Below are 105,030 nucleotides of genomic sequence, written 5' to 3'. Positions count from 1 at the left end.
ATAAGAGGGTACGCCGATCAACTGACTTAAAAACTGATAAAAATATGCTTAAAAGATAGTACTTTATCACATGAGAAATTTAAGGTAAGATATATCAAAGCGGTACTTGAAAAGGTCCAAAGGTCTCAAGACATGTATGAAACTTAATGCGATTAATTTGACGTATTTTGCTATCTAAGAGTTTGATTTGATAAATAAGTTATATAAGTCAATAATCTATGTTACTGTTATTCCTCTGATTATGCTGTAAATGCATTTTTAATTTATTATTCTAACGTGGCTACGAATAATTTAATGTTTTCGAATGTTTACCCAAACTAGTATACCCTTTTCAAATGTTGACATATTGGACGACTTTGTTATTGTTTATATGCATGTAGATAAAAAAAAAATATGTTTGAGAATATTTAAAACCGATATTCGAACACCGAGTGCAATAAATATAATTTACATTTAAGACAAGGAGGCTACGTACCTGAGGAATATATTCACAAAGACGTATAACCGAATCGGTATGATTAAATACATTAACCTTTAGCCTGCTAGCAGCAAGCGATTCTGCCTTGACGACCAGTGCAGACCGAGATCAGCCTGCACGGAAGTGCAGGCTGATCATGGTCTGCACTGTTTGCTATTCAGTCAATAAATTTTCAATGAACACCCCTTCGAATAATAATACGGTATTGCCAATGTTGAGTGATGGACCCGCCTTTAATGTGAGTGGATGAAATAGAGAAGTATTATTATATGTTGCATGCAGTCGAGATTATAAGATTATTTCACTAGTTGTAGATGCAGATGGAAATATCTGGCTTGAGGGTAACTGGTTAGTAACGAGGCTCCTGCAGAGTTACCGCGTAAACAGTTTCCAGGGAGCCAGATATTCCTATATACACCTATAGCCAGTGATCTAATCTTTTTCTTGCATACCATATTCAAGAAATTCTTGTACAAATAAAATCAATCTAATGTGTTTTTTTGTTAGAACTATTTCTTATATAGTAGCGCATTTAAACAAAGCGCGGGAAACCAACGTCCGTTAACAGGAAAGACAAATGGCAAAGCTTAGTTCTGGTTTTGTTTAATCTTGCAGATTTTATTTTTGCAGAGTAACGTTATAATTTTTTGATAAACTAAGGTTGTTTTTTTTTTTGAATCGACAAATATACTATCAGGAACAAAGAGAAACTGTCGAGGTATTTGATTTTTATTCCGTTTTATGAAATAAAATATAAATTACTACATAAATCTTCTACAAATATGTAGTTCGTAATACGTCATTTACAGCACGAGAGTCATATTACACCTCGGGGTGTAAGGTGGATTTTTCCAGCACTGGTAAAATAACGGAAATTCCCGTCTGTATGCAAGAAAACGTCATGGTAACGGTATTTTAATATTTGAGGTGAATAGTTATTGCGTACGCACATGCTTAATTATTAAACGTGCCCTTAAATAAGCGTGCGGAGTAATATAATGTTAATTAACAATACAGTGAAACATAGTTTTGTTTTATCATTACTACTGCCGCGTTTAAATGATAGTGTACAAGAGATTTCCATAGCTAATAGTAATGTTGCATATTTACGACACTGAAATAATAAATTTTAAATATTGAGAGGCAATACCAAATGGTATTGAAGGAAATAATTCTTAAATAACAATCAAATTTTTCATTTCAATTAACATCATCAATTATTCCTGAAACATATGATTTTATGTATATTTCGTTCTGTTTATATGCAAATATGTATCAATTTCATTATCTTTAGCTTGACAATCACCATTGAAGCAAAGCAAAGGATCTTTCAAAGCGACTAACCCGCACATTGTGATTTGTGATTTAATAAATAAATAAATAAATATCACCGATAGGCATAATGCCCTTACAGTTTTATATATTTACATGAAAATAAAAGGTTGATAAGTTTCTTGTCTCTAGAATTACGGGAACATTCGAGTCTTCGAAGTTTTTCTCTGTCACTTTTATAAACCGTTCCAAAGCTTTATAAATGTGAACATTGATAAATATAGAATGATCATCACGTTGGCAGCGAACCAAAACTGCGCTTGGCAAAATGTGGCGTAATGATGCGTAATGCTTTATAATGTATGGGGGAATTGGGCATTATGTATATATATATATTAGATATTGATGTATATAATTGAAGGAAAAAGGTTATATAGCACTAAATATTACATTTGTAGCCTAAAAATCAGGCATAGATAGATTAAAAACTATGACTGCCTTCTTTATATATTAGACCCGTTATTAACCTTTCTAGGTCAATTTCTTTCTTTCATGCATTAACTTTGTATTTTCAAATTATACTGCGGTTCCAACTTTTACCAACAAAATCATTATAACATTTGATCAAATCTAAACGATATCGCAATCTATGATTGTTTAGTAATCAAGACAGGGACAGTAACATGCTACTACCGTGTATATTACAAGTGTCTTCTTTAGTCAACTACCGTGTAATGTATCATGTATCGTCTTTAATTGTTAATTGTGTCCACTTATTTTCTACGAGATTCTTATTATATCTACCAATTCCTCAGCTGTGTCTCATATATCATGCCCACTTATCTCACAGAAGATTCTTTTACTCATCGCTACCTCATATTGGTCGTGTCTACTTATTTCCTATGAGATTATTATTAAGTATAGCATTTCTTATCAGTGTCTTATATATATTGTGTCCACTTATCTCCCAGGAAATTCTTATTATGTATACCAATTCCACAGTTGTGTCTCATATTGTATCCACTTATTTCCAAGGCTATTCTTATTATGCCTACCATTTCGTCGGCTGTATCTTGTATTGTCCCACTTATTTTCTATGTGATTGTTTTTATATCTGCCAATTCCTCAGCTGTGTCTCACTTACTAGAAGATTATTTTTTTATTTCCACCATTTCCTAATCTGTGTCTCATACGTCCACTTATTTCCTAGGAGATTCCTACTATGTCTATCGCTTTGTCAGTGGTGTCTCATATGTATTGTGTCCACTTATTCCCTATATGTGTCTACTATTTACTCAGCTTTATCTGATATATGTTGTGTCCGCTTATTCCCAGGAGTTTTTTGTCATGTCTGCCAATTACTCAGCCGTATCTTTTATATATATCGTGTCCACTTATTTTCCCAGGAGATTCTTATTATATCAACCGATTCCTTAGCTTTGTCTTATGTATTAATTATCTGGCATGTAATGGAACTAAAGCATATTTCCGACAGTAAATTTCAAAGACACACCCTCTGGAGTTGTGATCATGTTTTCGAAGCTTTGAGGTTTCTGTTAGATAACACATTTATTAAATTTGACAATGAAACTTACAGACAAATAATTGGTATCCCGATGGGGACTAACTGCGCCCCACACATTGCTGATTTATTCTTATACTGTTATTGGCGGGGTTTTATGTTCAGTTTGTCCACAAACACAATATGATATTATTGAAGCTTTAAATGAAACCTCGAGGTACCTTGATGATATTTTAAATATGGACAACCTATATTTTTCAGAAATGGTAAAACACATTAATCCAAAAAATTGCAGCTTAACAAGGCTAATACTTCAGACTTAGAAGAGTCATTTTAGACATAAATTTAACAATTGTAAATGGCAATATAGCTACGAATATATACGATAAAAGAGACGATTTTAATTTTAAAATTGCCAAATTCCACCATCTTAATTTCCTTCGAGCGACATCATACGGTGTCTACATTTCGCAACTTATTCGTTTTGCAAGAGCTTGTTCAAAGTTAAAGGTTTTAATGGTAGAAATCTTCATATCACCAAAACTTTATTACAACAGTGTTACCGCTATCATAAACTAATGAAAGCTTTCAATAAATTTTACTACCGGTACAGATCGTCTGACTATTAAAGAGATATAACACACACCTTAAAACACTTAAAATTTGGTCTTACTCTCCTGGTATACTATGGAGATATAGTTTATAAAATTCGAAAAATTAAACATAATGCTTATTTTAATCAAATATTTGTAAAATGTCCCAAAAAATTATCAAAAAAGGATATAATGCGAAAATCGTTAAGCACAGTGCATGTTTGGTGATTGACCCCTCTACAGTTAATCGCTTCGCTTTCCTATACTAATAAAGTGTAAGATTTTTTGATGCTTATCTCCTAAATCCTACTAAAACGGACGGAGGGAGTGGAATTTTGTCTTGCAGCTTGCTTGGTCGTGCCCTTTACAGTTGGTGCTCTGACTCAGACAAGTTGTTGAGTACATTTTATTTGGTGTAATTACACCTTACATTGACCCTTTTTTTATGTTTTACTTTATAATTATGATCTGGTATTTTGTCACTAATTGTAGAGCCTTTCTCAGCGGAGAATGATTTTATTTACACTGTCTTGTCTAACTTGTTGAAAATATGGTTGGCGAGGTTGGCATGCCCTAAACGCGTTTAACCAGCCAGTTTCCTTTTAATAGGGTACTGAATGTTCCATGGCGATGTCCCTATTATTTTCATCTTGTTATCAGTTCGTCTCGTAATTTGTGCTGTGTATGTTGTCTTGTTTATTGTTAGGTTTTATTTCCTCTTTCTCCTCACTACCCCCATTACCCCCTTCGACCTATCCCATCTCTTTCCCTTGCATATATAATCCCTTGCATTTGCTGCCTCTCTCCTTTTACCATGAGTAAATTCTCGTGTCCACCATAATTTTGACCGCCGGTCGTCCTTAAGCGGTGCCCTACTGTTGTTTTTTCCCCTGCTTATGTGTGTGTGTGTGTATGTGTATTTGTGCGTGTTTGTAATGGGCGGTGCCCCACAGTGTTGCTTGTTTCTTATTTTTTTGTTTGTTTATCTGTGTATGTTAGTTGTGGGCTGGCATGCGTGCGTGCGCGCGTGTGTTTGTGTGTTTTGTTTTTGTACATGCGTGTCTGCGACGACGTTTTATAAATACTGCGTGCCTGTTGAATATTCACCCTTGCTCCACCTTCCCCCTACACCACCCCAACCCCATTTTTCTGTATTTTGCATATATTTATGATGTACTTATTGTTGGATATTTTTAAGCAACCTGTCTACAATATTCTTCATTTTTATGATTTATTTATTAATAAGTATTCCCTTTCCCCAGTCAGAAAAAATGTTTGTGGAAATTTCTTTAACTTCAGCAGGTAAGTCTTGTAAAAACATTCACCAGGGGTATTTCTTGTTTATTAACACATTTTTCTTCTGCAAGTTTTGGAAAATCAGTCCCCATTCGTAAGTTAATCACTTACACATGCGAAAGCCAATGGTTCGAATACCACATGGGCTACGTAACGGTATTACAAGTTTGGTGAATTTTTCATTAAAAACAATGTTGTAATTAGATAAATTTCTTATTTGATAATGTTAACCACTTATTTCAAATTTATTGAAAGAAGTTGTTGTTATTAGATTAAGTTCCTGTAATAGGCATTTAATTTGAAAATGTTAACCATTAATTTAAATTTATAGAAAGAAAGTTTGATTAATGATATAGATTGACATCATTATTAAACAAGAGGGTCACGATGCCCTATATTGTTCACCTGAGTTCAATAGTTTATCATGCCAACTTTAATTCTGCAATGACATTTCTTTCAATTATTCTTACAATAGGTCTATTGCTGGTTGTAGGTATAAACTTATTTTGAAATATGATAATATGATCAGTTTTCGGTGTTGTTAATTTTTTTCCCAATCAGTTGTCATGACAACCAGAATTCTGCATGGACATATTCTTTTAGCACTGTTCACAGAAGGTCTCTATCTGATACGGTGTGCCATATGTCTTTGAAATCTGGTAAGTAGTAGATTTTCAATGAACTATTAAAGTATTGTTCAAGTTGGTAACCAGTGCAAGCATAATTCTGCATGGACTTGCATTTTTTCACAATATTTGATAATGGGTCACCTGATAATCATTTGTGTCAAATTATTTTTAAATCTGGTTAGAGGTTGATTTTTTTTTGAATTTTCATTGATTTTGCTTCATCAAGGGCAATAAGTCTACAGAGTGTAAACAAGGTCAAATGTTGACGCATGACGCAACGGACATGTGCACTATGCGATCACAAAAACTAAAATTGCATAAATTAATTTTATGATTATCTCCTTCTCATCAATAATAATAATGATAATAATAATAATAATTGATACCACATTTTATTTTTTGTAACAGAATAATAGATACACGTGTAAAGCTTTGCACACCATAAATGAGTAAGCGAGTGAGTTAGGTTTTACAGCGAACCTACACAACAAGGTCACATATTGCACACGACGACAAACGTTTGTAAGCCTAAAGCAAGGTATATGTATGTTATGTGTACTTCTTCCTGTTTGGTCTGATTTCAAGTATTGAGTCGTGAATGTACCTCAAGCTTATTGTATTGGAAAAACATGACGGGCAAAATATACAATATATCAAAAGAATTTATGTACTAGTATATACAAGTTCTTAAATTCTTTTTATATATTGTATATTTGTGAATGCTCTTTGACACAGATATTGTCTGAAATGGCATTAATTAAACAGTATAGTTTGAAATCATCTAATATGATTTTCACGTGCTCATGTATGACGTGATACCTGTGCACGTGCGCAGGTATGGTATTTAGGTATTCATTTAGGTTACTAACACACATAGAACAAGTTGTGAAATTTTTGTTGAGGGCCTACTTAGCGATATATGGCTCTATAGCTGTGTATGGAGTGCTTTTTGCTTCCGGGAAATCTACCCTTACATTTTTATCTTTTACATAGATAAATTTCACTTATTTCCGAGGAGATTCTCACTATGTTTTTAATTTCGCCAGCTTTGCCTTATATGTATTGTGTTCATTTCCCCCCAGAATATTAGTTTTATTTCCACCATTTCCTCAGCTGTGTCACATATGTCTACTTATTTCCCAGGAGATTCTTACTATGTCTACTACTTTGTCAGCTGTGTCTCATATGTATGGAGTGGACGGATAGCTCAGTGGTTTGCACACTGGCCTTCCAATCCTGAGGTCGGGGGTTCGATCCCCGGCAGCTACTCGGGAATTTTCAGAAACGCTTTTTAGTGTTTCCCACCCAACTAGAGGTGTACTGGTCAGGAACCCAGGCAATCCTTGCGTGTATCAGTGCTATACACTGGGCACGTTAAAGAACCAGGCTGTCTATTCGCAACGAGCTAGGCTAAGTTAGCCGGACAAGCCTGTATCTGATTTCTGATCTCTCTGTCGTGGGGGCTTTGTCTCACTCTGTCCCTCTGGTCAGATCGCTCTGTGTCTGTACTAGTAGAGGATGAATTATGCGCCCTGTGTGGCTGCATTTGGACTATGTAAAGCGCCTTTGAACGTGAAATTGATCATGAAAAGGGCGCTATATAAATCTGGTATAATAATATGTAGTGTCCACCTATTTCCCACATGATTCTTAGTAAATTTACCAATTCCTTAGCTGGGTCTTACATAGAAAGTGTCCACTTATTTTCCAGGTGATTCTAATCACATGTATATCTACCATTATATCTCATATATATCATACCCACTTATTTTCCAGTTGAGTCTAATTATGTCTACCATTTCTTTAGCTGTCTCTCATATATTCTGTTTCTGTGCCCACTTATTACCCATGAGATTCTTACAATGCCTATCAATTTCATATATATCATGTCCACTTATTTGTAAAGTTATTCCCATGAGATACTTATTGTATCTACTATTTACTCAGCTCTATCTGATAGGTGTTGTGTCCGCTTATTCGTATTATAGATTCTTACCATATCTACCTTTTCCTCAGCTGTATATCATATATACTTCCCAGTAGATTCTTATTATGTCCACCATTTTCTTAGCTCTGTCACATTTATATCGCGTCCACTCTTTCCGAATAGATTCTTATTAAGTAAAGCATTTCACAGCATTGTCTCATATATATCGTGTTCACTTATTTCCCAGATGATTCTAATTATGTCTACCAATCTATCAGCTGTGTCTCATATATATCGTGTTCACTTCTTTCTTAGAAGATTTTATTAAGTCTACCATTTCGTCAGTTGTGTCTTATATGTCCACTTAATCCCCAGGAGATTCTTACCAAGTCTACCTTTTCGAAAGCAGTGCATCATATGTATTGTTAACACTTTATTTGCCATACTGGTACGGGTGATAAACCCGAACAGAAAATAAGGTTTTTTACCTGTAACTTTCTGCGAATTGTAACCATGGTCGGTATGAAAATAAAGCTTAACATTTGCTGAGAACTTTACATAATGCGAAGTTATCTTTAGTAAGCAAACTCGCACAAAGTGTAATGTAGAAAATATTACTCCTTTCTACATGTTTTACAAGTTGATCTATGAAATATATATTTCTTTATTCTAAAAGTTATTGTTTTGAGCAAAAGTTTCATAAACAATATCTCAAACAGTGTCCAAACCCGAATTTTTTGTACTATTGTCAATACATTGTTGCCTGAAAATTATCTATGTCAGCTATATAGCAAAAACGGCGTTCCATAAATGCGATAAGCCAATCGCACATTGGAAACAAATCACGTGAAATCAACTCCCATGTGCTAGCCTACTTGTTGCTTTCCAATATACTTGGGCCTCCAGGCCGCAGGTAATAATGACCCTTTTATTATATACCTCCATTTTCTTTGTACGTTATTTCGTTATCGAACGAAATATTTAATGTTTATTGATGTAAAAATAGAACTGAGTGTAGTTGTTTGTTTTCGCTATTTATAGAACCGTGTAATGTCATGCATATTAAATGGAATACAGAAGGTACAATATAGATACTTTTTCTGCCTGTTTGTATCTACTTTCGAAATACAAGTCATAATTTTCACAGAATTTATATAGGTATAAAAAAGAGATCTTCAGATATTTCTTATTGATATACATGGATGGGAACAGAAGAACGGTGATAAAATATGCATCTTGAAAATAAAAAGTTTTCATTTTATCAATTTCTGTTTTAATTTTTTCCACTTCCATTTTTTCTATGATCCGTTATCTTTTATTACTCTGCACAGTTATCAACCAAGTTCCACCAATTTTTATCATATGGCTAAGCCTTTCTTCAAACTTCGGCATTTTTAAATATTTTAGAATTCAACGCTTCAGCATTGATGCGAAGGGCTTTTCTTTATATGGAGGTATATGCGCGTGGACCATTTTAGTTATAGCTATTCTCTATTGCATGTCTAGGTAAAACCATACAAATGCACACAAATAATAGATGTGCACACCTTGTAATAACGAACGAAGGAATTAGAGGCTTTTTGCACTTGACAAAATTTTCGATAAATGTGAGGCAACTTATAGTAGCATGTTAGAACGAAACTGTTCTATCTGTTTCTATTTCTTACAGATAGACTAGTTTCGCTCTAAGTATGTTATAACTTGACCATATGCAATCGATTACAGCTCATTTTGATTACAGATTGTCTCGGGCTTTTCTACATTTATGATGACTTGTTTCACCTGACAATTTCAGTTAGCCGACATTTTTACTTGATAGAGATTTTGATATCAGTGAAACACTGTATACTAAAATGTTAAAATAGCCTTCATCTCGGTTGATGTTTGATTTCTAAGGTTAAAAATGGCTATCACGCAGGTGTGTGTGGCATTTATATATGTTAATGTGTCATGTATAATAGAAAAATTAAAAAACAAAACAAATATCAACATAATTATTGTATTCAGAATTTTAATTTCTGTGCTTCATTAAAATTACATATGATGTACATCATTGACATAGGCATGATTGGGAACTATAAAGAAGGACAAGATCAGATTCCAGTCGTTTCAGGAAAGTCTAATATACATTGTCAACACATCCCAACTTCTTGTTTACATCTATCCAACAATTGCGGGGGACACGGGGCTACCTACGCACGTGTGCTTGTAAGGATCATAGTAGTCCGGGTAGCAGTCATGCAGATACTGTTTGCCCAAGAGGTCACATTGGATATAGTTGTGGTCGTTGTATTTGTACCGGAACAACAGCAACCCAGCCAGGACGTTGGCTTTGGTACACGGTGCTTGGTAATTCTGGTTTGAATACCCGTAACTAGGCATCAGATTAGAGTACGGTGTAATGGTTGCAAAACATCCGGTACTTCCGTTATAACCTCCAAGGTCATACTGGTTGTCCTTCAAGTTTATAAACAACGTTTTCCCTGAAAGAAGCGTATCGTTTAATAAAAAATATATGTAAAGTTTTGTCCTCTTTTTTTTACTAATCAACTGTTGTAATTTAAAAGAGTTCATTGAATTCATAGAAGGCAAAGTATACATGGTTCTTGCAACTTATTATTTTTTTGGTTTCTTCCCGATATAGAGTCATATGCGTTACATTTGATAAAATAGAAAAGTTTAAATATTGTTGTTATTTTTATACAATTAAACCTATATAATATTTATATATATAGAAAAAAGTCCTAGTAGCATACAGATTAAACAACTCAAGTGATATTTATTAACATTTATGTAGTAATAGTGCAGATTTATAAATCAGTAACTCTAATGTTCAGATGTAGGCCGCAACACTTTTACTTATCTCTCATACCTGTCCCATATAATTAGGTGAATTAGTTACATGTCTTTGGAGTGTGCCGACAGGCTATCAATTACAGACACTCGCTTTTACAGAACAGAACAGAAAGCTAAAATTTTGTATTTAAACATAGCTTATCATCCATACACAGAGTACATAAAGCGGTATTCATCTTCCACTCCACCACTTCCACAAATCTGACATAACCTTTCAGATCTTTCCAGTCTTTTGTTACCACACGAAGGCAATGAGAGGATACTCTCATACTTGTTACATAAAATCTTTGTGACCGGCTCAAAATATTTAAATAGTTTTCATATGCAAGATTTTCTTTCACGTGTTTATACAACGTCAGTTTATCGTTACTATCTATATCACTTCTCAATTCTTGCATAAGTTACTTGTTTGTTTATATTTTCCTTTTAATTGTTGAATAGTGAAGTATGTTTACAAATTACATTGTTACTGGTCCGTGGGCCATGGCTAAAAGCTATGAAAGTCGTAACCGAGAAATTTGGCAACGGTTGAGCTATACCATGATATTATACTATCATCCAGGAAACGTTTAAGGGTGGATGTCGGTCTGAGCAACATGTCAGTAAATTTTAATGACGTTTTTAAATATGCTGGTGTCTGATGAATACAATTTAGCATGGCATATGGATAACGCTGATTTGGATGGTGAAAAAGAAATTTATGTGACATTTCTTATAATAAATCTTTTCTTTTAATGGCTGAAATAATCAAACATTTACTTTGGTTGTCAAATAATGCTACGTTATATATTATATACCGAATAAAATGGAAAAAGTAGGGGTCGTTGTACCCCACCCACCACACTAGTACATATACTTACGTGGGAGATCTTAAGAACTTCTAATCCTTTAAAAAGGAAAAGAACCCTCATGTTAACAATAAGGAAAACAAAATGAATGAATATTTAACTAAAATATCAGATACCTTTGCACTGTAATGTCAGTTGGCCAAACCTATGGTTCCTGTTTCATTTCCGGGCGATTTGCCTACTGAAAGGCCTATTCTTTGCTAGTGAAGTAGAAATGATGAAAGTATTGCAAAAGCTGATACGACCGCAAAATGTTCAAGGAAGTTCCCTATGGGGGACATCAAAAGGGAGGCAGATCCAGCAATATAAGTTTTTATTCAAGATGACAGCTATTTCAAATTAATCCGAAATTATTATACAAATGAGCTAATGCATCCAAAGTTCTCATATTGTGATGACTTTAATTCTCTTCTATGCTAGCTTGGATCGTTTTAGTAGTTAATATGTACGTAGTAATTAAATCACCCAAAATTTGAGTTTGTTAAACTACCAGCAAAATAGGTTATTTAGTTTCACAGACTATTCAAATTGAGATGGCCACCATTTTCCAAATTTCCAAATAACTACCTTAAATTCGATCAAACATGGGCATATTAAAGAGGTATAGCTCTTCAAAAGTCAAAGCTATAACAGAAATCATCTGATATTGATTTAAACATGTTACAAAGGATTTTACCGCTAACACAAAATCGGTTACACGTAGTTATATTGATGAGCTACTGTTGTTCAAATATTCAGTATTATAAAACAAATCAAATAAGTTTTCAAGGGATTGATGTTCGGATATTCAGATAAGTCTAATAAAGATACTGTCCAGATTTTCAAACTGGCCGCCAGAAATAAGTTTAAAAAAATATAGATAAGACCTAAGTTATCATTGCTGTAATAGAAGTCATCTGATTTTGTTAAAATAATTTCAACTGAAAACTACGTTACCAATACGAGCTCTTTCTCTTGTTTTAATCACGATGGCGCCATTTTCAAAATGCATACCGTAAAAGACGTAACAATAATATAATTTAAATGCTGCATTTAGTTCCTTTAAAACTAAACGACAAAGCCCTGATTACACAAACGGAAATTAGCATAGACAGTTCTAAACCTATCAAAGCAAAATATGTCATTGTTTGGTATTACTTTTCACTGTTTCAAACAGTGGCTGCATGATTATAACTTTCACTGTTTCAAAAAGTGGCGTGAAAGGCAGCGGTATTTATAACTCACTGATTTTAACAGTGGCCTGAAGGGGAGCGGTATTATAAATTTCACTGTTTCAAACAGTTGAATTCACGGGAGAAGTGGTTATGGTGTCGGCCGCTTTATCTGGAGGTCAAGGGTTTAAGCCCAACTGTGTTCACGGTCACCTCTTTTCATGTGACACAAGTACCAATTTTAAATATTTCAGGGAATGCAAACTAGTTTGTACAAGCAGAAATACACACTCAAACAATTTCAGTTTTGATACGGTTAAAAAGGTAGAACAAATTTTTATTCTATTTAATATTTTTGTTAGTTTAAATGAAGCAACGACTTTAAAATTCAACAAGTTATCTGTGAAAATGAAAAGAAAACCGTTAAAGCACAACATATTTTAATTTAATTCATCATTTTGTAAAGATGAAAGTCTATTTAAATTTCTGCGAAAATGAAAGAACTCTTGACAAAACTGTACAACAACTTTGCATGTATTTCATAAAAATGTTAAAAATGAAAGAATGTCGAAAACTACTCCTAGACCAACAATCAAAGTACAAAAAGTAATGAAAATTATATCCAGTATTGACCTCTGACATTAATTTGTGAAAGTGAAATAACTTTCAATAAATTTCCCCTAGAGTGTTTACAAACAATACATGTAAATACCAACCAGACCAGAAGTTGATGGAAGGCCAACGTTGCAAACAACGGTGGAGGAAGGCTTTTTTTATATTTTTTTGACAGAATGTCGGATATCTGGCGGTTTTGAACATTGTTTAGTTTGCTGTAATTGTTAATGCTGTTCAAGGTCTTGTGTCCTGAGATTTGCATGATGTGATTTGCAGGTATAGCTTTACATCACACCAACACAACTGATGAATGTCTTTGCCCGTACGCAAAATAAGATGTGCAAACTAACCACATTGAATGAAGTAATGCTCTTGGATTTTTTGTTCCAAGGGTATCAGCCTCATGCATTTTTGTAATTAGGTCATATCGGTATATGTCATATGTTACGTTATATACATGTATTGTTCGTAGACAATCTAAGGGAAAGCCACTCGAAATGCATAGAATGGAAGTAACGATAGACACTGTTTGGGGAATTTATCAAAAGTGTCCCAATTGTAGTACAGTGAAAAATATATTTGATATTTTTCACTGTGAAATTATCAAATATATTTTTTACTTATATCTCAGTATTTCCTTCGAAAGCATAAAATAAAAATTGCTAACCTATGCTATTTTTACAGTGATGCTGAAAGAGGCATCATTGTATTACTGTAGTTTGTCAACATCCTATAATTGAGATTAGTAACAGGGTTCAGGACGGTCATGTGTGCATGTTCAGTAAACATGGTTTATTCAAATCAAATGCATACAAATGTTATTGTTGGAGTGTTTGCAATGTTGCTAATTCTTCAAGGTGGAAAATTTTGAGTGGCAACTGTTACGTATGTTACGTTTTAAAGTATCTTTATCAACTAAGTCAAAATTGTACAAGTAAGCTTACTTTGACATCTGAAATAGGAGGAAACTTATGGTACCCCAAACCTTTCTACATGAAACACAAATAAGCTCGATTTATTGAGAAACAGCATGCGATTTATATGTATTACTTTTGTATGCACGTTGTGTTGTCTATAACCTAAATTGATTGCAAAATATTATATTTTCTCATGAAAATATGTAAAATTGTGTATCTTAACACAATTATTTAATTATTGTCTTATCAAAATATATAGTAAGTTTGATAATTGTACGAGTTATCAAAAATGGCGAAAATGTAGCTCGGGTGTGTGGGGTATTTTAACTCTAAATCTAAGGTAGAAACCATTAAAATTTGGAATAGATTGTTACAGTGAGCCTTTAATTGATTTAGAACAGTAACATAAGCAAAACACTAATATCTGAAAGTCAGTTTTGAATCAACTTACGAAAGATTCGTGTGTAGCCAATAATACTTTAGGGAGAATTCCGCATTTTTCAAACACAAGGTTTACTCAAATGAACATATTTTTTGTTCGGTAGAAAGCGACATTCGGTCTTAAACAATCACGGAATGAATGTATTAATGGCTGAAGGTGGTGAACCTTTGCCTAATTTCTGGGTTACGAAATCGAAAAACTATAGGACTTTCAGAAACTGGCCCACAGACCATACGTCAATATACAGACCTCATAAACCTAAAACCTGAGCATCAAACCGAGACAATATAACAAATATTCATGTGTATGAATGTCTTAGGCGTTGGGTGCTAAAATCACGAGTAAATGTTTTGACAGCTTATATAGAAATGCATTCAAATGACAAGATCCTGAAAGAGGTAGCATTTCAATATGTTTGAAAAAATGTGACAAATATATTTTTGTCTGCTCGAAATTAAAAACCGAGGTGATTGGCAACAAAAATGTGGCTACTTAAGACTTGCTATATTGAAATAGCGGGTACACCTATATACTAAAGCTTATTTGTTTGGTTAATCATATTCCAATCATGATATTGTATGAATTCATTCTGGGCGAAAATTAACTGCAGTTGACAGGTAAAGCGTAATATTTTGAAAAATCGAATTCCGACTTTATTGCATCTGTCAATTGATTACAGGAGTATTTTATTTATTTTATTTGTTTTATGATCAGTTTGTTTTCAACCGACACTGAAAATGTGCAGAAAGACCGAGATTAAAACATGGGACATCTGAATACCGTGCCAAATCTGCTAGCGGGTCACCTGCACATTTTCTCCCAACTTTTATAATGAAGATCTGTCATTTTATCCCTAGACAAAGAATATTACTGAGAAGCCCAATGAATCATACCATTGGTGTTGAAAAAGGTCTTTGATGGATAAGAAGCTAGAGATTGCTGTAGGTATTCATACTGTGCCTTTGTTGGGTAGGGGTTGGTTATCGACGAATAAATGTTCATACCGCCGCACGAGATGTTAGTCTGAAGTATAGATAAAATAAAATAATTTAACGTCCCCATTCTCTTACTTTTTAGAATCCGATGTAGTTTTTCAGAAGGTTTCTAATGCTTTTATAGATAGTTATACATTAAAAGACAGCCTTGGGATATTGGCGCCATCAATATTAGATGTTCAGAATCCTAGAAATTCGCAGTAAAACAAATGTACCTAGAAACCTTAAAGCTTACGATTTAAAGCCAATACGCATTTCAAAAACCTCTGCTTATTTGCCTTCATGTACTCGTAAGAAACGTTTTGGTGGTTCTACTTCTCTTTCCAAAGATGTTTGAGTGCTCTCAACTCCGTGGCTTTCTGTTGTTCAAATGTAATCATGTATATGAACATTTTCAGGAAATCGGAGGGCCATCGTTTTAAGTGCCGCTGATTTGTTATCACCTGTTCTTCGCCGCTGTGGGTTTGAACTCCGCTTGGTGTGTAAAAGGTTTATGTCAGGATGTCATGCAGCTAAGTTACGGCAAGTTGATAGTTCTATGCAGGTATCCGCCTGCCAATATCGGGCCAGTTATTGTGCACGGAGAGATGCATGAGGTCTTCCTCCACCTTCAAAAGCTGAGAAGTCACAATATAACATACAATTGTGTCGACTGACGTTAAACCCAATAAAATAAATCATTGGAAAACACATCCATGTATTTTTATAGACAGAATTATGCGTTCTCAATGATTTTACCTTTATGGTTGTGCTATTTGTACCGGTGAGAACAGCTAGTGGCGGACATTTACTTATCTCACAGCTGTTGGTCGTATTGATAAACAGTGGTGCTGAAAGACAACATATATGAAGAATGATAAAGGGCGCCTTGATCCCCATCAACATACCCCACTTCGAAGGAATTTCTCTTTATTTAGGTAAATTCGCAAAACGTTTTGTTTACGTACGATACATTCCTGTCCTTTGTTGATATTAGTATGAGATGTATTGATTGGAAAGCATCCAAAATACTTACACTGATTAAGAAAATTGTATCATTATCAGAACTTGAAGGGTATCTATAAGGCTCGTGTTCCTTTTTAAGGTATTTGTTGTTGAACTACTTGAAGAAGTGGGTCGTTTTAAAAAGATATAAATGCCAGAAATCCAGATATACGCATAATATGGGAATGTTTCCGGACTGTTCGTATTTACTTGTGCAATACAAAGTGTACTTTTTATAGCATTTATATTGGTATATACCATAATTATTTTGTCCTCAGTAATGTTTAAAAGTAATGGTAGCAGTATATTCTTTCGTCTTTTGAAAAATATTGGACCGTAAACTGGGCGATTAGAGCTCTATAAAAGATGAGGGTATACCAAGCACGTTGTTTTATAGGAACCACACTATTAATGATAATATATGTTGTTTTGGCAACAAAATGTCGAACAGTTTCACTGGTATCAATATTTGAACATTACAATGAATGAGACATTTGTAATGCGTCATTCTGACGTAATACAGACTGCACTTGTTGCCATTGGACGGACGTAATTATGACATATGACGGCTTAAACACAATTAATACCGCTGTGTATTGTTAATACTACAGACTAACGAAATTATATGTTGTTCTTGAAAAAAAGCACATGTCTCTCGAAAAGGCTTATTTAAAACGGAATCCAAAAATGATACATAATGAATGACCAAAGCACAATGAGATATGTAGGATTACAGACAAATCAAAAGCAACTCACTATGTCAAAAGATAAATAGCGGACACAAAATAATCCTATTAGATATCATACAGAGCGGACACGATTTGTGACGGAATGACGAAAGGACTGGCACACCAACAACAGTATGACCCCTGCAAACGTTTGGAGAAATATATTTAAAAAGAGGAGGTATAGAATATATTACATGACAGTCTTGTCATATTGAACTGAATAAAATAATAAAATGTGAGGTTTAGTCGGGCATTTTATCTTTTTTTTTTCAATGAGCTTGATACCTTCAATGTGGATAGACACAAATAATATATTCTTTTTATCACGTACTGTCAGTGTACATATATGTGACGTCGTCTTTGAAAACCGGTCCAGATGCGGCATGACGTAATATCGAGAAACGACGTTTAAAGTTGCGCCAAGTTTACGCGCGCAGCTTTCTTACACATGTTTTAATTAGCAAAAGTTTGACCGTTAAAGTACGACTGCTTGTTACATGATTGATAACAGCCTCTAGAGAAAGAATATTTAGACATCAGACCTGTAAACAAAATAGTGGTATTACGCCTGAGGCAAAATATTTCGTTCAAAATCAGTTGTTTCCCCTTCAATATGTTTCCGGTTTCGGATTTTATCAGGGAAGCGTGTGAAGTTTACTTTTGTTTATCTACCTTTTGTTCAACGATGAAGGGATCTGAGACTTGTAATACTGTTTAGTGATTTGGTTAGTACCGTTTATAAACAGATGTTAATGTAGATTCTCTAATATATTTGAAATTTTCACTGAAATAAGTCTGTCTTTTACCCGGAAGTGAATCCAAAACATAAAGACTTAAAAGAGGGAAATTTATGAAATTTATCTTGTGGCCACTAAACACAGATGATTTCACTATGCCTGTGTATTTAATATAAAATGGCCAGTTGAGTTATCACAAAGATTATTGAAGACATGCAGCTTCTTACTCAAGGTGACCAGGATTCATCAAATTATTTCATTGTCCATAGAGTAGTACGCATTATTTATGGAAAAAAAATAATAAAAAGTCAATATACATGTAGCTATGATAATTAATAAATTTGATGCAGACATACTGATGCCTGCCTATGTCACATGATTTCTCGAAAAGTCCCCTCTCACAGTAGTAGCCAAGGTATTTTAAAAGGAAATATGTAGATGTCCGGTAACCGGAGCCTACCCTGCATTCTAGCTGTCCGGTAACAAGACTACTAGCCTCGCCGCTAATGTTTTTCTAGCTGTTCGGCGATCCTTTTAAATATGAATACTGTAATGAATAAATTTATTGTATCATATTTTTTTGGCATAAGTTTGAATATTCACCTGTAAGGCTTATACAATATTTTAAAATTGATAATTACTGGACGCCTAGAAAACCCCTATAGGATAGGATAGGCTAGGCGTCCTGTTACCGGGTGGCTAGAACACTGGCTATGTTTCTGGTTACCGGATGTCTAGACACTCCCGTTTATGAAATGGTAACTGTTTTTGCTGTGGGTCTCATAAGTCATGTTATTTCTGTCTGGTGACTAAGTACTCTCTTTCCATTATATTTGATTCAGAATGTTTTGTAACTGGATGATTGTATATGGATAGTGGGAATTTATGCCATATAATGAAAATCTTTTTATTTTTGAAATTTTTGAGCCTTGCTGTGTTTAAAACAATTTATGATCCTTTAAAAAAAAGATTCATAGTATAATAACTTTTAAAGTATTTTGTGGTAAGTTAATGAAATCTTTCAAAATCACATTATTAATTTAGTAGTCAGTTTTTTATTTTTAGTTATGTTTACGGTAAATGTAATGTATCTTCTTTCAGATAATATTCCTTGTTCCTTTGATGGTTCATTCCACTACAGCTGGTTCATGTACCCTGCAACAGCCAGGAAATTGGTCTGTTTACTTTAAGATCTCAAGAAAATGTAACATATTTTGGATGTGCTTTGAGGAATTGGGTAAGTAACATGCAGCTAAAGGCTCTTATTATAATTTTAATGCAATATATTATTTATTTATACCTCTGTCTAGGTTTTGGGGGAGCCAATAGAAAATAAGTCTACTTCTACACTAATGATTTGTACAATGTATGTACATGTACTATGACTATTGAATGGCTTAAACTGACAAAACTGGCATTACTGAAATTTAATTTCACCAATCTGGTTTTGAGGAGGATCAATTGGTGTAAAGTCTTCATTACATTGGCTATTAGCCTGGGAAAAAATTGTGGCACTCAATAAGTACATGGATAATTTGAATGCTTAACACTACATGTACATGATGTGTATAAGTTGATAACTCATTAAGTTGTAGAATAGTTCTAAATAATAGGAATTTTAATTAATTATTTGAAGTAAATCAATTAATTGTAATTTAGTTTAATTGTAATATGATTATTTTCAGATTTAATTAACCCATTCTTGACATAGACATTGTTATGTGATTGAATTTTTTTACCAGTTTTATTGCACCAAGAATATGGATTAGAATGAAGACTGTAAAGGTTCCTGAGATACATGAAGATAACAGATACTTTTACCAAAGACTTTTAAATCTTTTTTTAGGAAGGCAAGTGTTTCCTCTTGTTTATGAAAGCAACTCAGTTGGTTAAGGGGAAGACAACTTGTGAGCATGGTACATCACTACCTGTATTGGTATTCCATATTGACAATGCTGCTAGCTAGAATAGAAATAACATCTTGCTGTGGTATGGTCTGTGGAGAGTTTTACAAGGTAACAACCATTTTTGATAGCTGTTAAAACAGTGTATACTTTTAACCCTTAGGCTGCATGAGGCATCTATGTCTGCCTTTGCAACCAGTGCAGATCAAGATCAACCTGCACATCTATGCAGTCTGATCATGATCTGCAGTGTCTGATTCTTAGTCAGCAAATTTTCTATTAGAACCCCATATAAGCTATAAATGTTACTGTCTCTATTTAAAGATGGAGTAGTCCATTGTACAAATTTAGCAGGTTAAGGGTTAACACAATAAATGCAAAAAAATGTGTTTTAGAACATCCTATTTGCAGTAACCAAAATCTACAAACAAAGTACATTTTATATACTGACAGCACGCTGTTGTCAGTCTGTTTGTCAATATTTTAGAGCATTGGTTGTAAGAATCATGTATTATCAAATAGTGATAACCCTGCTTTTATTAAATAAAGCAACTCCCAGGTTATTCAAAATAAAATGTTTTACTTATTTGTTACAGGATATCACAGATTGATTGAATATTCAACAATGATCACAGACCATGCAAAGTTTGAATCTGACTTGCACTTTTGAATTTAGTAGAATCTGTGGAGGAGGGTGAATGCTGAGACCTTTAATAATACATGATATTGCTGACACAGTGTGTCAGTCATCAAAGAAATGTCATAACAACACAGTTGGTCAACAATGATTTAATCCTGTCACATTCTACCAGTGGAGAAATATCTTATCACAATATTTTAAACTTTTGAAAAAGATAACCAAGTGTTACCACTTTATCATGTCTGCAGAAACACCTGGATTGTTAGTCTTAAAAGTGACAGTCCAGTTAACTTACTAAAATCTACTCCCCCTTGCCAAACGAATATTATTGACATGGAATGACACAAGCCTGACAATGGTACCTGTATGAACTCATTTATTTATAAGAGAATAATGTTTGTCTGAAAAGTCAAAGGATTCTGTTTGTCCCAAACCACTTGAACTGAAATTGGATTGACGAGGATTTTTCTGAGAACTGAAAAAAGAAAGTGAATATAAAAGATAGAAATTGTTGTTGAAATTCAAACGTTTTAATATACAACACTTTCGACTGTTTTGCTGTTCATATAGATGTGTTTAGCTGTTAAGGTTAAACATCAAGTAAAGGTTGTAGTTTCAGTTACCTACATTAAAGTATTGGCTGGAAATAGATATTTACTTTTCACCAGAGCTTGTAGCAGTGTAACCTTCATCAAAAGTTAAGCTGTTGTGTTAATTATTAAAGTATTTTTAGAAAAAGGAATTTAGTATGTATGTTGCCATGGTAACATAATTCAAATTATATTTCATTGAAATTATGGATTTGTATTTCAATAAGGGATCTACAGTATATAATGTAATGGTAAAAGAATGTACATTTTCTTCAGTATTGTCAGTTATAACTAGCCAGTGAAAAAACAGATTATGAGGAAAGGGATGACTGAAATGTTTATTCTTACCATAACTACTTTTGTTACAGAACATGACTGTTTTAAAGTTTTTATGTGAAATTTTCAGATTTCTTTCCTGAATACTTGTACTTTCAAATATTTAACTTATTAGAAATACTTTTTAAAATAAGCTCTTGTTTTTAAGTATTATTGTAGGAAAAGGGAATTTAAAACATATGTTGCCATGGTAACACAATTTTCTTAGAAAATGTGGAAAGTTTTTAATTAGCTGTACTTTCTAGTATTCTAGATAAGCATAAACAATAAAAAATCAATAGTAATATATGTTTCATTTATTTCAAAATAGTAATTTATTACCAGCAGATAAAAGGCAAGTTATGAAGAAACAATGACAGAAATGTCTTATTCTTATAGTTATTACTCATGTTACAAACACTGCCATAAAACAAAACATTTTAATTTTTTTAACATGGAATTTTGAGATAATATTTTTGAATACATACCACTTTATAATATTCAAGTTATCTGAAACACTTTTCCAAATTTAGCTCATTTTTAAAGTATTATTGTAGAAAACAGAATCAAATGCATATGTTGCCATGGTAACATAATTTAATAATGTTTTTATAGAAAATGTGAAGGACTTTAGCCAGCTAGATGTTTGCACTTTAAGTGAATATCTAAATATTCTTTGTAAAAGAAGATTCATTTATTTAAAAAAAGCCAGTGTTTACCAATAAGTGAAAACACAAACTGAAGAAACAACGACTGAAATAGCTTATTCGTGTGGTTATTTCCCGTGTTACGAAATCTGTCATAAAACCAAACATTTTATATCTTTTCACATAAAATTTTCAAATTTTACTTTTGAATACATAAACCTCTAAATATTCAACTTACAAGAAACATTATTTTAAATTAAGCTTTTATTTTTAAGTACTATTGTAGAAAAAGCAATTTATTGCATATGTTGCCATGGTAACGCAATTTGAATAATGTTTTCATAGAAAATATGAAAGATTTAAATTAGCTTATTTTTCTGTTTTAAGTAAGAATCACAAAAATAAAATTTCATAGTAATAGAAGGTTCTTTTTTTCCAAGGTAGTCGTTTATTACCAGCATGTAAAAGACAAGTTATGAAGAAACAATGACAAATCTATCTTATTCTTGTGGTTATTACCCATGTTACAAAAACTTTCATAAAACCAAACATTCTTAATATTTTCATGGGAAATTTTCAGTTTATTTTTGTAAATACATATGCCTTAAAATATATTGCTTTTTAAAATCCTTATTTCAAGCGAACATGTTTTTTTTAAAGTTTTATCATAGAAAAGGGATTTTAATATATTTGTTGCCATGGTAACACAATTTTAGAAATATTTTTATAGAAATTGTTGTAGATTTTAATTGATTATCATTTTGTGTATTAAGAAGGGATTCTCCTTATATCATGCAATTGTAACAAAAGATATATTTATTTCAGAATTGTTAGCCATTACCAGTATGTGAGAAATAAACTAGAAAGAAAGGATAACTGAAATGTACTGTTTTCATTTTTAATATCTATGTTACAAAATCTGTCATAAAATTGACAATTTTGAAGATTTTCATCTGAAATTTTCAGGATTTATTTCTGAATGAATATACTTTCTAAATATGCAAAAACCTGAAAATGTCAAAATTCCTCATCTGGACCCATTTTCTCAGTCATGGTCACATATTAGAGCAGCTAATTTTAGCGCAAACACCTTAAACTGAGTAGTTTCGACGTATTAGCGCGTACTTGTATTAGCGCAGTATCAGCAGCGCTAAAATAGCCAATTGGCGGTATCTGAAACACCAATTTCTGATGAAATACGGAATGGCCTGAACGTGACCGTTGTATCAAACAGTTCTGCCCGGGACTATATCTATACGTGTTCGCTTTAAAAAATATTACTTAATAAAGTTTGCTTGTGTATTAAGTGTTTAAAAAAATATATATTATGCATGTTGATCTGTTTTCTTTTTCTTTCTTCTCTTACTGTGGAAAAATCTCGTATTAAATAAATGTAATTAATTCGATCAGGCACGCAAATAAATCTACATTAGTTTAGATCTGTGTTAATCTGTATACTGTACATTTGTATACAGTGCAGAATGGTGAGAATTGTTTGTTTTCAAATTCACACATAGTTTTCAAAGCAATAAAATGTTATGGTGACACTCGGAGTTAGCGTGACCAGACAAACTTGCGATCTACTCCGGAGGTGTTATATACGATGTTTACGGACAATGGCGAAGATAAAAAATGCAACATAATTTACAAAATTAGATGACTTTTGCACTATTGTTCAAACAAGTTTAATTATTCTATTCAAAACTTTTGTAGAATATTAGTGAGGAATGCAGTTATTGTCATATTTACACAATAAATATGTATTTCTCTGTGTTCTGTTGCCTTGTAAATACGGTTTCAATGCTATAAATGTTACTTTTTATTAGGAAAGCCTTTCATTCCAGTCTAATATTACCGCTAGACATGAAAAATTAGTACTCCGCTAATATTAATACACTTACAGTATAAGCTTTATTTACGGCTATAAAAACGTCATCACAAGATTTAAACACTACCTATGCATATCGCCTTCTGTATTTTCTCCTTCATGTACTTGATTTCTTGGAATGAACTGACCTATGAATAATAGAAATAGGTCATTTGCTCATATTTAAAATTTGACAACGAATATCAGACTAAAAATTAGATACTTAGTGAAAAAAGTTTTCTAACTATGACATTTTTGTCATTTGTCAGAATATTTTTAACACAGATAAAAAGAATCCGTTGACCATTTATTTCCTATTTGGCACATCTCTATTAGTGGTAACTTGTACGTAATATACTAGTAATGTATGAACGAAATCCAAATGCTATCTATTTGAAAATATTGTTATTTTTGAATTATATGACTACCGTGTACGCATGCGTGCAATCTGGATCTGTGGCTATAGTGTCGAGTTCCTTTTTAACAACATTGTTACCAACTCCTATAGAAAACGTAACAATAGCGTTGGCATGGACCCTGTCGGCGGCATTCTTTGTGTTCAGATAGTCGTCACTTTCTCCGTCGGTTATAACAACCAGTACCTGATTTAAAAGAAAATATCAAGAATAAAATAACAAGAAACTCAGTGTTTTAAAGGAAACACATACATTTGGTGCCCTATCTGTCACGAAAGAAATTAAAAATATCAGAAAAAATCGGATTTGTTTTTCCGCTGCTATCGCAAAAGCAGTCTTTGGGCGTTTGATAGCGACCATTAATTGTCTCACAGACTCCGTTTTGTTAGGTTTTTCGTCCAGTCCTTTGAGATTATGAATTCCATTCAGTGTTGACGGATGATAATTCTAAAATCAATATTAGAGGTAGGTAATAAGCGGGGGGGGGGGGGGGGGGGGGGGGGGGGGGGGGGATGTATTACGCATCTCATAACCTTTCATGAAATATCTCAAAGAAAACAAGCAAACAAACCTAGTACTATTTTTGCTCAGTTGTCTTCTTTACTTTCGAAGGATCTTCATATAGGTTTAAATATATATTAGACTAAGTTACTTACAATTATTATTGTTATTATTAATTCTAGCTTAAAACTGCCGTTCTTGTCACTTTTCGGGAGTGAAAAGAGAGAAAACGTGTAATAACAGAGATTCTCGCGCTCACGTGCTATTGTAATATTGTTTTTTTTATATATACGTGTTCCGTGGCAAAGCGTAAACATATCACGGTCCCAAAACGGACATTTCAAACGGAAATGATGTCAACGTGAAAACAACCCAACAAAAATGACGTCGAGGGAGAATGTATTCATTTATTAGCTTTTTCTTTTCGCGTAATATGCTAGAATATTGTTAGCGCATATTTATTTCGTGTAACATCTTTAGAACCCATCAGGGTTCTACGGGCTCGGGCACCAAACAAACTTCGGGGTTCTGCAGACGTTATAACACGTAAAACATGCGTTATCCCTACATTTCTTTAGAACATATTACCTCTTTGGTGGAAATAGATAAGACGATATAAAACTACGGCTTTGCTTACTAAGGTATCTTAATAAGTAAAGCTATAAGAAATAGAATGCGGTAGATACAATGTATCATAAAGGATAAAATATTTGCTACATGTGAATTAATCAGAGTGTTTCTTTTTAGTGTTCACCTTAACAACATCTGGTCTTGCTCCGTAACTAGGACTGAAGACGTTATACAAAGCCTTGTCAATCCCTTCATCAGTTGCAGTACTGCCAAATCTACGAGTTATATTATCTATAGCATTCTGTACGTCCACCTTCGATCTGTAAAATATATTCGATTTTGATCAAGGTAAATCAAACAGATACTAGTTCTGACAAGAGTAAGTTCTTTTGTCAGAGATACGTAAATTTTACATGTTACTTCTCTGACAGCAGTATCATCTAAAGGTACGTTATGTCTTTAAAATGTTGACATGACTGAAGGATGCCGTTAGTAAAAGAGTGACGAAACAGATGATAGTGAGAGAAAGGGAACGGTAATATGCCGCAGAAAGATGGTAAACATGAGATCTGAAAGAAGATCTTTTGGAAGAATAGAATGCAACTAAGCAAAAAGATAGCAAACTCCGTTTGACATAGTCTGATCATGAGAGGTCATTTAAATTACAACACCTCTCACGCTCCCCCCCCCGCCCCACCCCCCAGCACTGGCTTAAGCAGAATCCTATTACATAAATATTGAATGAACTCCATGATCTCAAAGAACCAGGAAATATAACAACACTTAATCCAAGTACAGGGAGGTTTTTTTATAGTATCTGCACCGCACGTAAAGATTGCTGTTCTCATAGTTAATAAAAGTTGTAGGAAGATTCCCCGTAGGCATAGAATGCAACCAAGCAAAATGATACCATAGCAGACTCCGTTTGATGAAAGTTAATGTAAACTGCAACACCCCTCACGCCTCCCCCCACCCCGAACTTTCATTACATAGATATTGAATGAACTCAAGGATCCGGAAGGACCAGAAAATATAACAGAACTGAATCCAAGAACAAGTAGTGAGTGGAAGATGGTTGAAGTAAGATAAAAGATGATGGTGAGAGAAAGGGTTTGCACAATGCCACATACATTCTACAGTTATCTTAGTCTCTCATACTTAAACCCCTTACACGTGTACGCTAAAACGTGTATATGCAACTTGGAAGTGCAATGTGACGTTTTAAAGATTGAATAAACAAAAAGAAAATGTGTACCACTGTATGATTTCAAATAAACAATCATTTCTAAGGCGGTTTTTAATAATCATTTCGAGTGGTATTGTAAAAATGAAAATATTTCACATACATGTACTGTTGTTTCTTCACCTCACATAAACCTTTACCATGTCGCCTTGTCGAAAGTCAAAAAGAGAAGAGCATCCCAGTAGTAATAAGGTAACTGGGTACTGAAAAGGGCAATAATATAAGTCCTACCTGTGATCATTTAGGTCAAATTCGACATGTGCATGAGAAGAGTATGTCACTACACCAACTTGTGTCATGACAGGCGAAATTATGAACGCATCCACAACCTGTTACAAAATATAATTCCATGAGAGCGACAGCAAATTTACATTTTCAAGCTGATTCTCCGAATATGTGATGCTGTACTGAAGTACGTGCCTTTCTTTAGGGAATTTCATGTGACATGAAAATAATTTAACAAAGTTTGATGTTTAATATATATAAAGAATTAAAATTTTCATGAATACACCAGATTTTTAAATCACTTAGCATATCTTTATGTCCAATATTACATCTATGTCAAACCGTTTTACCTAGAAAAAAAACTAATCTTCAATCAAATAAATTTGAATAGCACGTGGACAACAGTACCAAATACAATATTTCATTTCTTTGACAATAACGGTATATATATCGACTGGATATTAATTTACTTCAGTCAACGATGACATATGTCGTCAGGTGTAAAGGCGGAGCTTAAATAATTAAGATAGCAAATATATATACAGTAGACACAACAGTGATAGAAAAGTGATTACCCGGCTAATGAATCTCTTTGAATGTATGAAATCGTCACCACTAAGGCTGTTAGACGAGTCAAGCACAAAGACAATGTCAATTTCATGATTTGTTGTACATCCTTAAAACATTAAAAAAAGAAAGTTAACGTATTTGTCATGGAAATATGTCTCCTATTGCTCTTCTCCGAAAAATGTGCAGTAACATGTTTTATGGGGCATTTTGGAATTGACAAAAATGAATAGTCGGGCAAAGTAGCCTTCTAAGAATGTTGGATAAAAATATACGGAAGCTGCATTATATGGTTTATGTATCCTTATTAAGAAATACTGTTAAAATCCGGAAATACTGAAGTGATATCACATCATTAATTTGATATTGAGACAGGTGTCTACGCTTATGACAATTTACAATGAAAACGTAAAAGAACAAAATTGCACTGTCCTCTTTGTTGTAAATTCTTCTTCAACGTGGGTAAGATACGTGCTAACTACAAATAACTAATTTACGTTCGTTTTGAAATGTGTGTATTAATACACACAAAACTCCTACTATGATCACACGGCCAAAAACATGTGTAGCTTTGCATATACAACAAGCAAAATGTGAACCTAAATTATATTCATCTCTTAATTAACAAACTTACGGATCCAAAGGACCTAAACTATATACACCTCTGCAGATTGCTAGCAGGGACCTGAAATATGTGTACCTCCGCACATCACATTTACGAAATACCAGAGCCTAAGATACATTCATCTCTGCATGTAAAACCTTCACTTATTGCAAAACCCAAAATACGTGTTTTCATTTAAATAAACCTTGCATAATCGCGGAACATAAAATATGCGAATCTCTGTATATTAAACTCGCATAATCAGGAACCTGAAATATATGCACTAGTGTTCATCACATTTACGCAATCTCAGAACCTAAGATATATGCATCTCTGCATATAAACATTCAATTATTGCAGAACTTAAAATGTGTGTTTCCCTACACATCAAACTTGCATAACCGCTGAACCTATAATATTTGCATCTCTGCACATGAAACTCACATAATGCATGGCGTAGTCTTAAATATTGATCTCTACAAAGAGAAATCGCAAGACTTGGTATACTTGCATCTCTGCATGTCAAATCTACAAAAATCACCGAAAATAAAATATGTACATCTCTGCATATCAAACTAACGGGATCGTATTGACTAAAATATGTGCATCTTTGCATATAAACTTGTATAATCACAGAGCCTTGAATATGTATCTCTATACTATTGCATAATGTAGAAATAAAAAAATGAATGAGTTGGGTTTTACGGCGAACCGACACAAAAAGATCATATATCGCCGAGAAAAAGTTAAATGGATAACGTTAATTGCAAAGATTATATAAAACTATTACAGTAAAAGTGTATATACATGTATAGTGTAAAAATCAATTGCAAACATAAAGATGTATAAAAGTTGTGAATAAAAATCAAATAAGGTTCAGATTTATATATATAGTTAATGTAAATTCCGTATTTGTGTTTTTCAAAATTGTTTAATTATGTATTAATATGTTAAAGACGGTGTTTGACATGGTACACATTCAAGTTGATCTTCATTGTTCAGCAGATACGAATGAGTCAACCGAGTATGACCTATTCGACAACAAAAAGAACAACTTCCTCCCTGCGAACAGATATGTTTCCTTGGTGCCATTCACCTAAAGTAGGTTTAATTTCACGAAGTTTATTGAACGAAGCATTGTTCCATGAAGACTGCCATTTAGTTAAAATGTATTTGTTGATATTTGGCCTAAAATCAGTATATGGTAATTTCAATTAAGATTGTTGTAATGAAAGTGATTTCTTTGCTGCGGTATCAGCATCCTCATTTCCATTAATACCAACATGGCTAGGAATCCAGCAGAATATGATGGACTTCTTAAAAGATAGTTCATGAACCCTGAGAAGAATATTTTGAATGAAAGAATTTTCCGTATTTCGGTTGCGAATTGATTGTAATACTGAAAGTGATTCGGAAAAGATAATAAACTTTTCTTGATTATATTCTGAAATAAAATTAAGGGCCAAATCAATAGCTTTTGCCTCAGCTGAAAAACTTGTAGCGTTATTTGGCAAACGTAATTTGGATTGATGTAGGTGGCTAACGTCGGCACATCCAACCTTTGAATCATTTGAACCATCTATATAAATTGGAAAATGATCTGTAAGTCGACTTGATTTCGTTATACATGTATTTGGATTTGAATATTTCAGGGTTTGTTTCAGACTTTTTCAAGGCGGTTTTCATATCAAAAAGAATTGTTGGAGAATTAAGAGTCCATGGTGGTGTATAAGAACTAAATTTTCTTTTATATTATCGAATTCAAAATCAGTTTCCTTCATAGAACTGTTGATGCGAAATCCAAAAGGTTTAATTTGTTTGTTTGTTTTTTTTTTTGTCATACGAATCTTGGTACTTTGGTTTAAATATGATTTTATTAGCAGGATTGGATTTGTTGGCAGCCACCCTCAGAGCATATTGCAATGACATTTTTTTACGTCTTGCGTAAAGGGAGGGTTCGTTTGCTTCAACATACAAACTTTCAACAGGCGATGTTCTAAATGCGCCAAGAGCAATACGAAGATAGTATCCAACATTTGTAAATACGATTTCCCGGCTGAAACATAAACTAGCTTGGATCTAATCAAAGCTCTATAAAGTCTTAACGAAACCTTGCGATCTGCTCCCCAATCAGTATTTGAAATTACCTTTAAAATATTCAATGATTTCAAACATTTGGTTTTCAGGTGTTTTATATGTGGTATAAAAGAAAGCGTTTTATCAAAAATAACACCAAGAAATTTTTCTTCGTCAACAACAGGTATTTTTTACCATTTAGAAAAAGCTCAGGGTCACAATGTTGATTCTGTAATTGACAAAAGTGGACACACTGAGTTTTTGATTGGGAAAATTTAAAACCATTTTCCATGGCCCAAGTTTGAACTTTATTCAAACACTGCTGTAATTGGCGTTCAATCGTACGCATATTTTTGGAACAATAACATATTAAAAAAATCATCAACATATAACGAACAATCTGTGCCTGGTAACAAACATTTCACTATATTGTCAATTTGATGCTTAAAAGTGCAACAGATAAAATAGAACCTTGTGGAACTCCCTGTTCTTGCTCGAAAGAGTCAGACAGGGTTGAACCAACACGTACTTTAAAATTGCGATCAGATAAAAATTGTGATATAAATGTTGGAAGACGACCTTTTAAACCTAAGTCGTTAAGATCATTCATAATACCATACTTCCATGTAGTGTCAAAAGTTTTTTTCCAAATCGAAAAAGACAGACACTAGACGCTCTTTTTTAACAAATGTATCACGAATAAAATTTTCCAGTCGAACAAGATGATCAGTTGTGCTGCGCTGCTTGCGAAAACCACTTTGAAAGTTAGTAATTAGGCCTTGAGGGTCAAGATACCAAACTAGTCTAGAATTGATCATACGTTCTAAAGTTTTACATAAACAACTAGTAAGGGCAATCGGTCTGTAATTACTGGGGCTCGTGCTATCTTTCCCGGGGTTTGGTATTGGAATAACTGTAGCTTCTCTCCAAGAATCTGGAAAAATGCCAGTTTTTCATGTAATATTATAAATTTCAAGTAGGAGGTCTAATGATTCTTATGGTAAATGTTTTAAAAGTTGATAATGAATTTGGTCTGGACCAGCTGCAGTATCATGACATTTGTCTAAAGAGTCAAGCAATTCTGTGAGCGAAAAAGGTTTATTATAATCTTCATAATTATTTGAATCAAAATTTAAAGGTTTACTTTCTTTACTCGGTTTTATGTTTTGAAACCTTTTATCATAATAGTTTGATGAAGAGTTTTTTGAAAAAGTTTCACAAAGTGTATTGACAATGTCCTCCTTGGTAGATGCAATAGACTGGTCTGATTTTGTTAGATGGGAAACATTTTAAGGTTTTTCCTTTTCCACTTATTTTGCGAATCATTTCCCAGACTTTTTTGACCGATGACCTAGAATTAAGTTTTGAAACGCATGAATGCTATGATCTTTTCTTTTCTTGTTTTATAGTTCTGCGAGCTTTTGCTCTCAGAATCTTAACTGATTGCAGATTTTCTTTTGTCGGCCGTATATTGAAATTTTCAATGCCTGCCCTACGTTTTCGAACAGCGGTCTTACAATCATCATTATATCAAGGCTTATTTTTATGTTTACCATTTCTTGAAGTTTTAGGAATGGACTTGTCAGCAATATCGGACAATTTTTTGTATGGGTGTTTGACTCACCCCACGTTGATTTGAATTTGATGTAACATTTTGCTTTGACGATTGAGAATTTGCGTAGTTTGGAACATTTTGTACAGCTGATGGCAGCCTTGGTTTAGCAGCTGCAGTTTGAACTGCTGGTTTCTGGACAGATTTTGCAGCAACATTTGGCTTTCCGGTTTGAACATCTGGGACACGCACAGAATCAGTTTGCATAGACGCATCAACACATTGAGTTGATTTGTTTCAGTTAGATTTTGTTATGGAAGAATATGTCGATCTCAATGATGAAGATACGAATTTAACATTGGCAATTTGTCTAGCTTCTAAATGCAATGCCCTGTGTGAATTTGACATGGAGAACTTCCTTTTCAATCTTCCATGTCTTGCATTCTCGAGACCTGGCTAAATGCGGCTCGCCGCAATTCACACAACGCACTGGATACTTGCAGGTGTCATGTGCGTGAGAATATCCATTTTGGCAGCACTTTAGACAAATATGTTCAGCTTTACAGGTGTTTTCGTTGTGGCCAATCTTCAAACAGTTGTAACATTGAAGAGGATTTGGTATGTAAGTAGTAACTTTTGTACGTAGATAGCCAATGTTTATAACAGAAGGTAGGAACGGAATGCCAAATGTTAGAATGATAGTGTTGGTGTGAATTTCTTTCCCTATTTTTTTGTCTCGCAGCTGTCACGTGTTGAGCAGTAAGTTCTTTAACAATCTCCGTCTCTGATACCCCAGAAAGATCGGGACATCGAATGGCCCCCCTTGAGGAGTTCAAAGTACGGTGCGGTATACATTTACACGGATGGTTAAAGAAGGATGTAATGCCAAGTAGATTTTTAGCGTGTGCTGCTCTGTCAACTTCAACGAGAAGATCACCAGTACGCAATGTTTTAACTGATTTAGGGACACCAGCTATACTTTCTATAGTTTTCTCAATTGCAAACGGTGAGATACTTGTCATTTTGAGAAGAAATCTTGGAAAAGCAGTATTTGATGTGAGAGGTTGATGAGAGTTTTTACCTTCCATGCCGTCAGAATCCTTTTCGGTATGCGGTCGTTTTTATTTTGATTTTACATACTGAAATATTAAAATTCGTCACTCGCAGCCCCCACCCGCCGCTGAGTCCAACAAGGGAACATGAAAACAGAGCGGATATCCAGCTCATACATGTTAGGGATACTGTAGTGATATACCCGGCCATGCATTTACAATCTTGTTGATATCACCAGCTGTATTGCAGAAAAGCATACATGGGATTCAAGGGATTGTTACCCTACCAAACCGATTGGCCCTAAGCCACCGCCTTCTAGGAAACATAGATTGAAGTACATATGAAAATGTATTGTTAAATAAATTTGTGTGAACGTAATAGTTTGTTGAGCGCAGTAAAATGTGACAGTAGAGCAGAGTAAAGGTTTTGTGTAACGTATTATGTTCCAAAATTATGTTTGTGAAAATATAAAATGATCTCTTGAAGATGCAGTTTGAAATAAATAATAGAAAATGTAAACGTAAATGTGAGATCTAAACCGGAATCGCCTGTCCCGTCGTCCGTCCCGCAAGTCCGTCGCCTCGGGAACCTCGGTCGGATGGCTCCTGGAAGGGAACCGGTACCCCACTGTTCGGACTGTCTCGGGCTGGGAAGACCCGCGATCCTAGGGATTGGCATGACCAGCCGATTGATCGTATCGGGCCAATACGACCGTCAGAACGTCTACACCGAAATAGAGGCCAAAGATGTGTATTGGCACCCACATCCCAGTGAGAAGATGCGCATATGCAAACAAGTACGCATCATCTCCCCGGGATGCTTTGGGACACCTCAACATCCAGGACCCTCCTCTCCGGTTACGGGTCGCCACCAACGGCAAACAGGTGGCTCAATTTTCGGGGGAGTCGCACCCCACTGCATGGAGATACAGCCAGCATTTTCTAACCCCCCGCGGGCAAGGGGCATTTTAGAAATAAGTGCATCTCCGTGCATCACAATTAATCACAGAATCTAAAATTTGTGCATCTCTGTACATCAAACCTTTGGAATAAGAAAGCCTTTAACTCGAACTTGCATTGTCACAGAACCTAAAATATGTGTTTCTTTCATATTTGCAGAACCAAAAATTATACATCGCTTTAATTAAAACCTAAAGTATATACATTTCAAAACCCGAAAACTATGGTGGCTGATTTCTGACATTTCGTGTTTTCGCTCGGTGGGGTGAAAACGCGAAATGGCAGAAATCAGCCACCATAGAAAACACACTATACAAAATCACAGGACCAAAACTAATTACCCAAATCTAGTATCTGTGCCATTTCCCTGAAGTTCGTAGCTGTACTACCACCATGGAAGTTGCGTGCCCAGAAATGGCCCTGCTCCTCTTCTTTCCAGCTGAGACCGGAATAGCCACTTTTAAGAATGGTGAATAGAGCGGCAGCGATCCCGGAATACAAAGGTTTGTGAAGGTCCGACCAAGAGACTTTGTCCCAGTTGATACCAAATACATTTTGTATAATACTGTATTGTGATTGCAGGGCAGAGTTATTCTGGGTTTCTGAGAATGCTGAATGATCAACCTATTTATAGAAGATACAGGTGTGCACCTTTTACATATATTATAATTTTCATACGTTTTCTTAAAAAAAAACGCCAACCATTACTACATAATCATAAACAAACCGAATCGCTGTCCATTTTGGGTATGGATAAACTACTATTTGGATGTCTGCAGTTATGTTAGGAAATACAACTTCTAATTTAAGATATACAATAGGACCATTTTCTTAAAATTATAGGTGATTTTTAAGTTTAACTAAAACTCGAATAAAAAGAAACAGAACGATTTTCCACACAAACGCATTTAAAATTACAAGACACATCTTTCTTTCAGCTCTGACCAATCGTTTATATAAACTGATATTTTCCCTGATCAGAACAAATATTTTTAAAAAGATATTATATCGGTTTGTTAACTTTAGTTTATATTTTTATGTTTAAACGCAAATTATAACAAGACCAATACCTGCCAAATTCCACCATAGTATCCTGGTCTAAATGTGTTTGGAGACGATCCATCTTGCGATTCAACATATGCCAGTCGCCGCAAAAATCTTCTGTCTTCGGCAAATAAACAAGATTCTTGGATAATGTTGACCACCGCTTCAACAACGTCCGCCCCTGTTGCTTTCGGTTGCCAAGTTGAATCTACTGCAGCACCCAGCGAAAAGACGCAAACAAAACAAAGTAAAGCAAGATGGCTGTCCATTTTTGACTATGCTGTTTTAAACGGAATTATCAAACAGCCCCAGCAGGTCCCAGGGTATGCGAACAAAAGATGATGTGTCCTTAAGACAGTGATTTAAGTGCAATCGGCTGATATTGCTTAAAGGTATTTGCTCACATATATGCCTAAAATGTTCTATAAGCATTTTATATCAGCATTAAATCAATGAAATTAAAATAACAGGTTCAGTTGAAACTCATACTAACCCATAGCAAAATACAAAATTTTGAACATAGAAATATTATGCTCGAAACTCATTTGTGCTTTGAAAGCGTAGCTGCTGATATCACAGCAATGTTTTGAAATTTTGACCTGCATTTCCTTTTATTTAATATTACTTAACGGACTTTAAAAGGCTGCGAAACAGGTGCTTTTTAGATTCATTCGGACACCTATTATTATTTGCATGTTATAACAGGGTACGCCGATCAACTCACTTAAAAGCTGATAAAAATATGCTTAAAAGATATTAGTCAGTCATATGCGACATTTAACGTAAGATTATATTACAGTGGTACTTGAAAAGGTCTTAAGGTCTCGGGACATGTATGAAACTGAATGCAATTAATTTTGACGTAGTTTGGTACCGAAGAGTTTGGTTTGATAAATAAGTTGTATACATGTAAATCATTAATCTATGTTACTGCTAATCCCTTGTATATGTTGTTAATGCATTATTAATCTATTATTCTAACGTGGCTGCGAATAATTTAATGTTTTCGAAAGTTTCTTCTAAATATACTGACGAGATAAAGAAACGCCTCATTGAAATTTGGCGTTATTTTTTTCCTAACGCTTTTAATTGTTGTGAAATGTAGTAAATCTACATGTACTCTGACCGACAAACACAGTGAACAAAAACTCGCGCGATTTCATTCAGCCATTTGTTCACTTCATGTACCTGGTCATGATTTCCTCGTGCAGTCCGTGCATGTAAACCATGTGGTTTGATTGAACGATTTTTGCACATGTACATGTGTAATACGACACACAACCATATTTTCAGCTATTCTCTGAAAAAAACATTAGTTTTCGTAATGCCGAGGCTGAATTCTGAAGAGAGGGCTCAGGTTTTGGCTATGCTTGAATGTGGGCGAACGCAGGAACAAGTTGCTAGACGTTTTAACGTCTCTCGTTCGACAATTGTGCGTCTTATTCGACGTGTTAGAGACACGAGTACGTCTATCGATAGACCACGTTCAGGTAGACCGCGTGTAACGTCAATACGACAGGATAATTATATACGTCAACGTCATTTACGTGACAGATTTGTGACGGCGCAATCTACGTCACGTATAGTTGTAGGTAACCGTGGACGTCCAATTAGTCGACATACAGTGAGAAATCGACCTCACGTTGCACACGTCACCAGGGACTTTCTACAGGCTAGAAACATTAATGTTTTACCTTGGCCGGCGTGTTCACCGGACTGCAATCCGATTGAACACGCGTGGGATTATCTCGGACAGCGGTTACGCCAACGTCAACCCCAGCCAGCAAACGTCCGGGAACTGGTAGCAGCGCTGCACCAGGAGTGGGCCAGAATCCCACGGTATCTGTTACGCAACTGGTGCGGCTCTATGAGGCGTCGCCTTGCTGCTGTGGTTGCTAGCAGAGGTGGCCACACGCGCTACCGATTTTTCTAATGCAATTTCTCCGACCGGCTATTAAAATTCAAGATTTAAGCTTAATGCTACAATGAAATGATTTCTTATTGACCATAAATTCTTGTAAAGCATCTAATTTGCGAATGGAATTGTTCTTTTCTAATTTTGAATCACGGTTAACGAAAAATTGTATACCGAGTTTGAATGAGTCGTTTCTTTATCTCGTCAGTGTAGTACACCCTTTTCAAACGCTGAAATATTGGACGATTTTGTAATTGTTTACATGTATTCACAAAAGATCAATAATTATTATGTTTGAGAATATTTAAAACCTATATTCGAACTAAAGTAGAGTACTAAAGTATATTTTTTTACATTAATTTAAGACTAGGAGGTCATACACCTGAGGAATATTTTATAAGTACGTATAACCAAATAGGTATGATTAAATATATTAAACCTGGTCGTGCTTCCATATCAATGTCTTTAATCTGAGTGGGTTTTTTTTTGCAAGGGGCAGGTATGGTAGATATTGAGATAACGTAAACGTAACGGTATTTTAATACTGGTGGTGAATAAATATGGAGTACCTGTGATGCTTAATTATTTAGCGTGCTCTTAAATAAACCCAGAGTATGTGAATTAACAGTATGTGTATTGGTTTAGGTTGGCTTGGCCGTTATAGACAGGGACCCTCATCTGTATTCATGTGTCTTGTAACATCAAGCCGTAATAATGAAATGAATGAACTGGCACGCAGAAAAGTGTCATTCAAATATTCCAAATTTAAATGTAAACACATATGTGTCTAAAAACGTTAACTGAAAATATTTGATTAGATACTCACTTTGATCGCATGTCTGAATACAGTGCCCAGATAATTGGTGAACATTTTTCTCTCGATCCTAAGTTACTTAGGTGTTTGTGTGTTGCTTCGGTATATGCTACGAGATGTCTATGTGTGTTTTAAGTGCATTTCGATGCATCTCTGCTTTGTTCATTCGATAAAAGGCAAAATCACGGACACTCAAATTCAGTGGTGGAGGTTTCGAATGACACACACTGTGTATAACTAGAGATGAACACATGCGGATATGTTGACAATTTTATGGTGTATGGTAGTTTATTGCAGCGCACATTTGGTTTTGGCAGGTCTTCACTGTTTGATTCTAATTTGGTTGTACCGTATGCTTTGGTTCTTAAAATGTTAACTAAAATTTTTGATTGGATACTAACATTTGACGCTTTACTGTGTTTCTGGGGCCCTACTTACTATTTGTGTGGTTCTAACTGGTAGTAACAAAACATTTTGATTGGATAGTATTTTTGCTTTGGTGGTTATGTCTGCTTTATTGTATGTTACGGAGGTATGTCCCAGTTGTTTGTTACGGAGGTATGTCTAGGTGTGTTTAATAGAGTGGTTTGACGCGTTTCTGCTTGGTTCTATTCAGATAGTTGGTTTTCGATGGGCTCAACTACGGCGTATGTTTGATTATGACAGATATAAACTAAAGCATTTGATTAGATAAAATAACTTTGTACGTTTGTCTGATGTGTTAACTTGGGTTTAGGCGGAGATGGTCCTCCTGTTCCGCGGTTTGCTTTTTGTTGGTTGGTAGGTTTTGTGGTGTGTCTCTGAGTGCTTTCGGGTGTGTTTCGGCGCGTGTCTGCTTGTTTTTCGTAGGGTGGCGGGAGAGGTTGAGGACGTTTGCAACCGGCTATGGCATTTTTGATTCATACACACTGTGTGCAACAGGACATGGACAAATACGGTAGTGTTGACAATTTCATTTCGTGGTGTATAGTGTACTTTCCTGACACCAGATCGTGTGCTGTGCTGTGTTGGGGGTGGTTGCTGGTGGTTATGTTTTTCTGTTGCTTGGGTTTCGTAGTTCATACCGGTGCCCTTTTTGTTTCTTACTGAGTCGTTTTGTAGGGATGTTTCTTTTTAATATTTTATCGGTTGGTGGCATTCACTGACGGGGAATGGGTGCGGTCGGCTAGCGGTTACTATACGGTGTGACCGGAGGTCCGGGAGGATGAGTGGGCTAGTGGCTCTAGTTCGGTGGAATTGCTTGGGTGTCGGGTGTTTTGCTCGTAATTTAGTCGAGTTCTTAGTACGTGCCCGAAGTTCGGAGGTTTGTTTTCATAATTTTAAGGCGGTGCCCGGGTGGTTTCAATCTTTGTGTTTGGGTAAGTATATCGCATTGTGTTTGGGTAAGTATATCGCATTGTGTTTGGGTAAGTATATCGCATTGTCACAATTTTGAGAGGATTTTTGTTGTTATCCTAGGGTAGGATATATATTGGTGTGGCTTCGGATTTCGGGAGTAGCCCCGCCACCTGAAATGTTTTATGAGACTCATAGGGCAGACATATTTTAGCGGAGTTTTAAACAGAATTATGGTAGAAGTTTCTTCAGCCATAAATAAAATATCAATTTTCAAAGATAATACGTCATATGCAGAACGCGCATCAATCCCAGTTGATTACCACAGACTAGTAATACCTATTCAAATTCAATACTTGAATTATTTTCATCATAAGAACATGGATTGGGTCAAGGATATAACAAGACTCTTTCTTAGTGATAAGTTGTGCAATTCGTATGATCACATGGGTATAAAATAGATAGAATGCTTGTTGACTCAGATGTTATTTTGGGTGGCAAACAGCCTCCGCTTTGATCTCAAACAAATGCAAGTAACCAATGAAGCATATAAATTTTTTTTTAGGAACAGAAGGCCGATTGGATGGTCACCACAATTACTACAAACACTTCTGTCTTATCATCTACGATGTTCAAAGTGATTGCACGGTTAAACTGGTAGCCTCTTTCAATAAGGATCTGGCTAGGTTCTTGCACACAATCAATAATAATTTAAAATAAATGGTACACAAAAATCTCCATGAACACTTTTTCATGGAAGATATTGACTTTGATGAAGACATGTAAAAAGTTTGGCTTAGGGGTTTTCTTCGGATGTTGGGCCAGATAGGCAAGGAGCGTTGCGCGCGCGTTGAGGCCTTAAAGTGCCATTAATTCCTCGCCAGGGAATTTATCTGGTGATGTTTCTGGGGAATTCTTCGGGCTACAGTTGTGCATGTCGCTATGGGATGATACATGAGGTTTGGTAATGATTATAATTTTACGTTTGATTGATCAAATTAACCAAACTGCATTTGTACGGTTGGACACCACAGAGTGTGTTTGCATTTAATGTGGAATAATTTAATGGCACTTTTCTGCGTGCCAGTTTATACATTTTATTAATACAACTTGATGTTGCATGACTCATGGATTACAGTGGTGAAGAGCATATGATTTACGTGCCAAGCCAACCAATACATATACATAGATGCTTAATTATTAAGCGTGCTCTTAAAACGACACAGAGTATGTGAATTAACAGAGTACAGAGTTTTGTTTTATCAACTATTGCCCCGTTTAAATGACAGTGTACACGAAATTTTCATAGCTGATATCTATGTTGCATATTAACGACACTGAAATAATAACGTTGAGCGACAAACCAACATGGTATTGAAGGAAATTATTCTTAAATGACATTCATTTTTTATTATTACATTTACATCATCAATTATTCCTGAAACATTATTTCATGAATATTTCATTCTGTTTTAAAGTACGTATAAACAAATTTAGTAATTTGTGTTATGTTTAAGGCATTCTCCTTTATATGCAGATGTGTTGATTTTACTTATCTTTAGCTTGAAACCAGCATTGAAGGCAAAGCAAATGACTACCCTTTAAATAGACTTAATATATACATTTTATGTAATTAATCTGTATTTGATACCAAATTTTAGTTATTAAAAATGTTTAGGAAATTAATATTTGATTTACTTTGTCATGGTCATATGATCTTTCATTACCACGTGATATTTATGAAAAGGCAGTGTGCCAGGGGAGTTAATCATTGCGGACAGTTTGCACAGAGACCATGCGTATAACAATTTGTGATAACCATACATGTGTTCGTCAATGTTTTAAGGTGAGCATAAATAACAAACATAATATTGACATTCATACAACATAAGTATCATTGTCACAAACTCAGTCGATCCTCGTTTTGTTTGAATTATTGTAGTTGTCATTCATCGAAATTGAGAGAATGGCTCTTAAATTGGTTTTCTAATCTTTCTAATTATCATACCCTTTGACAAATACTCTTTTAATTTTTTATGTCTTCCTTTCTCTACAAAGTTTTCATCATATTACAAATGTATTTATGAAATGATTTTGCATGTGAGCTTGTGCGACGTAGACTCTAATGCTGCCACATGATCCTTCTCTTAGAATAACAACTGTTCACAAACAACATGTTTATTGTGCTTAGTTCATAGCTGTATTTTGTTTAGAGGGATAGTATTTTTGCGATGTTAATATACTAATAGTTCCACTGCATTTTTAAAGTTCCTCAGGGTTTTAAATTTTATTATAAAAACAGATCAAAAAGCTTTTCAAATAGAAGATATGCATAATTATGTGGTTAGAATAGTGCTGGTTTTAATATAGCACATGAACCTTTACAGTTTTTGTCATAAAGGGAGGTAATAAAAAGAAAAAATGAATAAAACTTTCTACTTTACTCATCAATATTAAAACTTTTGACAAATATTAAAGAAAACTTTTATAGTGTTAAAAAAGATTTAACACGAAACGAATATATCTTATGTTCTAACGCAAAAGTGGCAGCCACATTTTAAACATTATGAGCCTTTAATTTCTGTATCTGAGCGTGTGAGAAATGAGTCCACTTACGTAGACTCTGATGCTATTACCTGATCCGTCTGCTAGAATAAAGACTGTTTACAAACTATATTTAATTGTTCTAAGATCACAACTGTATTTTGTCTAGGGAAATATGAGGTTTGCGATGTTAATATACTAGTAGCTTCCATTGTATTTTAAATGAATTTTCATTTAACCAGAATCTTTTGATTTTGTTTTTCATGTAGTATTTTATTCTTGATATACACATACGCTTTTTTATTTATATCTTACTCTATATTTACCTTAAACTGTTGTCAGGTTAGCATACCAGCTTAGATATTCCCACCAACTCATTAATAATGCCTAGCATTTTTGCTACCATTTTTGCTTTAAGGAAAATGTATTGCTTTTTCATGTAGAACTTACATCAAGCTGTCATTATCTTTTGCAATATTTGTTTATGTTTTAAGTATGCAATAATGTCATTAAGAAATGTTCCCATCAGAATGTACGTATAGCCATCATTATCACCAACAGTCTAAACAGAAATCAAGTGCCATGCCTTAATTGTTGCCATTATGTTAAAATATTGATATTTTGCTTCCGTTTCTAGATCATGGTTAAAAGGCTAATCGAAAAAAAAACCCCATCACATACAAAGAATGCATACACCAAGATGTTTCCTACACTGCACCAAGGGAAAACGTGCATACAAAACACAGATAAACAGACGGACTTTAAACACAGAAGTAACAAACGTCCATAAACAAACATGAAAGAACGCAGGACTCTGCCTATAATTGAGAGTTGAAACTGGATATTTGGAACTAAACCTCACCATGTTCCGTTATTACTGGACAGTCAGAGTCAGGTGTACCACAGGAACACATTATAAAAACACAAATACAATGTATGCATACGTAAAGCTATATACAGAGAAGCCGATGGACCTGAACTAAATGCTTTACTGCAGCTAGAGCAGCAAGTTCAGCAACAGGAACTGTTATAGTAGGACGAAGCAAGACAAGGGAACACATTAAACCATCCGTCCTGTTGGGGATTTAAGAGCCAACTGACATGGAGCCACCAACTTGATCTTTCATATTGCGATCAAATAGGAAAGCGTATTGACGATCTGTTATGTGTCTCCAAGTAATACGACCATTGCCACTTCTGATGACACATTTGAAAGAATCATAAATACCATGTCTGAGAAGCTTAAGAAAATTGTTAATAACATCTCCCTATAAAGAAGGTTGTAAAAGCATATTTGATATAGAATTACTTATTCGCGAGTTTGGACAATTGAACCTATAGTTAAAGACCGATAGAGATACGTAAAATATTAAAACAAGTAATTAATATTGGCTGTTTCGGAATGTTGGTTTATATAATTAGATTTGTGGTAGAACTTACGAAAAAAGTGGTGTGATTTGAATTGTGTAAAGATGCGGTCTATGTATTGGCAAAAGGAAACTCACAAACACCGGAGTCATATACGGTTCTTGGAAGCAAAACCAGAAGAATCTCTTAAAAAATCTAACACAACTTTTCAATTAAATAACTGCAGCCCGTGATAACTGTTTATGGGCTGCTTGAATAGGTAAATTGTTCCTTACCTTTTAATAAAAATATAACAGTCAAATATTGTCAAGTATATTCTTTGTTTGGCGGGCACCACTATGGTGACCAGCACTCAATATATCGTAGTTCGTATTCCAATATCTGTCAGCCATTTTGTCTTTATCAAGCATATCTACATAAAAACCATTTGTACATCTGTAAATCCAATACATTAGCCTCACTTGGAAGAAACGTTTGTATGCACGCATATGAACAGAAATGTTACATAAAACTTAATTCCGTTTTCAACTAAATCGTGGTGAAATTGTCTAAAGAAAGTTTTTTTCCTGACTTTGGCAAAATAATTTTTCTAGGAGTAAATTATGGTACGGTCTTTGTTAATAACAATACTTTGTGCTGTTATGGCAGAACGAGCATGCAGTGTAAATATAACTATAGGGGTCCTGGTTGAGCGGTCGGCTGTTTTGGATTTTCCGTTCTCTATTAACAGGACGAAGGGTTTAATTGACATCGCAATTAACAAAACACGTTATATGTTGAAAGATGCTGCTCATTTGGAGTACGTGATAATGCCGTGCGATGTTCCGACATGTGTAGCGACAAAATGGGGTGCGCTTTTTTCAGAGATGTACCACAAGTATAGGCCACATGCAGTGATAGGACCAGGTAAGTAAAAAACGTTCAGATTCATAAAGCTAGAAGGGAAATAGGTAAATATTCTATGCTGGCAAACATATTATATAAAAATTTTGGATTCATTTTTTATAAACTAATCTATGGACTCTTATGACCTATATTGATGACAAGTAAAATTTATCGCTAACAACAAGAGCTGTCACTAATGGTGACACATGCCCCCGCAGCACCTTGACCTTTGACCTGGTGAACCCAAAGTCAGTAGGGGTGGTGTACCCAATAACTACTATCAGCAAGTGAAGTCTGAAGGTCCTGGGTGAAGTGGTTCGCATGTAAAGTGCCTTCATGCAAAAAGTTAACGTTGGCCCCTGTGACCTTGACCTTTGACCTGGTGACCCCAAAGTCAGTTGGGTTGGTGGACTCATAAAGTACTATCAGCATGTAAAGTTTGAAGGTCCTTGGTGAAGTGGTGCGCGAGTAAAATGCCTTCATGCAAAAAGTGAATGTTGGCCCCTGTGACCTTGACCTTTGACCTGGTGAACCCAAAGTCAATAGGAGTGGTGTACTCAATAAGTACTATCACCACGTGAAGTTTGAAGATCCTGGGTGCAGTGGTTCGCGAGTAAAGTGCCTTCATGCAAAAAGTTAACGTTGGCCCCTGTGACCTTGACCTTTGACCTGGTGAATCCAAAGTCAGTAGGGGTGATATACTCAATAAGTACTATCAGCATGTAAAGTTTGAAGGTCCTGGGTGCAGTGGTTCGCAAGTAAAATGCCTTCATGCAAAAAGTTAACGTTGTGACTAACGAACGAACGAACTAACTAACTAACGAACGAACGGACGGACAGTTGAAAACTAATATGCCTCCCTTTGCGGGCATAAAAAGCAAAAGCGAAATCTGAGTATTTAGCATGTTCTATTTCTTCGTTTGAAATTTCATCTTTTGAAATTTAAGATCGTCTTGGATAACACATTAAAAGAACAAGAAAAAAAATATAAAAAATTAGCCAATCCAATCTAAAATAAAGTATTGGACCAAAAATAGACAAAAAACTATTTATAAAAAAAGAAAGTGTTGATCATTACAACGGAAAAAGATATGGTTTTGGTTGCGAACTAGACATAATTATGTTTTGCAAAGATAAATTCAAAACTAGAATTGAGTTTTTACATGATAATGATAATGTGTTTTCTGTTTGCATATTTCAAAGGTACTTTTCCGTTTATTTTACGGCATTTTAATACACCCAAACGTACGGAAAACACATATACGGAAAACACATTTCTATGTAAAAATGCAGATGTATATAACATATAAAACACACACATATAAGTTCAACGAAGATATGCACCACATTTGATCATTGTTTTTCGATATTTCATCAGAGGTATTACTACAAAGTAGGAATTACAGTTTTCCATTTATCCATCAAACGGACTGTCCCCAAAATTACATGAATTAGTTATAATGTATGCTTGAAAACACCAGGTTTGACCTGAAATTATCTTTAGATACATCTCTGTCTCAATTTGCAAAGCTCGTTGTATTAAACAGATATTCATTCTCATAACAGAAAATCTCATCTCCTATAAACCAAAGCGGTTGTTATAGAAGTACAGTTGCACTAGAGGTAGCAGGTGCGAACGTGTTATTACTAAACTTTAGTTTATTTCAGTATTTCAGAAAAAGAATAGAAAGGTTTACTCTTTCCTTTTCAAATCTGAGTTTGCATATTTACAAATACATGAGACAAATACATACTATTAATAATAAAACTAATACATAAAATTTAATCACGCACTCAAATGAGAGCAACAATATGAGTATAGCTGTGAACAAACTATTTTATGCAATTAATGTCAAAAATATGTATAATAAAAGAAATTTTCCTTTTTGATGTGGTCTCTTTTGGCCTCAACGGATAGCCCCATATTTTGAGAAAAAAGTTCAAACAACGCCAAATCATAGAAAGAAAGGGTTGTCTTACAAGAAAATTGAACAGCATATAAAACATTTATACAGCGTAACTTCCGAAAATTGAACGACCTCCGGACCAGCCTAAAAGTTCGGTTTTTGGAAGTTTCCGGAATTCAAAAGTTTGAAAGTTTGTAGGCAACCTGAATGTGGTACACAAGAGTTATGTTTTCTTACACGTAGGATGAAGGAGATTTTTATCCTTTTTAATTTTACAATTTCATATAAACTGATTAATTAATTAATTAATTACATACATTAAGGACAATAAATACATAAATAACAAATATAAAAAGAAACAACAGAACTTTAATAATAGCATTTACACAAACATTTTCCAGTTACATTTTACCACCTTTGGAGTCCCGAGGTCGTCAACATTAAATTTTAATTAATGTTGATAATGCATAGTTTAATAGATGTAACTAAATCATTTAAAACATCTGTCTTTCTTTTGTTCAAATATATTGATTAAGAAAGTTTTTAACACAAGATATTTATTTCATCACGTTTTCATAAATTGAATACAAATGAAAATAATCGCTAATTACTTCCTTATTTTGCATCAAATAATCATTATGATTATATAGCGTGTCAAAATAAACGCGCACCTCTAATAAATAAACAAAAGAACATTTATATTTTAATATTACTCTACAAAATAATATTTTGTTTACTGATATATACATCGAATTCCGAAAAAGGAGTGCCTGAAGGGACCACATCTTCGAACAGTTCAACGCCTTTAAAAACTGACCATTTTCAAAGAACTGTCGCATATCTTCGTTTTGACAATTTTGACACTAGGTGCATGATTTGAACAAGCTTGGTTTAGGTACGACTAGACAAAATACCTGCCAAATATCTAAGATTTGGGCCTTGCGGTTTTTGGAGGAGAGGGTTTTTAAAGTTTTGCCTTTTGGTTTCCATTCCGCATATAATGAAATTCTGCGAACAACTTTCGTAGAGGACCGTGCAATGAACGTCCCAAGTCAAGTCAATTTAAAAAAAATGGGTCAAGAGGAGAAGATGTTTAAGTACAAATGACCACGCAGAAAGACTGAATTCTGACTATCCACAAAACAAAGTTCGACGTGTGCTTAGATGTAATGGGAACATAAGTATTTTGATGGTTTACCGCCCTTTTCATACATTTCTACTTGAACAACATGGTCTTCTTATGAAAATATATCAAGTCGTATCATACACTCAAACGCATTGAAAACGCACAGTTTTTGAGGTTATATCAAAAGTAATTGGGAATATTCTAAAACATACGATAACAAAATGATTTTAGACCATTACTGTTTCATTTTAAAATCATTCATGCGCAAAAATTAACAAAAAAATCAAAACATAACGACTTCGTGGGAAATTCCTGTTTTGATCTGCGAAAACATTTCGAAGTACTTCATTCAAAAGGGTTGATTATGTTTACATTTTGTACACATTTTATATGTTTAAACAAATGAGATTGTGCGTTTCTGATTAATAACATTTTACGCAAAAAAGAGTGACTTCTAGTGCTTAGTCGTCAAACAAAACTTGATTAAAACATATACTTCGATCTTGATTTATTCAGAGGTATGATAATTGTGCATTTTCAAAGCTTCATTGGCGTGTCTTATTTCCTGTAGAACACCAATTTATATGGGTTCCTTTTGAATGTGTCATAACACGTTTTCTATGGCTTTATAATTTATTATGCCATGAGAAACAAGTCTAACGAAGAAATTCAAACTGAATACATACACATGTACATTTGCAATCGTTTGAAGTACTTTTATTTTAATGATCTAAAACTTCGGAATAAGTGAGTTTCTTTTTTTCAATCTATTTTAATAATGAATGTTATTTAACTTGCTTATTGCAATATGAAGGTTGAGCTTGTATGAACGTATGTCTCCCACTATTAAAATGCCACAAATAAGGGACCATAACTCCCGGGAAAATCACAGAACCATAACATTTAGGGCCATTATTCTGCTGAAAATCACTGAATTGGAACATGCCGATGAAATGTATAACTAGACTTGGCACTGTTAACTCCTGTAAGGTTTGATGGAAATCTGCCCAAATGTGAAAGAGAAGTTGCCAAAATATCATGAAATTTGACAAATAAAGGGCAATAACATGTTTGCGATATACCCTTAATTAAAAATCTTTGTAATAACATAGTTAAATTATTCAATCTAGAAACTTGGCAGTGAAGGAGCGAAATGAAACAATTACACAATGATATCATAAACACAAAATTAAAGTCACACAGTCATTCGGATATGCTTTCAGTCTTGTGTTTGAAATCAAACTCGGAGCCTCGGATATGCTATCAGTCTTGTGTTTGAAATCAACTCGGAGCCTCGGATATGCTTTCACACCTTGTGTTTGAAATCAAACCCGGAGCTTCGGATATGCTTTTAGTCTTGTGTTTGATGTTTGAAATCAAACTCGAAGCCTCAGAAATGCTGGAGCTTTGGGTTTGCTTTCAGTCTTGTGTTTGAAATCAAACTTGAAGGCTCGGATATGCTTTCCATCTTGTTTGTTTGTTTGTTTTGGGTTTAACGCCGTTTTTCAACAGTATTTCAGTAATGTAACGGTGGGCAGTTAACTTAACCAGTGTTCCTGGATTCTGTACCAGTACAGACCTGTTCTCCGCAAGTAACTGCCAACTTCCCCACATGAATCAGAGGTGGAGGACTAATGATTTCAGACACAATGTCGTTTGTCAAATAGTCACGGAGAACATACGCCCCGTCCGAGGATCGAACTCACGACCCCGCGATCCGTAGACCAACGCTCTTACCTACTGAGCTAAGCGGGCGGGCGCTTTCCATCTTGTGTGTGAAATCAAACTTGAAACCTCAGATATGCTTTCAGTCTTGTGTTTGAAGTCAAACTCAAAGCCTCGGATATGCTTTCAGTCTTGTGTTTGAAATCAAACTAAGAGTGTCGGATATGCTTTCAGTTCATTGTTTGAAATCAAACTCGAAGTGTCGGAAATGCCTTCGGTCTTTTGTTTGAAATCAAACTCGGAGTGTCGGATATGCTTCAGTCTTATGTTTTAAATTAAACTCGGAGTCTCGGATATGCTTTCAGTCTTATGTTTTAAATCAAACTCGGAGTCTCGGATATGCTTTCAGACCTGTGTTTGAAATCAAACTTGGAACCTCGGATATGCTTTCAGTCTTGTGTTTGAAATCAAACTCGGAGTTTCGGGGATACTTTCAGTTTTGTGTTTGAAATCAAACTCGGAGCTTCGGGGATACTTTCAGTCTTGTGTCTGAAATCAAACTCGGAGCTTTGGGGATACTTTCAGTCATATGTTTGAAATCAAACTCGGAGTGTCGGATATGCCTTCAGTCTTATATTTTCAATCAAACTCGAAGCCTCGGATATACTTTCAGTCTTATGTTTTAAATCAGACTCGGAGTCTCGGATATGCATTGAAATCAAATTTGGAGCTTTGGATATGCTTTCAGTCTTGTGTTTGAAATCAAACTCGAAGCCTCGGGTATGTTATCAATCCATACCTGGATCTTCGGGTTGGCTTTCAGTCTTGTGTTTTAAATAAAACTCGGAGCCTCGGATATGCTTTCAGTCTTGTGTTTGAAATCAAACTCGAAGCCTCGGATATGTTATCAATCCATACCTGGATCTTCGGGTTTGCTTTCAGTCTTGTGTTTGAAATCAAACTCGAAGCCTCGGATATGTTATCAATCCATACCCGGATCTTCGGGTTTGCTTTCAGTCTTTTGTTTGAAATCAAACTAGGAACCTCTGATATGTTTTAGTCCATACCTGGGGCTTCGGATATATTTTATCAGTAGGAAATGAATATAAGAAGCGACAGACTCGCCCGCACTCTGAGAGACATGTTGTTTTAACCATGACGAGAACTGACCTAGTTTTTAACCATATATCAGTAAGAGCAGCCTGTCGCTTCTGACTATTGACAATAAATAACAAATGCTGATAGAATGGGATAAGGCCGTGACTTTTATTATTATAATATCATTACAGAAAATTAATGAAATATCATGGCATGTTGTATGAGATAGAAGTATCATGAAATGAAGCATGAAATGATAGATTTCTAGCCAAATTGCATAGAAACAAAAAAGGCAACGCTATGATGCTGAAGCTCTAAATTTATGATAAGCACACAATGGAAGACAATGGAAGGAAAATGCAAAATTGCAAATTGTGCTAGCAAATCCAGCTGCCGAAAATCCGAGGCCAAGATGGTCAACGAATTCTCAACATCATGATACTGGATTTAACGGAAACAAAAATATGAATCCATTGCAAATGCAAGAGAATATATAATTAGAATAAAACTACCAAATAGATACCATATTTTTGCCATGTTTATGCAACAATATATCAGCCACGATGGGAACAAATGTCACGACTAACAATTAAAACTTAAGTCTTAAAAATGATATTTTTTTGCTCTTAAGGAGATGATATTTTGCACCAAAATAAACAAGTCCGCTGCTGCCCGCGTGTTTACTTGATACAACATAATTATCATATTCTACAAAATAAAATATTTTCTTTACTGAATAAAAACAAACAGTTTCTTCTGTTACACAACCTAAAACTTTTCGCTGAATCTATTTCATTTTGTTAACAGGACTATTTCAAAGGGAAGTCGGGAAACTGCGAGCCGGTTGCCTAACCCCTAACTCCTATTTATATATCTTTTTTACCCTCATCTTTTAGTTATTTATTTTGATTTGAGGATCTGGCAGATTGTGCCGCGCAATAGTTAACCCTCCAAGCAATCAACTGCACTAAGCGGCACTCAATAACATAAACAAGGGGGGGGGGGGGGGGGGGGGTGATGTCTGTTTCAACATACCCAAGTGTTAGAGGTTTGTAACAAAGTGATCCACAAATATATAAAATATATAATATGTACTGACTTACAAGTACACATTTATAAACAACTTGATCAATTGGCCGAAGAGTTGTAATCCCTGTTTAATATGTTTAATATAAGATACAGTCAATTCGAGGAATTTGGTCTCCTCTGAGAGACATAATAACAACGTCAGTAATAAAATTGATAATCGTTGTGATCGTCATCAAAATCGTCCATTCCAATATCATCATAATCGTCTTGACCACTAGTCGTGTTCACCATCATCGACCTTTTCTGTACATAAATCTGCTAAATCCGTTCTAGTATACTTTGTATTATCACCATCTGCAACGGTAGCATATCATAATGGACAGCATGATAAATTATTACGCTTTATAAGTATTCAATTGCTAATAGCAACAACCATAACATCATTCTCAAATTTTCAATCGTTTTTTAATTTTTTTCTATTGATTACAAAACCCCTGAAATGTCTAAAGATAGTTACGCGATGAATGTTGTAAGTGCAGTTGTACCTGTTACAAACTGGGTTTGCGCGTGAATGATAATTTAACAACGAACACATTAGAAAACCTGTGGAATATTTAATCTACCAATCAAAATGTACAGTTTTAATCAGCTGTTAAATGACTTTCACCCCAGATATTTACAGGAAGAACATAGGCATTACTATGAGAGCCTCGAAGTTTGGTATTACTGCAGTTTATTTACATTAAATAAAAGTATGCATTACATTTCATCAGTACCTTTGACATTTTGCAGTAAAATGTATATGAAAAAAATATTAACAATGCACAAAACAGGATTCCGTTACAATAAGCTTGATTTGCGATTGAAATAAAACCACACCTAGATCTGAAATTTGGTTTAGAAAATTGACTCACACATGTGTTAATGTCTTAGTAATTTCCGCCTTAAATCTGTAAGGTTGAAGCGGTCTTGACATAAGAACACTTTAATTTCCGTAAATCAAAACTTTCGCAATGAAAACAATTAAAATAGCTTTTTACGAACAAAAACTAAGCTATTTCATTATTCGAGAAAGCGCGTATGAAGATGTAAAGCTTACAATAAACGGCTTCATATTACAGAAAATAATTGCAAAAAGTAAATCTTAACCACATCTGTGAAATTGTAAATGAGTCAGCATAGCGCTATAAGCGGCATATTAATCCACTTAGGGCCAAATGATGTTACAAGGTAGTCGCAGAGAAATAAAAAAACAAAAAACAAAGACAAATATCAAACAGGGAATGCCACGTACCAAAAACGCAGCCTCCCAAAAACGAAACCTACAGCACACAGACGTGCACACCACAAACACACGCACACACACATACACATACACGCGCGCACACACACAAAGCAAAGCCAGAAAGTGATCAAAAATACCCTGTAGATCACTCCAGCATTATGCTTAGAACAGGCAGTAGCACTTAAGTCAAGATTATCAATTCTGACGAAAGCCTCTGTAGACAAAAGAAATTTTAGTTACCGTAAATGCAATGGTTTGCACTATTTAAGACAATAATGATTTTCTTGAAAAACAATTAGCAAATATCTCGAACTCGCTTATCTCAACATCCAGTTACCTCGAAGGCATTAAAAGTTTTCAAGTCCCGTCCCGAAAACACATGAACAGAATATCATTTTAAATCGGAATTCGTTTATCTTTATCGACCAGCAAATAACCTACATACATATAGAGCAAAATCTATCTCGGGTTATTCTGCAATAACCCACGCGCGCGTGCAATGACGTCATCCGATCCAGGTGCGTAGCACGGTCGTAAAAGGTAGTTACCATTTTTTTCTAACACTGTTGATACTAGTTTGTCGTGTAAGAATCGAAATAACAAGTTCCCAAATGTAATTTATCGTAGAATAACCCGAGTCTTCGTTCTTACGCGAAGCAATATATCACTCAGGCCTACTGCCTTCGTGATATATTCTTACACATAAGAACTCAAAACACGGGTTATTCTATGATAAACCACGATTGGGAACTTATTATTTCTTTATAACTTATAAGTAAAGATCTGGATCGCTTGGAATTTAAGATACCGAATTTTAACTGTATGTGTGTATGATACTTGGGATCTTACAGGTATACATATTATGATAGTATTTTCTCAGCGATGGTATGATGATACTGTATGCCGTTGAGAAAATGTAATCAACATGATCACTTATTTTTCAGTGGATAAAAAGAATTAACATGACAATACATTTATTTCAGTGTTAGGAATGCCATTTGAGTTTTAGATAAGGACCAGTCAGTAGGATGGGGACTGTATCTGGAGAAATTACAGTCACGCAACTTCCCGCGTTGCATTTTTGTGTAATCCCGGTCGATTAAATATTATACAGGGAAAATTGAAGACCGCTACATATCAGTAAAATGCACACATATGATTAATATTTATGACAAGAATATATGCTATGAACAAAAGAATAAGTTGTGAATATATTTGCTTAACCGACTGGGAGTTATACTGAGCCTCGTCACGTCGGCGTTTATAATTAGAAAATATTGCACCCCTAATAGACGAATGTGTAAATTAACTATTGCAACCAAATGAAATTGAAATTAAATCAGTCTTTATAGTAATTTACTTTTATATGTAATAAGTGGAAGTCCCGCATCGATTACACCCTCACTTCATTATAGAAAATGAAATATGTGATGCAAAGAAATCAGACACAGGCAATTGAAACTTAATGATAACGTATAAATCTATATCAGACTTGAGTGAAGATGAAATGAAAAATGTAACCAAGGTATTGTAACTTTCACAAATACGTTGAAAAGATACTATATTCGCGGTTGGTACACAAACCCTGGTAATAGTTAATTTTGTTTCTGTTAATACTTATTAATTCAACGTTAATTGTAATGAAATCTGATAGCTTATTTTGATCACGCTTGAGCCCGAATCCCGAAAAAAAAACCCAACAGAACTGGTGGCATATAAGAAAAATGGTTGTAACCCCATTGGGGTTCCAACTCACACTCACGACTTTTGGGTTAAGTGGCCGACACCATAACCTTTAGGCTACCACAGATATTCTTAAAGTCATCTAGGAAATATTTAATTATTTACGTTTATCATATTCCCAATGTTTGAGAGAACTGAAGCCTTTCTCCTTGATATGGACTATTAAATCACGAAAAGAAATAATTAAGTCATTATTTTCAAAATTGCTGAATGATGACCAGCATAAGATATAAAATCTCAAAAGAAAATTAATTTACTGTTGTCATTTCGCTGATGTAGAAGACAAACATGGAATTATCATCATACTAGAATTGATTAGATATTTACGAACAACAATAAAAGGATTGTGATAAATTTAGAAAATGGGAAACTCCCCAGTGATATATTTACTACTGACCGTTCAAAGGCGCTGTCCCATTGTGCTCCCTGACGTGTTTGTTTTATTTTTGAGTCGGCTAAACGATGAATCGTTTTGACGAGTCCTTGCTATCCAACGATTCTCTAAGTCTAAATGGACCAAATAACACAGTGCAGGGATGTAGTTCCATTAGATTTCTCAAACTTCAAACAGTTCACTGCATGAATGAAGTTAAGTTGTGTGAATTCCCTTTGCTATGACCAATATACGATGTAATCTGTCATATTTATGACTTGTAATTGTGCAATACTCGAATGTAACTCATTAAGCATAAATGTGCATTTTATGAATTGCGCAGGCTTACAAAGCTTGCGTAACATCCAGCGAAAGACAAAAAATAGTTCCACAGAGCTCCAGATACGATGCGTATTAGCGTAAATTACGTATAGAAATAATGCAAATACGCATGTCTAATAATTTCTAAGCGTATAAAAACGTATATAAAATTACAGAAATGCACACAATGCTTTTTAAAAAAAAAATCTGAATCGTCTGGATGCGTTAGGTAACATAGCCGATCCCGATCAGCCTTAATTCTCCCACATTGAACGTATACACGCATCGTATGATTTCTATAAACTTTGCGTGGGTTTCTACACACACACATGAATTTTGCAGTCAGTAAACGGATAAATTATCGGAAGAAGAAGCTCTTACTGGTTTGTTTAGTTACTACAGATATTAAAAAATGATTTTAATTCTTATTTTTCGAGAAATAAAGAAATCGGCGAAACATTAAATTGTATTTTCTTGTAGTATTTGAAATCGAAAGTAGATCGTCTATGTTTGGCTGCGAAACGAAACAACTTTTTTTTATGAAAAGATTTAAATAAGAGGTAATTTAACCGTAAACTTCAATGTCAGATACTGCCAATTGCTGCTAAATGTCTTCGTATCATCACAAATTGTAAAATATATTGTTAAAAATGGAGAAAAGTGTAATCATATCCGGATATAATATTTTGGGTAAATATCGAGCTGTGTTATGAAATTTTAACATTCATGTAACATACATGATAGATATTATTGTAACAGAAATGATTCTAGAATTTATTTTTATTACACCTACATATAATCTTTGTCAGACTGGTATTCTAGTCCTGAGGCATGATCTGAAAGTAAAGAGATGAAGTGAAGTCATACTTTGGATATTGTAATACTAGAAAGAATCTAGATCGTAAACTTTCTGGAATTTTGACTGGTTTGGATAATTTGCTTACGATTCTGGTTCGCAAAAAAATGAAACCGTCACCCATTCTGCTTTTCATGATGACACATGGCTTGATTTTTGCAGTCAGTAAGCGGATAAATTATCCCGAGAAAGAGCTCTTACTGATTTGTTTAATTACTACTGATTTTAAAAATGATTTTATTTCTTATTTTTCGAGAAATAAACAAAACGGCGAAACATTAAATTGTATTTTCTTGTAGTTTTTGAAATCGAAAGTAGATCGTCTATGTTAGAGTGCTTTGACGAAACGAAACAATTTGTTTTTATGAAATGATTTAAATAATTTCACCGTAAACTTCAATGTCAGATACTGCCAATTGCTGCTAAACTGTCTTCATATCATCACAATTTGTAAAACATATTGTTGAAACTGGAGATTTTGGCGGTATAAAAGAAAGTGTAATCATATCCGGATATAATATTTTGGGTAAATATCGAGCTGTGTTATGAAATTTAAACATTAAAGTAACAGACATGATAGATATTATTGTAACAGAAATGATTCTAGAATTTATTTTTATAATACATACATAGAATCAATATCAGACTTATATTCTAGTGCTGAGGCATGACCTGAAAGTAAAAATATGAAGTGACAGTCATTCATACTTTGAATATTGTAATACTAAAAAGAATCTAGAGGTAATATTCAGAAATTGAAACATAAAATTTTCAGTTAGAAATCGCACCAAAGGCTGTATCAAGGGTCTACATTTTCAAAATTTCCTTGTGGTGATACCCCAAACCCTAATTGCAGGAGGAGGTATCCTCCCACACCCTCCCCCCCCTCCATATTGCCACTTTACAGTTTGATACATTTGCCCTTTTACCACCTGCCACAATGCCCATTTCAAAATCTGACTGCAGTTCAAAGCGGGAAGGAACACCCCTCCCCAAACCCACCCTGCTACCGACCACGTAAAATGGCTCAAACATTTTTTCAGCCCAGTCTGGGCCTGTCTGTCAACATGAATCAAAACAGATAATTGAAAGTACATAGACTTGGGGACTACTGACATGGTTTTGAAGGGGTTAACAGGTCTGAAATAGAATAAATGATGGTTTTAACTAAAAAAGAACTGCATTTATTAATATTGGTTATCTTTTCCGAAATTGGTAGCTAGTCCGAGTAACTTCTCTTAGTTTCGAATGCGCAATTTTCCAGTCAGTGTAAACATTCATGAAACTATATATTGACACTCAGCAACATTTACATATCTTTAAACGCAAAAGTAAGTATACTTTAAATTCACATCCCTTATAATATGATTGAACAATACCTAGCGTGTGACACGGTTATTACCAGGCCCCTTATCTGTAAAATATCTGAACAGTTCTTTCGTCCATCCGTTACAAATTGTATGTGGCAATCCGCGCTATAAAAATTCAATATATAAATTTTCATATTCAAATTTTATCATGTGCGAATATATACCAGCCGATAATTGCCTGTTTTGGTAATGCCGGAGGCAAATGTTTACTGGAAAAATATTTATAGTCATGGGCAGTATCTTAGTGTCACCTGTCAAATTGTAGTTTGTACTTTCAACATTTTTATTTTTGCGAACCACTCTTCAATTTTAGAGAAATATATTGGGTTTAAATACTTGTATAATGTCAATCAAAGTTTTACTAGGCATCGATTGAATGTCCATTTCATCTATTGTAACAAAATCTCTGTTCAGTTGGGGAAAAAAACTAAAACCAAACTGAAACTGGTAGACTATACTACCAGTACATCAATCATTAGCCGACTCTCAGGCCCTTCAGGCCTTTGATTGTTATGTTTATTATTGTTTAACTTTTTAGGTGTAAATGTCTATTGTGTATAAATATAAGTATACTGGTTTTGTTTTGCTTGACTGCTTGCAATGGACTTAGCTAATCATAAAAAAGTAGGGCCATGCAGGGCCAGAAAATATTTTCAGTCAAATAATCAGCTGAAAATCAGACCCTAAATTTTAGTGCTGGTGTGATACCTGTGCGGATGTGCAGGCTGGTCTTGATCCATGCTTGTCGCAAACACACTATGTTGGTTTTCTCATGGCACGGCTCATTTATTGCAAAACCCCTGAAATGTCCAATAAATCTTATAAGGGGCAGTTGTACCTGTTAGAAATTGAGTCTGCAAAGACTATAAACCAATTATTCGTCAGATCGATTCTCATATGCGCGTTTATGATAATTTAGCAACGAAAACATTTTATAAATGAAAAAGAATCAATGGTAAATAGAGGTGTCAAATATAACTGAAATTCATAATGTATCACAACCGTTGTTATATACACTTCTGTGGTTTATATATTGTGCCTTTAGTTACCAAAACGTATGTTAGGAAATAACCTTGAGGGAGAACAACTGTTGTTAATCTCCTACCGGTGGTTGTCCCCTGTCTGTCATTCTGTCTCTACGATAACTTTTAAATTGCAACATATTTTTTTTTCACGAAACTTAGTACATGAATAAATGCCAACAAGTAAAATATACGTGCCCTTTTTATTTTGTTGACATGGCAAAACTTGCGTTTCCCATGTCAACTAATAGTGCAATAATACGACAAAAAAGTAGTCAGATAGGATATTGCGATGAATTAAAAAAGTACACTATGCTTTTACTTAATACATGGGAAGATGGCGGTATAGATAATAAGCAATTCCTATCATTTTGTTTCATTTTCCCTTTGTCCATCTGTCTGTCTGTCTGTCTACCAGTAACAAATGGTGAATTCTGTCATAACTTAAGAAATAAAATATATTTTTTTCATGAAACATGATACATGGACAGGGGTCAAATTTATCAATAGTTTGTACTAGCTGAAATTAGCTAGTGTCCTTTTTGATCACTAGCTAAAATGAAAAGCTACCGGATAAAGTTAATAATATTTATATAATAATAATTACTCTGTTAATATTTCACTGGCCAAAACTTACTGATTGATCTCTGTTAGTAGCCAGTCTCAAACAAAAATATTTTCTATTAGCTTAAAATAGCTTGTGCCATTTTTGTTGAACAATAAAATATCATAAACATAAATGATAACATTCCTTTCCTGAAGAAAAATGTGTACCTTCAAAACAACTAATCTTTATTAAAGCTCTGAAGACATTTGCTTGTTATATTATTGACTAGCTGAAATTAGCTAGACTAAGTACATTTCAAACCCACTAGCTATTTCAAAATTCCACTAGCATTTAGCTTGTATGCTTGTCTAAATTTGAACCCTGATGGATAGTTGGAAATATGTAGAATATGCATATACTATTCGTTTCGCTGCGGCAACAAGTTTGGTTTTTGTGGCAACAGCTCATTCAAAATATGACAGAATGTGGATTCTTAGGTAACTTAAAAAGTTTCATGAAATTTGGTATATAGGTTAAGAGTAATGTACAGAGTATTCATATTATTCTATTTTTCTTCGTGTCTGTCCTGTTGTCCGTCGAAAAATTGCTGATTATGTCATTACTTTCAAAACAGTAGAGTTTTTCATACAATCCGGAAAAGAGATAGGAGGCAATATGTAGAATATACAGATCATTTTATTTTGTCCTTTATCTGTTTGTTTATCAGTGTGTCTGTATATCTGTCAGTCATAATGCTAAATCCTTTGTTAACTGTCAAAGTAAAAGAAATGTTGTCATGAAACCTGCTTTATAGATGGTAGTTAATAAAGGGGCCATGCGTTTCTTCACTTTGTCCATGTTTTTTTTTATTTGTATGTGTCTATCGTTTACACATACATGAATACTCCGCTTTGAAATTAAGTCTTGAGAGGTTGTGCTTTGGCTCATGGCTATCTCTAGTGGAATCATGTGATTGTTTTATATATACACACATTAATATCATTAGGTGTCAAATAATGATAATTATTCTCCATTGAAGTATATTGTATTTATGTGTGTATGTTCGCCAGTCAGTCAAGTTGAAGTTCACAATTATGTAGTTTTTTGACATTTGAAGAATATATTTCACCGTGACCAAGGCTTTATTCTAAGATATTTTTACGTATGCAAGCATGTTCGATCCCCAAAGAATTTTTTAACAGACCAAAACGGAACTTTTTGGTTAAGGTTACCAGTGGGTTAATTACCAATGGTAAATTGTCCCTTCTTATACCTTGACTTGACTGCACGTTTAACTTTTTCCTTTTCTTTACATATAAATCAAGGTGAATGATTTATTACATTCAATATGATTGCGAAGTGCTGAATAAACGAGTATCATATATGAAAAGAATAGTAGTATTGACTGTTTATTGCTGAAGGTGTTCTGTTCACGTGCTTCAAGTTGGTTCAAGTTACGTCTACTGCAATGTATATTCCTTTTTAGTTCGTATGCATGTTTTGCATTGTATATTCCGTTATTCATGGAAAATGTGTGTACGAATTCTTATTCAAATGCAGATCTTATGCATGTATATATTCGTGAATTCTTATAATGTGTTCTTTTATTTCCTTTAAGTCTAAATTTATTTCTATTAATGTCGTATTTAACGTTATTTCTCAATGAAATTAATAACTCTTAAAATGTTGATCGTACTGAACGATTCATACCTATGGCCAATTCAGTGGCTTCAAGCCAATAATGTTTTTTGATACAGTGCAACCATGCGAACCACATTTAATACCATAGGTCAATAGCTATGATATACATTTTGTCAGAAATATAATCCTAAGTATAATCCCCGCTATTTGAATATATATTTCGTAATGATAAGGGAAACTTTAATTAACTTCCATACAAACGGAATTAATGATAGATCGAATAGCTTTTACAATAATGCAAGTCTAATATTTCAATTATATAATTGATTATTATTTCGCCCACTGTGTCAAACAAAAGCAAATCCAAGGATGAATTAAAAAAAGCAACCTCCCTAAACCACATCTCAAAGCACGTGAATGTGCAAACAACAAACACACCGACCCATTCGTAAACTGACAAAGCGAACAAACGAGGACTAAATTAACAAAGAAAGACGCTTAGTGGAAAGGCCGAGAGTTCAGAACGTGAAACAATCCACAAAGACTTTAAGATAAATCAAACATTTTTTGTTGTAGGGATATTTCTTATGTATTTAGTATTTTCATATTGGAATATAAGTAATAAATAACTCCATTTGATAGATATACACCAGACGCCACAAAATCGTTTAATTTGATAAACTTAAAGCAGACAACTGCACGCATTTAGACAGAATGGCCATCATAGTATTTCAATTCTTTAACAGTATTCTATACGGCTTTGTGTAAGGCAATTTCCTAGCGACAGTATAAAATAGACCTTTTCCGCATTGCCGATATTTTCATCTGTTCGAATTGAAGGAAACGTGTTACGATTACAATAACATAGTCATAACTATTTAGAGCTGTTCCAGTTACGCATTAACTGAGAGATACTGCAGTTTTTATGCATTAAATGAAAGTATGCATTACATTTCATCAGTACTTTTGACATTTGTCAGTACAAATGTATATGAAAAAAATGTATTAAAAATGTATTAACAGTCCTAAGAACATGTGCACAAAACAAGATTCAGTTACAATAGGCTGAAATAAAACCACACGTTGATCGGACATTTAGTTTAGAAAATTGCCTCACATATGTGTTAATGTGTTGGTATGTGTTGAAGCAGGTTTGACTTTGCAAAATCGTTTTTCTTCTATAAATCATAACGTTTGGAATGAAAGCAATAAAAACAGCTTGTTTCGAATAAAACCTAAAATTAACCTATTTCATATTGCGAGAAAAAGCGCGTATAAAGCTGTAAAGCTTTTACCATAAACGATTTCATATTAGAGAAAACAATCGCATAAAGTAAATCTGTACTACATCTGTGAAACTGTTAAATAAATGAGTGTTAATGAGATAGCGCTATAAGTGGTATATTTATCCACTTAGGGCCAAATGATGTTTTAAAGTATGAGACAAAAAAAGGTCGCACAGTCAACAAAAGCCAGAAAGCGATAAAATTACTAGATATAGTTCACTTCAGCATTAGGCAGTAGCACTCTAGTCAAGAGTATCAATTCTGACACAAACTCTTTATGCAAAGGGAACTTAAGTTACTATAATAAAAGCAATGGTTTGCACTATTTACGACAATAATGCAATTTTCCTGAAAACAGTTAACAAATACAGTTGAAACTCGATATCCCGAATTCGCTTATCTCAAAATTCCGGTTTCCTCAAAGACGTTATTTTTTTTCAAGTCACGTCCGAAAAAACTTTCACAAAATATCATATTAAGTAGATTTCGGTTATGTTGACCAAAGAGCTTGATCCGATACCTAGTTTCAACTGTAGGTATGTATGGTACTTGGGATCTTATAGGTATTGTTTTGTTGTGTTGAAGATCGCACCGACACAATTATAGGTCATATGGCGACTTTTCAACTTTGATGGCGGAGGAAGGCCCCAGGTACCCCTCCTTGCATTATTTCATCAAAGGCGTGAACCTGGGTATAACCACCGACCTTCCGTAAGCCATCTGGATGGCTTCCTCACATGAAGAATTCAACGCCCGAGTGAGGCTCGAACCCATATCGATGAGTCAGAGACCTAAACTACTCGGCCACAGAGGCCCCTTCTTACAGTTATACACATTGACGTAAATAATAATAATAGTGTATTCTCATCGATGGTATATTGATAGCGTATACGATGAGAAAACGTAATCAATATGATTCATACAAAACGAATTTAAATTTGCATTGATTAGAAAGAATTAACGTGGTAAGATAATTTTATGACTGAATCCTGAGTGTCGGGTAAGGACCAATCACTTGGGTGGTGACAATTTCTGGAGCGACCACAGTCACGCTACTTGCGGCGTTGCAATTTGCTTAATCGCGACCGGTTAAAAGTTATACACCGCTACATAACAGTAAAATGCACACATCTGATAACATATACAACTTGACAAGAAAAAATGCTGATAAAAAGGAAATATTGCGGATACATCTTCTGAACCATGATCCTCATCGCATCGGCGTCAAATTTAACTGTTCATGTAGAAACATAGCACCAAAAATAGTTGTTTTGTTTTGTAAAGCAGACGAATGTTTAAATGAACAGTTTCTACCGCAACTAAGGTTGAAACGAAACCAATCTTTATAGTGACTTACCTTTACGGGTAATGAGTCAAAGTGCCGTATTGATGACGTACTTAAGTTCAAACTTATAGTTAATGAAATAAGTAATTCAAAGGTATCAAGTACAAGCCATAGCAACAGGGTATACATAATGAATATATCAAGCGTGTGAGAAGACGAAATGTAGAATGTAATAACGTTACTAAACTTTTAAAATTACACAGAAAAGACGCTAGATTCGCAATATGGTACATAGACTTTGCTATTTGATAATTTTATATTAGTTTACACTAATAGGTTAATGGTCTATAATACTTTACATTTTTATAACAGATCAAACGGCTTTTCAAATAGATGTAATGCGTAATTACATGGTTAGAAAAGCACTACTTTTAATATTGCACATGAACTGTTATAGTTAGAGCCATAAAGGGAGGTAATAAAAAATCAATATATTCAATAAAACACTCAAGTACATTCAGCAATATTCAAGCCTTTGACAAATGATAAAGAAACTATTTATCAGAAATAGGATTTAACAAGAAATTAATACATTTTATGTTCATAACGGAAAATTTTGCAGCCACATATTAAACAACGGTATTATGAGCCTTTAAAGCTCGACAGTGATGAAAGCTGGAATCTCATTTGTCTCACTATTGAGCTCGCACTCTGTAAAAAACCGGTTCTGGTGTCATACAAGAAAGCACCGTTGTGACCCAATTTGGGAACGAACTAGCGACTATTGTTCGAGCGGCCGACACTTTAACCATTAGACTATCGAAGATATTCTTAAAGTCATCTAAGAAATATTTAACAATTTTCGTTTATCGGATTCCTAATACAAAATGCTTCTTGTCGTTCCTTTTGTAGGACGGGGATAGAGAAAGCTTGAGAAAAACTGAAACTAATTAATGCTCCTTGATATGGACAATGAAATCAAGATATGTACTTTAAATGAAAGAATTAAATCATTATTTTAAAAATTACTGAATAATGACCAGAAAGGTCGAATTTTAATATGATATCAAATCTCAAAAGAACATAAATTTATTCTTCTGATTCTGTTGATCTGGAAGACAAAAATGGAATTATTAATTATATTTGACCAAACTAGAATTAATAAGATATATGCGAGCAACAATGACGTTAGCCTGGCTTCGATGAAATATTTGTGATAAACTTGAAAATGGGAATCTCTCTAGAGATATATTTACCATTGACCGTTCCAAGGAGCCGTCTCATTGTGTTCTCTGATGTGTTTGTATTAGTTTTACCTTTTCGATGTCTTTGTTTTGTTTTTATGTGCAAACGTCTATTGTTTACACATACATGTATACTAGTTTTGTTTTGGGTGGCTGCATGCTTTGGACGTAACTATTTCTACTAAAGTAGGGGTCATGTCTGATGCAAAATATATTTTCAGTAAAACAAACACACTGTAAAATCAGCTTAAAACGAGACCCGAAATTGTAGTGCTGGTGTATGATCTAGGTCTACAAGAAAAATTCTCTAATGCTATGTCAAGCATACATATGTCGTTCGTAGCACATAATTTCATTACGGGGAACATTTGTGCAAAGAAATATTATATCCTTTTTGATGGATGACTGAGTTACGGACGAGACAGGAAGAGAGCCTACTGACATCTGACCTCCGAGTGTAACCCAAGGGTCTAGGTGTCGTCTCATTCAGTAAATAATTGTGCCAAGTAACATTGAAATCCTTTCATTTTTTCACACATCCATCAATCCATCCATCCATTCATACAATCATACAAACATACATTACATACGTACGTATGTATAGACACATGTATACATACATACATACATACATGCAGTCATACGTGCGTACGTACGTGCATACATACAAACATACATATTTACATACATACATAAATACATACATATATACATACATAAATACATACATACATATATACAAGAACGTATTATTTTATGTACGTAAATTGTCAGGGAAAATCTGGGTACGTTTAGCTGGCTGGCCCCCTATTGGCCCCAAGTTTGAATTCGCTCCTACGCCACTGACATACATACATAAACTGCTGGAAGTCGTTTTTTCTTAAAACTTACTGACCAGACCTTTTATTCCTAAAGAGTCACTGTGGCCGAATGCTTAAGGTCGCTGACTTCGAATCACTTGCCTTTTTCACTGCTGTGGGTTCGAAACGTCACATTGGATTCATATCTGTCTCGTTCCTTAAAGTTTATCCTCCCGTGCCGGACATAATGCCCAGAGGGGCTCCTGAGCTCTTCCTCCATCATCAAAAGTTGAAAAGTCACCGTATGAATTATAGTGCTCTCAATGTGACGTAAGAATCAACAAAAAACTTTTTATTCTTGGGTTAATTATCAATATCAATTTTCTCAAGTGTTTTTATCTAGATGTTGTCAACCTAATTTGAATATGCGTCAAAAGCTACAGAGCAATTTGTATGCAGCACAGGACGTATTTAGATGTAAAAGCTAATCTGTTATTTCAAAGCTTTTAACATTATTGCTTTTAAAGGCAATTTATTCTCTTTTGATGTCGATGTTTCTTCTGTCTTTAAAACGATTTTCCAGCGACATTACTAAAGTATCTATACTTAACTATGCTCTATATTAAAGGATAGAACCAAAGGTTAGAGTCCACTTGATTTCCCAGCATGTTTCCCATTAACGTAACGATACCATTTATGATCAAAGCACTAGGAAGTCTGATTAGGGTGATTTTTGTCAGATTCTTTCCATGTTATATTCAAGTGACTGTATGCCCCAAGGCTGCTCACTGTTAGTTCAGGTGAAACAGCGAATCGCTGCATTTATTGTCTGTCTTAAGCCTGGACGAATCTCACACAATCTAATGGTCAGCTTAACCAGAATGCAGTCAGTGATGTAACCATGAACCAGACTAATATTTTGTATTGTTAATTTATCCGTGTTGTTTATGAATGGAACCTTTTTCTACAGCGCGAGAATTACATGTTGTTAGGAATACAATAAGCAATATCTGATTGCAGAAAATTTAGTTATTAATTTGGAAGTGGGTAGACCCACCTCCAAAATATAGTTTATTGCGAAAACTGACAGTTTAATTCGAAGCTTTCAGACCGCTAGACAATAAAAAATTATGCTCACTTTATTTTTATACTCATTATTCTTATTTCAAATTCAACTTTAAACAATGGTCCTTATATACAGTTAAAACACTGTGTTATACATACAAATAACATCTGATATAGAGTATGCAAAATAACTTTATACAAGAACAATAATCTGCTAGCAAAGGTACAAACAATGTGCTTCTTAAAGATTGGGATTGGTTTTATACCAAAGTCAAGTTATTATGTTTTAGACGTATTGTCAAATTTATCACTTCGTACGGTATCCTATCTAATACAGTGTACTAATTGTGTTACCAGTCACTATTGTAAAGGTCTATACAGTTGTCTTGCATGTAGTATATCATTTATAATTGGCAAGACTAGACAGTGTGAGGAAACATTTGGAACTAATTGGAATTTCTGATTATTTTTCTCAACCTCTTGTGCCCCACTTGACGTAGAGAAATCCTCTTGAAGAGAACGACACATAATGTAACAATCATGTTATTCGAGGAATGTTGTAGGAGCAGGTACTACAATCGCTGCTACCAGTTATCTTTTAATTTTGAAGCATTTAGTTGAGGCTAAAGCTAAAACTCCTGTGTTTAACAATTGACCCAAATTTCATATTTGAAAGTGGGGAATATTACTCCATATAATTTACGTAAACATACACTTAACAAAGATAGTGCATATTAACAAAACCATGCATTAGATTTGAAATAATAAACAGTGAAATGTATAGCTAATACATGTATATAATGTTTATAAACATACTACAATTTAAAAAAAACTGCAAGTTCTTTTCAAGAAAGTTTTTTTTAACTAACGACAATTATTACATGACATTTAATTATGAATGTAGCTCTGCGTAAACGATTTACATGCTTAGTAAAGATAAATACATTTGATGGGGATTTCTTCATTCGAAGTAAATATCTAAAGATAAAATATTTTAGTTAGAGTTTGGCATTGTATGTCTTAAATAAATGCGATGAAATATAATAGCTCGAATAGCATTTAATGCCCATAGTCTGGTCAATAAGTTTCTCAGTGTTATATCTATATTTATATATATTCATATATTTCGTTTTGTCTGTTACAAGTCTCGGTGTCCTCAAGTTAGTTAAAGACCCACTACAAAATAGTGCAGTACTTTTGTCCCCACATAACCTTCATGAAAATCATTCTGATAATACAGGTACAATACAGCTGTACTACAGACGACATGTAGATAATTTCGGCTCTTCCTGAATTAATGATTGCACTAATTCATCTGCTAACTTATTCAGTCATTTTCTTTTTGGTCTAGTTTTAAAACATAGATAAAAAATCTATCTTACATTGTAGAAACATAGCGTTGTCTAAAATTAACAAAATGCATGAGGTATTGGCGCAGTACATACTGCTACATTAAATCAACAAAATGTTGTAACACTGAATACTCCTTTTTTGCCAAATATATACCATTGTCAGTTTTTAACTAGATACTTGTATGTCCGTTTTTTGTTATGAAAATAATGTAAAACAGTTCTTCTGTGGCGGTTCTTTAATGGAATTGAAAAAACAACAACATAAATTTGTTTGCAATTTCAGGTTGCACTCCTTCAGTACAGACAGTGTCACGAATGGCGGCGTCGTGGAATATCCCTCACATCACTTACGTCGGCACCGACGAATCCTTAGGCGACAAGCACGAGTTTTCCACGTTATCCCGACTGTCCTTTACCATGAACGTATTTGCCATGTTCTATATCGAGGTTTTCAACGCCTTTGAGTGGACTTACATTGCTAATATATACGATTCAAACACGTACCTACCTAACCTTGTTGGTACCAGCCTCCAGGTAAAATATATTTATATCATGATATGAAATTAAACTACAAAAATGCACATTGGTAACTTTTAATGGAAATGTGATAACTACACGAGTAAACACAACGTCATTATTGTATATTAAACACAAATAACAAAAGCCCGATACTTGAAATATTTCATAGTTAAGGTCAGTGGAACCAGACCTGAAAGAAAATGCCATTGTACGTGGTATACCTTACCCTATGGTATATACATGTAATAAGAACTATGGTGCCCAACGGGAAAATATACTTGCCTATTTCAATCGCACATTTTTCAACTATGTACAGAACCTTTGGTAATTTATCTTACGTTGTGCACCAGCCACATTTTCTCGATTCTTCTTATCGCAGATATTCTCCGCGTATTTTATGACTATGACTACGTTTTTGGAAAAAAAAGCTTGCGTTGATCCTAAGTTCATTTCCGGTCCAGACGACAACATATATTCTGTCATGCTGATGCGAATTATGTCAAGTTTGTTCAAACTACACGATACACGCATATGCGACAATCTGTATATATGCAACATGAATGTGCAGTGTGATTTTTCAGATCAAATAAACAAGACAAATGTGTATCACTGTATGATTTCACATGCAGAATCATTTCTACTACGACTTTCTTTCATCATTTCCAGTTTTATTGTATAAAGTGTTTACTTTTCGCTTACACGTGCACACATCCTTGTTGTCAGAGCCGGAAGTTCAGTAGGGAAGGTTTTGCAAGTTTTGCTGTGACATTGGCGAAAACATAAAATATGCGGAAGAAGCATTTAGAAAATGTGACTGGTGCATGATGGAAGATGAATTACCAATTGTTCAATATGCAAAGTATCCGTTCGCCAAAATGCGTGATTAATTAGAGAAATACACTTTTTAAATGGGCTATGAATACCATAGTTCTCAAAGTATTCCTCGGGAAAGAGTATTACACGTCTCTCCAGGGGTAGGGTATTACACGTACAATGGCATTTTCTTTTCTGTATGGTGCCAGTGGTCTAGGTTATATTTGATCATTTCTATACTTTGGTAATTTACCTGTGACAGGTATACTAGTGGCCATCGACTGTTTTAACACTTTGAAATACACGTGTTTATACTTACAAATATAAACGGTAAGGGTAGAATTCCTGGAAGCACAGAGCACCCCAAACAAAACAGCCAGAGAGCCATGCATTGCAAAATAGGCCAGCAACGGGTTGCGTCAGAAATCAGACTACAAGTACATTTAATCATATGCGAAATACAAAAAGTAGATAATGGGGGTGATTGGGGAAGAGGAAAAACGCAAGGATGAATATTCAGCAGGGAAAGCAACGCTCCAGAAATACAGTGTCCCAACACAGCAGCGCAACACATAGATACAGCAACCAAACGGACTAGCAAAAACATCAACACAGTGGAGCACCGCCCAGGAACGACAAAGTATTGTGGAAACCTCACCTCACTTATAGTAATAAGAGAAGGGGCGTAAATACAAAGGGGCAATGTGTGTGCGTTGGTGGGGGTGGGGTGGGGTGGTGTCAGAATCACGAACATCAACCCGTGACATAATATATGAAACGGACAAAATCGTTGAAAATAGGAGCATATTTGACGATAATATTTCTTGATATCTCCTTCGTAATTTTGATGTTAGCATTTTGTTTTGCCAAATCAATATAACCTAACTTGATTGTTAAATATAAGAATATTATATAAAAAGGTAAAGTCAGCATGTCATACCTCGTTGATCATCTGAACAGTGATGCTTTTTTTGATATGTTGAGACGTGTGGCGGGGGGAGGGGCAAGTAATGTCTGTTGCTGCACATTGTCTCAACACCAATTTTAAGTACCTAGATTCCAAGTTTCAAGTCAATATCTTGATCAGCTTTTAAGTTATGCTCCGGACACAACAAATGACGGACACATTTGACCTAGGCATAGTTTATAATCTTACACTTTGGCTTTACGACCCGATTTATGCGCTTCAAATATTATCACATTGTCATCTACCAATATGCCAAGTTTAAAGTCATTACTTCGAATGGTTTTTAAGTTAGGTTCCGGACACAGACGGACAGATGGAAAGACAGACACATGCACGTGCAATCACATAACTTTCCAAAGTAGAGATAAAAAATAGAATAAAATGGAAGTCATTCAAGAAATACCTGCCCCGTTGCACAATGAAAATGAAATTGTTACACTCCAGTCAATCGTGATTCATTAAATAAGCCTACATAGTAATGAAGCTTTGAAGTGCTTTCATTTGTGAGAAAATGTTTTCACAAGTACAGAAAATTAATAAAGAGACCATTTACGAGAAAAATGTGAATAAGGTAACTTAATTTGTGTCGTTACATAGATATACTCCTAATGTAGAATCATGATTTTCTTTCACTTCGTCGTATTTTGATATTCAGTTCATCGATATAAGAACGAAACGTGCAAGTATAATTAAGACATAATTTATTAGTAATTTGTCGTTCAATAAAGTCACCATTTTGGAGTTCAAATATCACGAGGGCGCAGTGATTTATTCAAGAGAAAGTCATAGTTTGAGACTTATTATTTCAGTTCTAACACGATATTAAGGGTAATTACGCACATCTTTGGTGACATCCACCTAATATTTGCCTGTTGCGTGTGGTTTTCTATTCCAGCGCGCCGATATGACGTTTGATCTATAACAAACTGCTAGGTATGTGTCCAAAGTATGCATTTATTCATGTCTAAATGATGGCGATGGTGAAAGAGATGAAACTGACCAGCTAGATTTTAGGAAATTAATAAGAAGAGAAGATGGGTAAAGAAATGACTGACCACCCTTTTCCTCCAATTATCTACAGAACAAATAATAAAGGCTTTTGTATCTTTTATATACTGACAATTTATGTTTACAGCTTATACGTGTAGAAACTTTTCACATTAGAAACTTTGCGATTTCTTAAAACGCTTAAGGGAAGTTGTTCGGTAATTGGGCTGTTCCACGTATTATTAAAACTCCTTGAGACTGTTTTGAATTACCACCGGACTAAACACGGACAAACGTACGGTCATACATGCCATATAAGTACAAAAAGCTGAAAGCAGTGTTCAAAAGACGCACAATGTTTGAAAGATGCCCTGCTTGATAAGACAGCAAGGTAAAAGCCTGTCAGACCACTACTTTGTCAGGGAAATGACAAAAAGTCATGTTAAAGGCATGACGGGTTTGAAATAGTAATCTTTATCTTTTATATATATATATATATATGTGTGTGTGTACATTTGCAAAGCCAATGTTTTTCATGAGTGGAAAATTTGGTAAAAACTATTCAAACAAATAATTAATTGCGTTTTGCCTAACATTAAAACAGAAATGTTACAGGAACAGAATATATGCCGTATATCATGATTTATAATTTCCACACATGTTTGTGTTCTATGTAAACTTAATTTTGTTTTTATAGAAGAAATCAAGAATTTGAGACGTATAATCTAGAAATATGAAAACATTTCCAGTTTAGATATTGATGCTTAGAATCTAGGAAATCTTTTTTTTTGTAAAAACGGTATTGCGCATGTGCGAGTCTGCATGGAATAATCCCAAATGTGCCTGATGGAGCACAAGCGAATACGAAATGGACAACTTTTCACATATATAAGCACGAAAGTAAATATGTTTTTCTTTGAGTATCTTTGTATGACTTTGGTAACCTTATAAAAGACCCGCATGGCAAGAAAGCATTGCAAATGAAACAAACTTTAGTAATATGGAATATGATTATGTATGCCCGAAATTTTATTGGGAATTTTTGTACCAGTATGCCAATTTTTTTTTTATCTGCTGATGGAGGCATATGGTCCGGACAAGAAGCGGGTGTAACGGAATGAAGGACGGATTAAATAACGGATAGGGTAATCTTCGTATACAATAGCTGCTGTTTGACTAGTACAATATCCGGACGTACATGAATTATCTCATACCATTCGCAGTTTCAAGGTAGTCCTGCGATTTCTTTGGAAGAAAAATGTTGCAGAAAACGACGTCACGTTTCTATCATTTTATACAGACATCTACAAAACTGTCCAGATGTTAGAGAATAAACCATATACCAGGTCTTTCAGACATTTATGTTTATATTTTTCAATTTCTTTGTCTCTTTGATTCTTTCCCATTAAACTGAAATCATTTTCAGAACATCTTTAATACCGTGGCTCCTACCAATCCCTCTGGATTTTGCAGATGTTTTAACATAAAAAGAAACAGTTATTTTTTCTAATTTTACGATATTAAATTAATCATATTTAGAGTATTCACAAAAGAAAATAATTGTTATAAAAGTCCACTAAGCATCATTACCACAGGTATGATCTCATACTAAATACCAGATTTCTGGACTGGGAACGCTTCAATTTTAACAGCCTTCCTCCAGAAGTAGGTGGAAATAATCTTGAATCAGGAATGTTCATGACATGCGCTTCTTGATTTCAGTTTTATTAACTTTTAGCCTGCTGGCGGCATATGATTCTCTTAGTCTGCTCTGTTCGCTTTTCAGTCAGTAAATTTTCAGTGAACACCCCTTCGAATAAAAAATGGTACTGCCGAAACTGAATGATAGACCAGTCCGTTTTAGAAATTTAGCAGGGTAAAGATTAATACTTACGAGCTGTATGTGTTTTACTTGCAGCGCAGTTTTGCCGAAGAAGCTCCTCATATCAAATCCCATCCAGTGCCGTTTAATGGTCATTCGGAGGATCTGGCAGGAGAACTGTCAAGGGCGATAAACCGAGCTGCTACAAAAGCAAGAGGTTTGATAATTTTGCGTTATATTAAACGTGTCTACCCACCAAAAATATAACAAATTATGTTGTTTCAATGCATATGTTTTACTGTGCATAACAGGATATCTAAAAATCACAGAATATTACAAACGCTTTGAACTGGTTATTTGAAATTTCCCCGTGACCAGCTACAAAACATTATAAGTTGTAGGTTGCCTTGGGTAAAGGAATATATATTTTCTTGTAACAAAAAGTTAGATTTTGTCTGACCAAGTATATCACAATATATCACACTAATATGTTACTCATAATATTATGTTACAGTCTTTATAGTATCTTGTCACGGTGATGTTTTCCGACGAATGGTTCTACACGCTCGGAACTCTGTCCTGGCAGACGGGGAATACGTATTCATATTTTATTTCCAACTCCACGGTGATCCGCCAGTTGGAAAGTACACATGGAGTAGAGGCGACAGCTTAGATACGGTGAATAGTTCTTCATTGTAAAGTCACAATATATGGTATGCTTTATTGCTGCTGTATACAATGACCGCAAACATCAATAGGTCATGGTGGATATAGCGCATTAGATAGCTATATTCGAAACGTTTATTTGTCATGTTTCAATAATGATAGTATGTAATATTTGTTCAAACATTTTTACAACAATTTATCACAAAAGTGAACTTTATGCGCCCTTATATATCATAATCTATTGTAACGATGGACTATTTCCGTGCAGAAAATAAGATAAGGAATTTGTAGACACTTAGGTAACTCAAAATTTACTTTTTGAACGTTTTCAAATTTTTTGAAATATAGACTTAATATTCATTATACTTACTGTTGTGTAATATTGCATATGGTTCATATCGCATAAGGCTCACTTGTGAGATACATAGGTACGCATAAAGCTCACTACTGAGATATAATAAGTGCGAATAAAGCTTACTTGTGAGATATATAAGTGCGCATAAAGCTCACTAGTGAGATATATAAGTGCATATAAGGCTCATTAGTGAGATATATAAGTGCGCATAAAGCTCACTTGTAAGATATTTAAGTGCGCATCAAGCTCACTTGTGAGATATATAAGTGCGCATCTAGCTCACTTGTGAGATATATAAGTACGCATAAAGCTCACTTGTGAGATTTATAAGTGCACATAAAGCTCACTATTGAAATATGAAAGTGCACATAAAGCTCATTAGTGCGATACATAAGTGTGCATAAAGCTCCTCACTAATGAGACTAGATTACGCATTTAAACTAGAAGTTCTTGTTTAAATGCCTAATTTTAACTATGTGCTTTTATTGTAGTTGCATGATTGTTTTCCAATTTCCATTACCATTGAACATAAGATAATAACAATTCAAGAGCTTTATTGGTAGTTGTTATTTGATCATAATTATGTTTAATGGGATAATTCAATAAAATTTCATTCTTTTTGCTGTTTTATGTCAGATTGAACGTAAAACAACATTTTGCAGTATTAGGTATATTGAAAGACTGAATGTCAAACAAACATTTGCAGTATTAAAAATTAAAATCAGAGCAAAAGTGTTATAGCATTTGGAATAATTACAGTCAATCTTGTAACATTATTTGGTTAGAAAGTTTATACACTGAGACTTTTTCTCTTGAATGTAAATTCAACCTTAATAGAAAAATGAAACAAATTTCGTAAACAAAAATACGTATAAAATGTCATGACATTTAAGTTTTGTCGTGATTTTGAAAATATATATTTTAGGAAGCCCGTTTGGCTTATCAGTCTGTAATGGTAATTCGACCTCGTCGACCTACCACGCAAGAATTCTTTGAATTCGAACAGGACGTGAAGGATAGAGCACTAACAGAGTATAACTACACGTGGAGAGAGGGTCATGAGGTACAGTTTTTACGATTCTAGTATATTTACAATCTCTTTTCATTACACAAAACAACGGGTAAAGCATCAACGTTCAGATTTTCTTTTCTACCGATTCCGCAAAGCCAACCATATTTTATGTTTGTTTGTTTGTTTGTTTGTTTTGGGTTTAACGCCGTTTTTCAACAGTATTTCAGTCATGTAACGGCGGGCAGTTAACCTAACCAGTGTTCCTGGATTCTGTACCAGTACAAACCTGTTCTCCGCAAGTAACTGCCGACTTCCCCACTTGAATCAGAGGTGGAGGACTAATGATTTCGGACACAATGTCGTTTATCAAATAGTCACGGAGAACATACGCCCCGCCCGAGGATCGAACTCACGACCCCGCGATCCGTAGACATATTTTATGTACTTGGAAGTCAAATCAAATTACACTAAGCGGATAGATATATGCTGGAGGAGTGGTAACATAAAGAAATGATGGGTCATCATATTTGGCTAAATTTAGTTATAATTGCCACGTGGGAAATTATTTGAGAATGCTTACCGCTTCTTCGTTCTCGGAAGGAGGTATCATTATTTATGGAAAGCGGCCTGCAGTAGAAACATCTCGCGAGATATTTCAAATTATTTATATACTTTTGTCATGTTTTTGATTTATCTCGGACATTAACAATATTTATGTTTGTAATATACGTTTAGTGTAGCTTTAGTATACTCTATGTAAAATTGTGTTGTGTATTCTAGGTGAGCATTTATAATATTGGCCACTATGACTCATTTATTCTGTATGCGCATGCGCTGAACGAGACATTGTCTGCCGGAGAAAATCCACGAGATGGCGCCAAAGTCGTCAAAAGGATGTGGAACAGAACATTTCCAGGTAAAAATCAAATAAGCATTTTCTAGAAACTTCTGACTGACCAAGTTACTCGTTCTAGAAATTTTTGACTGACCAAGTTACTCGTTCTAGAAACGTCGGAGGTATGAATACGCAAACGCAAGAAATGTTAAAAATTGTTACTGGTTTGGTCAATAAAGATTAAAATGCAAAAGCCAGCAACAATCCTTCTGCACATACGTATTGTATATGTACTTGCTACATGCAAATAGAAATTAAGCTTTTGATATGTTATGCAACTTTAAAATTTCTAGATAAAAATGAAAAATAAACAAATAACGCTATTGCTGCCTTACTAATTAAACTACAGTAAATTTTTAGAACTATTTTCCCACAGACTTTACTTTATTTCCAACGTTTATGTAACAGTCATATGTATTGATATAGATGTATAGTTCCTGTATATGAGCCAGAGAGTTCTATTATATTGTTGTTATGCTTCTTATTTCGTTATCTTTTAATACAAATTCCTGTAGGTATTGGTGGTCCAGTTTTTGTGAATGAAAATGGCGACAGGGATACAGACTTTACCTTGCTTGATCTTGATCCCGACACAGGAGAGTTTCAGGTGAGTAGTCTTTCTATTATACTGTTTGTAGGTTCCCATATAGGACTTACCGGTGGCGACTATTAATAAGCTTACATACTAACAAACAAAGCTTGTCTTAAATAGAAACATAAAATCCGAGCATATTTGTCTACAGTACAGTACATGAATGAAACAATTTTCAAAGCGTATAATAAGTGATCTGTAATTTCATGTCACTGTGGTTTTTTTTCAGGTAGTCGCCCAGTATCTTGGGTGGACGAGGAAGTTTGAGTTTATCCCGAGTGTCTCTATACACTGGCCACAATCTGGAACCGCACCTCCAAACATTCCAGCGTGTGGTTTTACTGGAGAACTGTGCGTCACATTTCGTAAGTGTTTTATACTTGAAAAGAATCACAAACAACATTACATTAATATCTGGAAGCTCAAAGTGTGTCATATTTCATATTTCAGAAGATTCATTACGAATGTATACTGTATATTTATGTACAATTGTAGTTACCTTAGTGACAAAAATATGCTAAATAGGTTGTCACTTAGCGGTACAGATGACATACATAGGATACAATCAAGTACGTTATCCGATATACGTGTGTAATGAATGTCGTGAATTTTAAAAGGCGATTTTTTAAACCCATACTGCCATCATGAAGAAAAGAGTGAATTATTATTATTATCTCAGTAAGTAACAAGGTCCGCAATGCAAAGCAATGTGCATTATTTTTATTTAGGACAACATTTTTATTTTTGACGCCCATCTGCAAATGGTTATAGACCTGTATGTAGTAGCGATAAATTTGGGCGACTACCCAGTCGAGAAAAAAAAACCCATACGGGACGAATGTTTTTTAGATTGGTACGAGTCCACATATATATATATCTCATATTATACAAAACAATGTTAAATAATCGTTTGATTTTATGCTTACATGTTTCAGATAACACATAACAATAATACCAACATAATTCTATCTTTTAAACGAATGTTAACGTCGTTTATTAATATTGATATACATGTGGATACGGCGTTTATCGTTTATAGTTAACAACACAAGAATTTGTTGCGTTTTTTTTTTGCATCGTCCAATATAGAATACGGAAAATATTTGACGGTCACATATCGCTGATTGGAAGACAAAATATGTATAGAATAAATAAAAAATCAAACTTGACGCGATTAAGGTTTAGCAGTACATCACAAAATAACAGATTTTTTTAGTAAATGAACAGCACCTTGACGCACAACTTATCTGTCCAATACATGCTTTACTGTTCTGTCCCGCAGAGTTGGATACTTAAAATATTCTTAATGAGTCGCCCCCCTTTGAATAAGAATGTCATTTGTAAAGAAATAAATGTAAACAATTGTCAAAAACGATGTTTTACCTAGTTATGTAAAGTTTAAACACTCGCACGATGTTGCAAATGCATCAAAACGAAGACATGTAACAGCTTTTTCAAAATGGTGAGTTTTTAAAGGCGCTGAACTGTCCAGAAGTGTGGCCCCTTCTTGCAGTCCCTTTCCGGAATTCAATACATACATGAATAAATTGACAATGGTTTTGTAGAATAATATAAATGTTTTGTATGCTGTTAAATTTTCATGTAAAACAATGCTTTCTTTCAATGATTTGATGACGTTCGAACTTTTTTCTCCGAAACATGGACCTATACCTTAAGATCAAAATGCCATTAACTAATGGACCTGTGTTAAGACATATCATTGCTATCAAAACATATTTTCTCAATTAAAGCGCAAGCATTTAAGATACTTTACTTCCTATCTGAGCAAATTGGCCTTATAAGTGCACGTTTCGTAATTAGAGAGCACATGTTAAAAGGTATGTTGACATTAACTATAAAATGATACAAATCAAAACTATTCGTCTTGAAATCAAGAGAAATTAAATCTCAGTCAAATCAGATGTACGAGGTTTCTGCAAAAAGTTCTGTCTTTGGGTTTGGATTTCTTAAGTGCTACGTTTTATCAAAATTATTTTGATTACAAACCTTTAAAGTATTCCCCCCTTTACCGAAACACTTTTTTGTAATCTTTTTACCAATCGCGAAAAGCAGATAAATAGTCTTCTTTTGGTATCTGTTTGAGACACTGATAAATGGCGCTGCCAAGAGAACTTCTGGACTTATATTTCTTGCCAGGAAGCATTTTCTGAAGCCTTGAAATTAAAAAAAGTCACAGGTCAGGGGAATAAGGTGGATGGTTTACAACTTCCACCATTTTAGAGGGCAAAAAAGACTTAACAACCTCGCACTTGTGAGAGGAAGCGTTGTCGTGTATACGGTGGACTCCTGACCATCCTTTGCCTGGACATTTCTTATTGTTAAACTTTTTCACTTTCTTAAGTACAGATTCTTGTAGAGTCGTCCAGTAACTGTATGACTAGATGGACAAGGCACTTGAACGACTGGCCCACTAGAATTAAAGAAAATTGCGTTCTCTTGACAATACAGAGGCGTTTGTGACCTTTTCGCTTCCATTGCCTATTATCAGCCATTCTCACCTGTTAGCAAGTTAGAAATAATCCGACTATCACATCCTTTGTTTGGTTTCAAAAGTTCCCGGACATTTAAGGCGTTATTTCTTTTGCTCCTCAGTAAGCAAATGAGGTACCCACCTAGCGCAAACCTTTCTCAGGTCCAAACGCTTTTTCAGAATTGTTTGCACACTGCCTTCTGATATGCCAGTACAAATGGCTATATCTTTCATCGACAATCGCGCATCCTGTTCGAATACAGCTTTTACAGCAGCGGTGTTTGCCTTGGTAACAGAGATTTTAGGCCATACATACACACAATTTATCAAATATCTCCTTTGAATCTATATCAAGCCTAATGCGGCATGTAATATAGCTACGAATTTCCGTCTTATAGTCCCCATTTTACAAAGTGACAAGTAAATTGGTCAGTGTATATGCCTGAATGCATTTCAGTTTGAAATACCTCGGTCATTTGAATAGAAATTTGCACGAAATAAACGGGTATCGTTAGCTATTTGACACACCATTCAAATGCAATGAAGCGTTTTAAAGAATAACTTGGGGTAAAACTACAGAAGCCCATTAGTGACAGAACTTTTTGCAGGACCCTCGTAACATAGGTAAACATATAGGGGTATTGCGTTGAATTAACGTACCTCCTATTTTTCATCTGGCTCCACCCCTTATTTTCAGAGTAATGGCCCCTGAAATAGTAAAAAATGCACATTTTCACCTTGTGACACGCCTAGCTCAAAAAGTATTTAATATAGATTCATGAAACCTTGCATGAGTCTTAATCATGATATGAACTTGCGCACCTCCTTTTTTTCATTTGGGTCTGCCCCCAATTTTCAGAGTTATGGACCCTGAAGTAGTCAAAAATGCACATTTTCACCTTCTGACATGCCTAGCTCAAAAAGTATTTGATATAGATTCATGAAACCTTGCATGAGTCTTAATCATGATATGAACTTGCACATCTCCTATTTTTCATTTGGGTCCGCTGCCTATTTTTAGAGTTATGGCCCCTGAAATAGTCAAAAGTGTACATTTTCACCTTGTGACACACCTAGCTCAAAAAGTATTTAATATAAATGGTTGAAAACTCGCATAAGTCTTTATCATGATACTAACTTGCACACCTCTAATTTTTTGGCTGGCTCCACCCCTTATTTTTAAAGTTATGGCCCCTGAAATACTAAAAAAATGCACTTTTTCACCTAATTATATACCTAGCTCAAAACGTATTTGATGTAAATTCAGGAAACCTTGCTGGAGTCTTTATCGTGATGTGACCTTGCACACTTAGAATTCTTCTTGAGAATCTTAGCTCTTATTACAGAGTTATGGCCCTTGAAATAGCCATAATAGTAAATTTTTTGTTTGTGATGCTCATAGCTCAAAAAGTATAGCGCCTAGAATAATGAATCCTTTTCATAAAATGTTTGTTGAGGCTATACCCCATTAAGACTGCAATCATTTGAATTATTGCCACTTATTTGGGACAAATGTACCAGTGGGGGGCACACCCTGTGTCCTACAGACACATTCTAGTTTTTATTTTATAAGTTTTATTTAGTAAGACTTTGTGCCAAAACTTGTTTTCTTATTTTGCAGCGGAGGCAAATTTTAATTTGTAGATAATTCATACTTTGTAAATAATGTACTGATGTTTTAGTTCATAGTGTTTTATGTATGTGCTAAACTATCTTTGCTAATCAAGTTCTCCCTGATCTGATCAGAGGGCACACAGTTTTCATACCACTATTTCTTAACTATCGTGCATTCGTACCTATTTCCTGTTTCAGATTCTTACACTTTTCATTTTATGGCAGTTTTTAATAAACAGATTAGCAAAGATATTTTCAGCATTTTAGATAATTGATGTTTCAGTTTCATGTATTATAATACGTTTCAATACTGTCGTCCCATAACTCCGTATGGGAGTGGCAATGTACTTATATACTTTGTACGTTGATGAGACTTTAATGAAAACTGCTACTACTTATTATTTCTATGGTAAGAACGTGAGTAAAAGTTCTTAATAGGTGTTGAACATATAACAAAGGTTTCTTTAAAAGGTCTGTCAGCTTGTTAGTATAGGTTACACATTTTCTATGGAACCTAAGCACAAGATGAAAATAGTTAGCGAAAGCATTGCGTCGTATCACAGATATTGAATACACGGATAGTGCTCATGGTGTAAGAATTAATTGTCATATGGCCGCTTGTTCAATACGAACTGATAAAAACCGACAAGAACTAATTAATATGGATACCAGTAGAGTACAAAGATGTTGAATAGACGAACCAGAAACATCTCTCACACCCTTTCGCACCTGTCTAAGCGGATTCCTTTTATGAAACGGCAATGAATATACTCAATACCTACAAAAGAAACAAAGCATGATAATAATGTGTACTGCGTTAAAGTACTTTGTGATGTTTCTTGGATGACACGCGACACTTATATGATAAATTATTTAATTAATTTTGTAAGAAATTCCTCTTGAAGCGTAAAATTCAACCAAGCAAAATAACAGTTAATGAAATGCTACATCCCTAAAGCTCTTTAGCATCAGCCGAAGGGACAGTCTATTGAAAAAAAAAGATCTCAACGGATCAGAAATTATAACAGGTGTTAGTATTTTCTACCTGTTGTCTACCTATTTTCTGTCCCCTTAAAGATATACTAGGCTCATACATGCCTGTAGGCAAAAGGATTTCTCTCTCTGTGTGTTCTGGGTCTTTGCCTCACTCTGTCCCTCTGGTCAGATCGTTCTGTGTCTGTATTAGTAAAATTTGGCGCCCTGAGTGGCTGCCCTTGCGCTATGTAAAGCGCCTTTGAACGTGTTTATCATGAAAAGGGCACTATATAGATCTGGGGCCGTATTCATAAAGCACCTTAAATATAAGTTTTGACGTAAGTTGAAGATTTTACTGAAGTTTGTGTTGATTTAAGCTTAAGTCTAAGTAAAAACTTAAGTCCTAGCATAAAACAGCTTAAACTTAAGATACGTAAGAAATGACTTAAGTCAGAAAATAGAATAGCGTGGTAAGTACGATTAAAGTATTGTTTTTCAGATAAAAGCACTTTAAACATAATTGTGCATGTTGTATCTGTCTGAAATTAATGTTGTTTTTTAATGTTTTCATCCACAATAGAAAACAAGAATGACTTATTAAGTTGTTTTATGAATAACAAATATACTTAAGTAAAATGAATTTCTTACCTAAGTAATACTTAAATAAATAATCAATTTCTTGTACTTATATTTAAGATGCTTTATGAATACGGCCCCTGGTGTATATATATATATATATATATATATATATATATATATATATATATATATATATATATATATATATATATATATATATATATATATTCAAATTAATGAGAAAAGTCCTCTGAGTAAACAAATATTTACAACTATGTAGAACTGCATTCAAGTGGAATGTCATGTAGTATCATTCATTTATTGAAAGAACTGTTAGTGTTTTTCGTGGAAGTATAGATTCATACTGTGTTTTATCATACATTAATTATGTATGTACGGTTTTTGTCTTAGTACACAACACAGTTCATACACACAAGCATGGCATTTTTGTTTAGTTTGTCTGTGTATCTATTATTCATTTTATCAGATATGAAATTTTGACATAGTATTGTGTTGATACGTGATTTTATTTTACCTTTTTGATAAAGGTAACGCGTTCTTTTTTCTGTATTGATCAACAACTCAGTTCAATAGATAAGAAAAACTGTTACAAAAGCAACATGTGTATGGTATATATGCCTGTGTAAAATACATATTTTTGCTAAATCTAAAACACAGAACTATTCTATTTTTAGAATTATTAAAATTGATATCATTGTATCACTTAAGAGAATTAGAATTATTGCCGAAGTGCTGGCATTTTATATATTTTCAACGCTTATATTCTAGAAAGTTGGATAGGAAAATAGTTCATTTCAGTTTCTTTATTTTACAGGCCTACCACAGTCGGCAATCGTCGCAATATGTCTGAGTTCTGTTATTGTACTTGTCATCATTGGTGGTATCTTCATATACAGGTACAGTTAAACTTTGTTTCCTCGAGCTTGACAGGACCGTCAACATTTGTTCGAGATATCGGTGGTTCGAGTTGTTGAACAATAAAGATTATTTAGAAATTTGGCCGGGACCTGACGATGAGTTCGAGCTAAGGGTGCTCGAATTATCCGAGTTCGACTGTATATATATTCATTCAGATTCGTGTACATAAAACATAACTGTAACAAATTTTATCAAAAATATTTTCAGACTTGAGCTAACACACATGTTGATATATATATAGACTTGCTTGTAAAAAAGTACAAAATAAATTAATACTCTTTTGTTAATATCGTTTTCAAAAAGGCGCCTGAAAGCTGAGGCTGAAATTCATAGTAACTGGTGGCGTATCACCTTGGAAGACATTGCCATGCAGACAAATTCATCTTTCTTCTCAAGTCGGAGTAAGGTATGTTAAGATTTTCTTTTATATAAGGTTGCTGATTTATGCCAGCTTTGTGCTGCCAGGACGAAAAGACGACATTACAAACTAGCCGTCAATGGCGCAATAAGTATGGTGTCTTTTCGTATTTACGCGTTTCAGATCCCTTGTTTTCGTACAATGGCCCACATCAACACACAGGCGGAAGGATGCAAGAAACTTCGTTATTTTGCTTTATCTTTATAACAAAAGTAGTTTTATGACTAGCACCTGGTTTGTAACCCGAACCTGGAAATGTATGCAGAGGTGTTCAGTGGTTTTAAGCACTTAGCCACTAAGACCCTGCTAGTATATTGATACCTCTAGCGTAATTCACACGGATTATTTTTAACACATATCATCAGCCTCATTACGCATCCTGCAAAAAACACACAACAACAACGCGTTTCTCGGTAACACTTTAGGAATGTATTTTGAAATAGCAGCTAACAAGCAACAGTTAAGTTATCTATGAAAGTAATAACCCTTTTCAAACAAAACTTTCTCTCGTAGCATTCGAGAAATGTACGTCTGACTTTGAAATAAAAACAAATAAAGTGAAGAAACTTGTATTTGAGTTACTTATGAAAGTAGCCACATATGCACGGAAATGTATCATCATTGAAAATGTATACAAATTGCATTTGCTGGTCACACTCAATAACATTTCTTAATGGAAGACATGTTAAATTATATCTTTTTCCGCCAGATGTAGCCTGGATTGTAGCATAGATGATTGTAAAATAGTATTACACGGAGCGTTTTTAATTATTTGTAACTTGACAATTATGTTGAATAAGTTCAGAGACAACGTGGTTGTCCTTTTTTGTAGTGGGTGATAGCTGATTAAATCTTGGGCGTAGGGATATCGGATTGGAATATTATAAAATGCAGAAAGTCTTCCAAACTCAGATACTTTGTGACACAAAATGGATGATAATTAATATGAGTGCACATTTACTGAATGTCTTTATACCGTTCACAATGCCCATGGATTAAAAATGTTTAGCAGGGACGAAGAAGTAAACGAAATACACTATATTTGCAGATTTGCTATATTTTCTAGGGCTTTTTAGTATACATGTACACATCTTTTCATACATAACCAGAACGTAATGTGCCATATTTATTGAAGAAGTTGCAAATTCGTGAATATAAACTTTGATATTGAAAACCTTCCTAACGCACAAAAGCTGTCTTGGACAACTGCATCAGGCTGAGTTATTAGGATTACTTCGTTTTTTTTCCTCTTGGTTTTGGCCTGTGCATTGTTAGGTCAATGGTTCATCCATAGGGTTGTTGTCTTTTTATTCATGATACTAGTCACGCCAGATTACGTGATTGTTGAGATGTTTATCAACATAGTGAGTTAACTCGTTGTGTTAAATACTGCTTCAATAGAATATCATAGCAAATTTGCCTTTAACATCTTCTGACCTTTTATATATGAAATACAAGTGAAGAATGAAGACCGAAATTGCCAAAACTTCATCATAGTAAGCTTTATGATTATCATTTATTTTTAGTATGAAAGCGACGACAGGTCATCGATGTCACTTGCTACATACGCTGTTTGTTTCCAGACCGTGGGTGTATATCGTGTAAGTTTTTTGTACGTTAGATGTATATAATGTTAGTCACGTGGCCATGTGAGAGATTCTTCACATTAATTCATTTTACGTTTTAAGCAGAATTTCAGTACCGCAAGGGGAAAATAGTTCGACGACTTTCCACCACAGAGACCACAGAGGTCCTATACAATTAAGCGAACTGCAGCATACAAAAGCAAGCATCTCTTTACCTTAATTTTGTCCTCGGGCTATAGACTTTTGACCGGCAAGGCATGCATTCAATATTGATATGGCCCTTTCTCGACTAAAGTATTTCCCTTACTATTACAATGTATATTCATATCATGTTATTGATATGTATAAAAAAATTTGATAATACTAGTGTTACTTTGTATTTATGGCAAACAACTTTGCTTTTATACATTTGAACTAGGAAAGTCATTAAAGAAATATGGACTGAATATATTTATTCCTAGAATTAGAATAGGTAGAATACATACATTTGAGTTTAATCAAACTAGCAAAGGTAAATGATATGAAAAAAGAGAAATAGCTTTCTCCGTTACTGACAATATACAAAATGATAATTGTATCAAAAACTCGGAATTCTTGAATAGGAACTGGAAATAATGTGGAAACGACAAGTAAATATATAGATATTATTTTGATTTTGGATTAATTGTTATTAGAACTGCAGAAGGGCAGAAGTCAAGAAGAAAGAAGAAGTGAAAAAAAAAGAAAGTATTGAAAACATGTCAAAAAACCCTCCTTCTGTCTGATGAAGTACATGTGAAAGTATGAAAATGATATCTTGATTAGAAAGTTTTGGGTTAATTGCCAAATACGACACGTATCCAAATCTTTTTTTCGAAATTAATATGCCATTTGTTCAGGATAACGTTACGACAAGCTGTATGACATGTATGAAGTACATATATCCAGAGATAGTGGAAAACAGATTCAGTTGTTCCCACGTGAACAGCAGACTGCAATTTGTACTTTTAAGAAAAGATGATAATTAAACGGCTGTAATTTAGTACGAAGTCGCATGTGCTGACGTGGCACACGAAATATCCAGACTTCCACTGAATAATACGATTGCATGCGTTATTTTGTTAAATTTAAGTTGCTTTTATATGACAATAAAGGTAGATTACAAAGAGCTAATGTAAGAAGGTTCCAGTCTCGAACAGCGTAGAGTATATAAAAAAATAATTGTTCAGGCAGGAATTTCCTGGATTGCAATGTGAATCAATGAGTCTTAAATCTAAAGAAGTCCGCCCGCTTAGAACGTAGATCTACGGATCTCGGTCGGGATTGTGAGTTCTATCCCAAGGCGAGACGTATATTCTCCGTGACGATTGTGTCAGGAGTCATATCGTCCTCCACCTCTGAAACATAAGGAGAAGTTGAAGTTGGCGGAGAACTGGTAAGTACTGGTGCAGAATCCATGAACACTGGTTAGGTTAACTGCCGGCCGTTATATGACTGAAATACTGATGAAAAACGGCACTAAACCCAAACAAACAAACAAAACCAAATAAATCTAAAGAAATAAAAAGTATGTTTTTGTATTGTCTGTCTGAGAGAATCCCCCAATTTATCTTACGTTAACGATACTAGCCTACATTATTTATGTTTTCGCAGGGAACTCAAGTTCATATAAGAAAGCCGAACATCAGGTCTATATCTGTAGACAGGAAATTACTTCTAGAGCTGAAACAGGTATGTTCTTTCTTAGCTGACCATCTTATGAGACATATCTTCTGATGTAGCACTCCTATAGAATGAGAAATGTTTTTTGATTTCCTGCCGTGTATTAATTTAATGAGGAAGGAAATATACGAGCACACGTAAACCAAGTTACACGTATTACATCTGTTAATTAGAGAGTCTTTACGTTGCTGTTTTAGGATTTAAATGCCAGACAGGATTTCAATAACCATATGGAAAAGTCGAGAGGGATTAAACTTATAACTGAAAACGTTGTTGTTTACATTTTTGACGGGCACGTAGGAGAATTTTGAAATTTGTACATTGCAATAAATTAAAGGTAAATGCACTTTGATTCGCTTGTTTGTTGTACGGGCGAAAATAGGTCACAGATTACGATCATAATTCTTAGGTTTTTTAAAAATATAAAGAAATGAGATCGGAACATATTTATTGATCTGACTACGGGAACGTTCGAAAATCGACAAACTGCGGCAACACCTACGGTAACCATTCTTGTATCTAAAACCAATATACCGTTATTAATACTAATTAAACCAAGTAAGGAGTTTCTCACAAAACTGTTAGCCGTGCTATTTTTTCTAAATTCATAAAGCAGAGCTATGGGAAAAATGTAAGGTTTGTTAGCTCAATTCTCACTCTGAACTAATCAATAAACAAAGGCAAGTTCCCTGAGGTTGTATATGGAATTGCGCAATCGGATTTGGAAAAAACACAAAACTTTGTTATATTCCTAAGGCTATGTTCTACTAAGTTGTGACCTATTGGCATAGGCGGTTGCGCTACGTACAAAAAGGTAACACTTACCTTGAGCAACAGAAGATAGTTCAGTTACGTTTGATTATTTCTTTTTAGTTTAGTAGAAGATTTGTTTGAAGGTAATACTGAGATTCCAATTTATAATAAATGAACTAAATGCAAATCTCTATATAGAAAATGGTTTTTAATTTAAACATTTTACGACAAGTTATGGACATATATTATTTTCCAAAAGTCTTTTTCCAATGGATTTTTCTATAAAATTTGAAGTTCCATCAAGATAGTGCATTAAGTCATTCTTCCAAAGGGGCTTCCAACTACCTTAAATTGACGATGAAATGTTTTCCGAAGTTTCCGTATGCAGCTCAATTTTAAACAGCCTATGATGTATTCGGAATCCTGGATAGACGATTACATGTGCGGTCTATAAATTAAGAAAAGAAAGAAAAAAAAGAAGACTTAGAATTAATCCGAAGAGCAAATGAAAGGGGCTTGATCAATAAAGTATTAATACAACTTGGTCGTCTGGACTTAAAGTCAAAGAAAGATTTATATTCAAGAATGTGGCCATTATTTCCATAGAATGGTATAAGATGTTCATAACATAAGATAAATTCATATTTTTACGGTAACGCGTTAACCTTTTTATATATCCAATACATTTTATCAGGAAGCGACGTTCTTTCTTTCCGAGCGTTAAGCGGGCATCTACCTACACATAACCCAATTAAGCGTTATAGAAATAGCTTCGTTAGCTATAATTCAAATGCATATATACCTTATATATATATATATAAGTTCAGAAAAGTTAATCTTAACGTCTGTGGAATTTGTTCGTATTTCCTCATAGAGTTGACTTAGTGTACATTACACTGCAAATTAGCTATCATAACATATTTTTGCCTTTAGTTATTCAGTAGAACGTTAATGATGTATTTCCAGTTGCATTAATGATTGCGTGACACTCGTGATACATAACAAAGTTCCCTGGTATTTTTAGAAAATTCCATTGACGTCGTTTTTTTAAAGTATGGGATTCTGTTGATGATATGTTGATAAGAAACAACGTATATCAGTAAACAAGCAACACAAATCACAGTCTTGTAGGTAACTTATACAAGTAATCTACCGTCCCGTTAAACGTACTGAATGGGCAATTAGAATGAGTATTCATACTAAACTAATTAGACCTTCCAAAATTACAAAAGTAGTGGTAACAGAATGGGATTTAACGGTAGGGCCTTACAACACTGGTTTTAAATCAGTGATAAGAGAATTCGTTTAATTATAACTTAATTATAACTTGGTCTTCCAATATAATTGTGAATCAGTGATAAGAGAATTCGTATAATTATAACTTAATTATAACTTGGTCTTCCAATATAATTGTGAATCAGTGACATGAGAATTGGTACTAATAACTTGGTCGTTCGATATTGGTAAATCAGTGATAAAAGATCAACAGTCAGTTATTATTTGGAATTTCCATATTGGTAAATTAGTAATAAGAGAATAGGCAACAAATCTTTGGTCCCAGTATTGATAAATCATTTACAAGAGAATAGATAATAGTAAGTTGGTATTCAAATATCGGTAAAACAGTCAAAAGAGAGTATGTAAAACATATTTTGTCTTCCAATACTGGTAAACTATTGATAAGAGAATGGAACTATTGATAAGAGAATGGATAATTGTTAAAATGGGAGTAATTATGGGTTGAGGATACGTCAGATAATACAAATAATTTCGATATTGAAACATGTAAACTATTTAAGGTAAAGCTATTGTCAAAATCATAAACTTGTATGAAACGTACGTACTTTGACCTATAAAACACATTTTCTGTTAGATAGTTTTATACGAAAACATGGCGCTTTGTTCGTGGCGATGACAGAATACTCATTTTCGACCAAAATTTAATTTGGACCCCGAACCTCTGTCAAATACTGCTGACTTATTTTTGACTAATATCTAAAAACAAAAACACTGCATTGACACAGTCTTTAAAATAAAGACAGCATCTGAATTTGCTTTTCGTATATTAGCAAACGTTTCTACAACCACAAACATTCTTATGATTCAATTATATGCATGAAGATTTTATTCAAGTTATCTACAGTTATATCGAAAATGAATTAACTGACAGCTAGCTCAAAGGATATTCAAAATCAAGAACTTGTCAGAGAATTGATCTGTTCTCCATGTATTGAGAGTAAATTAATACATATAATATGCATCACTTTTTTATCTGGAAATGGCGAAACTGCGTGAGTTTAGGCCGTTTGCACAATATTTGATGTCAGCCTAAAAAGCATTTCTCTAGTTTGATTTTAAATCGGCTGTGAGGAAATAGGTTACAGTAAGAGGACGAAAACATTTATAGTTATTCGAAGTTGTAGTTAATTAATTGTTTGATATTTTCGCCTTATCTACCCTTTTATGACTTTGTTTCTGCCTTTAAATAATGTATATGAAGAGCAATGTGTATATATACAGCTTATAGTTTAAGAGTTAAGTGCTGTACATTAATTATAACTTTATAATTTAGATTGGTATGTTTTACATTATATAATCTGGTATTTTGTCATTAATGTTAGATACTTTCTCAGCGGAAAGTTTTGAACGCACAGTTTCCTTTATATAGGTCACTGGCCGTTCTAAGGCGGTACTCCAATTTTTAACTTAGTCTCTCGTCCGTGTTGTATTTTATGTTATGTATATTGTCTTCTTTGTTTTAGCTGTTTTAGGTTTCCCATTGCCGTGCAATTACACCACTCTTCTTTTATTGTGAGTGAAGTTTTGTGCCCACCATATATTTTTTTCCTGGCACATTCTACATTCGAACACACAGCGTTAGGGGGCAAGTGATTCGAAGTCAGCGACCTTACCGGCTCGGCCGCGGAGGCCCCTAATACTTTATTCACATTGTTTATCAAGCAACTTTACTTTTTAATTTTTATTTACTTGCAGATGCACCAAATAACAAGCCCAAACCTTACCCGTCTGATTGGAATATGTCCTGAAGTAGACAATGTTTGCATCCTTACTGAACATTGTTCCAGAGGTAGTCTACAGGTGAAAAAAATGTTTGCATTAGTAGTATTTTAAGGACCGCGTCAGTTCACAAAAATATTTTAAAGTTTTTGGACATGATTTTTACCCTGGATTTTCATGAATATGTTTCATTTTTTAGCAATTATATCTGATTTTGCAGTTATTTAGTATACATAGCGTGGTTTCGGTTCTACTCATAAACTTATTTTGGAACGCTGTCTTGTGTTAGATAAAAACGAGGTATCTTCGTTGTTTACAGTATTATCTTCTCAAGATCCTCTTATGTCTTGTTAGTTACTGTGTTAATATGTCGACTTGCAATGCTATAATGTCTAACGTATGTATTTTTTTTGTCAGAGTGACGCACTATTTTGTTAAACAACCATCCTATTTTCTTAAAGCAGCATGTTTATATGGCCGGTGAACATACTATCTACTCAGAGTGACGTACTATTTTGTACAACGACATCCTATTTTCTCAAAGGAACATGCTATCTGATAGCCTATCATGTCCAGTGTATATACTATCTTGTCAGAGTGATATACTATTTTGTTAAACGATCATCCCATTTCCTCAAAGTACATACAATCTTGTTTTAGGGACATACTATTTTGTTCAACAACCATCCTATCTTCTGAAAGTAACATGCTATCATGTCCAGTATATATACTATCTTGTCAGAGTGACGTACTATTTTGTTAAACAACCATCCTGTATTCTGAAAGTAACATGCTATCATGCCCAGTGTATATACTATCTTGTCAGAGTAGAAAACTATTGTTAAACGATCATCTTACCTTCTCAAAGCAACATACATGTACTATCTTGTTAAAGTGACATTCTGTTATCTCAAACGGCCATCCAGTTTTTTTTCAAAGTAACATGCTATCATGTCTAGTGAACATACTATCTTGTCAAGGTCATTGACAAAAAAGTGCGTTACTCTGAAAAGACAGTATACACACTGGACATAATAGCATGTTACTTTGAGAAAATAGTATGGTCGTTTGACAAAATAGTACGTCACGCAGACAAGATAGTATACAAACTGGACATGATAGCATGCTTCTTTGAGAAAATAGGATCATGGCCGTTGAACAAAATAGTACGTCTCTCTAACATGAGACCCTAGACAAGATAGCACGTTCCTTTTAGAAAAAAGGATGGTCGTTTAACAAAATAGTATGCCACTCTGACAAGATTGTATTGACAGCATGTTACTTTGGTAAAAATAGGATGGTCGTTAAACAAAATAGTACGTCACACAGACAAGATAGTTTATTAAGTGGATATGATAGCATGTTGCTTTGAAAAAACAGGATGGTCGTTTAACAAAAAATAATACGTCACTCTGACAAAATTGTATAAACGTTAGACCTGATAGCATTGCAACTCAACATGCTTACACAGTAATTAACAAGACCTTGAGAAGAAACTACTCTAAACAAAGAAGATAGCCCATATTCACCGTATCAGGCTGGACACGATTGATTCCGCCTTGACGAGCAGTCTGATCATGATCTACGCCGTTCTCCATTCAGTCGGTATTTTCTTGGTAAGTAACCCCTTTTAACAGTTAATGGTACTGTCCAATCTGAAAGATGGTCAAGTGCATTATAGAAACTTGTAAGGCTTTAAAAAAGAAAGCAACATTCTGGAGATATTTATTTGTGATATTTGTTTACATTTGAATGTTTTTTATATTTTTTTTATTTTAGGATATTCTTCACAACGAGTCATTTCAACTGGACTGGGATTTTCGGATTTCCCTGATCAATGATATTGTAGAGGTAGCAATGTATTTTGTATTATTATTACGATCTATTAGACGGAATTTCAGAAATTTTAAATACCGACGAATATCAAAAATATTTTTGTTTTCGTTAGTGTATTTCTGTAGCCGAAAGTCTTAAAAATACAAATTTGCGTTTTATTAATGACTACACGTGGTTACATTAACTTAAAGACTGGTTAAATAAGGAGATATGTTCATATCTTATACCAAGTGATCCTGTAAGGGTATATAATTGCTATTCCCCCTCAACGAAATGCGAGGGATAAATAGAACGGTTAATGATATTTGCAGAAAAGCTCCTAATGAATACGACATAGGTCAATGAGGTAATGTACAAATTTGGACAAAAGTTTGCATTACGTATTCTTGTATAAAATGGTCATATTCGCTTTGAAAGTAGTGGTTCGGGTAAATAATACAACACCGGTGTGTTGTAATATATCTAAAATCAGCTATTTCGTATAAAATGGTATCAGTTTTATTACACATATATTCATTTAAAGTCTGACAAGTTATAACCGACTAATTAAGCTGTGTTCATTTATTTTTCGAAATATGATCTGTACTAAATTTAGTACTATGTAATCTGCATTTACAGTTGAAATATTATAAGAATTTAACCACATATCTATATCGTCAATACGTCATGATGTTATAATGTATTAACATATATGTACAAAATTATTCATATCTTATTTTTCATCTAAATAGCTAATTTGCATTTTTTACTTGACCTGTGTAGTACGCAAATAAAAACGAACTAGTTACGCACCTATTTAGACTGTAAAATGTATCTAACTTTACGTCAACGCGGAGAAGATTAATATGAATTCCATTTGACTTGCTATTTAAAGTTTTGCTAAAAAGTATATAATGCAAGATTTGGTATCGTTACGTTGTATAGATATAAGACATATATTTCAGGGTATGCATTATCTTCACACAAGCCCAATACAAACCCATGGAAGACTGACGAGCTCCAAGTGTGTTATTGATAGTAGATTTGTCCTTAAAATCACAGGTTTTGGTTTAGAAAGCATAAACAATACAATCAGTAAAAGAAGTGTTGAACAAAATGCGTATAGTAAGTTTTATATCATGCATATTCTGTGTTGTGTCGGACTGAATCTTCTGTATAATGTCTTCTCTGTTTTCAATACTAATTTGACTACTGTGATTGATTTGTTTATTAAGACCATTAATACGTAAAGTCCTGGCAGATCTCATTGACAAATATTAGACTACTCTTGAGCTGGGTTAATAAACGTTTTTTATTCCAGATTTGTTTTGTGTGTTATCGTACAGCATTTTGTGTGCCAATCCTAAATACTAGATGTGACTTAGTGCATAGTTTGATCTCAATGAAAAGTGAACTGTCAATCCTAATACTGAAAGGTCGAAAAAAATGAAATAACTCTAACTATTTGTTATTTAAAACAGTATCCAAGGACTATTCTAATGATATTAGAGCTGACAAATAAATCGGAGAAAGCATGTCTAGAAATATTTCAGTGTTTAAATCGTTTTAAGAAATGTTTATATATACATTCTACAATTTGAAGTGAAGTATATAATTCTAGAATGTAGGGCATTTACTTTTAGCTTCTTCCCTGCCTGAGTTGGTCTGGATGGCGCCTGAGCATCTACGTGTATATCCACAAAGGAGATCTTCGCAACATGGTGACGTCTATAGTTTTGCTATAATTTTGTATGAAATGTGCACAAGAAATGAGCCATACGTCAATGAAAATTGGTATCTGTCGTTAGACGGTAAGTGTGCTTAGCTAGAACATGATATATTCCTAGAATTTTCAGTTGACAACGCCGGTTTAAGAGTATCTCTTTACAGATCGATAAGACATTTGGTTATTAAATCAATATTGCTAACTGATGCGGGAGAAGTTATCATTTCTAGAAAAATATCTCCTGTGAAAACAACGCTATTTGAATCATGAAGAATCAACTCTACCGACTAACAGTTATTATTAGGGTTATTGAAGTTGTCCATAATAATTATGTATATGTTCATAATACATGCACTGAATTATGTACAACACTAAAAGGAAGTTGTTCATTTTGTTTGAATGACCATAATTTGGAAAGATCTGGGCCACATATTGTAGTAAAATATATAGTACACTAATGCTACAACAGTATCAAAATATAACTGCGTGCAGGGATAATGGTATATTTTTGTTATATAATGCATATGGGCATGGAGACTTGGGACTTGTTTTACAATGTAAAAAATGCTATTTTAATTATATTGAGGATCTTTAAATTACAAATGGCATAGTTTATGAAACTATTAATCGTATGAAGTACATATCATCATTATAAACTGGTACAGACAGACTTTACTTTGTTTACGAGAAATTACAATTCGAACACCTGCTATAACATGAATATAAACTGTGGATAATACACATGTATTGAAACATGCAGTTACTGTAGCAGAAATTGACTGCGTGTTGATGTCATATAGTTTATGAGCCGTATTTGTAGCTTCCCTGTTTTTTTTAAATTAAAGGGCTTTTGCTTATTATACTATTGTACTCTAAAAGATTTCAATAAACCTAATAGCATATTTATACAAACAAACATTGTCCTACAACTTAGAATTTCATAAAACATTATTTTTCAAAGCATCATTTAACTAAGCAAACAAAACGATAGGGAAGTGTGCTGGACTTGTTGTTAGACCGACTTGAAAATACATGTATTGGTTCTTCCATCATGTTTTACAATGGTCTTCTATGGGAAAAGCGCACTTGCGATAACATTTTTACCAATAGAAAACGTTTCACAATCTAGACTTTTTATGAAAGTTTTTTTAGTTGTACATTCACCTATTTTCAGTAATATGGCCAAATGAAATGTCTAGTTCCTTGTGTTTAGTGTTTTTTTTTTTGGCAATTCGCTAAATATCAATTGGAGTCCTTGCATAGCTGATTATCTTATGTTATCATTTTGAATTATTTTACACCAAAACAAATATGAGCCGTGCCATGACAAAACCAACATAGTGGGTATGCGACCAGCATGGATCCAGACCAGCCTGCGCATCCGCGCAGTCTGGTCAGGATCCATGCTGTTCGCTAATAGTTTCTTCAATTCCAATAGGCTTTAAAAGCGAACAGCATGGAGCCTGACCAGACTGCACGGATGCGCAGGCTGGTCTGGATCCATGCTGGTCGCATACCCACTATGTTGGTTTTCTCATGGCACGGCTCATATTTTGTCAACATAAATCTGACGAGAGGCAGCAGAGTTGACTGTTTTAAAATAATACACGGGATGTAATAGATTCTCGGCCCGAATGGCAGCTACAAGACTTTATTCTATGTATTCTGAATAAATGATGTTTTTGCGTCATTTTCGGTTAACAAGAAGTGCAGAAATACCTATTTTTGCCTACCTAGCGGGGAAAGACAAGGTTATTCAAGTTGGAGATTACCTAGGAAAGATAAGGTACACGTGCGCATGTTGACGTCATTATTTTATGTCATAGTGTATGAGGGATTTTTAAGTTATGATATCTATTTAAGTATTGTAATGATATCAAAGGTAGGCAAGAAAAATGATCTTACATGACTGCTGTTTTCTAACCCTAACAGCGTGGATATGATACTTTGCTAGCGCTCAGTGTTCCATTCCACGCGGCCCATCGGGTTGTTGGAAAACCTGTCTTACATTGGTAGTCATTTAAGATCCTTATAATCCAAGATTTTTGTTGATTGCAGACACCCTTGAAAAAATAAAACGCGGAGGAACTCGTATAATCAGGCCAACATTAAATGAGACTGATTCACTTCCGGATGTTGTGAGATTGACCAAATGCTGTTGGCTAGAAATGCCCGAAGACAGACCTTCATTCTCAAATATTAAAAGAGTTATCAAAACTGTGAAAATGAAAAGGTAGGAATATTCATAAACAGAAACAGAAGAAGGTGCTATTCATTTAAAGAATCAAATGTTGTTTGCTTCTTGAAAATCCATGAACCGCGCTTGTGATTCTTGGATGATTTGCATTAACTCCAGTTTTGGTTAACGCCTATCCAAACGCATAAAAATAACATTTAATTATCATATTTACATTTTACTGTTGATTGTTACAAAAAGGGCTTACTTCCCATGAGTACCAGAAAATCAAAACAAATGTTAGAAAACCGATCTTTTCAATACCAAATTAGAACAGCCAAAAAGTCCCGCCCACGTTAAATTCGCCTTTCGATAAAATTACAGTTCCTGAAATTCATTTGATATACAAAGTATGTAATATGAGCAGGCTATCCGGCTGGCTTTCGGAAAACCGTTGATTCTACCCTTGTACCCGTATGTCTGTTATAACGGCGATCAAAATCTTGGAAATGTTGATATTATCTCAAACGGTGTCACAATTACTTTAAACACACGAACACAACAATAACGCAATATGAGATTAAAAAGTGATTATGTAGGCATAGGAAATTGAGATCAATATAATTGCATCTTTCCTAATCCTACCTGTTCTGTATTTCAAAAGTGCTTCTGTTGTGACATTTTAATACAAGCAAAACTGTATTACCTGCACTATAAAATACTAACTGGTATTTCATTTTATTATTGGTTTGATAAAAGTAAACTTTGTACCACAAGTAAGCTGACACAGTCATATGAAGTAGGTGTTAACGGGTAAATGTAACGCATATGCATAAATCCTAAATGTTTTTGTTGTGCAAAAAAGTATGATATTGATTCTTAAACCAGTTTCATTTTTCACTCAATTGTATAATAGCAAGGGAAGTAAACTAATAGATATCTCTGTCTATAAGTACTAGCCTCAGACCAATCTGACTAAAGTACTTGATCTTCTAAACGAAGATCTGAGAACGACCCATTCACATTCGTCTTCTGTATATTTTGGATTTCCATTATTGCTATTTTTATGTTATCCAATCAGGCGACTTGTTCGATTGTCAAAGAGTAAGAAAAATATTCAGTTATTCCAGGACTCGAACCCGGGACCCCTCACTTACAAAGCAAGTAGCCTACCGACTGAGCTAACCGGCTATCTGATACATTACGACATAAGAATTGTAAATATCAAAAGTCAATGCTAGAGGTAGATTTGCAAGATGTTGTAAGCTAGGCTCTGATTGGCTAGTGAAAGGGCCGTCAGAACGAGGCAATGAATAGGTCGTTTTCAGATCCTATGCGTAGCGTAATAGGAGATGTACTTTAGTCAGATTGAGCCTCAGACAAGAGATGTCATCCTTTATGGATCACTTAAGGTAGTTCTGCACGTTTGGATCGAAATTTTTTCTACAATGTAGAATTTGATTAAACTCTGATTTTTCAAAACTTCAGAATATACCTAGAAAATTCAGCAAATAAAAATGATAGGGTCGTGTGCTTGATTTTTTGCTAGACTGATTTGAAAATTTCGGACCTCGCGCAAGTTTTCATAATGGGAGTCTATGGGAAAATAGCAACTTTCATAACATTTTCGCGAATAGAAAATTTTCCACAATGTAGATTTTAATGAAACTTCTCACAGTCGTAAATAAACATATGGCCTATAATATAGTGAAATAAAATGTATAGGTCCGTGTGCTTATTTCTGAGGTATTTGGCCATGATTAAAGTGAACCGCCTATTTGAAGCAGATTTTAAGACATTATTTTGAATTATTTAACGTGTCAGATGTTTTAATATTATATTTTAACTTTAGAAAGATAGAGACTGTTACTATTTAATAAATTTATTCACAGGTTGCCTTTATTTCATACACTGATTTTCATTTCCGTACGCCGAATCCAGGCTTTATTCTATGTTTTCCGGATAAATGACGTTACGCCATCACTTCCGGTTTATCAAACGTGCAGAATACCTTAAATTATATTAAATATTAATTCTGATATTGATATCAACAAAACTATCATAAATTTCACATTTGTAAAATCATTTTTTGGTTATTTCAAGGACTTAGAAATCGATTTCTAGACTTTATTCAATGTGTTTCTATCATTGAAAACTCTAGGATTTATCTCTAGGTTATGTACACATCAGCATATTAATTAGCATACGTTACTGGTTTTCAAGAAATGTCTCAAGTAATGTACACATAATTACTTTTTTAGAAATATGAACCCGGCGGAAAATGTTCTAGACGTGTTGTTAAATCGAATGGAGCAGTATGCCAACAATCTGGAGGGTTTGGTTGAAGACAGAACTCAAGCGTTCCTCGATGAGAAGAAAAAGTCCGAAGAACTATTGTACCAAGTATTGCCTAAGTAATGATGTTGCTCATTTTCTGAATGAAACAAACTGTGATTGTTGTTTACATAGGGTGCATTATCATAACTTTCAATATGCTTTATATAATACTAAAAAATGTTACGTTTATTATTATTATTATTCCCTGAAGAAGGAATTAAGCTGATACGTTGGAACTATAGTAAATTTTGAAATTAACAGCGTGTTTGGTCTTTATCTACTTCATTATTTATATAATACTTACTAATTCTAAGTTAGTACTGGTAACCTTCGACAGATGTAAGATTCTTAAAACATATATTACAACCTTTTGGAAAAAAAATGCAGACTCGGGTCTGTTCAAGAGGGGAAATGAAATGTGCAGGTTCCATTAAGCCGCTAGCAACAGTTTATTCGGAGATATAATGAAAGGACTCAGTGGTTCCAAAGAACCAGAAGGTCAATAGAGTTTTTAGCCTTTAATGGATGCTGCCTTATTAAACAAAATTCATTTGTGAATATTAATATTTGAAACAATTTCTCACTAGAAATTTGATTGTATATGGATAGTTACAAAATACTGAAAGCTATTTATACGAACACTTCATTAATTATAACACAGAGATACCACAAGTTTTTTTTTTTATTTCATCCATGATTTTAAAGGTGGTTGGCAGATCGTGGTAATGTAATATATTTGTTAAAACATTTATACTTATTAATGCTCTCTGAGTTCCTAAAACATGTAGGTAATTTTAAAATTTGATTTTGTTAACTGAGTTAATAAGCATCTAAATGAATTATATTATATGAGTGATATGTCTTTAATAATTGTTATACTATATTTTTCATGCAGTTGCATTTAGAAATATGTATCTAACAAAAAATTACTAGAAATGCAAGTTTATGAAATTGATATTTCCCCCTTTAACTATCTTCTTGTGGAATCAAAATAGATCTATAGATCGGAAATAAACGAATTTTAAAATAAAAATAAAAAATTTAAAATAAAGCTACATTCGGTTTAAAATTTTTCTTTGAAACTGGTAATAATATTTAAGTCAAAAGAAGTGATTGACCACCTTTAAGGCCAGGTATCATGTCCCGGAATATTATCTTCATAATTATTTTTCTTTTGAGTATTACAATAACTTTAACTTATTTTATATTTAGGAGTGTTGCTGATCAGTTGCGTATAGGAAATGCTGTTAGCCCCGAGTCATACAGCTCTGTTACAATATATTTCTCAGATATCGTTGGGTTTACAGAAATATCAGCTAAAAGTTCACCGTTTCAGGTATTACATTTTTCGAATGGTTGTGATCAGAACGCTTGTATTTAAATGCTTGTAATATATATTTAGCCATCAGCCTGCTGGCGACAAGTTCTACCTTTACGACCTTTGAAGACCAAGATCAGCCGTGCAGGCTGATCATGGTCGGCACTGTTTGCTATTCAGTCAGTAAATGCTCGGTGAACACCCCCCTCAAATAATAAATGGTACTGTCCAGTTTGAAAGATAGACAAGTTCATTATAGAAATTTAAGGTAAGGTTTAAATCTGTTATGCGAATACACTTATGGTGCGCTAATTGTCAAACACCAAACCTAGAAGTATATTACATTTGTATGTCGCGTATTGTTTTTCCATACACGCCTTAACGGTTTTGGTCACACTATAAATATGTATTTGTTTTTGTTAATTACTCTGTCTTCTGTTCAATGTATGATGTAAGTTTATTTTCTTAAATTATTTAAGGTGCGTTATTTTTAGCAAAACTTAAATGGAAATGTCACATCTGATGATAATAGCAAATAAAATTGTATTTTCAAATTGTTTTTTATTACTAAACTTGTACATGATAACACATACGTATTTTCTTTCAGATAGTGGATTTTTTGAACGATCTGTACACATGTTTTGACTCAATCATTGAAAATTACAATGTGTATAAGGTAAACAAATTGATTTTATTTATTTAATTTCTTGTTTCACACTATTTTTTATTTATTTGTATTCTTGTATCGGTCATATGTATTTGCTCATACTTACTGTATTTACCTATAAACGCCTCTAACCATTCTATAATCATATCATTGAAAGAGGAGTAGATTTCTTTCAAGTGAAAAGGTTACCCTCCTATCTTGAAAGAGGCCGGTTCTTCTAGCCCAGTGAACGCCTTTGTTTGATATGATGACTGAAGCTTATATGATGAATGAACGTTATTTTCAGGACGTTCGACAAAAAAATGTTTAAGTATGAAACAAGGTGGCACGTTAGTGTCAAAGCAATGCGTTATATCAATAATTACGGCCTGACCTAAATTGTTAGGTGTGACTGAAACTTCTTGAAGAAAACTTCAATGTACAATGTCTTTGTCGGGACGGATTTTATTGTAAGGTGCGTTTTGCAGAGATACGGAGTGTTCATAATCTTACTGAATATACTTTCTTGCAAATGTTGAGTTTTGTTAACTGAGCTCAACTGTACATGCAAAGTAATGACAATCTGAGGTTGACTCAGCAATAAGAATTTCATATGTTTTACCTTTAAATCATTGACAATAGCCAAGACATAACCAAATTTATATTCTGCACAAAGAGTTTTAATCTTTATTCAGGTTGAAACGATCGGTGATGCTTACATGGTAGTGTCGGGACTTCCGGAAAGGAACGGAAACGAGCATGTACGGCAAATATCTCGGATGGCGTTAGAAGTACTACACAACGTGCGCCAGTTTACGATACGGCACCAACCTGAAACACCTGTGAAAGCTCGTATTGGGATACACTCAGGTAGTTATTCCCCTCTGGTTAGACATCTAAAGCTGACACTCGGTATCTCGAAATCGCTTGTCGAAAAATGGCTATATCACAGACATTATCAAGTCTCGTCCCGAAAATGCACAAAATATCATTTAACGTCGAATTTCTGTTATCTCGTAGGAGAACGTTCATTCCGAGGAATTCGAAATACTGAGTATCAGCTTTAGTTACAATAAGATGTTGGTCATATTCCTTTTTAGCTCTCTTGAATAGTTGTCGATTATAATGGGTAATTTGTTCGTGCTTAGTACGGATGTTGTTTGAAGAGTTATAATTTATGTTATATATATATGACATTAAGTATACGAACAGACACCTTGTCTACTGTTTACAGGACCTGTGTGCGCCGGCGTTGTGGGAAGGAAAATGCCACGTTATTGCCTTTTTGGCGACACTGTAAATATTGCGAGTCGGATGGAATCTAATGGAGAAGGTATGCTGAAGTGACACCTACATATTTCTAGTTTACTGTTTGATTCCTTAACAGAGCTGATTTATTTTTTTGCTGTTTTGGAACCAAAGAGTCGATTCAATCATTATGTAGAGTTCTTGTTAACAGATGCTACGGTGCATGAGAAGAATAGCACTTTTCTTTATCTCTCACAAACAGACTCTGTCAAAATGAGTCTTCTATTATTTTGTATGGTTGCTGTCAGGATACGAGTTATATGACCCAGGGATGTGCCTACGCCTTTAGTATCTTAAACAATGAAATAGGTCCAGTCGCTAAGGTGACTATGTCTTAGACTAGCTGATAAAAGATGTAGAATGTCCTTTGTTTAAAACGATAGCTGGTGAGACCAAATGTCTCATATATAAATTTTCCTCTGGCTTCCTTGCCTAAATCATTCGTGTACCAACGATTCGTAAAAATGATTTCAATATGAGCTAGATAACTTCAGGGATCAGGCAAAAATCACTCAGTGTTTCACCTGCAAACCTTAAACTAATGAAATCAGCCCAAACTCCTATAGGCTGGACATACTATACTTGACTGGTATTTTTGTTGAAGTTCCCGTCGGACAATGTCTTTGAATGTACAACATAGAATCCTATTGTATAGATGTATTTTGTATCGAAGCTGCAACGTTAAATGTTTGCCCTGACTCCTGGATGCTCAGCGCCTATATGCTATCACATGTAGTATTTAATTATCATATAAATATAACTCCGACGCCTTGGCTGTACTTCGCCAACAACGCTGAACATCGTCTGTATGCTGGAACTCTCCTACTATGTCAACAGAATACCAAACTCTTGAAAAATGAAATGAGTCCTATCGCTAAGGTGACTATATCTTAGACCAGCAGACAAACGAAGTAGAATGTCCTTTGTTAAGACGTAAAGCTGGTGAGACCAAATATCTCGTATATAAAATTTTCCTCTGGCTATCTTGCCTAAATGATTCGTGTACCAATGATTTTCAAATGATTTCAGCTTTGAGCTAGACAGTTTCAGGGATCAGGCAAATCACTAAATATTTCAAACTAACAATCTTCAATTGATAATAATTAGCTCAAACTCCTATAAGCTGGATACTCGACTGGTATTTTTGTTGAAGTTCTCGTAAGACAATGTCTTTGAATCAACAACATACGAGTCCTATCGCACAGATGCTCGGCCTCTGTCTTCTTAACTGAAGTTGCTTTTCTATATGATTGCCCTGACTCCAGGATGCTCCGCGCCTCTATGCTATCACATATAGCATTCAACTACCATATAGGTATATCCCTACATAGCTCAAAACCTTGTTGAAATCCTGCTACTCTTCTTTAGACTATGAACTTATTCAGATCAGTTTGGCTATTTTTTAGGAATGTGAAAAACAAGTAAAATGCTAACTGTAAAATTAAGGTACCCACTACATGTACAAAACTTCCTGCACATTTGATATTTTAAAGTGTCAAATGATACAACCATTGTTTCATTAGCGTCTATAAATCTATGTGTTGTTATTCTGCACGGCTAAACATCGAAATTATTTATAATCATAAACAACTGCAATTTTTCAGCTATGAAAATACATATCAGTGAACAGTCGAAACAGTTGTTAGAACTGGACAAGAATTTTATCACTGAAGAGAGAGGCGTCATTGATATAAAGGTGAAAGTTCTAGTTGTTAAATATAAACACTGCATTTGCTCTGTATATCTTATGTAGGATGAACTCTTTGAGTAGTCTGACATGGTTCGATTTGGTTGTCAGTCAAACAAAGGAGTAAATCAAGCTACGTATATCCTTCGGTAAACAACGGCTGACGCACGGACTAGTATGATAGCACTATGGCATCGGTTATGACGTCAACTTGCCGCATGACGTCAGGTTCATTACTGCTCGGATAAATGAAGTCCAAACTATTTTTATCAAGCTATTTCAGTCAGCATGTAAGAATGTCTTCTTACGGTTCATCGTATAATTTACCATCATTCATTTAACCTTTCGGGCTGGGCAAACGGCCTCGTGGTTTAGTGAACAATGATGAATCAGGCGACAAATTACTCAAAGACATTGATTATTTCATAATTCTGATAATGTCTAAAACAAAGTTATTTCAAGGAAACTGTTATAAATCGTTCAAGTAAATGTATTACATTTACATGTATCTATCAGAAATGTAATTATAATTAAATTTATTTATATTAATTTACTAGACGGTCGCTTTTCTACATCAAACAGAAATGTTTTGATCGTTGTGAAATAACTCAAAAGGATAGGTCTTTCTGATATCCAATACTGTAGTTTATGAGTACTTCAGACTGTTAATAAATAATATAATTCATTTCAAACATCAAACGCCTCATCGTTTAAACTTCTGATGCCACCTCAATATCTTTATTATTAACTTTCGTATTACTAATAATACATATATTGAATTATCTCAGATATGTAGAAGGTAGAGGATGGAAGAATATATTTGAGAAAAAAAACTCGACAGTTTCTATATCTTTCTATATATCTTTCGCGTTCTATTGTCACAATCTAGGTCTGGAAAGTCACAAAAAATAAACAAAACTGTCAAAACTGTATAATGGAGCGAATGTCGTTTAATATAAGGCAAAAAAGAGAAATTTTGCTTCAAACAAAATAAATTCTCTATTTGGTCATATTTTGGGAATATATTTGAATTTGTTTTGATATTTATAATATATCATTGAAAAGCAGATATATCTAAAATCTAAATATTCCGTATGACATTTGGCCATTTTATTTAAAACACAACTTTTGACTTTTTTATTTGGTTAGATTTCGCAAAAATGAATGAAATGATATTGCACACTTCGATTTTGTTGCTATGTTAATTTGTTATTACCAACAGATTTTTCTAAACGTATAAGGAATTTAAAAGATGTATTTAGAGGAATGAAATATATCGCAAAAATGTAGAGGGAGCATCAGAAGTCATAATGAACGATGCAAACACCATTTGTAAAATTAATACGAAGTTCAGCTATCTCTAAATAAATCTCACCTATGGCATGTTAAACGTAATAAAGGTTATCAAGATATTCTAGGCATAATACTGTTAACGCATTGCTTTGACACTAACGTGCCACCTTGTTAAACATTTTTTGTCGAACGTCCTGAAAATAACGTTCATTCATCATTAAGGTTCAACTATAACTGTATTCTTTTCTCTGTTTTTCAGGGGAAAGGATTGACAAAAACATTTTGGCTGATAGATGAAATATCGAACAATTTGGAAATAATAATGTTATGAAAAGGAAAAACTATGTTGTATGATACGAAACACTGTATGGGATATTTCGTTAAGATTTGTACCGTCACAGTTCGACCGTCACATGACACAATTGTGTTAAAAAACCGGAGTGACTTCTGTTGGTGAAATAGAGTAAAACAAGTTTTTTTATGTTTTCGGTAAAATTTCACTGTGACTTTAAATAATATTTTTTTTCTGTAAACTGTGCCAAGACAATAACTGCCGGACTTCAGTTAGACAAAGTTGTGCAAGTTTTGATGTACCCAGTAGTACGTTTTATAATGTTGTTCAACTCAGTGAATGAACTACTATAAGTTGTTTGATATACAGCCTTTGTTTCGTATGTCATCAGTATAATGTTTTGCAATAAATGGATATTATATATTTGAGTCAGTGTATTGTTTTATATATCCATTTTTTCTGTCTAGCATATAACGTCATCAGACAATAAATTTACAATAAAAGTGATGAGATAGCTTTGTCAACTGATGAAGTTTCAGGACACAGATCAGTTTCAAACACCATAAACAATACAAGTTACATGGCATATATTATATTTTCATGCTACAAACACCGCTAAATGAAGTATTCTGATCTAATGTAAGTTTAAAAGGATTGGTAGTATAATTATTCAGAAATTATTTACCATGAAATACATAGTCAATCTACTGTATATACAGTAACTGATCAAATGTGCATGCACTCTGCACTTTAACATGCGGTCGGGTATTTAAAAAGCTAAACAAAATGTAGTTTTAAAGTAAAATTGTCATGTTTTTATCTAGAACATATTGTACAGAACACATATTTTATATCATAATTATGTTAATCATAATCTAGGAAACTTTGACATTAAATAAGACTAAGGAGGGACCAAAATGTGGGGGACGCAATGATCAATTTGAAATCGTCAAGGGATACCAAATGACCAAAATGGGAACGATTAGACTTTTGGACGATTTGACGAGCTGACTATAAATCGTTTACGGGAGATCACTCGGTATCAGAAGTTAGGCTATTTCCAAAGGAGTTAAAAACCCCAGTTTCCTATG

General features: G+C 34.2%; 2 protein-coding genes and 1 long non-coding RNA gene across 3 annotated transcripts; 2 read left to right on the top strand and 1 right to left on the bottom strand.

The window, feature by feature from the left end:
• Positions 1-9,717: 9,717 nt before the first annotated feature.
• LOC128549055 (uncharacterized) lies at positions 9,718-35,119 on the bottom strand. Its single transcript, XM_053525122.1, has 10 exons — positions 34,790-35,119; positions 34,061-34,343; positions 27,484-27,584; positions 26,915-27,012; positions 25,625-25,760; positions 24,382-24,555; positions 24,042-24,102; positions 16,280-16,371; positions 15,440-15,569; positions 9,718-10,200 (listed from the first exon to the last, which is right to left on the bottom strand). Exons 1-10 carry the CDS (start codon positions 35,030-35,032, stop codon positions 9,878-9,880), a joined length of 1,641 nt encoding a protein of 546 aa, XP_053381097.1. The 5' UTR covers positions 35,033-35,119; the 3' UTR covers positions 9,718-9,877.
• LOC128549056 (uncharacterized) lies at positions 17,590-23,159 on the top strand. The gene is made up of 4 exons (XR_008367450.1): positions 17,590-17,978; positions 19,092-19,227; positions 19,837-20,005; positions 20,491-23,159. It is a non-coding gene; the product is annotated as an uncharacterized LOC128549056 (long non-coding RNA).
• An 8,261-nt stretch (positions 35,120-43,380) lies between the features above and the next one.
• On the top strand, positions 43,381-104,236 carry LOC123561597 (atrial natriuretic peptide receptor 1-like). The gene is made up of 23 exons (XM_045354081.2): positions 43,381-43,645; positions 66,923-67,173; positions 71,844-71,964; positions 72,262-72,425; positions 73,694-73,831; positions 74,561-74,696; positions 75,191-75,282; positions 75,497-75,632; positions 81,762-81,843; positions 82,169-82,271; positions 85,502-85,579; positions 89,318-89,422; positions 91,121-91,192; positions 92,122-92,281; positions 92,800-92,967; positions 94,941-95,115; positions 97,320-97,472; positions 98,608-98,731; positions 99,321-99,389; positions 100,055-100,229; positions 100,594-100,692; positions 102,272-102,363; positions 103,907-104,236. The coding sequence occupies exons 1-23, from the start codon at positions 43,381-43,383 to the stop codon at positions 103,976-103,978; spliced, it is 3,030 nt and encodes a 1,009-aa protein (XP_045210016.2). The 3' UTR covers positions 103,979-104,236.
• The last annotated feature ends 794 nt before the right edge of the window (positions 104,237-105,030 follow it).

Source organism: Mercenaria mercenaria, chromosome 15, assembly GCF_021730395.1.
Source record: "Mercenaria mercenaria strain notata chromosome 15, MADL_Memer_1, whole genome shotgun sequence".
In the NCBI taxonomy this organism is placed as follows: Eukaryota; Metazoa; Mollusca; class Bivalvia; order Venerida; family Veneridae; genus Mercenaria; species Mercenaria mercenaria.
Note: the sequence above shows the minus strand (reverse complement) of the source record. Positions and strands in the feature narration are given on the sequence as shown.

What these genes read in the sequence shown, in the direction of transcription:
- LOC128549055 (XM_053525122.1), bottom strand. Translation starts at nt 35,032, where the DNA reads ATGGACAGCCATCTTGCTTTACTTTGTTTTGTTTGCGTCTTTTCGCTG. An exon ending in ATTGCACGCATGCGTACACG is followed by an intron (nt 24,103 to 24,381) that starts GTAGTCATATAA and finishes TATTATTCATAG; the next exon opens with GTCAGTTCATTCCAAGAAAT. An exon ending in CAAATAGCACAACCATAAAG is followed by an intron (nt 15,570 to 16,279) that starts GTAAAATCATTG and finishes TCTATACTTCAG; the next exon opens with ACTAACATCTCGTGCGGCGG.
- LOC123561597 (XM_045354081.2), top strand. Translation starts at nt 43,381, where the DNA reads ATGGCAGAACGAGCATGCAGTGTAAATATAACTATAGGGGTCCTGGTT. An exon ending in TTGTTGGTACCAGCCTCCAG is followed by an intron (nt 67,174 to 71,843) that starts GTAAAATATATT and finishes TTTTACTTGCAG; the next exon opens with CGCAGTTTTGCCGAAGAAGC. An exon ending in GATGGAATCTAATGGAGAAG is followed by an intron (nt 100,693 to 102,271) that starts GTATGCTGAAGT and finishes GCAATTTTTCAG; the next exon opens with CTATGAAAATACATATCAGT.